This window comes from Barbus barbus (genome assembly GCF_936440315.1).
Source record: "Barbus barbus genome assembly, chromosome: 19".
In the NCBI taxonomy this organism is placed as follows: domain Eukaryota; kingdom Metazoa; phylum Chordata; class Actinopteri; order Cypriniformes; family Cyprinidae; genus Barbus; species Barbus barbus.
Window position 1 is genome coordinate 18,109,208 of NC_136747.1, and position 135,000 is coordinate 18,244,207.

At 36.4% G+C, this 135,000-nt stretch overlaps 11 protein-coding genes across 24 annotated transcripts in view; 8 read left to right on the forward strand and 3 right to left on the reverse strand.

Moving 5' to 3' along the window:
- The window catches only part of LOC306885479 (nuclear pore complex protein Nup153-like), a 20,155-nt gene extending 1,915 nt beyond the window's left edge, over positions 1-18,240 (reverse strand). Inside the window, exons 1-19 of the mRNA XM_079442028.1 lie at positions 18,115-18,240; positions 8,407-8,620; positions 7,996-8,280; positions 7,756-7,889; positions 5,624-5,752; positions 5,357-5,473; positions 5,119-5,163; positions 4,969-5,022; positions 4,261-4,401; positions 3,466-3,518; positions 3,228-3,348; positions 2,981-3,130; positions 2,748-2,846; positions 2,587-2,668; positions 2,407-2,505; positions 1,774-2,331; positions 1,364-1,561; positions 358-1,257; positions 1-265 (exon numbers count right to left, since the gene is read on the reverse strand). The exon at positions 1-265 is cut by the window's left edge and continues 89 nt beyond it. Coding sequence (XP_079298154.1) covers positions 1-265; positions 358-1,257; positions 1,364-1,561; positions 1,774-2,331; positions 2,407-2,505; positions 2,587-2,668; positions 2,748-2,846; positions 2,981-3,130; positions 3,228-3,348; positions 3,466-3,518; positions 4,261-4,401; positions 4,969-5,022; positions 5,119-5,163; positions 5,357-5,473; positions 5,624-5,752; positions 7,756-7,889; positions 7,996-8,280; positions 8,407-8,620; positions 18,115-18,192 — 3,722 coding nt within the window. The 5' untranslated portion in view covers positions 18,193-18,240. The remainder of the gene's footprint in view (positions 266-357; positions 1,258-1,363; positions 1,562-1,773; positions 2,332-2,406; positions 2,506-2,586; positions 2,669-2,747; positions 2,847-2,980; positions 3,131-3,227; positions 3,349-3,465; positions 3,519-4,260; positions 4,402-4,968; positions 5,023-5,118; positions 5,164-5,356; positions 5,474-5,623; positions 5,753-7,755; positions 7,890-7,995; positions 8,281-8,406; positions 8,621-18,114) is intronic.
- Positions 18,241-18,557: 317 nt separating this feature from the next.
- On the reverse strand, positions 18,558-29,759 carry LOC306885655 (phosphatidylserine synthase 1-like). 3 transcript variants are annotated; one of them, XM_079442325.1, is made up of 13 exons: positions 29,450-29,738; positions 28,513-28,604; positions 28,175-28,219; positions 27,956-28,080; positions 26,860-27,018; positions 26,118-26,269; positions 25,650-25,791; positions 24,747-24,859; positions 24,186-24,251; positions 21,717-21,816; positions 21,053-21,114; positions 20,702-20,768; positions 18,558-20,453 (listed from the first exon to the last, which is right to left on the reverse strand). In XM_079442325.1, the coding sequence occupies exons 1-13, from the start codon at positions 29,626-29,628 to the stop codon at positions 20,346-20,348; spliced, it is 1,410 nt and encodes a 469-aa protein (XP_079298451.1). In that variant the 5' UTR covers positions 29,629-29,738; the 3' UTR covers positions 18,558-20,345. The 3 variants fall into 3 exon arrangements, with proteins under 3 accessions (XP_079298451.1, XP_079298452.1, XP_079298453.1); XM_079442326.1 differs by having other exon boundaries at positions 18,569-20,453; positions 21,046-21,114; positions 29,450-29,759; XM_079442327.1 differs by lacking the exon at positions 28,513-28,604 and having other exon boundaries at positions 18,569-20,453; positions 21,046-21,114; positions 29,450-29,709.
- Positions 29,760-31,359: 1,600 nt separating this feature from the next.
- LOC306885672 (uncharacterized protein) lies at positions 31,360-36,002 on the forward strand (the record flags this gene model as incomplete). Its single annotated transcript, XM_079442354.1, has 5 exons — positions 31,360-31,428; positions 31,794-31,950; positions 32,134-32,258; positions 34,009-34,134; positions 35,742-36,002. 5 exons carry the CDS (start codon positions 31,360-31,362, stop codon positions 36,000-36,002), a joined length of 738 nt encoding a protein of 245 aa, XP_079298480.1.
- A 5,422-nt stretch (positions 36,003-41,424) lies between these two features.
- On the forward strand, positions 41,425-52,246 carry LOC306885471 (RNA-binding protein 24-like). The gene is made up of 4 exons (XM_079442011.1): positions 41,425-41,845; positions 42,888-43,011; positions 43,490-43,544; positions 49,610-52,246. The coding sequence occupies exons 1-4, from the start codon at positions 41,678-41,680 to the stop codon at positions 49,950-49,952; spliced, it is 690 nt and encodes a 229-aa protein (XP_079298137.1). The 5' UTR covers positions 41,425-41,677; the 3' UTR covers positions 49,953-52,246.
- A 3,068-nt stretch (positions 52,247-55,314) lies between these two features.
- LOC306885468 (adenylyl cyclase-associated protein 2-like) lies at positions 55,315-79,450 on the forward strand. Of its 10 annotated transcripts, none has more exons than XM_079441997.1 (14): positions 55,336-55,444; positions 59,359-59,489; positions 60,319-60,419; positions 64,864-64,941; positions 70,120-70,263; positions 70,624-70,680; positions 70,809-70,894; positions 71,179-71,284; positions 74,532-74,709; positions 74,790-74,965; positions 76,672-76,795; positions 76,887-76,969; positions 77,391-77,534; positions 77,760-79,450. In XM_079441997.1, exons 2-14 carry the CDS (start codon positions 59,369-59,371, stop codon positions 77,841-77,843), a joined length of 1,482 nt encoding a protein of 493 aa, XP_079298123.1. In that variant the 5' UTR covers positions 55,336-55,444; positions 59,359-59,368; the 3' UTR covers positions 77,844-79,450. The 10 variants fall into 10 exon arrangements, 9 of the variants coding, with proteins under 9 accessions (XP_079298127.1, XP_079298128.1, XP_079298126.1 ...); XR_013785542.1 differs by having other exon boundaries at positions 55,341-55,455; positions 74,529-74,709; positions 76,672-76,791; XM_079441995.1 differs by having other exon boundaries at positions 55,341-55,455; positions 74,529-74,709.
- Positions 79,451-79,707: 257 nt separating this feature from the next.
- LOC306885574 (uncharacterized protein) lies at positions 79,708-82,227 on the reverse strand. Its single transcript, XM_079442190.1, has 3 exons — positions 81,902-82,227; positions 81,595-81,751; positions 79,708-81,261 (listed from the first exon to the last, which is right to left on the reverse strand). Exons 1-3 carry the CDS (start codon positions 82,004-82,006, stop codon positions 80,261-80,263), a joined length of 1,263 nt encoding a protein of 420 aa, XP_079298316.1. The 5' UTR covers positions 82,007-82,227; the 3' UTR covers positions 79,708-80,260.
- A 207-nt stretch (positions 82,228-82,434) lies between these two features.
- Positions 82,435-87,178, forward strand: LOC306885666 (vacuolar protein sorting-associated protein 28 homolog). Its single transcript, XM_079442346.1, has 10 exons — positions 82,435-82,628; positions 83,113-83,158; positions 83,301-83,329; positions 83,423-83,460; positions 83,589-83,678; positions 83,982-84,087; positions 84,227-84,328; positions 84,609-84,662; positions 84,775-84,866; positions 85,250-87,178. Exons 2-10 carry the CDS (start codon positions 83,119-83,121, stop codon positions 85,368-85,370), a joined length of 672 nt encoding a protein of 223 aa, XP_079298472.1. The 5' UTR covers positions 82,435-82,628; positions 83,113-83,118; the 3' UTR covers positions 85,371-87,178.
- On the forward strand, positions 86,514-93,748 carry LOC306885665 (mitogen-activated protein kinase 15-like). Its single transcript, XM_079442345.1, has 14 exons — positions 86,514-86,994; positions 87,690-87,788; positions 88,006-88,035; positions 88,968-89,058; positions 89,243-89,373; positions 89,466-89,629; positions 89,726-89,865; positions 90,014-90,071; positions 90,190-90,327; positions 90,833-90,938; positions 91,419-91,752; positions 92,515-92,621; positions 92,769-92,912; positions 93,307-93,748. The coding sequence occupies exons 1-14, from the start codon at positions 86,926-86,928 to the stop codon at positions 93,490-93,492; spliced, it is 1,797 nt and encodes a 598-aa protein (XP_079298471.1). The 5' UTR covers positions 86,514-86,925; the 3' UTR covers positions 93,493-93,748.
- Positions 93,749-94,329: 581 nt separating this feature from the next.
- On the forward strand, positions 94,330-107,925 carry LOC306885563 (protein lifeguard 1-like). Of its 2 annotated transcripts, XR_013785561.1 has the most exons (8): positions 94,330-94,480; positions 101,381-101,730; positions 102,258-102,376; positions 103,008-103,208; positions 103,374-103,502; positions 103,752-103,895; positions 105,457-106,420; positions 106,513-107,301. XR_013785561.1 is itself a non-coding variant. In XM_079442176.1 (7 exons), the coding sequence occupies exons 2-7, from the start codon at positions 101,403-101,405 to the stop codon at positions 105,604-105,606; spliced, it is 1,071 nt and encodes a 356-aa protein (XP_079298302.1). In that variant the 5' UTR covers positions 94,334-94,480; positions 101,381-101,402; the 3' UTR covers positions 105,607-107,925. The 2 variants fall into 2 exon arrangements, 1 of the variants encoding a protein (XP_079298302.1); XM_079442176.1 differs by having other exon boundaries at positions 94,334-94,480; positions 105,457-107,925.
- An 11,547-nt stretch (positions 107,926-119,472) lies between these two features.
- LOC306885742 (regulation of nuclear pre-mRNA domain-containing protein 1A-like) lies at positions 119,473-134,078 on the forward strand. Of its 2 annotated transcripts, XM_079442483.1 has the most exons (7): positions 119,473-119,778; positions 122,313-122,442; positions 122,772-122,878; positions 129,523-129,617; positions 129,712-129,838; positions 130,153-130,328; positions 132,179-134,078. In XM_079442483.1, the coding sequence occupies exons 1-7, from the start codon at positions 119,628-119,630 to the stop codon at positions 132,329-132,331; spliced, it is 939 nt and encodes a 312-aa protein (XP_079298609.1). In that variant the 5' UTR covers positions 119,473-119,627; the 3' UTR covers positions 132,332-134,078. The 2 variants fall into 2 exon arrangements, with proteins under 2 accessions (XP_079298609.1, XP_079298608.1); XM_079442482.1 differs by lacking the exon at positions 132,179-134,078 and having other exon boundaries at positions 119,477-119,778; positions 130,153-130,583.
- A 527-nt stretch (positions 134,079-134,605) lies between these two features.
- Positions 134,606-135,000, forward strand: part of LOC306885740 (proton-coupled zinc antiporter SLC30A8-like) — a 7,947-nt gene continuing 7,552 nt past the window's right edge. Inside the window, exon 1 of the mRNA XM_079442480.1 lies at positions 134,606-134,812. Within this exon, the coding sequence (XP_079298606.1) occupies positions 134,736-134,812 (77 nt within the window). The 5' untranslated portion in view covers positions 134,606-134,735. The remainder of the gene's footprint in view (positions 134,813-135,000) is intronic.

Here is a 135,000-nt window from a genome sequence, read left to right on the forward strand (position 1 = left end):
GCTGGGGCAGGGGCAGGTGCAGCAGAAGGTGCCACAGGAGGTGCCGGCTGGTTATCCTGCGGCTGCTGTCCAAACATGAAAGTCTTTGCCATGGTTTGTTCAGAGGAAGTATTCTGGCCAAATACAAAGGTACTTGAGGGAGCAGGTGTGGGAGCCAGGGAAGAGGTAGTGGGAGTGCTGAAAAGGCTGGGGGTGGAGCTGGAGGAAGCTGGGGTGCTTGAAGAGTTGGCCATGAAGCCAAAAGTGGGCTTCGGAGCAGATGTGTCTGAAAAGCATATAGTTGTAGAGTAAAACTGAGGTTCTACTAGAACATGTAACTAAAGCCATTAGGAAATTAGAAAAGACACTGTCACTCACCTGTCATACTTTGTCCAAAACTAAACGATGGCTTTGGAGGTTCTGCTGACTCAGCAGGTTTCCCAAATGTAAGCGTAGGCTTGGGAAAATCTTTTGGAGGGTCTGGCTCACCGAAAGAGAAGCCCAAGGTTGGTGCCGGTTTGTCCGCTTCCTTGGAAGCACCAAATAAGAACGCAGTGGAGGGTGCAGAGGTGTCCTTTTTCTCTTCTGTTTTTCCAAAGGTGAAGGTGGATGTCACCAGCGTTTGCTCTTTCGATAATGCTTCTCCAAACTTTGTTGCAGAAGATTCAGCCACTAAAGACTTGCCAAAAATAGGAATGACACTTGCTGCTGCTGTTGTTGTGGTGGTGGTTGAAGCTGTTTCTGTGGGAGCAAGAGCATCATCTTTCTCAGCTTTGGACTGGGGCACAGAGAAACTAAAGGATGAATTTGAGCTTCCTTTCTCACTGGGTTTAGCTCCAAACAAAAATGCAGAGTTTTCAGAGCCAGAAGCTTGAGAGCCGAAATTGATTCCATTACTGCCACCAAATTTAAATCCTGCACTAGAATCCTGAGATTTAGTCTTTTTTTCAAGCGAGTCATCCATGGATGCACCAAAGGTAAAGGCCTTTGACATACTCTCTTTTGTAGCCGTGGATTCTGATGAGGAACTACTAAGTTTGACCCCACCAGAAGCTGCATCTGAGGATAAGCCTCCAAATTTGAAGCCCTCTGATTTTGAGGTTGAGTCAGAGGACCCAAATCCAAATTTAAATCCTCCTGTGGTGGAATTAGTATCTGAAAAAGTGCCTCCAAACTTCAGGCCAGCAGAGGTTGAGTCCGTAGAGCTGGTATCAAACTTAAAACCGGATGAACTTGAGTCTGTACTTTTGGACTGAATGCCAAAAGATGAACTAAAACCTGAAAAAGAAATGAGAATTCTGGTCATCAGCCTGCTTCTACTAAACAGAAAGCAGCTGCTTCAAAGTCTCCTGAGTTATGGAAATATCATTGCAAGGTACTTTACCTTTAGACTCCATTTTAGCTCCTGGTTTTGCTGACTGGCAGGCCGCACACTGCTGGTCCTCTGCCTTATTCTGAACACAGCACACCTCACACTCCCAGCTCCCCTCAGGTTTCTTGAACTTGTCCCCGAATCCTAACAAAGGTGCAGCAGTGCTTGCAGGTGCAGAGGCTGGAGTCGAGACCGCTGCGGCTGCAGCTCCTATAATACACCAAGGAGTAAGACATCAGGTATGCAAATATTTCTGATGTAGTTATATTTCTGCAAAGTAGTTTGCAGATTTTGGAAGCAGGGCTTTTTCCTACAAATTAAGGTAAATCCTTCTCTACTATTCCATGGATTTACAGGGGTGTCCATTTTTTGTGGGCATTAAAATGTTTAAACTTTTAACAACAGCAAAACTGAAAATTTACCTGGTTTAGAGCTCTGACAGGCTACACATTTCACGTCCTGTGCCTCGTTTCGAACCATGCATACATCACAATCCCAAGACCCTTCTGGCTTTTTAAATTTGTCCCCAAATCCTAACAGTCCAGTTGTTGTGGTGGTTGTAGAAGAGGTGGCAGAGAGGGTGAATGAGGCCTCGGAAAGAGCTGGTAGGGTCAGGCTGGATTTCACTCCAGTCCCAGGTTTGGCCGTGTCACAAGCTACACATTTAACCACATCCGGTTTGTTCCTGACTAAACATGTGTCACAGTCCCAGCTACCAGCTGGAGGAGCAAAGAGGGAACTGATGCTTGCAAGAGCTTTTGTGGGTTTACTGTCCGATTTAGAGGAAGAGTCTGTGTTGGGTTGTGGAGCAAGACACGCCACACACTTTTTGTTCGAGGACTTGTTTTGCAATAGACAAGTGCCACAGCTCCATGACCCTGTAGGTGGCCTAAATTTATCACCAAAACCAAGAGTAGCTGAGGATGTTGATGCAGACAGTAAAGGTTTATCAACAGAGTTCTGAGCAGGGGACGCAAATCCTGAAAACAAGAAAAGAATAAATATAAGCAGCAACAAAAATAAAAAAAATAAAATTGAGGAAAAGCAAATCTTACCAGGTCCCTTAAGTATGTCCAATACACTGCCCTGTTTTAAGACCTTGGCTGGTTTGAAGGGTCCTTCAAACTCCTTTTCTTCACTGGTCACTGATTTGACTGCAAAACATTAAGTGAAGAAATAAATACAATAGCATATCTTTGAAAGAATCTATGTCTACTTTGCAAATCAAAACTTACCTGGTGCTACTGTTGGAACAATTTTCCCATTGGAGTAAGAGGGGCCTGTTTTCATAGTAGGAGCACTGAAGGTGAATCCAGACTGCAAGGAAGAATCTTTATTATTACAGACGCTTGATCTGTATTAAAATGTAAAGGGTAAAAGAATATAGGAGACCTACTGATGGAGAGAAAGATGGAGGACTAGCAGCTGTTGCCTTGACGATAGGCGAAGAGAACGTGAAGGGAACAGATGGTGGTGTGGATGGTGCAACTGGCTCCTGATTAAACAAATAAAAATGGTGCGTTACAAATACTCTTCCACCATAACTGCTATGACACTCTGTCAGTTTGATAAGTCAAGACTACATCAGACAGAACTCACAATTCTAAGGGGTCAATGGGGAGGTAATACCTTATTTGCTGCCGGTTCCTCCGAGACAGTTGTAAGTGGTGTTATGCTAGAGGTTAGCGAAGAGGTTGGGGGAGGAGAGGAGAAATTAAATGTTGGCAAAGTGAAAATGCTGGGAAGAGAGGCAGGCGGCAGGCCTGGTTCCTCTGCAACCTGAAAGGAGAACATCTTATATGAGCATCAAACCATCCCGTTAGACAGCTTCAAAACAAGTTCTACTCAAAAGCATATAACCAGCAGGATCTCTGACCTCATCGTCAGGTCTTTTGGATGAAGGTCTAATGGCCCTTTCCCTCTTCATTTTGCCCCCTCCTGAACCAGCACTGCTGGTCGCTGGGGTGCTGGACAAGGGGTAGGACAAACTGCTTGTGCTGGAGACAAAGGAATTGATGGACTAAGTATATATGCAGATGAAGTCACAAACAGTTCCTTGTCCCATCCAAAAAGAAATGAAGATTCTAAAACTATCACAAATTATTCACCCTTACCTGGGAGAGGGAGCCTGGGCACGATCTGAAATGGGAGGGGATTGTCTTACCGGCTACAAAAGACACAAAACAAAAGTTAGTTCTATGGAAGAGTTCAAAACACAGACTCCATTGCTATAATCCACTTAATTATAAGACTTGCCATTTTTGCAGACGGTTTCAGTCTTAGATGGACAATGTACATTACCTTTCGAAAGTTTGGGGCGAGTGAGATTTCAATATTTTTTTTTTTAAAGTGTCTTCATGCTCACCAAGGCTGAATTTATTTTAACAAACAATTAAAATAGCAGTTTTGTGAAATTACAAGTTAAAACAACTAATTTATTTTTGTACACTTTAAATTGTAATTTATTCCAGTAACATTAAAGATAAATTCTCAGCAACCATCAGTCCAGTCCTCAGTGTTGGTGCTTAAGAAACATAACAGGAGAAAATGATGCTAAATGCAACAAACTGTGTACCATTTTTCCCAGGATTAATTAATGAATAAAAATCTTCTAGATAAAAATAGAAAAACAGAATCGTAAATAAACATTTACCGTCATGTTTGATCAATGTATAGCTTCTTTGTTGAATAAATTTTTTTTAAAGATATTGAAATATCTTATTGACCCAAACATTTATTCTACTGAATTGCAAGCACTGACAGTTCCTTCATTTCTTTGATTTATTATTATTTTTTAATCCATTCATTCAACCAATTAAAGGTGTCCAAATATGCCCCACTTTTCAGTTGTTTTATAGTCATATGGTGAATTCTAATGTAGGATGCATTGTGATAAATATTGAACTCACAGTCTCCTTGTTGCTTTTCTCCACTCCTCTGTTCACTCCACCTGGAGTGAGTGATGGTCTAAAGGATATCGAGCGGTTACCAGACACTGCAGCAGCTACAGGTACCACCAGCTTCTGCACAGGAGGGACTGATGGCTCCAGCTGTGTGTCAATGTAACAACATTACAAATACAGCCGACAGTTCAACAGTTCCCTACACCACTGTGCAAAGTATATCAGGCTATCCATTTTCTGAGCAATATAAAAAAGAAATAGTAATTACTCATATAGGGATTTTACAATTCTCACTCCATAATTTCAAGACCTGAATACAAGTAGCATTAAACATTGCAAGCTCATGGACACCTTTGCTACGACTCATCAAGTGTGCTCACTTTAACTGCAAAACAACACACTCACAGTCCTGGATATTTTGGACTATGTACATCCACCACAAACGGTTTTTACAGGCTTTAGGTTTCCGGTGTTGGGTGAATAGGCACATTGATTGAGATTAGTAGCCAGCTGCCACAGTTGTAAACAGTTAAAGACAAGCAGCAGAAGCAAAGTGAAAGTTGCCAATTTTACAAGATGTATTAAGGTACAGTAGTAAATGGCTTCTATACATGAAAACCATGTATGGATTTCTTTCTCTACATCCACGTTCGACCCCATTTTATCAGACACTTTAAAATCTTAAACAGCTGTGTATTAATGCACAAAACTTACCCGTTTCCTCTTTGCCTGGAAATTTGAAATGTCAAGGTCTGTGTGATTCAGTGACTAAAAAAGGGAAAGTTTAAAGACTGTATAAACTGAAAACTCAATTGAAGTGAATTTCAAAGTGTTGTAAAGTAAAACTACTATGACACTACTTACAGCTGACAGAGGTGATGAAACTGTAGACGGAATTCGTTTTGCATCCTACAAAGTTACAAAAAACGTTGTATGAAATGCTTACTTGTTTTTCCAAAATGTAAGGGAACTATTTGTTTAACAACTGCTTAATTTACAGAATTTGGTCGATTTTAAACTCTTTATTCTAGAGCCTTATTCTACAGTCATTTTTAATTTAGATTTTTTAATCTATACACCATAGCTCAGACAGTAAACTCACAGCAAGAGGGCTGGACATGCGGTCCAGGGACTGTAGGATACGTCTCGCTGTGGCACTGGTAACCCCACAGGGTTGAGCTCCAGCTGGCTTTGCCTTTATCTGTCTTCTAACGGGAGGCTGTGGAACAACAGACCAGAAATCCAGACGAGTCAAAAAGGAACAAAATGCAAAAAAAAAAAAAAAACCCATGTTCAGTTTAAAATTTAATATCAAATAATAGAACTGGCCAATGAAACAAGAGTCAATCATTGGCATGATTGTTCAGACCTGGTAAGGTGTAGCCGGGCGTGAGCGAGCCGATCTCATCGCAGCAGCTCCTCCATACGTGGTCTTCCCTGGGTAGAAGGGTGAATCCCTCAACTGACTGGAGTTCAGTACTGAACTGTTCAACATTGACTGTAAGAGAACAAACATGCCTAACATTAATCTCATCTCAGTAAAATGCGTATTCACAAGTCATATTGTGACAAGACAACTAGGACATACAATTGCTCTGTTCATTTTTTTAATTATGCACTACTGTGAGACTGTAAGATATATAGATATATATTAGTGCTGTCAATCGATTAAAAAATGTAACCGCGTTAATCACAGTCATGGACTGCGATTAAAATGTATTATTTATTTTAAAATTTAAAATACTAGGATTTACCTGTAAATGTGTTGAAAAAGAAATGCATGACAAACTAGTTTAAGGAAACAGAACCTCACACACCTCTGCCAGGTATGAGACAATCCTTATTCTTTTGTTTTAATTCAGCCATTATCAGCCTTTATACTGACAATAAAACGTTTACCAAGCCACAGCTTCAATCCCAGTACATATTTACCCAACTATTATCAAAAAGTATTTCTAAATACAACAAAACATTTTCTTGCGACCTTGCATGAAGTATTATGACAAAATGCATTATGAAGAAGAATTGGACCCTTTCTGCAGCTGCATTAGAGCTAACATTAGCATCATGCTACATAAGACAATTTATGAGATTAATAGTAGGCTACACTTTTACTCAGAACTCACTTGAAACCACCATCGAGTGTTTGTAATAACTTCCTTTCGCGATCACGTGTATACACTTTAGGCGGCCGCGATACATTATAAAAGTAGCCAAAAAAAAAAAAAAAAACAACCCACGGCTGTCATTTTTCCCACGCCTATTTTCAAAATAGCCCAATTGTGCGGGAAAACCGCAACACTGGTTCGCTGTACCCTTCTCACATACGAGTATACATATCTCTCGCGCACACTCTCTCTCGCTCTCTGCCTTCGCTGTCGAGCCCGGCGCCTCAATCACACAATCCCTGCGTCCCAATGTGCATACTATCGACCCTATCTGCCCTAAATGGTATTGAAAATTACTAATATCGCATATAATTTAGGATGGATAGTGTGCATATTGGGACGCAGGCAAAGATAGATTACCTTCTGCACTGCGATTACGGCAAGAAGTTGGGGGTCAAACCTTATCAAACGATTAATTTGGGTTAAAAAAATATTAACTTTTTTTTGATTAATCGCATACGTTAACGTTGACAGCCCTAATATATATATATATAGATAATGTTTTTGAATGAAGTCTCTTATGCTCACCAAGCCTGTATTCATTTTAACAAACTAAAACCAGTATTATTGTAAAATATTACAATTTACAATAATATTACCAGTTTTCAATTTCACGTGACCCCTCATAAATCATTCTAATAATACGCTGATTAGTGCATTGGTGAAAACAGCTGTGCTGCTTAATATTTTTGTAATTTAATATTACATAATCAATTTAACGCACACTTGTATTCTTGTGATAGTAACTTAAAAAAAAGCTTATGGTGCTTTTCCAATGCATGGTACAGCACGGTACAGTTCAGTACGGCACACCTTTAGGGGGTTTTCCACTGAGTACAGTACCTGGTCATTTTTTTTTAGTACCACCTCGGCCGAGGTTCCAAGCGAGCCGTACAGTTATCAAAACGTGACGCGCAAACTCTGCTGATCACTGATTGGCCAGAGAGAATAGTCACTGCCTGCGTCATTGATCTTGCAGTACGAGACACAACAGACCCACTAGATTTAAATCAGCACATCCAGTGAAGGATCGAACGCAATTGTTTTGAATGAGCGCACCTTTTTTAACAACCAAAAAATGGCTGTTTCGTTGTCTGTTGAGGAAGTACAGACGTTCCTCTCGTTGATAGCCGAGGAGCAGGATCCAGCGAGAGCTTGATGGAGCGACGCAGCATGAAAAAGTTTTTCAGGAGTCACGGCAGTAGAGGTGGCGCAACTATAACGACATGTCAATAATTCCACCCACTCTAAAGCGGTACTGAAGAGAGTTGTACGCACCATTACTCACCCATCAACCTTGACTCAAGTTCCCAGAAAAATATGAATTACTTACTGATGAGGAAGTGCCAAAGACTGACAGGTTGAAGGCTGGTTTCTTGAGACCAGAGTGGACTGTCTGTGAGCCAGAATGTGTGCGTTCCGTCTCTGGGGACCAGAGGAGCGGCACAGTCTTTGACGTGGGAACATCTGGAAGATGATTAAGCCCTGTTCTTAGTTCTAAATAACTTGACAAATCAAATGCCTAGCATCAACACTTATCTATTGGTTTCTGTTTAGAAATGTGGTTGTTCACCTTTATCAGATGCACGTGATGAAAAGCCACTGGTAGTCGAGATGTTGTCATCCTCATGCTGAGAGCTGGAGTCCTTAATCTCTTTCACCAGGGAGAAGTTGGAGGTTACAGCGAAAGGGCTCCCCGAGAAGGGCGCTGTGGACGTGGAGGGCTGGGAGAAGAGGGAGCTTGTGCCGCCTAACGCAGGGGAACCATCCAGAGGGGGGAAGTGCAGGTGGGTCCGATTGAGTGGGGGTCTCGACAGAGCTTCCTGGAAGTTCAGCGAAGCTTTGCTTGTAGATGGTTCTGAAAAAGGTATTCAGCATTTCATGTTAAGAATGCAGGCAATTTCTAAAGCAGCCACCTACATAGTTCTCTAGGTTTTGAAACAGCAACTATGGGTATCTGATGGACAACAACAACTCATCATACCTGTGTTACTTGTGCTCGGCTCTGGAGAGTCTCGTCCATCTGGGAGCGGGGTGACTTCGTCGTTGCCGTTGGGGGGAGGAGCCACGTTGTTCCGGTCCACCCCGACTGCACCGGTATCACCCTCTGGAACTTCTCCATTTTTGAAGTATTTCTGCAGCCAGGAGGGGACTATGCTCTTCACTGTATCCGTCACTCGACTGATCAGGCCAGGCTGCTGCAGAAGCCAATGGAAGAAAATTAGTACCTGGAATTCGGTACCAAACGGTACCTTTTCTCTCTGTGTAATAACAAAAGCATTTATCTCAGTGAAAAAATAAGCCCAAAACTCTCAATTTCAGCATTCTGAACAATAGGGCCCTACAATTTTTTATTTTTTGTATTCTTCCAGAAATTCTTGTTTTATTTTTTTCTGATAATCAAATGAAGGCATGAAACATTTATTTATTTTTAATCAAATTAAAATGAAAAACTTTAATTTTTTGGCAAACAAACAGAGGTTTACTGTTAAAATTAATACATGGTAGAAACATTGTGTGAATGTTCCTTTAAAAAAGTAATAATAATTGTATTTTTTCTACAGTTAAGTGGATAATGTAGTGGTAATAATTATTTTTCATCATTTAATTGTTTTATTTAAATTTGACCGTAAATGGAATATATTATATTGGATGATATAATATTATAGTAATATTTCTCTTACATGTTAAACCGCACTTTTATTTTGACAGGTTGCCATGAAGTTTCTGTGTATACAGTATGATATGATGCTAGTTCTCAAATGAAAATGTTAAATTCTCATGAAGTGTCTCTCACAGCCTGTAGGTTCATGTGTTCATGTAGTGAGCTGCAGAGGCCGAAAATCACAGCGAGTTAACGTGTGCTTCAGTATGTGTGTAAATTAGTAAACAAAACCACCATTCATATATACCGAGGCTAACGGAACATGCAGGATTCATGTTTAAACTGTCTTTTTTGTGTGTTTTAATATTCACATACACTAGTTCATATCGCGATTCGAATTAAGTGACGGACCTTTTATTCATCCAAAAATTGACGAATTCCGTGGCATTCCGCGCTATAGAGTAAAATCTGTTTCTATGAATGGACTCCGCCATCCTTTCCGCGGAAACCATATGACCCTAGAAATGTAAGCACCCTTCAGAACATTTTGGTTTGCCCTGTTTGTTGTGTAGGGCTGCAACAAACAATTATTTTGAAAAGTAGACCTTGACTGATTATTCAGCATTTGCAATTAGTTAAAATATTAAGTTATACAGTTATATATTCTGTTATATATTCTAACATAAAGTTAGCTTTAGCAAAGCAGATGTTAATTATTATAAAATTAATTGATAACACTTTACAATAAGGTTCATTAGTTAACATGAACTAAGAATGAACAATACTTTTACAGCATTTATTAATCTTAGTTCATGTTAGGGGTGTGACGAGACCCTTATCCCACGAGACGAGACCGGGTTCACGAGAACGAGACGAGACTTTGACTCTTTTTTTTAAATCCTCAAATGAAATATATAGGGGAAAATAGTCTTTTATTCAACTGAAAAACAAAATGCAGATGTAGGTGCATTTTGAAATCAACTTGTACTTTATGAAATTAAACTTTTATTTAAGTGAATTATATGCAGTAATAAACATGTAAACTAGAGCTGCACGATTCTGGATAAACTGAGAATCAATTTTTTAAAATAAACTGCAGATCATGATTCTAAAAAAAAAAAAAAATTAGAAAACTAAACAAAACAACGTAATTTACTAGTGGTTCTGACAAAATGTTCATTGCTTAAGTCTTTTAAAAATATACATTCATTTGAACAAAATAAAATAAAATAAATAAATGGAGTCAGTGTCTCAGTTCATAAAGACTTGTTTCACTATTGGAATCTCCTGAATGAATGATTCAATGTCAAATACATTTTTTAAACGGGTTGGCGCCACCTCCTAGCAGAAGATAAGTGAACTTAAAAATACTTTCGTTTTGATCGCTACTGTATACAACAAGTGTTCATATCCAAACTATAAACTTTTATCCCAGTAGGCCTACTTCTGTTATTTAAATGTCTGTGACACAGAAATAATGGTGTGGTTGAAAAGACTGTTTGTGTTGCTCTTTCTGGATCAGCAGCAGCATAATTGCAGATGTCTTTAAGACGCTTACGATGTGAAACAGGTGTTAGTGAAGTTGTTAGTGAGAGCAGCGCGTTTCGTCGCCACCCATATCAGTGAATGACAGTATTCACATCGGAAGCATGATGATGGCCGACCCTCTATTTCATTAACATGGGCAGCGACAAAACATGCTTCTCATGATCCACTGACACTCGCGATGTTAAACAGACGTAATAGACATAGCTAAATCGTTGTCATTCAGGAATAAGATGGCGTGGGTGTTTGAAGCAAGATCGCAATTTTTAATGACTAATGGTGCAGCTCTAATGTAAACACTGCAAAATGTTTTGCGAGGATATTTTCATGTTCTCGTGAGACCAGACGGAGATCTCGTGCCACAAGATCTCGTCACATCCCTAGTTTATGTTAATTTCCTAGGGATGGGCGATATCTTATCGTTTGCGATATACCGTTGAAAATTCTCCTCACGATAATAACGATAAGTCTAGTTGATGACGTAGTTTTGTGCGCGCCCGATTCACTGTTCACGTGCGGAGTGAAAACAAGCATGGCGGAAGGCGGACGTGAGGCTGACAGTGCGTTCACACCGGACGCGACTTGCGCGAATAAATCGCGCTATTCGCGCGTAGTTGGACGCGTGAACATTTTGGGTTTACTCGCTTCATTCGCGCGTGAAATTCACTGCACAACAGACGCGAATTCGCGTCATGGGCGGGGCTTCTGCCAGGCGCACATGTATGACTGCCACAGAGAGCATGTATAGAATTTCGCTCTAAACGCTCAATTCGCGCTGCGTCATTCGCGCGAATTGCGCGGCAGGATGTCTATTCGCGTCTTTGCAATAGGTGTGTTCGACTTGAAGCAGAGCTGCGCAGACTGATCAGTGTATGACATCAAAGTACCGCGAGAGCGATAAGAGAGCAGATGGATCCTTATGCTTTCCAATCGCTCTCGCGGTACTTTGATGTCATACACTGATCAGTCTGCGCAGCGCCGCTTCAAGTCGAACACAGCTATTGACTTAACATGTAAATCACTCGCGCTTACGCTTCATTCGCGTCTGGTGTGAACGCACCATGAGGAGGAGCTTGTTGTTACGCGAGGAGCTACCTCCACAATTTGCAACTGGTTTGGTTACAGAAAATCAGATGAGGAGCAAACTACCGTAATATGCAAAGTGTACAGAAAAATGGTGGTTACAAAGAGTGGAAACGCGTCCAATTTGAATTTGACATAAAAGATGCCATACTTTTAATAAAGTTAGAAAAATGCCATTACAAAGGTAAAAACAAAATTCCCTGTAAATCACTTTAAGGAGTCAAATATCACCTCGTAATGGGAAGGTTCATTTTTGATCAGAATTGTTGATTATTGATTTGAAGGTGCTGCTAAATTTTTGACCGTGCTCCTAAATATTTTAAATTAGAAGCACAAGCGCTCCTAAAAAGGAAAGTAAGCGTAGAGCCCTGAGAAATATTTCTCATGTATGTGACGAGCCCCAATTTTAAGTTTTCTTTTTTTAATTATTATAAGTTGTTTCATTATCAGGAAAAAATGCAAGTGATCCGCGCGAGCACCTCACTGTCATGCATGCGCATTCTTTTCCGCACAAACTCAAATTCAAATTTTATTTGTCACATACATATACATACATAGTACGACATGTAGTGAAATGTATTGTACGACTGTCCAACAAAATTAAGAAAAACCTCAAGTTTACAAACATACAAATAGAAAAAGTACAGTAAACATATATATAGAAATAAACTAGCAATAAAATAAAATAAATAGATATGAGAATAAAAATAGATATGAAGAATAAAAATAGAATATGAAGAATAAAAATAGAATGTGAAGAAAAAATAGAATTATGCAAACACTTGCATATGCATAATAGTCTAGACTCTAGAGCATAGCCTCATAAACTTGTTTTAATAAATCGCTTATGCATTAAATAAAGATACAAAACAGGTTGTTAAATATGCTGAATATATTGTTCAAATATTTATAAAATGTGAAACTGCAGCTAATCTTATTCGCAGTCTAGCGTTTTGCATCTGCATAACATAGTGAATTATTTTTAACATGTAATGATACAAAATAAAACCAAACAAGATTTGTAATGAAGAAAAAAAAATGTAGACAAATAAGAATGATGTAGCCCACATCTCTTGAGCGTCTCACTCAGCATGCGCGAGCCGAACACGCAAAATCTTGCTCTCTGTATGAATGCAACGCAGATGGCGACATAAGTTTGTTTGAAACACATAAAAAGTTTAGATAAGATAATAATATTAACAATGAACATTATATGACATTTAAAATAGTTTTGGCGATTTTTCCTTCAGTCCGCCTGTGCATTTCTGACCCAAACAGCAAAGCAGTCTAAATCTCCGCGATGTTCTCGTTAAATATGCCATTTCTGAGATATTACAATGAATTAATTTCTAAAATGTTATGATATGGAAAGCCTGAAACAGATCACAGCAGTATAGCCATACACAGGCTTTCAGTCATCAGCAACGTAGTAAACGTGTGCCAGTAGCCTATGCATATGATTTAATATGAAGCGTCTGTAACGCATTATTATGGTTGATAAGAGCAATTAATGGAGATCAGCTGTTGATCATAATTAGCATGGCCATAAGTTGGCTGTGTACAGAAGGTTTTCAAGTTAATTGCATTAATAATACTATATGAAAAACTTAATCTTTAAAACTTAATCTATATATATATATATATATATATATATATAATCGTCATTTGTATCGTTATCGCAATAAATACCTGAAATTATCGTGATTAATTTTTTAGGCCATATCGCCCATCCCTAATTTCAGCATTTACTAATGCATTATTAAAACCACAAGTTGTCTTTTTTTAACATTGGTAAATGCACTGTGAACTAACATGAATAAACAGTGAACAACTGTATTTTTATTAACCAACATTAACAAAGAGTAATACATAAATTTTATAAATGTATTATTCATTCATCTTAATACAATAACCAATGTTAACATATAATACCTTATTGAAAAGTGTTACCAATTCATTATACAAATAGATGTATTTGGCACACAAAATGAGATGACAGCCATTTAATCTCACCATTTAATTAGCTACATGAAAAAGAAACTGAGTGACACATTATTCTGCCTAACATCTCCTTTTGTAAGTCATATGGATAAGAAACAAAATAAAGGTAAGCGATAAGAGGCTTTGGATAAACTATTTTATTCACAACATAATGTCTAAAAATACCTTATAGAGTTATGATAACCAAAACAGTCCTGAGCTAGACCAAGCTTTGATCTCTGTAAACCAAACTATCACTTTAATGAAATAATTTAATAAAAATATTTTATAATTTTAGCAAGCATCCACATCATTATAATCAGATGCATTTTTAACTGCTGCTTTCTCCCCGCCATCAGTTTTTGTTGTGTTTATTTCGTTACTGAGAAGAAAGCGTGCAATATATATTTACATATTCATCCAAACGCCTCTCAAATTGCATCCAGGACGACTGAATTACATTTTTGCGCTACAGCGCCACATTGGTCAAACCGCAGTATTGCAGGCTCTTACATTAGGTCATATGAGATCAAACGATTAAAAATATATATTTGTCGATAATTTTGTCGACGACGTTGTCAATAATGTCGACTAACCGTTTCAGCCCTAGTGTTGTGTTTTAAAGTGTTGCAGTGGTGACATGTCACATGGTCTCTCTCGTATGCACCCAAATACGTTCTCAGGTACCAAACTTTGGTACCCTTAAAAGTACCGACTACCCAACCCTAAATACCATGAAACTCATTAATAAAAACAAATCCATTACTAAGGCTTTTAAACTTTAAACCATTGCTTCTGGCCTAAATATATAGTCCATAAGCTATAATAACGCTCTATCCCATATAAGATATAAAAAGTCCACCCCGTGTCATATTTGTTTTGGACTGTTTTCACTTGTAAATGGTTGATCCGGGCATATTTCTCTCTTAAATTCAGACAAAATGACTTTTTCACTGGAGACAGCAATGTTTCGGATACAGGACAGAAGAAATGGTTTGGAGTTAAAAACATTTTCTTTACTAAACAGTTTCACAAGATGTTAATTGATGGTCTAGATGGTGTGAATTACTTGTGTATTATTGTGATGTTTTTAATTTGCTGTTTGAACTCATTCTCATGGCGCCCATTCACTACAGTGATGTAATTTCTTCAAATCTGTTCCGATGAACAAAACTCATCTACATCTTGGATGGCCTGAAGGAAAATGCATTTTCAGCAAATTTAATTTTTTGGGGGGTGAAGCATCCAGACTTATTTTGGACAATTTCATACCAACATTTTCTGCCTTAACCAGTTGCTCATTACAATGATAAATCAAAAGGTAATTCTTAGTAATCCTAAACCTTTTGGATTTAGGTTAGCACTGAACAGCTGACAAAAGTTAAGAGCTTAAGCACATCTGTCCAAGTTTTCCATGTTCATGTGGCCTTCAACTTATCTACTACACATGAAGCCGAGCTGTAAGAAAAGACATTATCCTACATTTTGATTCATGAGTTAACAGAAGGACACGTTTCCCCTATTCATCATACTGCAGAAGCAGTGTGGCCCCCAAGGCTGGAGAGAGCCTGAATTTGAGAGCTTCGGTTGTCATCTAAAAGGGGCCCTGGGGATCAAATCACTGCGCAATCACTACAGGCTTATTGTTATCTAAGAGAGCTCCAGAGTTTGGACACAGCAACACCACAGACCAGTTCTTTGGCTGAACACTGTAAGCATGTGACCCACAGGCAGGTGAGAAAGCTAAATAGTCCATTTAGCCTCAGCAGAAGAGCCGGAAGAGATTGCGCAATCAACACGGAAGGCCTTTAAAGCTTATAGATACTTGTGATTTAAATATAGGCCAGAGCAAGAGCGTAATTCACCTTCCTGCCTCACTCTGAGATCAAGAAGACTACATAAAGGATAAACAACATGAACATGCTACATGCACTCAACATATGAAACCTGCTGTGTGCACGGCTGGGACCTCACGCATGAGCTCAGGGTTGCAACATAAGTCACTTTCTGTCAACAGTGCGCACATGGCACCATTCAAGGTCAGCATGGCCAATCAATGCAATGTTGGGCAAGTTACTTCCGAAATGTAATATATATTACTAGTTACTTTAATTTGAAAGTAATTATTTAAATTAAAATATTATTGTCTCTGAAATTTTTTAGTTACTTTCATCCAAATAACCACAGAAGTATGACTTCACGCTTATGGAACAGCAGCAATATGGCGTTTTCTGGGTTACCCCAGTAAACAAATCAGCGCTACTACTTTAATATGCATTACACCGAGGCAAGTCGAAAAGAAAATTCCATCTATATTTTGCTGAAGACAGTGAGTTCCCCTCAGAGATAGATTCATATAAAACCCCATCCTCAAATGTATCACAATTTGTTTAACATCGCAAACGACTTGAATCTTTTATATGAATATTTTTATCCATTTTCAACCGGCTTGTGGTGCATTACGATTACGAACCACAGTCAACAATGTTAGTTTACCTTGTCATTGTTGACGCGGATTTTGCTGGCAAGCTTTCTAAAAGCTGGCAATTCTACTGTTAACAGAAGCTAAATATCTTCCCCAACATACTCAGCCACGAGTCTCTTAACTTCTCTAGGTTCGAGCGGCATGACAGACCGAGATAAATTTAATTTCTGTTGCTTAATTCATTGTCTTCTCTCACATGTATTGCAGCACCAGAAAATTTATGATAACCACTGATTTAAGTTTAATTGCGATTTAAAATCCCATTATATGATGTCATCTAATCTAATCAAAGCATCTGCCAGCTCAACTCTCCCTGCAGGGTTAAAAAAAATACACGTGTAGCTGAAGTAACACTTTAGGAAAGATGTTCTGCAGGGAGTTGTGCTCTAAAACAGCATTTTTAACCAGTACTATACATGCAGTTTTATTACCTATTCAGTGAGGTGCAACATATAAAATTTGCACATTTAAAAATGTCACATCACAGGACCACTTAAAATGTAAGGTGAACCAAATCAGAAAGAAAATCAAATCCATCTAAAATATACAGTTTCCCTTATACAATTTAACTAATTTTGGGAGGAAAAATGTCTAGTCAAGTGTGGCAAGTTTATGCAACACTGGTGGACAGAAAAACAAGGTACAATGATGCACAAAGTGTCAACAGAAAATATGGGTATTTCCATGATTTAAATTGCATTGGGTAAAAGAATCAGCTATTTATATAAGATTTTAAATATAAATGCAACATGAGGATATATCCTGTTCTTTGCTAGTTCTAATTACTATGCCAGAATAATTTTAAATCACTAACGTTACATGAGATCAGAAGAGAAAGATATATTTGCCACATTTTGACAACTCAAAACAATGGTTTAGATTTTGAATGTTTTTACGTCAATACAAATTATTTGTGTTTATGTGTTTATTAACCAATGGAGAAGAAATAAAATATATGCATAAACATTAACAAATTTTGATTAACCGTTTTGCAAATAAGCATGTCAGTAAAAGCTTTTAAGTAGTAATATTGTATTTAAGTCAAATCACATAAATGTTGTACCTCTTCAACTTAATTTTCCTAATGCACAAGTCTTATACTTCTACAACAAAAAATGCAAAGTGATGTAAATAAATGTAAAGTTTACGTTGCTAAAGTTATAAACAAAATATACTTTACGATTTGTATAAAATTACTAAAAGACTAATTAAAATGTCACATTAAACTATGAACATGCGTTTGACGCTGCACTATTTCTCTTTTCAAAAAGCAGCATGCGAGTGTTTCCAGTGAGCTAACGTTACAGATCCCTCTGAAAACACGCCACGACACGCACTCGTCCCGCCTTTCTTCATGATGACAAACCTAGTGCATTAACTACCTGTGCTTTCCGTGTTTATGCCAAAACATGTACCAGACTGGCTAGTCATATACAACTGATCTCTACCAAAGTTCAAGACTTGCACATGAAATATAAGTTAATGTTAAAGAAAACATGGACAAAAGTGCTGTGAAACTCAGATTACCCACATGTAAACCCTCTGAGCGGCACAAAAGTGAGTTTCGGTGTATAAACAGCATTTAATTTAAGGGGTAACATCATTAAAATACTGTTTAAATACCGTTAGATTTGTTAACATTTAAAAATTCTAGTTTGACGCCGGTGCGAGCCGCAGCTAACGGCTAACGGATTGTGTTTTGAAACGCGCTCACGCGGCTGTCTAAAATTATTGAAATACATAAAATTTCACCTCTCCATGCCATATTTACAGCATTTTCCACACTGAACAGCTGTCTCTTCAGTCAAATGAGTTAGCGGTATTGCGGTGACAGCGTTGAGACCGTGTGCTGGAGGAACGTGAACAGGCCTGAAACAGGCCTCAAAATGTCTCCTGCTTTACAAACACAAAACCCGCCGCCAAAACATCGGTACGGCTCAAGCTAATAACCGCTAAAATCCTTGCCGTGGAGACTAGGGTTTCGTTTTATTTACCTGTTTGCCTTTGGCATAAGGTTTTGAAGCGATGTGGTATCTTCTTGATCTGATTTTCCCTCCTCCTGTCGCCGCCATGGCTAACTAGATTGAGTCTGCTCAGTAGCGCTTCGCCGGATAGAGCTCCGCTATCACAGCACAGCTCTCCAATATACCATCAGCCACTTCGGCGCTGGGGTTTATGGGAAATGGAGTTTGGGCGGACTCATGCGTTCGGTATTGACTGCAGTTTGTAGGCCAACCGGCCGTGGCTTCCCTCGGGAGTTTTTGGGGTTTTCAGATCGGTGGTGATGAGTGAAATGAGGTCTGTGGCAAACATTTCGTGAAGAGAATTTAATGTTGTGTTCTAGAAGATAAACTACAGTCATTAGCTCAGACATGAATTCTGAATTTAATCACAGCCCTTTCTCATAAATAGTAGGCTAATGACAACAATAAAAGTAACTTTAATTACACATATTTCTTTAATGGCATGTCGAATAAATTATAAAGGAGGAAGCTATTCGTTCTTGATATGTAACTTATATATCAAAAGTTTATACTGTATCAGATTAATGATGGTAACCAACACAAGTCATTAAATATATGGTGAACCTGATTCAACATCCTTTTTTTGGTCCCGGAACAACCAATGAGAAACTTTTTCTATAAGTTTACAGCAAGGTAAACAAACCAATATCACAGTATTTTAATTAAAAAAACATACAGGAATAAATTTTAACAGGAACTCAAACAATTGTACTACAATTACTAAGAAAGAGACTTCAATTTATATTTTATTTGAATTTTTTACTCAATACAGTATAAGTGTATTAAGACAGTGAAAAGAACATCCCCTTGAGGGGGTTCACATCTGTGAGAAGTTTAACAATTCATTCATACACTGATAACAATCTCAACCACAATGGTCACACCTCACTGCTCCTGATTATCACATTAAAGAATAAGAAATCATTAGATATTACAACACTGCTGTGGCAGATTCAAGTTTGACGTCACATTTTATGAATTTGCTTTGGTCACTTTCAGAACTGCAGATCCATATCAAATTCATGACTAGAAATCTTAACAGCTATTTTAGGTTTTGAGATTAAATTCTGTATAACTAACAGATTGGGTATTGCTCAACAATTTGGTCCATGACAAATAGAATGTACAAAACAATTAAATAAGACAAAAAAAACAAACAAAAAACGATAGTACCTTAATATAAGCATATGCTACCATGTAGTATTAATAACCCATGGAAAAAAATATTCCTTCCTTAAAAAAAACTGCAAAATCCTAAATGCAGGTTTTGCAAATATTACAACTATTTCCAAAAACTGCATGTAGAAATGCAGTCATTTAAAGGCCTCACACAGAAAATATTATTGGTCTAAAATCATGTATGCACATGCCCACACAGGAACAAATCTTACCACAAAAGTTAAAATACAAAGCAAAAACAATAAAAGTACAGAAAAAAATGACAACATACAGATTATGTCATCATTACTAAACCACCTTTACATGTTGCCAAAAAAAGCTGAATCATATTACATTCAAGTAAATCAACAGCTCTTAATGCAAAAGGTCTTGACCTGCCTCTCCTTCGACCTCTCTGCAGTTTTAATTTAAATAATAATAAGACGACTGAAAAACGGTTGTGATAATAGACCATTGGTGCCAAGATCATAGTGCATTAAAACAAATGCTTAAAGCTTGTTTTTATGTTCACAATGAAATGTTGCATACAATTTCTTACCCTGATCAATGCATAGGTATGTGTCAACAAAACAATTACTGATTACAGGTCAAGTGGAGAATTATGTGCAAAATTTAAGAGAGGGCTTGGGCTGCATTGACAATACTGGTAATAAGAAATAATCAGAGTTGAATAACGCTCCCCTAACGTTTTACAGAAAGCCTGGCAGCATTGAGCTCCTTTCATTACGAGGGCCATCACAAAACATTCACTGGCTCAGATGATTCTGACATATAAAAGCCACATCAGTGCCATTGGAAAGTGTGTACTGTGTCATTTCCCAGAATCCTGGCATACCACAAATCATTGTTTCCTTCCAAGTGCTATGACAATAAAAACTAGTGTACAACAGTATGTGTCCTCTGTTTATAGAAACCTTCTTGTGTCTGCACACTATCACCCAGCTAACGGCTTTACCTCTCTTCAACAGTTTATGACAGATTCTTTTTTCAACCCTTGTGGCCCATTGAGAGTTCATTGGTCTCTAGCTGTAGTCACTTCTTGCTGCTTGTTCCATTGATTGTTTTGTTTTTTCCAGAGCCTCCTTTTCTTCTCCGTGATGAAGTGGAATTACTACTCGAGTTCCTCTCTGCTAATAGTAGTAATAATGTAAATACATATAAACTTTAAATAAAACCATTCAGAAGGTTCGAAGGGTAAATCAATCTCAAATGTTCCTTAAAATGTTCTTAATATCACAATACAATTTTCTTTTTAATTTCATTTTAATCTAGGGTAGAAAATGAAATAACGAAAGGAAATTCTATGTCACAAATCTGAATTTCTATGTATTCATTGTCATTTGAGTAACCCTCTAAAACAAATCAGATTGTATGTTACCTTTGGCAGTTTCAGGAATGTAGTCATACGGGTCAGTGAGAATGCTGTCGTCACAATCTGCAATGTACTGTTAAAGAGATTTATTAGTTCATCAACATTTTATATGCAAGCACAAACTAGGAAAATAAAACAAGACACTAAAACCCAGAGCAAATTAGCTTTAACATATCATTGTGGCTTTTTGTGTGCTCTCTGCTGGGGATGTTTCTAATGTAAATATTGTCAAATGTGAAAGACCAGCGGACAGCACTAGATTATATTCTAGTTGAATAATTCACTGGATTGAATTAGTATCTGTCAGTAAATCATGTTATGGTAACAGATGAATAAATACAGTCATTTACCTTCAGCCTCTTCCCATAATTCTGCTCGTACCAAATCATACCATATAGACAGAGAAAAGTAATGAAAGCCTGGAAGGTGGTAAGAAAAAGAAAGAGAAAGTGTGTATGAGACTTCGCCACTACAGTGGGATTCAAAACTATATATAATCATATTATTAGCAGAATAGTTTCAGCAAAAGCTGAAGTGAAAAATGAACATGAATTTCACAATGCCTATTTAGTTCCACTTGCACATGATTCAATAATTTGCTTTTTCATTAGTGAATGAAAAAAATAGTGAAGATTTTTAAAAGCCATACAACATTTCTGTACTTTTGAATATTTGAAATGAGCTTTTTCAGTGTGGTCTCAGACTCAGGCCCACTGTATATGGTTTATAGAAACACACAAGGTTCAATCTGTAAACACCCAGTGTAAACTACAGATGTGTAACTGGACAGAATAAACTGTTGCAACATATCACAATCACAGTACAACAACATAGCCAATATTTGTTAAGGTTTCAGTATCTGTTATAGAAAACAAACAGATCTCTAAAACAAAAATTCAATTTAAAAGATAAATGTAAAAATAGAGATACGTAAAAATAAATATTTACATGTAAGTATATAAATAGATTTTTTTTAATTATTATATTTATAAATAAAAGAAATTCCAACCAAAACACTCACCAAACACAAAAGCCAAAGGACAACATAAAGAACCTGTGTTTTAGAGAACAATTCTTGTCCAAATTTGATACAAGCCAGGGCCTCCAGGAAAGCAATGGCCCTACAGAACAAAACACATACTCATGTATATTGCATTATATAACAACATATCAAAGTGTCATTTACTTGTTTAAAATCATTTTTTAAATAAATATTTAAATGCCAATTTCAACATATATACTGTTGAATATTCAGAAAAAAAAGAGATGCCATGATTGGTTTGATATTTAGATATTTCAGATATTTTGAAGAATATCTGAGCAAAACGGCTTAAGAGTCAATGGGGTACAAAAATAGACGACCACATGAACTATTATTGTGCATCATAAAAACCCAACTCAAAATATGACCTTTTCTTGTTCAACATGAGGGTAAGTAAATGACAGAATTGTAATTTTTAGTTAAACTTTTTCTTTACGTGTTAAACTGTCTCCAAATAACTTTTTGTGTTTAATGCACAATGGCAAATCTCTATGAGCATTTCAGATTTGTAGGACTTACAAATACAAAAGTGTGGTTTGTTATGTCATCAGACTATGTAGGAGTAATCTGGCAGACCTGGGGGCTGTTCCATAAAAGACGCTAAGAAAAGCGGGGATTAAAGTCCAAAACCTGACTTGAAATAACCTAACAAATCAATCGGGACTAAAGCGGTTCCATAAACGACAATTCAAGTTCACGCAATCTGACTAATGCTATCCAGGTTCAGTGAGTCAGGATAATGTGATGAACACGCTTATTCTGAAGCAGCCCTTAATGTCGATCATGGATCAAATCGATCCACCATAGCAAACAGCGAATATTTGTGCTGTTTAACGCATTTGAAACATTGTGTTTTCCTCAGTGCATAACTGATACGTCACAGGTATATTTTTTACATCTGTAAATGTCAGAAAGCCATGCAAATATATCCATTTATCTGTCAGGAGTGGGCGAGGCTTATGCGAGAGAACGAGCGCTGCGGCGCGCATGCGCGCTACACAGACAGAGCAGAATAGAATACTAGCGCAAGAATTCTGAATAAAATATACATTCTGCTAAAATATTTGTTGTTGGACATTAAATGTGACACATAGAATTTTACTACATATAAGTGTATTTTTTATGATAGCAGCAACTGTTAATCACTAGCTCAAATGAGTTAAATGTGTGTTCCTCTTATCAGTTAAAATGTACTCTGATTTCTATTATAAATTTACATTTTTAATTCAGTGATTTTAACTTTTGATTGTGTTTTTATGCTTTAATGCTTTAAAGAGCCATTTTAGATTGTAATGTTTTAATGTTCTAATAACCATAAAAGGTACAGCTGTCATAAATTCAGAGAGAAAGGCTGCATGGCTAGAAACTTCTGATCAACTGAATGCACAAGTAGCAACTATGTTAAAATGTCATTCGCCTACATTTTGGGCACAATACATTAAATACAGTTGGTTGTAGCCTATTTTTTATTTATTTGATTATTTAAGGTGTATTTTCTGTATACTTTTATTTTTGGACCGATAATAAATTAAACTGACTGTATGTGAGAGAGTCAGTGGTAATATGGATGCGTTCCTATTGGTCAGTGTTAGAGGAGCTCAGCTTAGCCGGACAGTTAGCCTGCTCCGGACCAGGTTAGTTTGCCAGCATAAGTTGCCGGGGTAACTGAGTTTGAACTTTTTTAAGTTTGATTTATGAAACCGAATCTACCAAAAATAAGCCTGACTAACCAAAATAAGCCTGGCTTATACTCTAATCTTGGTTTATGGAACAGCCCCCTGGAGCTTTACAAAGCCAAGAGAAAATGCCTCCATTGTTTAGAATCGAATGGAAAAAGTGAGATTGTCTGGTAAACAGGACACAAATCACCTGATTCGGACAAAAACAGCTGTGGTGAGATGGAACTAAACCCATGTATCAAATCTCTCTGTATATTCTTACCACTGTAAGAACTGTGTTTTTCTGGATTTCCAAAATAAGTTACAAATTAAACAGACAGAATAATTTTATGACAGTCTTTATAGAACCCAAAGAAGCTATATAGCGTACCCAAAAATGAAATCCATCATGTCGCTCCAAACCTGTGTCACTTTATTTATGCCTTGGAACACAAAAGAAAATATTTTCAACTGTGTTTGTTTATAAACTCTCCAAAACAACATTGGACCCCACTGACTTTCACTGTCAATGTAAACTGCTCAAAATGTGTTCCACAAATGTGTTCTTTTATGTACCACACAAGTCATACAGGTTTGAAAGTGTGAGTAAATGATGACAGAAGTTTCATTTTTGATGAACTATCCCTAGAAGTCATCACCTGTTGCTGATTGTAAGACCCAAATCATCCAAACTAGAAAAAACACTGGCTGAACTGTGAATATGATTTTTATCTTATTTTGACAGGCATTAAATAGAACTTTTGCATTAAATAAATGAGTGTGTACTTACCCAAACACCCAACACTGTGTTCCAACTCTTTTGCACTGGGTGTCTGTTAGATATGCGTAGTATTGCCTACATGCAAACGATAAGTAAAGAGTCATTCAACACCTCTGGCATCAAACAGTACAATGGGTGTATACACACCTGCCAAACATCATTATCCAAAATAAATGTATTTATTTACAATGATTATATGGCTGAAAGAATGGAATAATAGCATTACTGTGATGACGTTTATGGATCATTGTATCATGCTCCATAATAAATACATAAATAATTTCAATACATAAAATAACTGGCTTTTGAAGACATGGCAGAGTCATGTTTCTCAGTTCTTGTGGATCTCACGTCCTGCCTTTCCAAGAAAAGCTTTCACTTTAGTACATCAGATTTTGGCGAGATAATGATCCTGATCTCTAGAGAAGCAAATCGAGGCCAGAGTAAAAACTCTGATGAAATAAAGCGAAATGTCTTAATGTTGTTTGGTTGGGTGAGAAGTGCCAGTACAAAGAAAGGTTCATTTCAAGGGATTACGCTGGAACACAGAAGAAGGTAATTGGACATTACCGCACTGTGGGGGCAGTGATGATCCCAATGAAGAGGATCCGGCACCAGCTGAGAGGATGAGAGGCCTGGAATACGAAGATATGCTTCAGGAAAAATGTGTTCAATTCTGTAAGCTGTTGGAGAGCAAAGAAACAGGACAAAAGTGAGTGAAAACCCAAAGAACCACAAAGAAACAAAGTCTAAATCTGTGGTCTACTACTGTTTGGTTAAGCTCTTCTGAATGTACTGACCTATTTCATATTTCTTGCTCTGCTTTTCAATTAAACGGAAGACTTTTTTTAGGTCAAAGGGTACATTAGGTGCGAAACTGACGCTTTATCTACACTAGTGTTAAAAAGTTTGGGGTGAGTAAGATTTTTCTTTTATTAATAGTTTTATTTAGCAAGGATGCATTAAATGAATTAAAAGTGACAGTAAAAAAATTACATTAATTGTTACAAAAGATTTCTATTTAAAATATTGCTCTTTTAAACTTTTATATTCATCAAATAATTATATATCATGGTATCATGGTTTGACTGGAGTAATGATGTTGAAAATTCAGCTTTCTTAAATAGAAAACCGTTATTTTTATATATATTATTATTATATAATCACAGAAAAAGACGGGATATGTAGTTTTGCCATCATAACCTGGCTAATCAAGTATTTTCTGTCAAGCTACATTATTAAGGTTCTCATTAAAGCGTTTCTCATTTAAAGCACAAAAAATGTGTACAAATAAATTGTATGCATATTAATCATAATAAAATCTTAATTATCATCAATACTTATTTTTTTCCAACTTGGAAAGTCATGGCTTAAGTAAAGTTTGTGGGACAGAGGTTCTGTTTATAAGCGACAAGCTTGAATGTAGCATAAACTGAAAGGCTTTCCATACTACTTCTGTTTTAGATCACACACCTGCCATACTATCATGAAGAGGTAGATTCCAGCCACCCTCTGAAAAGAGGATTTGGGGTCAAACCAGCGCACATACGTCCAGCTGGCTGGAGTGAACTGCAAAACAGCCCGTTTCAGCTTGCCTGTGGTTGTGTGGATATCCCTGAACATATACAAAACACACAACCCGTTTAAAATCATTCTAAACACATGAACAGCACTGTACACTACCCCAGTGACCTAAAAACTGGATCAGATGATCCAACAAGAATGTAGTGCAAAACAGGTTTAGAGTTAACTCAGATAATCTCTGCATACACATCTCCCAAACACAACACAATCACAGAGAGTATGGAGTGGGGAGTGTAACTACTGCTACTGCTTCTTGGTCATTTCTGCAACATTAGTGGCAGCAAAATTATGTATTTTTCAATTACAAATGCTGGTTTCATAGGGAACAGCCACAGATTAATCATAAACAGAGCTTACTTGATACTGGCCCAGTGGTAGGTACGCATCTCTAAAAAGTGACATACAGTCATGCCAAGCCAAATGCCCCCTCCGTTGCACAACAGGATGTCAAGAATGACTTGATCCCACCAGCACTCTGCAAAGTTTGGCAGGAGGTGCATGAAGAACAACTGAATGAGAAAGAAAGATGAGAGACATAAAGCAACAAGTGGTGGTATGCCCTATATAACAAACCAGGAGGTTTTCACTGCTCAACTCGGAGACAGTTTTGTGAATCACTTATAGTCTGCAAATCTAGTATCAACTCATATGTATCTGGTATTAAAAGTAATAATAATAAGCATGCCTCAAACAATTGTACAAAAAAATGAATTATACTAATTATACTATTAATTATAAAAAATTATACTCCATAAGATATTATCAGGGTTTACCTCAAACTGAGATTCTATGTTTATTTGCTTAGTCAAAGAACACTTAGTAATTTCCTTGACATCAATTTTTCCAGATGATCAAGTATTTAGTTATGAGGAAGTTACATAATCAGTACAATTGCATGAGCAACTACTGTATTTGATTGGGAAAGACACCCACCCACTCATGGTGTCAAATTTGTAATAATTGTAATGTTTCAATATTGCTGGTTTTACTGTATTTTTTTAATCGAATCATAAGCCTTGGTAAGCATAAGAGACTTCTTTCAAAAACATAAAAAATGACGTTTGATGATTAAACAGTATAAATATAAAAAATGCATTACCTCTGTGAGCTCCCATGTGATGCTGATAGACCAGCAGAGTCCATAGCTGCGGATGAGTAGAGCTTTCATTGCCCAGCCCCAAAAATGACCAAAGGCAAAAATATCAAAGTGACTCAGGATGCGTTCCCATGTGATCACATGACAGTTTACTGCGTACTCCTGTAAAAATTGGGATAAAATTAAATAAATAAATAAATAAAATAAAATGCAAAAAAAATAACATTGAAAAATTAATAAATAAATACTGTAAATTCAAAATTATGTCAATTGTATGGAAAACTTCAGGATTATTTACACTATAGAATATGTTATTGGCTCTACATCAGTAACATATCAGGGCTGTATAATCAATTTGTTTCAAGAAACAATTTCACTAATTTTTACAAAGGAGTGACAACTTAAAACTAAAGTAAGTAGGGCACAGTGCAAATTAGATACAGTGAGCGACATGGAGCCTGATGTCAATGGACAGAGACTCAAATAATCTTATTGGCTGAACGTAGGCAGTCCTCTGAGCTACATGGAAACCTCTTACAGAAAGCTGGCATTATCTCTTTACGGTAATTAATCATAACTCACTGGATTACAAACACACACACTAAAGAGAGGGTTTCAAACTCCACAGCTCAGACATGATCTATGGGCTGCACTAGTCTGCTGCGACCATGATCGCCTATAAAAATTCATAAGATAGACATGCAGTCATAGACAAAGGAAATCGCAGATTATATAAAACTGAATGCACTCCTTTATTTATTTTTCAAAACAACAGTCTCTGTTTATACTGGTATGTAAATGGAGTAAATGGACTCAAATGAAAGCCAAGGATCCATGGAAGATAATAATAATAATAAGATCAGAGATGTTAGAAAACATAGGATAGACCAAAACACACGAGTTGTGAAGTGAGAAAATCTTAGGTGTTCACAGCTGAGTGTGAATAAATATTGATTTGAGTTGCTAGTACAGGTTTGTTATTTATATAAACGCAATATGATGGGCTATAGCAACAAAGAGTATAAGACATGATGGCTATCTTCTAGCTTCTCATGCAAGAATGAATTTAGTTTTTGTCCTGGGATATCATATCGCTCACCATGACATCTGCTTCTCGTGTAGCATAACGTAGATTGGGGTCCAGCCAATACAACAGCGCCTTCACCTGATCCCAGTTCAGGAAGATGAGGAACCCCAGGAATAGGAAGTAAAGGACACTGAGACCTGCAAAGTGTCAATAGATAACGGCGTTGGAGGTTGAGTCAATATAGCCACTGATAAGTAAACACACAAGAAAAGACTGTTAACAGTCACTCACCAAAAACCATGCGCCATATAGTGGGATGCGGTCTTGTGAAAGGACCTAAATGTGTTTTTTTAATCCAGTGAGAAATTTTTTTTAGTTTGTTTTCATGTCATTGCAATTTGTGTGATTTACTTGGAGAGGTTTAGCAAAATGCCTGAGCTTTTATTGTATGGAAAAGAGCAGCTTGGAAATTATGTTATACATATTTACTTTTGTGTTCCGTGGAAGAAAAGACATGAGGGAAAGTAAATAATGACAGAATTTTCCTGCAAAGAAAGCAATCAGCAAAAGTACATTTGCATCCAGTTAAAGTTTATTTCTACTGAGAAGCAAATGAACAACGACTGTACCGTTGGGGAAGGCAAGAACACTGATAACAAGAAAGAAAGAGCTGACCAGCAGCAGAGCCACACGAAGGTTATTATCAGAATCACCATCATCCCTGCCATAATAAAAACACGAAGTACAGATAACATTTCAGAGCCATGATTACGTCATAGAACTATAACCTTTCACAATGTCACCAGACTTTTTGTTGTGGGTGTGGCAAATCAATGGAGAATAAGACAGACCAGTGTTTAGTATCATTGAGATACTATTATCAGATTTACTAATATTTTAAAATAGTTATTTTTTATAATTTATTATTTTTTAGTTGAAGTTTTAGTCATCTCCCTGTTTTTTGTCATTTTTAACCATCCATCGTTTTTTATTATTTTTATTTCAGCTTCTGTTTAGTTTTTAGTACATAAAGTTGAATTAAATAAAAATGAGAAAAGTTGCCTTGACAACTAGCTATTTTAAATTTCATTTCAGTTTATTCAGGTTTATTTTATTTCAAGGAACGATTTTATTGCTTTTAGTTTTATTTAATTACAACCCTGACATAGTAAATATATCACATTAACAGTCATTAAGTCATTCAAAAATACACTGAAAATGCAATCTTTAAATAAATAAAACATTAGGCTATCATCAATACAATCAAGTATTTAAGTTGTGGCCCCAGGTTGTGTGTAAACACTGTTACTATCATAGATTCAAGTGGCATTGACAAACTCGTTTAATTTTTAACTGAACATAGTGTAATATTAAGCCTACGTTTTCCAAATATTTCAAGCAGTTATTAACCTGATCTGCGTTGGCAACACTGTAACCAATCAAACCATTTAAACTGTTTAAGCTGAAACTCAATAAGGCAGTCATCTTGACGGAACCCTCTGTCACGCGCTCTGAGTTGCCGTTGCCATGCTGACAGACAGGTGTTTTCTGTCCTTGTTTACTTACCTCGTAAACGCAAAGTACATTATGCTGACGACGGTGAACGTCAGTAAAGTAATGGTGTGCGGTTTGTAGAAGAAATCAATGGTGATATCCTCCACTTGTTGCTCGTTTATCATCCGAAAGTGAAGTTTATAATTCACATCATCTTTACTGATCATCCTGGAACCCTGACTGGGCGCCATGGCTGGTCTCACCCAAACTGACAACGGGTCCAGAAGACACTCCACTCCACCAGCGCCCAGTTTCTCTGACAGAACTTCACTGGAAGTTGAGTGGGTCGAGATGTTCTCACCGCCCTATTTCAGGCGACTTCATTGGCTGGGTAAAGGCAGGAGGCTATAAGAGCTTCTCCCATTTGCAGGGCTCTGTTTCAGGCGGGGTCGTTCAAGGGTTCGTGGGTGTTGACTGGAAGAAAGATGAGCGATACTACCATCTTCTGGCCTGACTGCGCTGGAGAAAAGAGGATCTGCTCTAAAGGATTTATGATGTTACAGACATCTACTTGGGGAAGTTCTGAAGTTCAGGGAAATGCTCTCCCTCGTTCTTCATCTAATTCAGTCCCATCTAAAATCAGCTTAATCTAATCTGAATGTAAAACCAAATCTATTTAGTCTAATTTAATTTAGGACGCAAGAAGCTGTACTGGCACGATTATAAGCCTCCTCTTTCTTTTTTTCTTTGTTTCAGTGTAATGGTTAGGCCTACTGTCAATATAAATATACAAGCTAAAAGATCCTTTGTTCAGAAGTAGTTATGAGGGAGTCAGACCTATAATTATGCCACTTGGTGGGCTGGGTATCTTTGTGGTTGTAGTTGAGGAAGGTGGTGACATATAATGTGCTATAGATCTGTCAAGCCTTGGCCAATTGTTTTATGACAGGTATGTAATTAGAACACAGGCCGTTTCCAATAAATGTAGCCAACACATCATCATTTGGAAAAAAGACATCAATAAGAATCAACAAAAAAGAACATCAAAATTAGCTTGATTTGTTGATTTCATTTATTAAAAGCTTAAAAAAAAGAACAGCTACAAGCACTCGGGATAAGGCTCTATAAGTGTGATTTTGAAAAGGGTTTCTCTGGTTACCATCTTCATAGTATCTTTACAGTCCAAGACCATGTGAAGGCCTAGCAATATAATGAGAAAAAACATCTTTGTAATAGTGGAATACCTGAGCAAGAATGGGCGATTAGTCAGAGATTTAATGAGGCAAATAAAAAGGAAATAAAAACATTGCCTGCATGTGAGCTGTATGTCCATTGGGACTATTATGGTCCAATATGTGACACAATTACATCTAATTGGTTCCCAACCTGCCTAAAAATACTGACCACAGGGAAACTGTTTAGGCTTAATATGTAAACAAATATTATTTTTTAATCTCTGTGTTGGAAACATTTAACCACACAGAAGCCATACATTTTGCTACTTTTATATATTTTGATTGTTTCACATTTGCCCCATCCATAACAATTTTGCCACTAATAAAATTAAAAAACAAAACGAATAATATATAAATAAAATAAAAAGTTGGGTTGCCAAAAGAAAACAGTATTTGTTTTAAGATATTTATTTATTATATATATATTCTAATAAATTCTAATGAAATAAACCAGTGACTAAAAAATAACTGAAGAATTAAGTGTCGATGCCACTTTTGTTGTAATAATCTAATAACCAGCCTAAACCCGTGTTTTATTTTTGACAAGGCAACATAACAGGTTACGTGACCTCTGGGACGGGGTCAGATTTATTGTAGCAACGAATCATAGCAACGCAGAGAGTCCGTGACGACGATGGTCGCGAGATCGTGGATCATGTGTTGGAATGCGGCCGTGTTTAAGAACTTCACACAGATCAAATAGTTTCGGAGCCGCATTGAAAGCTCGCGCTGTCCTGAACGATAAACATGGGATGTGGGAGCTCCAAAATCACGGTGGTCGAACCCGTGAAACCGAGCGGTCTAAACGGAAATGAGGTAAGCTGTCATCTTTTTTGTTATTCGATTTATGATGATTTCAAATATGAATTAATACACGGAATATTGGTGAGTCGGTAGTGGTTATAGAATGTTGAAACATGAGGAAACTGATGAAGAGATCTGTTGTTCCCACAACTATTTAATAGTCTATATTAGATGAATTTGATGAATAATTAACCAAAATGAAATGCTTAAACCAACCAAAGCTGGTTTTAGCTGGTTTCCCAGTCTCAAATCCCTTTAAAACCATCCAACACACCAGGTAAACTTCACCTTACAAGATCAGCAAACAATTTAGGCTGTCAATCAGTGTTTTGTTATATGCAGACTTATATCTGACTTGCTTTGCTTTTATTTTGTAGACTGAGACTCTGGGGTTTGTTGTGGCTCAGGGAGGCTCTCGCGGTGACTCTGCCGTGTCCAAAATGACCACAGATAGTGGGGTCAGTCTGGATGCAGCGGAGCCAACAGTTCTACCTGGATCTGTAGGCCTACCTAGAATGCTGCCACCGCTACAAGGTTAGATAGAAATTCTAGGACGACTTGATGCTATTTCACTTTAAAGGAGCTAAAAACTGCTGGCCTACTTTGAGGCCTTTCTCCAGAGATACAGGAAAGCTGAAATATAATAACAATATAATGAATGTAGTAAATTAACTAAATCTATTAATTATTTTGACCTACACATCGTGTGAAATCTAGCCCAGAGTCCTGGACAAAGTGAAGAGAGGCCCGAGTCCAGTGAGATCTTGGAGCAGCTGCTTGTTCAGGGAATCCTTCCAGCTCAACCAAGGCAGGGAGGAAGTGGGGAAGCCTACAACATCATGGTGAGGGCTGTTGTCAATATAAAAAGTGTTATGATTTCTTAAATATTACCTTTTCTCACATTAAAAATCAACACTAAGAAAAGTTTGTAAAAATAGGGACCTGTGTTAATATGAAGGAATTGTACATATTGATTGTTCATACACGTTTCACCTGTATTTTCAATTACACAGTGCATTGTATTGTGGAAATGTCCAAAATTTAATTCTTATACAGTGAATAAGAATTTCATACATGCCTATATTCATTACTAGAATAGTCTTTATTATTATAAGACTCTCTAGAATACTTGAATCTGATTGGTCAGACTCAGCCATGACTTTCTGCAGTCAAATGTTTGGTGTAATGGACTCTAAACTGTATATACAACTGTTGTCCCAATCTCTTATACTAGTTCCATGTCTCATTTTTCTCACACAATAAAATAATTTCTTTTTAAAAATACATTTTATAAAATAAAAATTTCTTAATAAAACAATAACAAAAAATAAACTTAATAAAAGAACTTAATAATAGCTATAAATTTAAATTCAATATGGCATCTAACCTGCTTAAGGGTTATATGCACTACTAATCGAAAGTTTTTGAACAGTAAGATTTGTAATGTTTTTAAAGAAGTCTCTTCTGTTCACCAAGCCTGCATTTATTTGATCCAAAGTACAGCAAAAACAGTAACATTTTGAAATATTTTTACTCTTTTCTCTTCAAACATATTTTAAAATGTTATTTATTCTTGTGATTTCAAAGCTGCATTTTTAACATCATTACTCCAGTCTTCAGTGTCACATGATCCTTCAGAAATCATTCTAATAATCTAATTTGCTGCTCAAAAAACATTTATTATTATTATTATTATTATGTTGAAAACAGCTGACTAGAATTTTTTCAGGTTTCTTTGATGAATAGAAAGTTCAGAAAAACAGCATTTATCTGAAATATAAATATTTAGTAACATTATAAATATCTTTATCTTCACTTTTGACCAATTTAAAGCATTCTTGATAAATAAATGTACTAATTTCTATTAAAAAAATAATTATACTGACTCCAAGGTTTTGAATGGTATAATGTATAATGTTACAAAAGCCTTTTGTTTCAGATAAATCTTTGGATCTTTCTATTAATCAGTGAATCCTGAAAAATTGTACTCAACTGTTTTAAATAGTGATAATAATAATAATAATAATAATAAATGTTTCTTGAACAGCAAATCAGCATATTAGAATGTTTTCTGAAGGATCATGTGACACTGAAGACAGGAGTAATGATGCTGAACATTTAGGTTTGATCACAAGAATAAGTTACTTTTTAAAATATATTCAAATAGAAAGCAGTTATTTTAAATAGTAAAAATATTTCATAATATTACTATTTTTACTGTATTTTGGATCAAATAAATGCAGGCTTGGTGAGCAGAATGGACTTCTTTAAAAAAAAAAAACTTACTGTTCAAAACCTTTTGACTAATAGTGTATAATGTAGGCTATATTTATTTACTTATTTAGTAAGCTGCATTGCAATATGTGTGATCATATGTTTGGCCAATAATTATTCAAAAATAAACCCCTTGATATAAGACTCATTCATATTTTGGGTACTGATCACCCTTTTTGGAGTTTACTTAGTCTTTAATCCACTCAAATGTTTAGTTAACTATTCTTTGAAAACAAATCTGTAATTTAACTTTCATATTGTGTGTGTATGCATGATCATTTCTGTTCCACTGGGACAAACATTTATAATGTCTGTTAGATGGCTGATGCTGAGAAGCCAAAGAGAAGACCTCCCGCTCGGCTAGAGTCACTGAAAAAAGAACAAGAAGTCACCAGAAAGGAAGACATTGAGATGAAGATGAGACGGGTGGAGGAGAGGAGAAAGGTGAAGCAGAACCAAATGGCATTTATCATTCATTCACTTTTAATGCATTTAAAATCTCTTCGCTAATATTCAGTGTTGTATTTGATCTTGGAGTTTTTTGCACCTTAGTTTGTTATTAGATTAATAAATGGTCACAGACCACCCCACCCGATACACATACTGGGTGCTGGTATGTCTGTCAATGACTCCAGGCCCCCGGTTCCATGGAAACCAATCTGATAACACTTTTTTTATTGCTCAAAAGAATGCGGGCAGAGAAACTCACTTCATTTTCCCTTAGGAAAGACATTATGCCATAAAAATGGACTCTTCTCTAATTAATTCGTAGAAAAACCTTTCTTTGAATGAACACACATATCTTCAGGTCATAGTGTATATTATTACTGTTCTTGTATATGTTTTTGTGTATTGTATCCTGTTTTATCCATGCTTATGATAGAACACTAGTTAATATTACCTCATTAATATCATGTTTGGTCTCTATCAACAGATGATCTAATTGAGAGTGTATATTATATGTCGATACCTATGCAACATATAAGTGTTCTAAGAATCTTTAATAGTTTGTATATCAAGTTCCAATCCAGTTCATATGCAAATTACCATGCACGGAGACAAAGAGTCGTAAACTTTCCCTCCAAAAGTTCAAGTCACCACAGGCTCTTTGACTCCCCAGAGGTGTGACCTCTATAGCAGATAAAGCTCTCACGTAAGTGACGCCCCGGCAGTCTGCGGTTCTGTTAGATTCTGAGAAGATGAGGATGTGAGCTAGAACTCTTCTGCACCTTTTAAGTTTTGCGCCAGGCCTTGCGGCCTTGACTTTCCATTCAACCAAAGCTCCTCGGACCTCAGCAGATCTCTTTCTTAGCTCTTTTTCACTTTCTACCTGGGAAGAACATTTCTACCTCAGAACATCTTTGGAATTCATCACTCTTCAACCCTGAAGAACGTGATCAAGAGTCCAAAACCTTGAAACCATTAAGACTTTCATCTGAAACTGCATTTCGGACACTTGTCACAACCAAGCAATGCAAGTATAACATTTAACTAAACGAAACAGAGGTTTAGTATAAGTTATAGACCCCGTTATGAATGGCGCTGATGGTTTTACTCAGGTGGCTAAATGACTCTTTCCATAACTGCATTCTCTGATGCTTTCATCCATCAACTCTCATTAGCCCTTTCCCCATGTATGAATGATTGTTTGTTAGACTAGTTTGCGTTAGTGTTTAGTTAATAAAAGTTGTGTGCACAAATTACATGAGTTTCTGGTTCTGCCTTGCAAATTAAATATCTCTTTTAACGATTTTGACCCTCGCTACATGCTCTAATGCATTAATAGAACAGTATTTCCTGTGGCCAAGGAAATATCCTTTCTTAGAGTTGATACGAACTTGCACTGAATGTTCGCTGGACGGACAGATCAGTTAATGGCAAGTTAATTCTGCTACAGTTATTACTGTCAGCTGATATAAATAATTGTAATTAATCATAAATATAATTATTTATATACAATTCCCTTTTAAGCTAATTTGCTACCAGTTAGATTGTATTAGCAATAGTATGTGGCACAACATTATGATATATGGTTAAAACATCTGTTTTAGGAGAAGGAGGAAGACCTAAAACGCAAGTTGAGGATTAAATCAGCACGGCCGCGTGTCGCTGCTCCAGTGACCGCAGACGGGGAACTCGACCCCTTGGAACTGCTCCATTCTGAACAGCTTCCTGTCCCAACCAGAACAAAACACCTACAATCAATGGAGCCAGTCAATGGAGAGTCTGAGGACCAAAGACTTAATGATTCCCCAGAACTGGAAAATGACTCCACCTTCCAACAGACTGAAGACACAGACGAAGGATTTTAGACCTGCTGCTTGTGTGTGTGTGTTTCAGAATGAAACTACATACTGAATCAGCTTGATCTAGCGATATTTCCTAATGTACATTCTTTGAGTTGCACATGCACTTTACATGTTATTCACATTATTAATCTTGTTTATTTTAATGCAGGGTATGGCTCAGATCAAATTCTGACCTTGGATTTTACATTATCTTGGAAATATGTGCCTAATAAGTGTAAACGGACTGCTGCAGTCATTATGTAGGTAGCAGAACAAATGATTAGAAGGGTTAACAATTCAGCATAATATATGTAAGTTGCCAATTAGATATTTCTTTCATACTGCTCATGAGTCTTGAATTTTAAGAACATTATTCTTTCTCAAAAGTTTGGGGCCAGTAAGATTTTTAAATGTTTTGTATGAGTCTCTTGTGCTCAGCAAAGCTGCATTTATTTTATCAAAATTACAGTAAAATATTGTAAAAATATTATTAGAAATAATTATTTGAAATAACTGTTTTCTATATGTTAACTATTTTATATTTTACAGTGTAATTCATTCCTGTGATGACAAAACAAAATTGTTAGCAGCCATTACTCAAATCTTCAGTGTCACATAATCCTTCAAATATCATTCTAATATGCTGAATTTTTTTATTTATTTATTTCTTTTTGGCTGAAGTAACATTTCCTATTATTATTATTATCTACTTTTTTCTGCTTAATCTTTTTGTGGAAGTCATGATATATTTTCCCTAGGATTTTTAGGTGAATAGAGAGTTCGAAATAACATAATTTACTTGAAATAGAAATAACATTATAAATGTTATTTATAACATTATAAATGTTTATACAGTGTAATTTTTCATCAATTTAATGCATCCTTGCTGAATGAAAGTATTAATTTCTTACTAACCCCAAACTTTCTATGTATAGTTTATCATATAAACTACTTTCATATGCAATCAATTATTACAATAATCTGTGAGATATTTTGTCTAAAAATCAATATGTGACCCTGGACCACAAAACCAGTCTTAAGTGTCAATTTTTCAAAACTGAGATTTATACATCATCTGAAAGCTGAATAAATAATCTTTCCATTGATGTATGTGTAACAGAACTGTTTGTTTAGTTTCCTTTTTGTCCTTATTTGGTTCTTCCTGTTTTAGTTTCTGACCTAGTTTTGTTAATTAGTTATATTCATCACCTGTGTTTGATTCAATTACCTTGTTTCCTCGTTTGTTCCAGCCCCTTTATAAGTCCTCAGTTTTGCCTTTGTGTTTGTCTGATCTTAAGTTAACAATAATGTCAAACGTGTGTTGATGCCGTTTATTAAAGATTCCTATTTTGTTTATTCTTTCGTCGTGCGCCTTTCATCCACAACCACGGACCGTTACAGTATGGTGTGTTATGATAGGACAATATTTGGCCAAGATACAACTATTTGAAAATCTGGAATCTGAGGGTGCATAATGTAAATATTGAGAAAATCGCCTTTAAAGTTGTCCAAATGAAGTTCTTAGCAATGCATATTACTAATCAAAAAGTTTTGATATATTAACGGTAGGAAATTTACAAAATATCTTCATGGAACATGATCTTTACTTAATATCTTAATGATTTTTGGCATAAAAGAAAAATGGATAATTTTGGCCCATACAATGTATTTTTGGCTATTGCTACAAATATACCCCAGCGACTTAAGACTGGTTTTGTGGTCCAGCGTCACATATTCTTTTAAATGGACCTTCCACTGAAGGGAAATGGCTGTCCACAAGGTGGCGCTACTTAGCTAATGTAGTTAGGCTGAAACAGGGAATTGTTTTGTCTTGGGGACAGTGGAAATCCGAGATGGCTCTCTGGTGTTTTCCTTGCATGTTAGTATGTCTCTTTGTAATTATGATGGTGTAACTATCCTAAGTAACTAGGCCTCTTGCAATTAGCTAATTATATAAAACTAGATACCTTTAAAAAAAAAACGTGTCGTCATCTCTTGTGTGTGTGTGTGTGTGTGTGTGTGCGTGTGTGCTGTTACAGCTGCCAGTGATTTGTCTGCCTGCGCTGACATTCCGACAGGTCCCACCTGTTACATTTGAAAATGCCCCCTCTATCCAAGCAGTAATGCCTCACCATTCAAGCTGGCTCTTGTCAGACAGGCTCTTATGATACCATATGAAAATTAGCATTACAGACTTAAACATTATAACATATGTACCGCACAACTAGATTTCACCTGACTTTATCCAAATAAACGAAGCATACAGTTAAAGAGTTTTCAACCCTAACCTTCTATGACTTGTATGTGTGGCTTTCAAAGCCATTCAGCTGTTCGTTAGAACCAGTGACCTCTGAAGGCAGTAAATGTGTGTTTGCGTGAGTGAGTGACTGACTGTGTTTGACAGGTGGATTGTGTTGAGCGCTCTCCAAAATCTCTTGTTCTTTTTGTTTGCCCTACAAAAAGAGCATTAGGTCTATTATAAACTATTCCCTCAGTGTAAGCCCAACTTGAAAAGGAGAAAGAACTAGCAAGGTTATATCCATTAACTTTATAAAATATTGTGGGTTCAAGAATAAGGGTTCAAGTTATGCTCAATAAACAATACTTTTGATGTAAAAAACAAAATGAAGTGAATCCATAAATGTTGATGTTTCAATAGTATAACCACAAGATGTAAACAATATGTGTGTTAACCAGGGTTATTATAGTAAACCTAAACTATTGAAAACATTTTCATTACTTAAAATAAATGTTAACTGAAATAATAATAAAAAAATTTTTAAATAAACTTGTTTTATTTAAGCTAGTTTCCAAGACAACTTAACATAATGTACTAAAATAACTAAACTAAAACTGAAATAAATATTAATAAAAACCTATTTAGACATATTTTTGTTAAAAATTGCTAAAACTTTTAATTAAAATTTACATGAAAGCAGAAAATAAAAACAAAATCTAACCTAAAAACAACTGTAAAAATGACAATACCAAGTTCAAAGTTTTAACATAAAAATAAATATAAGTTGTTTTATAAAATTATGAGCTTCACATTTCTGCTTTTAAATCCTTAAAATTGGGCCCTTTGACATCTATTGTTAATACACTGCAGAACCTTTGATTTTTGCTTTTTATTTGAAAGAAAACAAAAGGGATGAGTCAAAATTATTTTGGTGGCAATCATCATTATCTCACAAATGCTGTCAGTTGAGCTTGTCGATTGAACCCAGACTATTCCTTTCATTGGAAAGCTTATGAAATTGATTGCCAATCAAGTTATGCAGTAGGTGCCCATAAAACTATAGCCTACAGGAAAAAAGATCAAGTCAATGTCTTGTAGGTAAACGTAGACAGCTGAAAGAAGATAGGCCTCCTTTTGTAACTGTGCTGAAACACAAAGCCATCTCCCTCACTGCGCCTCCACTCACAGCTTAATGAGATTGTGGCCTGGCATGAATAAATTAGTTGATTCATGGATGCTCTCGATCGAGTTCCTCCCTGACATTTTTTATATAAAGCCTCAATTATCCATCTATGGGCGTCAGGATCTCCACATGGCTCGACGGGTCACACCACACAGGCTAGTTCTCAGGTTGCAAGCTTCCACAAAAACTCCATCACCCGAGTGCTGGAAGTTGTATAGTCTAAATGAGAAGGCTGTTTAATAATTTACCTGGTGACATATCACGTTCCTCCCAATTATATGAAGACCTAGAAAATCGTCTGTTCTTTTTGTCCTAAAGGAGACTGGGATGGTCTTACATTAGCAGTTGTAATTGTTGTAAAAATGTGCCTTTCACATCTGTCAAAGAAATGTTAGAACGCTATACTATACTTTTAATTAATTATTAACTGATTTTAATTTGATTTTGCAATAAATAGCAGTAGTGTCCTGAAGTATGAAGAGACTAATAGGCATATTTCTACCAATCCATGTTACAAAAAAGCTAAAAAGTTATTAAAGATGGTTAAATCAAACGGTGACTGAACACAAAAGAGAAAAATATAACAAAATACAATATTATTTTTTGATATATTTATAAAAATGGTAATCAAAAATGCGTGTGAAAAGAAATGAAAGGTGTTGACTACACAAAATGAGTACCTTTATGCTGCAAATATTCATTGAGGGACGCACGAAACATGCCCAGACGCTCACTCTGTTTTTAGTTTCAATGAAACAGCATTTGAAACGCGTCCATCCAGCACATCTGTGTATGTTCTTCACCTGAAGAACTCTTTTACCCACCACCTGCCAAGTTGTCCTAACGGACAAGATCAGCCTGATAAGATATGCTGGGTTTGCTTCTGTGCTTATCTACAGCTAGCTATGTCTATTATTAGTGACCAAGTGTGAAAGCTATGTGCTGGAAACATTTTGTTTTTTGTTAGCAAAACTTTGCAACATTTTAAATTCTTTGCACTACAGTCATGAAGTCGCATTAAATTCCACGGGCTACTGACTTTTCGATTCAGCCATATTGTCTATTTGCCATTTTGACATATAAAGCTATCAAGTTAAAATGCTATATATCAAATATATATATAACCATCAGAATGGTTTCATTTTGTTACTTTCTTATGCACTGGGTCATATGGAGTGCAGTGTTAACCCAATTTGTGTCAGCCATTACAGCCATGAATTTAGCTATTAAGTTTAGGCTATTTGTAACAGATCTGGCGCTGTCATGCTTAGTTATTGCCTGAAGCCATATATATGTCTCAAAACTGCCAATGTTTCCTGCTGGGTGAAAACAGCTTAAACAAGCATGAGCTGGTTTAACCGAGCACAGTTTGCTTGTTTCCCAGTCTGGTCTGTAGGCTGGTTTCATAGGGTTTTCAGACAGTATCCAGCTGGTCTTATAGAGTTTTAGGGCATTTTTCAGCTGGTTTTGTTGGGAGACCAGCTTGCTGACCAGCTTGGCAAGCCTGGGAGACCATGGCCCAGTTTCACAGACAGGGTTTAGACTAAACCAGGATTAGGCCATTTTTAAGTCATTTTTATTAACGTGCTTAGGAAAAAACATTACTGGTGTGCATCTTGAGGAAAAACAAAGGCACCGATATATTTTAAGATCAGTCAGTGAAAGTTTCTTTCAGTTGAAACAGCTCAGATTTACATTTTAGTCTAGGACTAGATTTAAGCCTTGTCTGTGAAACCAGCATATGGTTTAATCTGGCTTTTAAAGCAAGGTTACTGTTAGAAAAATGTGGCGTTTGGAGTATTTTTTCCTGTCACACACACATTTACATGCATTTACTGAAACAACAACTGTATGAAATGTCTACAGTTCTTGAACAAAGGCACACAGATGCCCGTTGTGCGCCGTCCAGCTGTTGTTCAAGCGCGTGTAGTGGGCGTGGGGTCAAGCCTGCTCGTACCTCCCTCAAAGTGATCTGGGTGTGGTTTAACCGGGTGCTTTTAGGAATGGGTCACACGCACTTTTTAGAAGTCACGTCAGTTTGGAAGAGGAGTTCGACCCACCTGATGATCCTTGGCTCAATCCGCTCCACATTACTCTACCTCTGACATTAAACCCATCTGCGCGCGTGCGTTTTATATTTCTCAGCAATCGCTTTTTGTAACTTCTAGAGAATATTTTAACGGAATATTAAAGGAGTGGCACGGTCATTATCAGTCCTAAATTGCACTATCGTCTTTCCCTTTTTTATTTTTTGCACTTGAGCATTTTTTTGTGAGGATGCATACCACACAAAAGGACACCACTTATACCAAGATATTTGTCGGTGGTCTTCCGTATCATACGACGGATTCCAGTCTAAGGAAATATTTTGAAGTGTTTGGCGAAATAGAAGAAGCTGTGGTGATTACAGACAGACAGACTGGGAAGTCCAGGGGTTATGGATTTGTAAGTATTCCTATGACTGTCAAACGTAAACTTGCACAACACATTTAAATGGCAACTCACTAGTTGTTTTATAATCAAACGCACTGAGTTTGTCTGGAACGCGCGTGCTTGATGGCTCAAATTTGATTTCTTTAGTAAGTAGCCGCTAAAAGTTTTAAGGTTTTAAAATTGTTTTTTTCTATCCGCATGCATTTATTTTACAGACTGATATTGAAACCTATGTTGTAAAGGGACAGTTCACCCCACTCATTTACTCACCCTCATGTTGTTGTGGCGAACACGAAACTTCAATAACCCAGTCCCCATTCACTTTCATTTAGTGTAAAAAAAATATATATATATATATATATATGAAAGTGAACTGAGACTGTCATTTTTCCTAAAATCTCCTTTTTGTCCTAAGAATGTCATACAAGTTTGGAGCACCATCGTTTTTGATTGAACGGCGGCAGTCCCTTTAATTCCAAAAAACTCTTAGTATAAATTCAAGCTGCATGTTAATAGTCAGAATATCAATAATTCCTGACCGAACAAAGTGCATATTGAAGTCTAAAACAGGCCCTTGTTGTCTCAGCTGTCGAGTTTGACTAGAAGCACCCTGATAAGAGTTCCTCAGCGACTGAGTAAACAAGCTAACTTGTAAAGTTTTGACAGTCCACACAGCAGAAGTTAAGGGACCCTGGTGGATTTCATAACAAACCTGTTGCCTGCTTCACAAGCATATCCAAAATAAGGCGTAGAAAGCCTTGAGTGACCTCTGTCTTTAATGATTTTGTTAGCCAGACATCTTAAAAATAAATAAACACAAAATAACACACACCATCTTGTTTAAAGCCTCATTTGGGGCAGAGGTCACAAGGGTTTGTTTAAAGGAATTAAGTGAAGTCTGCAAAGGCTTTCTTTGGCTATTCAGAAACAAATAGGGCCATGGAAGCTTGTTTTTGTATTTATGTTTCCAGAATTAGCATATCCCGTTAGTTTTTAGATAATTTAATGTGTATCTCACATGCACCACACTTCTCTTTGTTGTGTTTCAAACTAGGTGACTATGGCAGACCGCTCTGCTGCAGACAGAGCCTGTAAGGACCCCAACCCCATCATCGACGGCAGGAAAGCCAACGTTAACCTGGCTTATCTCGGAGCCAAGCCACGAGTGATGCAGCCAGGTGAGGCTTCTAAGAGCAAAGACATAAAGATAATATTCATGAGAAGAAGCCATTGGTTACCAACTGCATCGCTCTTTTATTTTTATTTTTATTTGACACAATTACTCCCAATAAACCTACAAGGTTTGACTGACAAAGCGCAGATACATTTATGTTCTAACAAAAGCATAGGCATTTTTCAGTTCTGTAGTTTCTTTGTTTGTACATGCGCTGATGTTTACCTAAGGTTTTCAAGTCTTAATGGTAAACGGTGACTGTAAAGGAGATTAGCGATGCAATGATGTGATTAACTATAAGCTATTGTACTTCATGTGTACAGTCCCATTGACTTGGCAAAGTTCGACAAAACCGTAGTTCCACCAATGTTTAACTTCATCTACAGACATCTTTAGCAGGTTTAGTTGGGATTGTAACATTAGTAATTTTGCAGAAATGCTCAAAGCCTTGTTCATTTGCTATTTAATTCTTTTGTGCGCAGGTTTTACCTTTGGTGTCCCTCAGATTCACCCTGCTTACATCCAAAGACCATATGGGTGAGTAACAGCAAAAATAGATTATGTATGTGTACAATGGTAGTTTTAAACATCAAACCAGTTTTAGGACCAGATTATGAACTCTCAGAGGCATCATGAACAAATGTATGTTTATACATTGTTAATAGGGAAGTTCAATGCATATTCATAATTACTGAAGCTTATTTAATACTTTGATATAATTAGATTGATGTTGAGAGTGTGTGTATATGTGTGTGTGTGTGTGTGCGCGCGCGTGTGTGAGTAAGAAGATCTTTTACACTGGACACTATAGCCTGACTCAATGTTGTCTATCTTTCTCTGGTCCGACAGGCTCGATTTGGGTTAAGATAACTGGTGGTTTGAGGAATAGCTCTGAGAGCTTTGTGCAGATCTGTAGCTACAGTACCTGTAGACTCAAACACACACAAACAAGCTCGAAAATGGTGATTACAGATGCATGTATGTTGGTTTTATTTTGGTTTGGACTTTCACTTTTAATAGTACATAGAGCTGTGTGTGCCTTTTTACCGTTATGAAGTGGTGTTGATAGCTTAACTGTGTGCTTTTTTTAATTTAATGGAAAAGGGCTGGTTTTGGGGTGCTGAATTTCCATGTTGTGGAGGAGTGATAACTTTGCCACGGAGCAAAGTGTGATTTTTACTTTGCTTCCTTTTGTTTTCTTCACGTTTTTTATTGCTGGAGCTTGTGTTTTTGATTATTTATTTATCTTCACTTTTTTTTGTTTTCTGGTGTCTTGTTATTGGAGTGAGTGCCATTTTGTTTTGTGTGCCGTTGTTGATCCCTCTTCACGCCAACCCTACAGCCCGACTACAAACTTGCACGTTGCGGTTTTATTTTGCTCACTGATTGGGAGTCCTGTCACACTCACAACACCGAGAATATGACACATACTCACCCTTTACCGTTCTCTCCCGTCTCCATTGTGTCCGTTCATTTCTCCTCCTTTTCCAGCTCTCTCTCTGTCTCTCCTCTATCGTCTCTTTACTCTAGCCCTATAAGGCATCCGGCAGTGGATCCAGATTCTCTAGAGTCCTGCCGTTTCTCTTTCAGTGATGATCTCCTTGTAAATTCCCTTTTGACCATTTTTGTAGGAAAACGAAACCAACCAGAAAGTTTAAAGGGGTAGTTTACACAAACAAAAATGGCAAATATACTAATTTACTCAGCCACTTATTGTTCCTGTATATTTTTTTCATCAGTAAAATGCAAAATGAGATGGAAAACGCATGACTGAGATGTTCTTTTCCATACAGCAAAAGTGGATAATTTTTATATTGCCAAGCTCCAAAAAGGACAAAAAAGTGCCATAAAAGCATCACAACGGTTGCGCTATATTCCAAGTCTTTGAAGCCATACGATGGCTTTGTGTGATGAAAAGACAGACATTTAAGTAGCTAATAGCTACAAGTGAACTGTAAAAATGTAAATCTACAACAATATACAACTGTAAAAAAAAACATATACAATGGGGTCTTTTGTGTCTTTTCGGGGTATAACTTAAATTCTGGTCTGTTCCTCACACAGAATTATCGAATAGGTTCCGAAGATTTGAAGTATAGAGCACAAGTCAGTTTTGGGATAATTTTTTTTATAGTGCTTCTTTTGCCATTTTGGAGCTGGGTATTAAAAATCACCATATATATTTACTATATGGAAATGAACCGCTCGGATCTCACATCTTATTTCATGTCTCAGGAAAAAAAAATACAGATATGGAATGACATGAGGATAGAATTTTTATTTATGAGTTTATTACTTTTTTAAACTTTCCTGACTACCTGCTCGTGTAAGTTTGCTGTTCAGAAATTTGAGGTTGGTCTTTTTTTTTTTTTTTTTTTTTAATGTTTTGATAGGTCTCTTAAGGTCACCAAGGCTGCAATTATTTGACCAAATTTCATAATATTACTGTATTATTTTAAACGAACTGTTTTCTTTTTATTGTACTTTATTTTATTATTTGAATTTTCAGCATCCATTACTCCAGTCTTCAGTGTCTATTTCTTCTTATTATTAATGTTGAAAATAGGTGTGCTGCTTAGAATTTAAAACCATGATATACATGTTTTTAGGATTCTTTAAATGGAAAGTAAAAAATAAAAAGATTGCAACATAAACGTATTTACTCACTTTTTATTTTTTATTTAATGAATCTCTGCTGAAAAAAGTAGTAATTGCTTATTTTTTTTTATTTTAACGACCCCTAACTTTTTAACAGTAGTGTATATCATGCTAAAGACAGAAAGACAAAGAAACATCAGTTTACAGAGGCAACTTGACAATTTACTTTAAGATCAGCAGGCATATGAAAAAACTGGCAGGCGTTCAGTGTCATCGTTTAATCTGTGGAGGATTCCACAGCGTGTGTGTATGCGTGTGGGTGAGCGTGTGTCTATTTGTGACATGCATGCATGTGTTTGCAGTGTTGTGAGCCCTCTGCTGTGACAAACAAATGTCTGGATGCCACAGCCCCCTGAGTGAGCCTTCACATGGCCCCGTGCGGCGTTAAGGAAAACAAGCTTCACCATTGTTTTACACAAAGGCTGTAGTGCTGACACTGCACTCGCATGAAGCTCGCTCTCTCTCTCTCTCTCTCTCTCTCTCTCTCTCTCTCTCTCTCTCTCTCTCTCTCTCTCTCTCTCTCTCTCTCTCTCTCTCTCTCTCTCTCTCTCTCTCTCTCTCTCTCTCTCAGCTTGGGGGGTTGGGCCGCTCCTGACATTTAGCTTCGAGATAAACTCAACAAGGCCCAACATGTGCCACATTGCCGCTGAGATGGCACCTCTCGTCTAGCACCAGTGTATTGTGTTAAGGCATTTTTTGACAGTGTTGTCAGGAAGCTGCTTGTCAAATGAACCGTGGCATCATTCTTTGACCTTGAAGCGGTTGGAAAAGGTTGCTCAGGGGCCAAACGCAACCAAACGGTGTTGGTAGTCAAATTGGGACTATGTAATATATGGGTCAGGTTTGAAATTTGCAAAGTCATACCTGTTCTGCAACTTTCTTTGTAGAGTTTCTCATGAGCTCAGCATTAAATGTTAGTATCACACATAGTGTGTAAAAACAGCCTAACCAGATCATGAAGGCTAATTTGTCCAAATTGTGTATAATACGTAAGTCTAGTTCTCGTCTCCCTAATCATAGTTGCACAGCTGAGATCAGAACAGCTGTCTTCTAGATCTGTGAAACTCTAGTCTGAAGTTGACCTTTTATTTAGACACAAACCTCAAGGTTCCTGATCTGCAGTGCTCTAGATGGGTAAATTTATGTGCACTGTTGAGCGGCACAGTAACAAGTTATTTTAATCTCTATTTGAAAGAACCTGATAGTTAGTTTTTAATGGGAGTATGGTCTTTGTAAAAATCATTGATTATTTGTGCTCATTATCATGTGACAAAAGGCTGATCAGATGCGTAGTATTTTCTTAAGCGCTCACTATACAAATAGATAAAGATGTAGAAGGTAAAATCTTCTTGCATTTTGAAAATGGCACTCTAGTGTGGGATGACCAAGGACGCAGAAAATAGCGTCCAGCCCTTCCTGTCACTCACACTAAAAGAGCTGCACTGACTGTGGTCTTGAGTCAGCTGCATTTTATTTAACTCAAAAGTGGTTGCGCAAGGTTTATGTCCTTTTTCTGACCGCGTGATCTGTAGTATGAATCTCAATGTACTAACAACTAACAGGCCAACCTAATATTAGACCATGTTGTGATAGACATGCACTGAGCAAGAGTATTACATTTAACTTTTTTTTTTTTTTAAGATGTGCTTAGCTACATCAATTAAGTGCTAGGTTTATTGCATTTATTTGTTTGCTACTAACTTTACTGCTTAAGCTATTCTTTATACAGTCTAGAGTCAAAAACATCTTGGTGACCAACCACAGTACTTTAGCAAACCTCATAGCAATGCCCTAACAACTACCCATTGTGACTTTTGCTTGGGCAAACTCTTTTTGTAGACACATTTTGGTGAGATTTTTTTTTTTTTTGATTGGTAACATTCTCATACATCTAATTATTTTAATTACTAATGTTATATTAATTTATTAAATTGAAACTTCGCCCCCATAAAAGTAAAAAAAAAAATGCTCATATGATCCAAGGCGAATATTGTCCCTTAATTGATAATTTTTAAGTTGCTTACTAATAATTTGTTAATTTCTCACAATGATTCATATGTAAATCACAGAATAAATGTCTGTGAGATGTCTGTTCACAATGTGAACCTCGTTTTAAATGAGTGAAGTATTTTATTTAAATGAGTGAAATGTGTGTGTGGTGATTGTTTTTGTTGTGGTGCCTGTGCAGGTTGAATGTGAACTTCTCAATGTTTGAAGCTGAGTGTATTTTCACTGTGGTAGTCTATATTAACACAATCCCTGCTGTCACCTCAGGCTGGCAAGGAATCTATGAAAGATTACATAGGAGCATCTTTGCCCTTTGTCCTGAGTGAGAAAAAGGAAGGTTTTGTTTCATTCCTCTCATTTATGGCATTATGTGAGTGGTTGTGTGTTTTGAGTTGATGTTGGTAATATGTACTGTTGCCCTTTTTTTTTCTTGACGCCTGTGGTATGCTTATTTTCTTTCATTTGGGGCAAAGGTTTTGGAGTTTGATTCTGGGGGTCAGGGGTTGAGGTTTGATTGTTATAATGGTGTGCTACAAATAGGGTTGCCATGATAGAACCATTCTCTCACTTTTTCAAACCATCTTAACCAACTCAAATTTTAGTCATAAACACCACCTTCTCTAAAAAGCCTCATTGTGGAAATTCTTATTCTACTTGTGCAGGTCAAAGTAGATGTTGCTTCCCCAAAGCCATGGATCCCTGTTTCTTTAAAGTCAAATTTCATTATAAACTCAGTTCAGTTTTTCATCAGAATCTCCGATCCTAAATTCTCACAGATGTCACTGTCTTTTACAATATAGTTGTCTTGCCTTATTAAATCATATTTAGTGCGTCAGGCATTTCAATGCATTCTGTCATCCCTGAATTTAAAAAGTTCTCACCCGTCTGTTTAGTGCAGACAGTAAATGTGAAAAGCGTTCTGAGAGTGCAACGGGGTACGTAATGAAAGGCAGAATGGGCTCATTGTTCCTGATTGCTTATTTAATCAAAACTCCCCTCTGTGTGTGCTGTCCAGCCTGAGGCTCATTGTCTAAGTGCGGAGGGGGAAACAGCCAGCAACGTCCCTTTTTGAAAACTGTCCAGCTGTCAAAGTAGCCCTGACATATTCACAATGCTCCCCTCATCTCCTCTTCGCCTCTCCTGGGTCCTGCCTTCCCCCATTTCATAGGACGATCACAGGGCTGTTGAACGCATATGACTTTTAACAGATGATTCACACAGATGATCTGTTAACTTAGCATTTTTAGTATTAAAAGGATGTTAAATTATTTTCTCTGGTCTCAAGTTAGAGTACAGACAACTTTAAGACAATTGTATGTTGTAAAGTGTAAACAATGAGGGGCTAACAAAACATTGCTCTCTTTGTTTGAGAATCCCGACTAGCCTGACATAGCAACTGTGGCTCAGCCAGTGGTATGAGCTTGGGGGTGGGGCATCTAATTGTTTGACCAATAGCTGATGGGAACTTGGCTTTTTAACTATTTCTTTTTGTTTTGTTTTTTTTTCTCACAAATGTAAACACTGGTTTACAAAGCATTGCTCTGTTGAAGTGTCTCAACCAGCCCAATTTAGCAACCATAGAAATGTATAGGTAGATGCCCTATTAGTGGCTGTTTCTATGGTCCAGTAAGCCATCCACTATATTGGAACAGTCAAAGACAGTTCTTGTCTGCTTGTTTAGCCAATGACACATGGGTGAATTTTGGAAATTTTGTCTGACGATAGTAATTATTTGGTAATGCAAATGGCACAGAAATTGCAATTGTTCAGAGAGATGTCTATTTTGGCAACCTTATATTTCTAATAATCACTAGCAGGCATTTCCTTGGTGTTACTGAATTGTGGAAATGGGGTGCTTGGCCGCGCTGTGGATGTGGTTCTGTATTTGATGTGTCCATAATGCATTGCTAACATGCTGTCGTGTTTGTCTCTCACAGGATCCCCACTCACTACATGTACCCGCAGGCCTTCATGCAGCCCAGTGTGGTCATCCCTCACATCCAGCCAGCAGCGGCCTCCGCCACCGCGTCCTCACCTTACATCGACTACACAGGTGCAGCCTATGCACAGTATGCCAGTGCCGCAAACGCTGCGGCCGCCGCAGCCTACGAGCAGTACCCGTACGCTGCCTCTCCTGCCGCAACCGGCTACGTAGCTACCGCCGGCTATGGCTACGCCATGCAGCAACCACTGGCCACCGCCGCGCCGGGGTCTGCAGCTGCAGCTGCGGCCTTCGGTCAATACCAGCCCCAGCAGCTGCAAGCCGAACGGATGCAATAGCAACCAAAGAGACGGACAGGAGACGCGCAGGGAATCGACGCCCAGCGACTGCTACTAGATGATGAAGAGGATGGTGACGAAAATAGTTGCTGGTTGTGGGTTGATTGCAAGAGGAGGAAGACGAGGAGCATACAGGAGGGGGATAGTAATTGATAGAGAGATTATTAGTGAGATGGGAACTCCATTGCTTTCCAACTTGCTGTGATTTAAAGAAAAAAACAAAACCAAACAAACAAAAAAAAAAGATTGCAGAAAAGGACGGAAACTAGCTTTTTACTATTATCATTATCATTATTGTTATCTTTATTACTATAATTAATATTAGAGTAGGATATTTATTGCGAAAGGAGGTATGCAGCGACTAATCACTGTGGTATAGGTGCGTTGTAGACGAAACCTTAAGTCCCGATGCTGTCATTTAATGTAGGCGACCGTTTTTCCGAAGGACACTTGGAAATGTCCCACATTGTTTTGATTCTAGGGCCCCTTACCTTTATATTTATTCTCATTTTTGAGGGCTCTTTTTGTTCTGTCATCTTCTCAAGTGCGTTTTTTTTTGATCATCAGGGAAATGGAGCATTTTTCAGCGAATTAGAAACGACAAACTCTGCCAATCAGGGATAGTAGACCTAACTGTGGCGAAATGGAGAAAGATCCAGTGTTAGCATGTTTTATGTGTTGTGAACTACCTTTTTATCTATCTGATGCTGAATGTCCCCCCTTTCTCTGACTCCTGTATTGACCTCCTGACCTATGCAAAGCAAACAGACCGCCAGGGGACAAAACAAAGTGCAGGAACAGGAGAGATTTTCTTTTGCTCCCCCATAATGGGCATCGAACAATTTGAAGGCACTCTCGAAAAGACAAAAAGACTGAGACGTATTGTATTATATGCTTACAAAACACACGGACTAACATGTACACCGTTACACAAATTTAAGTGTTAATGTCTGTCTGTGGGCGAGGGAGGATGCATAAACACACATACACGCACACACACACAAACAAAGATGACTACGTAGGGAAAAAAGCATGGGGCATTGCTCAGTACTAGTATAGAATCAGAGAGCAATTGCTGTGTTGGAAAGAACAGGAACTGATACACACACACAGTCGGATTGCTCTGGAAACATCACTGGTGCTCGTTTATTGAGCTGTCACAGTTTCATCCCTGGACTCCGGTCCTGCTCCGGGTCTGTCAACTCTTCTTATCCTCTTAGAGAGGGTCCAGAAGCTTGAGGACAGACCTGTGCATCCTCCCGATATAGCGACGGATCTTTATCTGGAACACGACGAGGATCTGTGATAAGGGAGGGGGTTCCCGCAAGCTTTTCACCCTATATCAATGAACCGCTACAGGCCTGGTATTTATGTTCACTAAGAAATATGTCTGAGCACCAGCACACGTAATAAGGTCTATGTATTTCAATGAGCAACTCTTTACAGAACAGCACTATAGTGAAAGGATCCGAATCCATGTGTACGAGGGTTCTTTGTGTGCCTTACATTTGTAATGCTATTTAAAGACATCTGCTATTTAAGATATTTATTTTGAGTTGACTTATGTTGCGCTCTAAGATCACTGACTTAGAAGCGGTACTGTATGAATAATAATGTATTCATCTCATGGCATATTATTATAAGTTATTAAGTAGGCTTAGCTGTAGTATTATTAACATACTCAACCAAAAATGTTGGTGTAGGACTTATTTAAGATACAATTCTGTATGTGCACTGTACAATTCTTTTTTTTTTTTTTTTTTTTTTTTTTTTTTTTTCTTTATACATTTGGAATTTTAGAACATGACATTAAATATCGGCTAGTGTAATGCCTACCGTATGACATTTATTTTATTGCAGGCCTGTTGTTTCTGGCATGTTATCTCCATTTGTCATATCCAGAACTGTTTAAAATACTAAAAAAAAAACAAAAAAAGGACAAAAAAAAAAAAAAAGACTTGGCGAAACCTAAGGGACATGCTGCTTCATACACTAGAATGTATCGTCAATGTCGAGGATGGATGCTGTGCTTTTATTGCTTTAAATATGCATCAGATGGGCTATTTTACACTGTTGAGAATTTTTATACTTGAACTCTTTCTTACAAGGGAAAATATGAAAAAAGAAGAATAACAACACAAAAACCAAGGACTTTTTTCATTGTCACTGGATTTGGGCATGTAAAGTGTTAATGACTATTTAAATACGAACGTTCTGTAGGTATTTAAGCCTTATTTCAGATTTTCAACACTATTTACTCTAAATGGAAATAAAAGGTTCTATATTTAAACCTCAAATGCTTTGTTCATTGCACAGGCTTGATTTTTGTCACTGTTTCCATTGCTTTTCATTGGATGCCTGAATGGTGCGGGATTGTTATATTGTGTAACTTATTCATTGTATTTCAAAAGCACACATTCTAGGGCATTGCTACATCGAGTCATCCTGGGTCAAACTTATATGGTGAATTGCAAAATATTTCAATGGCTTAAAGTGCTCATGTTTGGTTTCTTATGGTCTTTGTTTAGACAGGCAGTAGCTTTACCACTGCAGTGACGAAGAACAAGCTCTTGTGTATTTCTCGTGGATGAAGGTGTCGTTAAGAAGCAGATATTCTCAGCAAGCCAACAGTATAAACACACAGGCTGTCACTTCTCCTCGCCACACACCGAGATGCTTATTTATGACCTTGTTTATGCTGGTTTGTGAGGTGACAAATTTAACTGACCTCATCTCTGCCTGTCCAGACATTGCTTAATAATGGAGCTGGTGGAGGAATATTCTGGGTTCATTACAAGTTAAGCTCAATCGAGAGTTTTTGTGACTGTTAATATTGATTAGCACAAAAAAATGATTTGAACTCCCCAAAATAAAAGGTTGTGGTGAGGCACTTACAATGGAAGTGAATGGGCCAATGTTTTAGAAGATTTAAAAGCAGAAATTTAAAGCTTATAATTTTATAATTGCAATGATTTCTTCTGTTAAAACAGACAGCATTTGTGGCATATTGTGGATTACCACACTTTGCCCGTTGTTAACACACACACACACACAAAGCTTTTGACAGTGGAAGTAAACGTGGCCAGTTTTTTAAAAGCAGAAATTTGAAACTTAAAATTCCATTTAAAAATAAATGAAAATGCGTTATTTCCTTTGGCTAAACTGACAGTGTTTGTGGCGTAATATTGACTGCAATCAATCGATCAATAAAAAAACGGTAAGACACACAATGGAATTGTATAGGGCCATTTTTTTGGAGGATATTAATTTACAAAAGCACTTTCATAAATTCTTCTTTTCAAACTTGTGTATTATTTGATCTGTAAAGATATTCAAAACATTTTTTACAGTTGTTTTAGAGGTTTTGGCAAAGTTGTACAAATAAATTGGAACTTCCCACAGAAAAGATTAAGCAGTTTCTTTCTTCACTTTAAAAGCATGTTAACTTTAAAACTTGAAAAACTCTCTACATCATGTGGCTGTCACACTGAAACAGTGAGCCCCATTCACTTCCATTGTCAGTGCACAACTGTAAAGAAAGTTTTTGTGAAAGAAAACGAGAGGCGAGTTAAAAAAAAAGGCTGAATAAATGTGGTAATCAACGTAACCCCACAAGTGCTGTCGATTCAGCTTAATTTGTACTGAACTGCATTCCTTTAGAGAGAGTTCTGTTTACTGCATTTGTGAAATTTATTCTGTTTTGCATCATTGCAAAAACGATTCAAACTAACCCTGCATGTTTAAACTAGAGAAGGGAGACATGTTGAATAAACATACATGATTAAGTAATGATTTCAGATGGCTGTTAAATAATGAATGTGTTTGTGTAAACAGGTTGCCAGAATCACTAAATATAATTTAATATGACTTGTCAGGTGATGGTATTAGCAAATTTGTGTATGTGTGTTGTTTGCGAACCTCATACGGGATAGATTGAGCAATGTTTGAGCCAAATCGCTGTGTCATGGATCTGAGATTCACCATGTTGACCTAGTTGTACCCAGTCTTCTAATGTTCAGGACAGAGCACTTTGGGTAATGATCATAAACTGGCCCCTAATTCCAATCCAGGCTGGCATCCCATGTAACTCAAACCTACATTTAAATATAACCCTCACGCATGTTTTATCTGTACTTAAAACCAAACCAACCCAACACCTGTATTCCTTTCACCGCCGTTTCGCATATTGGAGACCCGCAGTGGCTTAGTGAATTATTTAGGGCCTTTCCTATCAATAAGAAATGCCAAAGGGCCACATCTGTGCACTTGGTACTTCTCGAGGATGTTCTATTTCTGCCCGCCGTGTAACCTGATGCTAGCTCGTGTTTCAGTACCACTGTGACACGGCAGCGGCGGAAACTTTCCACCACACCATCACCGGGGATGCCTGTCTAACGTCGGCCATGATAGCAGAGGGCCGCGGGAAGAAAACGCCACCGGGAACTGATGCAGAATAAAGGCACTGATACCGAGATTACTTCATAATCTCTTGTAGGGTCAAAAGTGCAATGAAGCAAATGTGGAGTGTAGATAATTAGTTGCTCAATATGTAATGGCAATTGAATAAACTAATAAACAAAGTAACAAAATGATCATCAATATGGTTTATGTATGCATATATTTATTTATTTTTACTTTTTGTTCTCTAGTGCAATAATATTCTCTGACATTTATGGATGTCTGAGATGATAACCGGTAAATCTTTTAAAAGTCTATAGCTCAAACCATGTAACAAGTTCTTACAAATGTTTGTTATCCTTGTATTCATGTTGGCTTAATTCATTTATGTTTCAACAATATTTATATTAATATATTGATATTTAGTATTTGCATATTTTGATATTCAGTTATATTTTTGATATTTAATGACTCAGGTAAAACACTAAAATATTTACCTTTCCTTGCACCTTGAAAACTGCAAGCATAAACAATCACTCTTAAACAGTCACTGACCTAATATGGTGATTTCTTGACAACAAAGTGGCTTGGTGCATGTTGAATACTGACTTTTTGGCACACAAAAGTATATTATTATGTTAATAATATATTTATGCTAATAATGTGTTTCAGAAATTGCTTCAACATCTATTATTTTAAAAAGCTCAAAGATTATGCTAAGCATTTATGACACTTGTAATACAACTATTCACACATAGATAGAAAAACACCTTCTGAAATTCATTTAGTGTCATTCAGTCTCATATTTTCATATTTACTGAATAGGTGGTTGCTATTCTTTCAGAATATATTTTCAAGATGTCCTTAGAAACCTTCTCAGTCTATCTGGCTCACTGCTCTATCTAGGCATCTTGATGTAACCTTTCTCTGATTCATCCTTCCCAAATACGGAAGTCCCGGAAGCGGCTGCCCAAGGCTCAGTTGAGTGACAGCAGGAGAACGCCGGGGACGCCAGGACCAGACCTCCATAGCCGAAACACATCTCGCTTTTTCGAAAGAAAGCGTGAGAGTAAACCCCGGATCCCTTGTCAGAGGTAATATTTGGGTAAGAATGACTCTGTCTCTGTCATGTTATGATTCCAGGTCGTTAGCGGGACGTTTTTGGTCGCGCTCTGAGCGGGTGGGAGGGTCTCATGGAAACGTGCGCGTTTTTGTGTTTGGAGACACGCGCATTGTGCTGGCATGCATTTGGTTTGAGCTTGCACGATTTTTAGGTTGCAGCAGTGGTGTGTTGGTGTCTGAGGGCAGGGTGCCTTATCTTTTCACTAATTGCAGGATCTGTCGTTGACATATCAGCGCGTGCAGGCGTCTGCTGCCTGTGGGATAGAGATGACGAGACAGGCTAGTTACTTTAGCTCTGTTAGACATGCGCTACATTTCAAGTGATGCTGGCTAGTAGCAATTCTTATATGATAATATAAGATCGAAGGCTTGTATATTGGCTAGATTTCAGAACAATTAATATTCCTTTAATAAATGTATTCCTTTATAAAATGTTTTCATAATTTTGAATAGTATTTTATATAACATTATGTGACCCTGGTCCACAAAACCAGTCATAAGTAGCTTGGGGAGGCTATATTTGTAGCAATAGCCAACAATACATTGTATGGATCAAAATGATAAATTTTTCTTTTATGCCAAAAAGCATTAGGATATTAAGTAAAGATCATGCTCCATGAAGATATTTTGTAAATTTCCTGCCGTAAATATATCACAACTTAGTTTTTGATTAGTAATATGCATTGCCAAGAACTTAGTTTTGGACAAATTTATAGGCGATTTTCTTAATATTGTGATGTTTTTTGCACCCTCAGATTCCAGAATTTCAAATAGTTGTATCTCAGTCAAATATTGTCCTACCCTAACAAACCATACATCAATGGAAAGCTTATTTATTCAGAAAATTGAACATCTCAATTTCCAAAAATTGTCCCTTATTAGCAAAATTTCAAAGCTTTGTTTCAAGAAAGCATTTGTGCAGTTGTATTATTTATTACAAAATATAAAAACTAAAATATTATCCAATATAAAAACATAATATAAAATATAAAAATGTTTAAATACTACTACCAATGCTTTTAATGCTTGCACTATATTAAATATGTATAGAAGTTATTTTTAATACAAATAGTATGCATTGGGGTCATGTTGTGATGATTTTGTTTAAACCAGAATCAGAACCAGAATAAGATTTATTGCCATGTTTACTTAAACAAGCAAGGAATTTTGGAGATTTATGCAAAAAATGAAATATAAATATATATGGACACAAAAGACAAGATTAGCCAAAATTATGCATGTACTAAATAATCCATATACAGATATGATTATGCAAGGGAATGTTAATAACAAAAGTGAAATTCAGTTTTCGCCAGGATGTCGCAACTCCCAACTTTTTGGGAGATGGTCATTACATATTGTCGCCCCTCTTTATAAAACATTCCTATACCCCTGGTTATTCAAACATGGTACATGATGTAAATGACATAGATGCACAAACCATATTTCTTCAGAATATCCTCCAGACAGCCCATGAAAATATTATTAGTATCTATATTGTCCCTATATAATGTCTTGAGAAGTTACAGATGTCCATATTTTTTTTAAATTCAGTATGCAATCAGGGTGTTATTTGAAAGGATGTCACACTGGCATTCAAGGCATTTGCTTTGAAATGTTTATTAGCACAAGAGCTCAGACCTTCAGTCTCCTTCTCTCCCCTGTATCCGGGTAAAGCATTGCTCTGCATTTAGTGTCTGAGAATAGACATTCAGAAATAGATAAGAGTGCCTAGTAACTGCATCACTCCTGAAATATTAGTTCAGCATTTATCATGTTTAATGGCAGACTAACCACACAAAGGCCACCAGGTTGAAACAATAGTATTTGATTTGACAAAGGCCTACTAGATATAATTTTTTAGCCTATAATGCCGAGCACTGTGCTCAAGTCATGTAGCCAGCACTGGTTAGATGATCTCTACTTAAGCCGGAGGTTTGGTGCCATGTGTTTTAGAAACGACTCTTTCTGTGTCACAAGCTCAGGGCTTATTCTTCCTCTCTGAAAAGCTCAACTGAGGCCCAGGTCAGGCATTTGGCAGGGCCTAGAGAATTCTCTAGAGAGATAACAAGATGACGTGAGCGTTTCCACACTGGTTCACTATTAATTACTGCTGACGTGTGTCACAGAGAGAGTGGTTCTTTTGGAAGCTACATGTTAAATGCAGCAAATACGGCTCTTTTGTTGTCTATTCTCTCTTTAATGTGCAAGTGAATGAATCAGTGTGGTGTGCTGTTAGCTCCTCACTGCTATTGTATGATGATGAAGGTGGTCAGGTTATAAGTTGATAATATTGTTTGCAGATTGTGCTCATTTGCATTTCTCAGTTGAATCGGAATAATTGTTTAAATGTGTGTACATTATACTCCTTCACATATTCACAATATAGATTCTTATTTGCTCTGTTTAGCTTCTTGTAAACCCACCAATGCATTCACAATGCTTTTAATAAATAATAGAAAAAATAGTATTGAGTATGATAGTCAAGTTTGCTGTCTTAATAGGTAACAGTGATCACAAAGAAGTTACTGACAGATGTGATTATTATTGTTCAGTGATATGAACAAAATTGGAGGATCAAATTCCACTTCTTTCCTCTAATAAGTATGATGATGATGACAAGCTGTTTATTAGACTTCAAATAGCATTAGATTTCATTTCTGCCAAATTTTATTTCATCTGTTTAATTTCATATATGCAGATGTTAGCCAAAACGATTTGAAATAGTGAAATATTTGATACTTTACCTGATACGTTATTGCTTTTTTGAAAGTGTATGTGTGTATATGTATATGTCACACACTTGTTTCACTATCCTTGTGAGGACTTCCATAGGCATAATGGTTTTTGTACTGTACAGACCGTATATTCTATTGCCCTACACCTACCCTACACCTAAACTTAGCCCTCACAGGAGACTTTTTGCATTTTTAGATTTTCAAAAAACTTCATTCTGTGTGATTTATGAGCTTGTTTACCCGTGGGGACCTCAATTTAGGTCCCCACCGTGACACAAGTCCCCATGAGTCTGTGTGTATTCAGTCCCCACCGGTATATAAAAACAGGTACACACACTTTAAGACAGTTTGATGTAATGAATAGTTTTTAATGAATTTTTAATTACTAAAGGTCAGAAATGAAAGCTGAATGAAGCAGGTGTAATGACTGATTTGATGTATTGTTTGATTAATAATGACTAAATTACTAATAATGACTAAAACATTTCAAATATAGAACAGAATTTGTATTTGCTGATCAGGTGCTCAGATGGTGGATGAAACATGTCGATAGCAACAATATTTATGGTTTGTACTGTATTCTGGTTGAGTTCTTTTTAAAAAGGTTTTAATTTGGGGATAATAAACATGTTATGTAATGAAATAGTTTAGTGATAAACTGCTGATTTTGGACTGTTGACAGCACAGTTTGTGGCCTCTTGACGCTGTCATAACTGAATTGACTGTTACATTCTTGTTAGCAGATGAGTATTGAGGTGTGGTCATGTGGACGGCTGCCAGGGAACTCTCCACGCCTTCATATACTCACAGTGTGTGTGCGCTAGATTTGCAGAAAGCCAGTTTTAGCTGCTTTATCATTTTTTATAATATATTAATATTATTGTAATAATACTATTTTGGATAGTGGATGTTATGATGGCAGTGTCTGGCATCACTGGCAGACTCCAAGAAAGTCAATAAAACATTCCTCATAATTATTGTTTTCATGTTTCTCTGGGATACCTTCTGTCGTTTGACCGTTCCAGGGAGCAGACAGTGTTTTATTGAACAGACTGGTACTCAGGTCATGAAGTCCCAACAAATCAAACAGCTTTCATAGGCCATTACGGCCATTTAGCACAGACCAAGAGTTTGCTCTGTTTCTCCAGGACTGTTGACATGGAAGCACTGGTTGAGCGTCTGGAGCAGGCAGTAATTCGTCTGGAGGCGGTGGCGGTTAAACTGCAGAACTGTCCTGGGGGTTTGGTCAACGGAGACATCAGCAGCATTATCAACGGAGGTACCATAAGTACAGCAGATCCTGACAGCAGTTCTGAATTATTCAATATTAATAGTTTGTATTTATAAAACATAAAATGCTGTTGTGGTCTGTTTTGATGAGTCCACAGGGCATTGTCTGTACAGATTATCTTAAGGAGAAGACCTCTGACTTTTAGGGGATTTTTTTTCTTCATGGGAAAAATATTCTCATAGGAACAGCATTAGCCTTGGCAAACTGCAATGTCTGAAATGTATAATGGGTATGGATGCCAGTGAATGGGAGTTCTGAACTCTATCTTCTGCTTCCTCCCGTCTCTAGTTTGTGTGTGCAATTCAATGTTTTCACAGTTTAGTTTAAAATCAGTTTAGTTTTTTCAAATTGTTCCACTTGAGTTATTGGTTCTGTAATAAGTGATTTAAATAGTGGCTTTATTACTAATAATAACAATAACATTAATACTAATCATAATGATACTACTAATAACAAGGATAATCATTTTTATATTAATTCTTATTTTCAGCAATAAGATTTTTGTTGTTGTTGTTATTTTATTTTAGTCATTTTTGTGTCAAATATCTTAAAAACAACAAATAAATTATACACTGTAAATTGGATTTGCATATCATGTATTCAATTTAAACCCATCTGCTTGTCTTAAAAAAGAATATAGTTGAACTCTATATTATATTGTCTTGTCAAAAATCTCAAAATCCCCAACAATGAATGGCATTTCAAAGCATCTTCCGTTGGATGTGTTGCTCGTTCTGTTTATTTTGTTGAATTGATTTTGTTTATTAAATTCTATTGAATAAATTCTGTTTTGTTGATATCTCTCTTTGATTTTAAGGTGAATCCGAAAGCATGGAGGCGTTCGACCATTTGCTGAGTGGTTCAGTGTCTGAATATTTGAGGACCAGCACAGCTATTGGTGGAGATGTGGCTAAGCATGTAAGTGCAAGCATTAGTGAATGTCAATGCAGATTTGACAGAGAGACAGCCAGGAATTCTGACAGAAGATGAGCAGAGGTAGATAATATAAGAGTGAAGTCATTCTCCTAAGAGCTCTTAGTTTATAGTACCAAATGACTGCACAGACTCACAGACGTCCAACCGTCAGCCCAACAGTACAGCTGCTGAGGGAGCTCACAGCTGTTGCTTTCCAGGTTCACATAACTCTGCTATATTTGACAATTGGCTTTGTGCTCTTCTGTTTCCCTGCAGCTTAGTTAAATCCATTCACATCATAACAAATGGAAAATGTTTTATTATAATCTGAAAGCAGGTGTTTGAAAAATGGAAAAAGTGAAGGAAGAACAGCATTTGTTTGTCTAAAGCGTATTTACAGAGACAACTCAGCTTGTTTAAACTGCTTCTTATTTTTGCTGCAGCAATGAAGTGCTGTATTAGTGTCTTGTTGGACTGGAAAATTACTGTTTTGCTGTGTTATTTTATTAAGAGAGGTTATATTAACTTCTGGATTGTTATAAAATTCTATAAAATATTTCAAAAAAGAGTAATGAGTAATAAAAAAAACACATCTGATGGTGTTTTTTCGAAATACAGCATTGTTTAGCAGTTTAGGTTGGTAAGAGTTATGTTGATCAAGGGTGTTGACCAAAAATACAGTAAAACTAATATTGTGAAATATTATTACAATTTAAAGTAACAATTTTATAGTGTAATATATATATTTTTAAATGTTGTTTATTCCTGTGATTCATTCTAATATGCTGCTTTGGAGCTCAAGAAACATGTCTTCTTATAGTCAATGTTGAAAACGTTTTTTCTGCTTAATATTAATGTGGAAACTGTGATGCATTTTTTTCAGGATAATTTGATGAACAGAAAGTTCAAAAGAACAGCATTTATAAATAAATAATTATAAATGCCTTTATTGTGACTTTATTTAGTTAATGCATCACTGCTGAATAAAAGTATCCATTTTTTTTCACGGTAATAGTTTCTTTCAAATACCGAAACTTTTGAACTGTAGTGTATCTTAAAGCTCACTCTTGCTGCTTAGAAATTTCGAGATCTCAACAATGTCACACTGTTTTCAGATTTGTCAAAATACAAAAATCTGCAATCAAGTCTAAAATTTCAATATGAACTAAAAAAAAATTCTCATCAGTCTCTTGACCAAGCTATTGGCAATTGACAATAATTTTATAATTACATAAACATTTAGCTAAAATGTGACCCTGGACCACAAAACCAATTCGACAAGACCGACAATTTTTCGAAACTGAGATTTATACATCATCCTAAAGCTGAATAAATAATCTTTCCATTGATGTATGTTTGTTAGGATCGGACAATATTTGGCTGAGATGCAACTATTTGAAAATCTGGAATCTGAGGGTGCAAAAAAATCTAACTACCGGTATTGAGAAAATGACCTTTAAAGTTGTCCAAATGAAGTTCTTGGCAATGCATATTACTAATCAAAAATGAAGTTTTAATATATTTATGGTAGGAAATTTACAAAATATCTTAATGGAACATGATCTTTACTTAATATCCTAATGATTTTTGGCATAAAAGAAAAATCAATAATTTTGACCCATACAGTGTATTTTTGGCTATTGCTACAAATATACCCCAGCGACTTAAGACTGGTTTTGTGGTCCAGGGTCACAAATGTCCTGGTCATTATCTTCATCAGAATTAATGTGCATTTGCTCCACAAGAGCCCTTACCATCAATTATTTGTCAGCAAGTACTTCTGTCCCATCTGTCCTAACACAAGGTACTTTTCAAGTTGACGGCCTGCAAACAATATCTGAAATGTTAGGGCTTCTTTTTGACTCACAGTACATAACGGTCTGTATGACTTACATTTCATGTCCAGTCGCTACCGATTGGTAACTAAAGAACTGCTTGAGAAATGAGGCGCTGGACAATGTACTTAGTGTACACAGAGGCACAGTGGCTCATTCTAGTGATGGAATGTAATATTATGAGAAGAGGGAGAGAGGACGGGTGAAAAGAGCAGAAAGAAAGTGGGAGAAGGATGTATGTGTCCTCTTTGTTAACACTGGAATTCTCCTCAAGCTCAACTCAGAGAGGAAACATTTCTCTTTTGGTCTAATAAGAGATGAGAAATGTCTCTTTGACCATGTGTGTGTGCGGGATCTTTTGCTCAGTGAAAAAAAGAGACTGTCTGTTTGTGGGAACTTATCATGTTCTGTAGGTCTGCGTGGAAGTGGTCTTTTGGGGGGTTTTCAAATTTTTTAACACCAACAACGTCCTGATGTGATGATCCCCTAAGGACTCTCTTCCTAAAATATAAAGGTGGCTGTATATTTTCACCTATACAAACCCATTGATAGTGTGTAAAATAGTAAGTTTAGTGTAAATAAAGACAACTTGTCATTTAAAAACATAAATAATTGGCATTTTTTAAAAATGTTTTACAATATAATCTAGAAAATATTATATTTTCTATATCTATTTAAATAATACTATATAATAAACTATTTATTTCAATAGTATGCAGTATAAAAAAAGTCAGGGGTCAGTAAGATTTGTTTTCATTGCTCTTAAGATTCCAAGAAATTACAAATAAATGGTTACCACAAAAATATTACACCACACTGTTATCAACATGATTATAATAAGAAATGTTTCTTGAGCACTAAATCAGCATATGAGAATGATTTCTGAAGGATCATGTGACACTGAAGAATGGAGTAATGACTGCTCAAAATTCAGATTTGCATCACAGGAAGAATTAAAGTAGAATTAAATTGTAATAATATTTCACAATATTACTGTTATTACTTTATTTTTGGTCAAATAAATGTATAGCGAGCATAAGCGACTTCTGTCAAAAACATTAAAAAATCATTCAAACCTTGAAAGATGTACATAATACTACGTATTATAATACTTAATAAATAAAAATATATATTTTTTCTTTACCCAATATTAGAATCTTAGAGGAACATCTTCAGTTTAATTTATGCCTTTGTATTGAAATGTGCAATCAAACACCCAGATTGAAACATGACATGTTTATATATGTGAAACTGTAATAAACTACAGTATGATTGCACCGTTATTGTGTTTCCGTTCAAATTGGCATCAAACGTTTTAAAAGAGTTCTAGAAAGTGATTGCATACAATATTCCTTTCTCCTCTGCCACACACTCCTGGTCTGAGCCTGATTGCCTTGATTTAACCGGGAGTCACGCAGAGGTGACCTTTTGAGCCTGAAAGTGTGGGAATTACCGATGATAAATCCCGTGAAGTGTCTTTACCTCGAAAGGCAACATTCACCAATCTAAGTTTCTCATCAGTGCTGAAAGAGATGGGCTGGGAGAGGGTTTTATCTCCTATAGTCAGCTCCTTTTAAGGTAAAACAGACCTCTGGCTTTCCCCATGTTCTGCGAGAGGAAGCCTTTTCCTAAATGTAGGATTTGCCTCAATTTGTGTCTATGTGCGTGTGCAGCAGAGGGTTCAGTTCTAACCAATTAGGTTTTACTTCATTTAGGTGCCTCTCTAACTTTGGTACTTTATGTCCCCAAGGTTGATTTTTATATAGCAGAACTTTTTATTATATAAAGGTCAGATTAAAACTAGCTTCAGATCTTTCTATACCTTGCTTTCATAATTAATTTTTGCTGCTTCTCAAATACCCTTTATGGATGTTGTTTGATCATTGTCCTAGAACCAGACTTTAACTCTTAAAATCCATCCTAAAAATATTTTCACATTCTAAATAAATATTATGATTAATAATATGGTTAATTAGAAAACAGAGTGAAAAAAAAAAAAAAAAAAAAAGATTGAATTTAATTGAATTTCAAAATGTTTTGGGTGAACATTATATTAAAGCAAAAAAAAGGTAAATATCACTTGTGAACAGAATATATTTATATATTTACATTAATGTGTTTTATACATTTATTATTTAGGTTTCACATATTTATCAAAAGAAAGTTATTGTGAGGTTTTCAATTAAAAAAATTCCTTTGTACGCTGTAAAAAAAAAAAGTTGTTTCAACTTAAAATAATTTGTTGCCCTGCTGACTTAAAGCTTTTAGTTACTCAATGTTAATTTAAGGGACAACTGCAATATTTTAGTTGATTTAAACTAAAACTTTTAAGTCAGCGGGGGTAACAAATTATTTTAAGTTGAAACAACAATTTTTTTTTTTTACAGTGTAAAATTATTCAAAACATGCAAAATCATAATTTTATTGTGAGTATACATAAAATGTTAGGTGAAAACTAGCCTTGGCAAGACAAAGGAACAAAAATGTTTACAAAAAATGTTTTTACAAAAATGTTCATAATGTAGTTCCACCACAAAATGCTATTAAGTACAATACTATTACAAATATATAATAAATAAATTTGTTGTTGCTTGAATTTTTTTATCCAACAGGCAGAGATGGTGAGCAATGCCCTTCAGGTCCAGCGTGCTTTCCTCAAAATGGCCATGACACACAAGGAGCCGGCAAAGGTATAACCAAACCAATATATCTGCATATGATTTCATACATTTAAACTAGATGTAACCTTACAATGTAACATTTCACAGATTTATGGTCATGAAGTAATTCAGGGATACCCAATACTGCTCTTAGAGGCCCACTGTCCTGAAGATTTTAGCTCCAACCTCAATTAAACAGACCTGAACCAGCAAATCAATGTATTACTATGCATACTAGAAACTTCCAGGTAAGTGTGTTGAGGCAAGTTGGAACTAAACTCTGTAGGACAGTGGCCCTCTAGGACACCCCTGAAGTAACCACTTGCATTGAAGCACTGTTAGCACATTTCACACTACAGTGTTTGTCATATTTAAAGCACCATAATAACAATGTTTAGCTTGACTAAAAGTGTCTCTTCAGCAAATGACCCATATGACTCTTGAGTCTGTGCAGTCTCAACAGATGTCTACCTGCAATTTAAAGTTGCGACAAAACGGATGTCTGATCAGATCACCAATGGATCCTCTGCAGTGAATGGGTGCCGTCAGAATGAGAGTTCAAACAGCTGATAAAAACAACACAGTAATCCACACGACTCTAGTCCATCAATGAATGTCTTGTGAAGCAAAAAGCTGTTTAAAAAATAAATTAATTTAAACATTTTAACATTAAAATGTCACTTCTGACTAAAATACAAAAAGTCTTACAATCAATAATAACACTTCCTCCAATGAAAAAGTCAATCCTCTGTTGTCCTCTTTCATCAATATCCACCTACATATTTGTTTAAAACTGTTTTAGAGTGTTTCACTTGTTAATCAGTCAATTTTTTCATTGGAGAAAGCAATATTATAGAAAGAGGACTCTTATATATTTTAGCCAGAAGCAATGGTTTAAAGTTAAAATGTCTTGATGATTTTGTTTATTACCAACCAGCAGATTTTCCCTGCATGAGGTTATTGTGATGTTTTCATCAGTTATTTGGAATCTCATTCTGACGGCACCTATTCACTGTAGAGCAGTGCTTCCCAAACCTGTCCTGGAGGACCCCTAGCCCTGCGCATTTTGTATGTCTCCCTTATCTAACACACCTGATTCAACTCATCAGCTCATTAGTAGAGGCTGCAAGACATGAATTGGGTGTTTCTGATAAGGGAGACATACAAAATATGCAGGGCAGGGGGGCCTCCAGGACAGGTTTGGGAAGCACTGCTGTAGAGGATCCATTGGTGAGCAATTAATGTGATGCAAAACATTTCAAAATCTGTTCCGATGAAGAAACAAACTCATCTACATCTTGAATGTCCTGAGGGTGAGTAAATTTGCACAAAATTTTAATTTTGGGGTTAACTGTTCCTTTAAGGGTGATATAAATTCAGTGCTTTTCAACATAAAAGCTGTGTTCCGCTTAATGCCGACCTCTTACTCTCCTCCATACTATTCTGAGCAATGTGGTCAGCCATGCGATTACGGTTTCTGTTCACATAGGGATTACCTCTCCCGTTTTAAAAAATGCCAATGTGACACATTCCCAATGCATTCACACAGTAGCCAGGGGGAAGTGCAGGGGGCCAGCGTGATGTCATGTCATCGGACTTTGGTTCACATTGCCCAAACAGGAAGAAGATCTCAGACCAAAGGCTATTGGGCGAAAGTAGGATGGAGAATCAAACAGTGGATAATAAACACACAAGTGGTAGGAAAAGCACTGTAGCAGGACTGTTTGTGATATTTAGTGTGTTTTTCTGTTTTTTTATTTTGATTTTAAAAGTGATTAATTTGAACACAGATTCAATATTTATTGCACTCAATGCGATTAACCAACTGAGGGCCAAATCTCTGATCTGTATGTGACAAACTAATGGCCATTGGCAGAAAATCCCACGAAGCAAGATGTTTCTCTTGCACCGTTTGCACAACAGACATAAATTATACCTTAAATCGTGTGACTTGTTATGGAGAATTGTGCTATTCCTTTTCTAAGCAGACCTAATGCTTATTAAAATGATCCTATAAAAAATCCTATAGACTTTCATTGAGGAATAACAACCTAGCAGTAACAATCTTGCATTGTAGTGGTTATAACTAACACTTAAATAAAAACAAATCGCCACAACAGCATCGGTCAAATGCATTGGTGAGGGGAGGAGGGTATTTCTGCAAATGGAATCCCACAAATCTGAATGGAAAAACACTCAACCAGAATTGCTAAGAAAATACTGGCGACTATCTCTGTAGTACTCTACTATACATGCATTCGCACCAGCTCAGCTTCACAATAATTCTCAAATACGTAATAATTTTTTCAGTTTTTTCATATATAAATATATCCTACAAACATTTTCTCGCTCACACACACTATGTTTAGCCATTGTTCCTCTCCATCAGTAGTGTGAAGTGCGTGTAGCTCCCAGGAGGGATGCTGGACAGTTGCCCTAAACCTCTGGCTTTTCTCTCTCTCTGTATATGTGTGTGTGGGACTGTGCTTGCATTCTGTGGCTTTTTATGGGCATGTTCTATATTTGAGCCGGTGTGTGTCTGTGGCCCAGGTCACGTGACAGGCCTGTCGCTCGGTGAGGAGTGTTTGTGTGGCCTGTAGACCGCAGCTGTTTCTCTCTAATTCCTCTTATAACAGAGTTGTTCACAGTCAAAATGCATCGCACCGTGACTGACCATGATGTCTGTTCAGAGGATATTTATCCAGATCTTAAATTCTGAAGATATTTTAAGCAAATTGTAGCTTCCATAGTTCATAAAGTAAATGTGTGTCCAATTATTTATCTATAAATTTATTTAAATTAAATTACAATTATTTAATTTAAATTAAAGCGTAGTATGTAGTTTAAATATATTTCAGTTGATTTTCTTATATGCAATCAATTAAATATCTGGAGTTATTTTATTTACTTTATTTAAATTAAATTTTATATTATTTAAATACATTCAAATATATTTATAAAATCACTTTATACATACATACACATATATATATATATATATATATATATATATATATATATATATATATATATATATATATATATATAATATGTGTATATATATATATATATATATATATATATATATATATATATATATATAACACACATAGTGTATTCCAATGTGAAGCAATGCTTTCTTGCCGTGTAATTCATAATCTGTCGAGAAAGCTCTTAGCTTTGGCTCCATTCATAGCACAGAGATAGGCAGGCTATTTCTGTCCTTCTCCGTGGTTAAGCATGATGGGAAGGGAAGTTCAGAATGATTCTGGAAAGGTACTTGTACTTCGGACAGCGCCTTAACAAGGGCTGTAATGTCCGAGTATGGAAGAAAGAGGCGCCTTTGTTCACAGAAATGAAAATCATGTGCATGTTGTTATGGGAGGAATTTATGTAAATACGGTTTTGCTCTCTTTTGCTCCCCCTTGCTCTTTATCGCTTTGTGTCACACTCACACATATACAAACTCAAGTCACAACAACCCTCGACAGTTTGACCTTGTTGACACCAAAAACCAATGATGAGTCACATTCAACCACAAAACGCGTAAATATAGATGAAAAAATACACAGTGTGGCAACATACTGTTTAAACACACACCGTCTGCCTTGTTTGTTTATCTCTCACTTATTTGATGAGGTTGAAGTCAGGTCAACTGTGATTTCTTGTAATTTGCACATGAACACAAGTTCAGCCTAAGCTGATGAGTCTGACTGAAAACGAAGTGGTATTTGACTGGAAGAAGTGGTATTTTTAGTTCAGAGAAGTCAGTCGTTCTCACCGAGTTCTTGTGAAATGGACTGAAATGGTGGACATGGCAACTGATTGAACACAAGCATAAATATAAAAACGTTAATTTAACAAAAGGAAACAGTGTGTTCCCTCTCCCCCTTGTTCAGAGGTAAACTATAAACATCAGCACAGGACAGGGCCTTACAAGGCGAGGGGGATCTCCCCATCACGGGCTGGAATGCTGAGTGGGAGGGAGGTGAAGCTCGCTGGACGTTTCTTTGGAAAAAACGGTCCCACTATTAACAGTGTGCTTTGGGTGCCTCAGGCTCTGTGTTTTTCTCTGTGCTTGCAGAAAAGGCCCAATGAAATCAAAATGGTACTTACTGTGCAGTAGCTTTTTCTCTGTTTGTTTAGTTTTAAGATACACTGTAGTGCTAATAGATAGTCTTTGGGTGCGGTCACATTTACTCTCGTTAGGCACATTTTTTTGGGGGGAAATCTAGTCATTTCAATAGGAAACTACACGATTGGAAATTTCACTTAAGGCTGAGAGCTTTCCCTAGACAGATTTCGCAGTGGTTTTGAATTGGCCATGCAGCAAACAATCATCAGAAAGGTGTGTGAGTTGTCACTTCTTTCCCTTTAGCCTTGAGGGACAGTTCACAGTGTTGCATACATTGTTACACTACTGCCGAAAGACTATTGCCCATGAAATTTTAAAGATTCAGGTTGGCCTATACAGATTTTACAATCAGATGCTTTCTAAAATGAAAAATGTTCCTATTCCAATACCACATGCAGCTGACTAGCATGCTAGTAATTAAATATGTGCAGTGATATTTTAGTATTTTCATATACTATGATGGTGTTCATTAATATTTTGAATTAGCTTTTATTTGTATATTTTTTTATTTTAATTTGTTTTAGTTTCTATATCTGTCTGTCTACTTTTAATTTTTATTTATTTCACACACACACACACACACACACACACACGTGTGTGTGCTGCCCAACTTTCAATAGGAAATACATCCAAACAAGAAGGAAATTTATGCATACATCCTTTTAGAGTCTTTAATAGAAGAGGTTGAAACTCTACAGTGGTATACAGCACAAAATCTCCTTTTGATCATCTTTGAGATTTGTTATGAAGGCTGAGCTCAGAGTTAATTGAATTATTAGTCTAAGTTGATTGAAAAGTAAGGGATAGATATTTTATGAATGGATGTTTTCTCACAGTTGATGTTGTTTTAAATGAAATTACTAAAATGGCAAATTACTGTATTTAAATGGTTTATTAGAGCCTGCAAGACAATTATCACTATTAGTATTGCTCACACATCTTCAGAAGTTCTAACCGTAAGTACATTTTTTAAATGAACTTGGTCTGTTTTATGCACAACTCAGACTGTTTGATGTTTCACAAATGAAGCTTAACTTTAGATTGATGGCATTCCTGCTTTTATTCCCAATCAGACAGAGATGGCTGACCTCCTTAGACCCCTCTCTGACCAGATCCAGGAGGTACAGAATTTCCGGGAGAAGAACCGAGGCAGCAGCCTGTTCAACCACCTGTCTGCCGTGAGCGAGAGCATCCCCGCTCTGGGCTGGGTGGCTGTGGTGAGCCGTTCTTAGTCTTAGCACTGTGGTGCAGTCTAGTCACCAACTTCCTTTATACAAATACCTGGGTTGGCTCATGCATCTTACTGTTAAGACTGCACATTTAGAAACAGTCATGGCTTGATGCTAGTGATGAAAGCCCACCAAATAAACTTCAAACAATATCCATTCCGTCCATTGGGCATATTTTCTTTGATTGTGACAACCGAACAACCTTACACAAACCATCTGAGTCATCGGTGAGAGGACCACCAAACTGATATTTGGATTTTGTATTTATTTTCTATTATGTAAACTCTTCTGATGTCTTCATGCTGTGGATGGCTGTATCTAATCACTGCAATGTGAATTTGGACTAAGACTGATCTGGACTATATCATTTTCTGCTTTAAACTACCGCTGATGTTTACAACGAAGGTTCAAAGCTTAAGTTTGAGTGCTTTCCTTGAAATTGATCCTTTTTTTCTATGCTTACTATTTATTTTTATTAGTACATAAGCTTCTTTGGCCATCTTTTGACCCTTTGTTGTCTTGCTCTGTCACAGTGTCAGAAACCAGGGCCATATGTGAAGGAGATGAACGATGCTGCAATGTTCTACACAAACAGAGTCCTGAAAGAGTACAAAGACACGTTAGTGCATTAGGGTTTTTTTATTTATTTATTTAGTTCATATCAGGCCAGTTTATGTTCATGTGAAACCCTTACATGGTATTGTGATAATGATTACCATAGTCATGTATAATGGTGTTTATCTGCTACTTGAAGAATCTTCAAGTAATACCATGATATTACTTTTTGTTAATGTACTTACACACACAGTAAATTTCCCTCACAATAATGTTATACATGAAAATGATTTATTTTTCACTTGAACAATGCCATTGAACATTTTTTTGTGTCTCTGCTGACCCCAGTGACCCCTGTCATATTGAGTGGGTTCGTTCCTATCTGAGCATCTGGACTGAACTTCAGACCTACATAAAAGAACACCACACCACTGGACTCGTCTGGAACAAGACTGTAAGTGAGACTTTCATTTGGAAACTTTTCATATATTCAAGATGTATGGTGTGCATATTCTTTTTCAAATTGTACAATTAGAACAGCTGATGTTGGCACTCAAAACTCTACATTTATAAAGAAATCTGTCATTTTCAAAGACGTAAACATTTGCAATGCTAGATATTGTGTTTCCATTTCAAATGAGGAAAAATTGAAACTGCAATACAGAAAAGCATATTTTCCATTTTTAGTCTTACAGAGGCTGGTTGCATGCAGAGTAATTTCAGATGATTAACAGCTATACTGTGTACATCTATCTAGATAACTAGTACAGTTATATTTATGATTGCCAGCCTTGGAAATTCATCTCTTCCAGCTAGGGATGAATAGTATATTGGTACTACATCACTTATTGCCATACCGAAGTTAGAGAATTTTTTTATTTATCAGTATCAGTCGATATTGCATATTTAATTGTTCATGCTAATTTCCCCTATAATTTTACATTTAGATAACCTTTTCTGTCATCTAGCACTCGCTTAATGTTAATCTTTAAAAACACTAATAATTTAAAAACACTGTTAAATGTAATCTTTAGCAAATATTGTACATTATAATGTTGTGATGCCTAAATTAAAAACAATTATTTAGAGTTTGATGTATGAGTTTATTCTAAGAATTGAATCTATGTACACTATTGTTCAAAAGTTTGGAAAGAAATTAAGACTTTTTTTCAGTTAGGATGTATTCAATGTGACAGTAAAGTGACAGTAAAGATATTTATGTTACAAAAGATTTTTGAACTTTATATTCATCAAACACTCTAAAAAAAATGGTGCTATATAGCACTAAAAGTGGTTCTTGGCTCTTAATCATAGGGGAACCACTTTTGGTGCTATATAGCACCATATCTTCAAAGGTGCTATACAGCATCTTTGTCAAATGGTGCTATGTAGAACCGTAAGAGGTGCCATATTGCACTGTATTTCGTCAACATAAATGGTGCTAAACAGCACCAACAGTGGTTCTTTGGCTCGTAAAGAACCTTTAATGGGGCTTAACAGGTTCTTTGTACGGCAGTGGTGCTATAGCACTTTAATCACCCCAAAGAACCACTGAAGAACCATACAGGAGCTTAACAGGTTCTGTATATGGTAGTAGTGCCAAAGAACCGGTGAAGAACCACTGAAGCACCCAGATTTGGTGCACTGCAGCACCAAAAGTGGTTCCCCTATGATTACGAGCCAAAGAACCACTTTTAGTGCTATATAGCACCATTTTTTTAGAGTGAAGGAGAAGGAAAATCTTACCAAACCCAAACATTTGAGAATTTTTTTCTTTTACTGGCTTTAACTTGACTGATAATACGCAGCAATGTGTCAGGTTACAAAGTGTTTTTAGTTTTTTTTTTTTGCTTTCATAAAACAGCTTCATACTACTTTTATGCCTTTGAAAGAATTCACAGTTATCCCTTTAAGTAGTTGTGGGATTTTTGGAGATGTTAAATCTTGTCTGTCTCGGGGTGAAATAATGTGTGTGTCAAACAGAAACCTGAGAGCTCAGTGACTGTGTGTCAGCTGTCCCTCCTGCCGTGAGGGCTCTAAGTGTATGTGGAGGACTGTATGGCGTGGACAGGTGGTCATCTGGGTCTTTTTGCATGGGGGGTTTACCATAGAAATGCCCCCAACAAAAGCCTAGTGTGTCTCTGGCTTACACACCTGCTCTCACACACACTCCTCGTAATTCAACCTCGCTTCTCATGTATTCCACATTATACCTCTCCTTTGAATTCATTTACTTCTGTATATCCTCACACATCAGGCACAATTAAACTCCTGCATCACTATGTATTTTTCTGCCGTGCTTCTCCACTTCCTCTAACAGTTTAAGTAGCTTTGCCTTTTGACCTCTTCAAGAGGCAATGACCTTTAGGGTCAGAGTTTGGGTTGCCCAACTGTTTAACCTATGCTGAACATCAGCACAAGTATTGGGATTAGAAGTGTGTGTGTGTTTGTACAAGACAGGAAAAGATGAGTGTGCAACAGTTGTTTAAGCCAGTTTAAGTGTTGAAGTGGGAACCGTGTGCAACTGTCAATGGCAGCTGTGCTGACAATATAAAACAGGCGAAAGTGTGCCGGCAGGGTCACACAATAGCCAACTGTGCCACACTGATCTGTTCTTTTACTTTAATAAGAGTATCCCAGTTGTGCCAGAAACACATGGACTGATATGAACTGCTTTCAAAAGATTATTGAATTAACCATATAGCAATATATTTTCCTAAAGAGACATTTGGTAACACTTTACAATAAGGCGTCATTTGTTAACACTAGTTAATGTGTTAACTAACATGAACAAACAATGAACAATACATTTATTACACCTTTTATTAATCTTTGTTAATGTTAGTTAATAACAATATAGTTGTTCATTGTTTATGTTCACAGTGCATTACCTAATGTTAGCAAACACAACTTGTGATTTTAATAATGGATTACTAAATACTGAAATTAACATTAACTAGATTAATAAATCCTGTAGAAGTATTGTTCATTCTTAGTTCATGTTAACTAATATAGTTAACTAATGAACCTTTCACTGCATATTTTGATTTATATTATTTTTATAGAATTTAATATAATATTATATAAATGTATAATTTATATAAATGTATAATTTGTGTGGATAAAGATTTGAACACACCTACTCATTATTACTCAGTTTTCCATTTTTCTTATAGTCGTAATAATCATAATTTTATATATATAATAAAATAACAGTAATATTTTAATAATAAAATATTTAAATAATAGTAAAATACACCTTAACAAACTAATTTCATGTATTTACACCTTTAGAATAAAAAGTCTTTAATATCATGAGAAATATTGATTTAATTAAGTGAAACAATGATTTTTGCCATTTAAACTCCTCTTTAAAGCTTAAAAAAATATACTCGATTTTTTTTTTTTTATGGAGGTCACCTTGGTTTTTGAACTTTTAATCACCAAACCCTGCAGACTCAATCCATTGCCTCTTACGCCCCCCACTGGATAGAACGACCATTGCAGTGAATTCATCAACATCACTGTTACAATGTTTTTAACCATTTTATAAAAGTGTTGAGGCTGTGGATCGAAAGCCATACTGTGAATTCTATGACATGAATATTGTGTTTTAGTTTTGTTTTTAATGTTTTTCCCATTCTTGGAATGAGCATATTAGTTTTCAGCTTCTCAGAGACTAACTCTGATGTTCTTAGCAGGGTCCTGTAGCCACTCCCGCACTGTTCAGTGCTTCTTCTGGTGGTCCTTGCCCTCCTCCTCCTCCACCACCAGGTCCTCCTCCGATGTTCATGGATGACAGCCCCAAACCCGAGGACACAGCAGCCCAGCACTCAGCTCTGTTTACACAGCTCAACCAGGGAGCGGCCATCACTAAAGGTGGGCAGGAGAACACCGTCAGACAACAAAATACTATACCGCCTTTAAAACTGGCATCAGGTGATGTGTTCTGCCTCCAGGTTTGAAGCATGTGTCTGACGAGCAGAAGACCCATAAGAACCCTAACTTGCGCTCTCAGGGAGGGAGGACACACCAGGGATCTCCAGCTAAAAGTCAGAACCCCAGCTCGTCTGCCTGTGCACCTGCCAAAAAACATTCCCCCGTGCTGGAGCTGGAAGGAAAGAAGTGGAGGGTGGTAGGTGCCCACACCACATGAACTGGCATGTGTCTGAATGTGTCCAGCATTAAATCATACTACTTTTAATCGAATTTATCCCACAATGCAATAAATTTCTTAATTTTAAGTCAATGTCATTAACTAAGCCATTTAGTTATATCTTGAAAATAAAAATGCAAATGAACAATTTAGCAAATAAATTTATCATGTTATGATGTTATCATTTTTTTTTTCAGTTCACTTGTATAATAACTTAAAATTGTTGGTTTGCATTTTTTATTTTCAAGACTAAATGCTGCTTGCTAAATTAAACATGCAATATGCTGAGGCTGTGACAATGTAGAATACTACTGTTAATACTGTATCATACTAGAGTTTTTATTGATTTACATGCTATTTCTAAAGCATTGAAGGCAGTATATAGCACTTTAAGCAGTACAAATAGATTATTTATATATAATAAGGTCTGATGCAATGGGAAAATATTACATTATTCTTATTGCACAGCTCCAAGCAAAACTAGATTCACATTGGTCAATTGTCGTTCTGCTAATGTTTATATACATGTCTTATTATTATTATTTAAATAAAATAGCATTGTGATATTATTATATTATACAATTTTCTCAATAGAAATACATTTAGTGAAGCCTAAAAATTATATATAAATAATCATTCTCAGTGGCATTGAAATTATTTAAAAATGGGAGAGATTCACTAAGCTAATTATTTTATTATATTATTATTTAGCATAGTTAGCATTTGCTAATGTGTATATAAATGTCTTATTATTATTTAAGTAATATAGCATTGTGATATTATTATTATTATTATTATTATTATTATACAATTGTCTCAATAGAAATACCTAAAAGCCTAAATATTATGTATAAATAATCATTCTCAGTGGCACAGAAATGATTTAAAAATAGAAGAGATTCATTAAACTAATTATTTTATTATATTATTTAGCATAGTGGTAATTATTATTATATTATAGTTAGTGCTGTCAAATGATTAATCGTGATTAATCGCATCCAAAATAAAGTTTTTGTTTATATAATATATGTATGTGTACTGTGTATATTTATTATGTGTATATATATATATATATATAAATACACACACATAGAGTACATATTTTTTAAATATTTACATGCATATATGTATATTCTTATATTTTAGATTATATAAAGAAATATTTAATAAATAAACATAACATATACATGCATGCATGTGTTTGTATGTATATATACATAATAAATATACAGAGTCCACACACATATATTATGTAAACAAAAACTGTTCTTTTGGATGCGATTCATCGTTTGACAGCACTAATTATAGTATATTATTAATAATATTTGATATATAATACAAAATATATGATAAATATTACTACTAATAATAATAATACTTTGCATAGTGGTTATTATTATCATTGTTGTTATTTTTTATTAATATTATGCCATCAGAGCCTAAATGTTTTATATAAAATAATCATTTTTATTTGCATAGGATTCATTTAAAAGTGGAAGAGATTCATGTAGGTAGGCATCTCCCAAAAAGTGGGTTGGATGAATGTAGATATGTATTAAAACGTTGACACTCGCCACACACTTGTAAACTAAGCTACCGTACCCTGCACTTGTAGTGAGACGCTATTGATTTACAATTCCTACAGCATGTGTTTAGTGGATCTATTGTGTGTATTTGTCCTGTAGGAGCACCAGGAGAAGTCTCATGACCTGGTGATAGAGGAGACAGAGCTCCGACAGGTGGTTTATGTCTTTAGCTGTAGCAACTCCACACTCCAGATCAAGGGCAAAGTCAACTCCATCATAGTAGGTAAGAGGAGCTCCTCATAACACCAGCTGCTCTTATTCAGTAACGTTATCTCCTGCTCACGCCTGGCAAATGTCTGCCTCTCTCCTCACAGATAACTGTAAGAAGCTCGGACTCGTGTTTGACAATGTGGTGGGCATCGTTGAGATCATCAACTCCAGAGACATTCGGCTTCAGGTTAGATGTAAATGTTTGTGCATAACAAGTTGTAGGCTGAAGTGTTTTGATCTGTGCGCGATCTGTACTCAGGGTTGTTATCGTAAAAGAGAATGTGTTAGCATAATGTATGTGCATGAATTATGGTCATAACTGCCAGAATCAATAAAGAATATCATAATCAACACAACTATGAATGTTAAATAACATTGTGGTATGCATGTGCTGACACTGAAGAGGTGTTAATGGACATAAATACACACTCATACATCAAACTTCAGATTTTTAGCTGCTACATGCTTTTATAGCAAGAATTACTAATAAGTTAATACATAATATTGTCAAATTCGTCAACCACATATAGTATTGTTCAGAAGTTTTGGATCATTTTAATGTATTTTGTTACCTGTGAACAACACACAACTTGTTTTTGGCCTTTCAGGTAACGGGAAAAGTTCCTACTATTTCCATTAACAAGACTGAGGGGTGCCATGTCTACTTGAGCAAGGATTCACTTGACTGTGAGATTGTCAGTGCCAAGAGCTCTGAGATGAACGTCCTCGTTCCCGAAGGAGAAGATGATTATGTAAGTTTATTTACACTTGAAATATTTACCAGGAGAGCAAGCATAACCTTTCATTTTAACCAAATAACTTTCTTAATACATTGTCATGTACCAAAGTAACGGTGTTCTATTCCAGAGATTTGACCTGCTTTACATTCAAATATGAGAGAAAATCTGTCATCAGCCTTATAGGTTGAGGCATTGTTTATACATTATTTGACTTATATCTTCTTATGTATTCAACAGAGGGAGTTTCCAATCCCAGAGCAGTTTAAAACCGTTTGGGACGGCTCCAGCCTTGTGACAGAGCCCACAAAGATTACTGGTTGATTCCTTTTTCAGCTCGTCATCGCTTTCCTCCTACCCAGAATTCTTCATGCACTTTCACTGCATCACACTGTTAGTGGAGACGGAAGAATTCATACATTGTGGTTGTGAGAGTTAAGCCCCGTTCACATCAAGCACTATAAAGATAACGATATTAGCGTCCACACCAGCGAACGCTATCGTCTGTTTATTCTAAGCGCACATGCGTCTGCCGCTTTAAATTCTCGAGCACATTATAGCAGATGTTTCTCCTTAATTAAACGGCAATAAAAATACATATACATATATTAATTATTATACATTAAAAGTAATTACACATGATGGCACCATTATGTGTGAATATGGGATTTGTTTTTAGATAGCAATTACATGTTTACTTATTCCTATGACAATATACATATATTACTTCAAAAAATGCATTAATTTATTAAAGTATGAATTTTGTTTGTTTGTTTTTGTCTTTTTTGACATTATCAAGTACTTGGTGTTGATGTCATAAATTCTCATGTTAAATACATTTTTCAAAATATTATGACTATATTTAGCTTTAACTTGTTTTGATGGAGAAACCCGTTCTTTATGTTTTGTGGAGTCACATTTGACACATCCTACAGATTACAGGTCCCAGTTTCAGTTCATAACATTTTCTTCTGCACAAAAAACTAAACAAAAACATGTTTATTTGGGAAGGTAAACTTGTATCTTCAGGCTTTGGACACAGAATATGTGCAATCAAGAGCAGAGGAGAAAAATCAACGGCTATTTTACAATCAAACCTCTTTTTATTCTATGAGTGTGATAAATGGTCTTTGTTCTGCGAATGAATGAGTGCCTTTAGGGGAATTTTTTTTTTTTATAAGATTTTATATTATTTCAATATAGTCAATATTGCTTAATTTTATCACTCTATATTTGATTTATAATCTCAGACTATAATTGACAGGCACCACGTCATTTGACACCATCAGGATAGTAAGGACGTGTGCTGTGTTATAACATTAAGTAAATATTGTAGTTCATGTCCAAAATAGTTTCCTAGATGTTCTCACTTCGCACTCACATATTTACATTGCTTGTAAATTTACATGCTTTAAATGTTTCTTCAACGGGAAGGTCTTGAACACTTCAGCTCATTTTGAATGTATGCCAACATGTGTTAATATGTAGCATTTTTCAGTCCATAAAAGGGAATCATGTTACATTTGCTTGGTCAGTAAACAGTTGACATTTAACTAAACGATGTAATGCACATTAATAAATTATGCTTAAACAAAGTAGAACGTGTACGCTGTATTAAATCAAAGCATTTAATTTACCAAAGCATTTTCATGTTACCATGTCAACTTGATCAAATAAAGTAATTGTGGACTCACTACATTTATTTGTATTATTTTTTTGGCCTTTTTACCATTTTCTGATTAAGCTTTATAAAGATTAGTTGTTCAAAAATTAGAGCTGTCAAAGTTAAAATGTGCACTTAAGATATTAATTACATTTAGCATCATTTTTTTCTTTTTTTTACAATTTCTTTCTAAAGAATGATCAGGAATCAGATTGTATTTATTGTACTGGCAATACAAGTTTTTAACAGTAATAAAAAACTAATCTGCAAAAACGTTCTGTGAAAAAAACCCATGTTTAAATTTTGCTTTAGTACAAGAAAAATATAAGAGTTAATTCACTATAAAAATGGTTATCTAATTTTGTTGTACTTCTAATATCTCACTTAATATTTTTCACACACAGTATAAATGTTTTTTTTTTATATACATGAAAATGCCTTTATATTTTAGGAAGGGGTCCCTTACAAGGGGATCATTACATTTGGGAGTAAATGGCATTTATTATAAATGCATGAAAAATGAGTGAATTTGTCAGCACATGGCTCTTTAATGAAACTCATAGATTCTGCCCCTGACAGCAAGTTTAAACAGAGCAGCAATGGGGAATCATCAACTTGGCAAATGAGAACAGAACGTGAAGTATTCACCTTGCTCCATGCTGGTAATTTAAAGCACTACAAAACATAAATTAATTTAAAATGATAGAGCTTTAAACTCAAATGTACTCCGCTTGTACAATGTTTAATGTGACATATGTCATGTCCTACTTTAAAATATACAGATTCTACAAGCACACCTTAAATAATTCACCATACAGAGACAGTAAAAGCTTCATGGTGCCATCTGCTGGCAAGCAGTGAATCTTTATAAAACATTACACAACAAACATCATTTTTTGGATTTATTTGTACTTGTACAAATGTTCATTTTTTTAATTGAATGTTCATTTAAATTTTCAAATATTTTAATTTATTACAACTTTTAAAAAATCAAGAGTTTCAAAATTTTAAGAAAGAAAATCAATTTAAAAAACACTTCAAATTCTGTGTTCTTGTGGTATTTAGCATCTGTTTCTGGCTAATGCTTGATGACCACATTTCCCTCTGAGTCTTGGGTGAAAAGCACCTCTGGCTCTAGATCTGATGATTCCTCCTCTTTTTCTAAAGAAGCAGCAGATGGACTATTCCCATAATTTTTGCCCACAGATAAATTGCTCTGGTCTCTTTGTGGGCTCCTTGAGTGCTGGTCACGATGAGCAATCACACAGAAGCCCTCTGAGTCCTGAGTAAACAGCGTAGCAAAAGTTTCTCCAACCGTCTCAGTGTTTGCAAATTCCTTACCTGATTGTTTTTGGGGAAAAGTGTATTTCTCCTTTAACCTGCATTTAGCTGGACTGGAAATTAGATGGCGTTTAAAAGGCGATGTTGGAGCATTTTTAATAGGTGATGCAGGCCAGCTATTCTCTTTCCCAATCTGTTTCATGGGTGATGCCTTATTTTTGAGCCAAGACTGCTCCTGACTTTTATTCGTATTCACAGAAGCACTCAATCGTTTGTGGTTTTCATTGACAGGCCTAGAAGTTAAGATAGACCCCTTAACTGAGGCCTTCTGATCTCTTAAATCATGTTTGTCCGTGTGTTTAGGACTTCGAGACTTAAGGAAATGCTTATGTGCATCTTCAGAAGACTTCCAGACCATTGGATTATAATGCTCCGGGGAATCCTCATGAAAGAAAGTCTCACTTTCAGGAACTGTCTGATTTGGATATTCATTTGAAGCTTCTTTATTCCAATATTCTTGTGTCTCTAACACATTTTCTGTATAATGGACATGTCTCCTTTTTATAGGTGGTTCTTTTTCCTCTGGCTCAGTTCCGCATATTAAATGGAGAAAAGACTGTTCTTTTTTGTCCTTGGCTGACAATCTTTCAAAATGTTCATCACAGTGCACCTCAGATATTTGACTGGTTGACTCTGTAGATGGCTCCAAAGTCACATCATGTTTCCGTTTGGCCCCGGTGTGTGCCTCTGTGTGCATGGAACTGGACAACCCAGAATGAGCCGCACTTGGCTTAGGGTCTGGGCAAACAAATTTCAGTCAGAAAAGGACAAAAGGTAATTATTGTAAGTTATAATTACCTTTTAGTTAAATAAAGTTATTATTTAGCTTTAACAGTTTATCATCACATTAAAGGTATATACAGTGCCCTCCATAAGTATTGGAACAGTAAAGACAAAATTGCTCTGTTGCTGTGGAATCAAGACATTTGCAAATATGATTAGAAGATGAATATGAGACAAATCTACAGAATGTCACATTTTATAACTGGGTGATTCAACACACATATTAGAAGTTATCATATCACGTAATCTAAAACAGTTATAGTATGAAACAACTCTGGAATATCTCACCTCTGGATTTGGGTGAAAAGAAGGTTGATATAGTGCTTTGTCTAGTAACAGGCATGTTGAGTTTGGTCTGAGTGAAGCTGAGTGCGACTGCCACACTGTATCCCCCTGATCTCGCAAGTGGGGTCAGTAATTTGGATACTGGACGGGTCAGCTGTTTCTGTAAACATGTAAAAATCTATCTTTTATAGATCCCTTCATATTTCATGTAGCGTTATTTTTTTCTTACCAAAAAAAGATATATATTTCCAGTTCACTTCAAAGGTTAGATTTGGTCTAATATATTAAATTAGAATTCAGATGTTGTTACCTGTTGTTTTTTTTCTTTTAATTCTTTTGTGTCGAGCCATATTCCACACTCTTCTTCTTTAGCTGAAGCTGCAGGTTTCACTTTAGTGTTCTTTGTGGATTTCATTGTTTACCAATCAATCTCACACTCGAATAACCAGCCTCTCTTTATATACGGGACAAACAATTCCCTGCAACGCTCACAGTCTCATAACAAACAAAGCTAAAAATCGATATTAACATTTACAAAGTTATACTTTCGTTATTTAGAAACAGTTTCCCGAGCTCTGTTCACTGTAGCTGTCTAGTTATTCCCGCGCGCGTATTCAAAGACACTCTCGGGTTGCCAGGTATTCTTGTGAATAACCGACAAATCACTTCTGTTATATTAATAGCACTGGTTATAATAATGAAGGTGATCACCTTACAATGATGTATAATAAACTATTTCAAACAGTTATTATACTTTAATGTAGTTATGCATTACATAAGTGAGTGAATAAAGTGCGATATATTAAATAGTGTAGAAATATTAAAAGGATTTGGCAACCCGTCACAATGAAGCCTGTGCATAAATGTTTCTTCGAATGTTAAATTGAATAAATATTGATTCCCTATTACTTGAGATTAAATAGTATATTCTTTGCGTAAACAAGTTTTGTAATGAAGAATAAGTCGAAAACAGGACGTTACGAAATCATCCGGCGACGTCACGTCAGCTTGCTTCAGTGGGTGACGTCAATATAAGGGTGAGTGAATTTTCTTGTTCCTGGTGCGTTTTTATTAAAAACGCCTTTAGTGTTTAAGTAATAAGTTATGTCATCTCATAACCATATTAACGTTAAAGACGTATATAAGGTGTGAATTAACGAGAGACATTAACGTCTCTTGTAAGTTACTCTCACAGCGGATTCAAAGCAATATCTTAGCTAGCTAGCTATGCTAACATCGCTTTGTATTTGTCAGGAAATAAACAAAGCAAAATTAGCGGTTGTATTATATACTCCGCTTAGGATTCAAAATACCTAAAATCGAATGAGTAACACATTATGTGTTTGTATATAAGTTTCAATTGCATTTCCTTTTTCACAATGTGTCTGTAAATATACTGAGATCAGATCAGTCGGTTTTGATATGCAACCACTGTGTATATCATTTATTCCACTGAGAATAGCGCTGACCCGTGACTAAACCAAACATAATGATCTGATTCTCGCTTCAATTGTTTTGTAGTTCATCATGTTTCATGGAATCCCTGCCTCTGGAGTGATGGGAGGAGGTGAGTGAAAGAACTTTCTTAATCATGAGCCTCTAAAAAAAAAAAAATCAAAGCATCTCATTCTTATTTTACTCCTGCACATATTTTCATTAGTCTCATGTCTGATTTGATATGTTTTGCGTTTCTGCTTTAACTTAACCAGCACCTGCCAACAAGCCAGAACTGTATGAGGTGGTAATGTTATATTGTTCACATAATTTGTAATAATGGACTCATCTGTCATCATTCGTCTGTGCTTAAATTGTGTTTTTTTGTCTGTTACAGGAAGTGAAATTGTACAAAAATGCCAGAGAAAGAGAAAAGTAAGTTAACCAACATCATATTGTTCAGCCATGGCTTTTATTTATTTGTCTTATTGATTGATGTCACAATAATGATGATGATTATGTGATTGGGTTGCAATTAATGTCTTTTTATTTTGTTTTGTAAGGTATGACAACATGGCAGAGTTGTTTGCTGTGGTCAAAACACTTCAGGCCCTGGAAAAAGCCTACATTAAGGACTGTGTGACTCCAAACGAGTTAGTTACTTAATTTGTTTGTGCAAAATATTGTGAATTAAGGTGTGGTCACGGTTACAGTTCACATGATTGGACATTTTATGTGATATGAAATATTTCTTCTCAGAGCTTTCCCAACATTGGTCAAATTTTCTGTGTTGACCAGTTAGAAGCTGCTTTGTTTTAAAGTGTGTGAGCTATGCTTCATATATTACTGATCTATAACAATAGACAATGGAACTTTTTGACTATAAACTGTTGCCAATGTGTCCACATCCTTATTTACATCTATCCATATAATAAATATTTGCTTTGCTTTTGCAGATACACAGGAGCTTGCTCAAGATTGCTCGTCCAGTACAAGGCTGCTTTCAAACAAGTCCAGGGATCAGATGTGGGCTCCATTGATGACTTTTGTCGGAAATACAGGGTATAGTTTATTTTGCTTACATGTAACTCTAAATTATTCTATTTAATGTTCTTTTGTATCTTTGGTTAGTAATTTATTAGTCCAGTGCATTGTATGGGGTTCACTTTTTAATATTTTTTCCCCTGTATGTTTCTGACAGCTGGACTGTCCACTGGCTATGGAACGGATCAAAGAGGATCGACCAATCACCATTAAGGATGACAAGGGCAACCTGAATCGCTGCATTGCAGACATAGTTTCTGTATGTATTTTGAAAACTTTGTGTAGTGATTTTATGCAGCCTAGAATGAATAGCTTCTTGAGTTAATGCCAGAGCGCCCCAGTGTTTATTGACTGAGCACAGAGGATATCTTCTTGTTCCAACAGTTCCATTATGTAGATTTATTTCATCAGACTAGAAGAAATAATGCCATTTGCAATTTGTCACAGGGCTACACAGTAGAGTTTGTGGTGCATTTAGCAATCATAACTGGTAAAATCTGTTCCTTTACCCTTTTTAATCTTTGCTTTCTCTCATGCAGCTCTTTATCACAGTGATGGACAAACTTCGACTTGAGATTCGTGCCATGGATGAGGTACTCATTTCACAGAATACATCAGCTTAATTAGATTAACATAATGTTATTTAGAGACAGTTTAAGTCCTTTTGATTTGAATTACTGATTAACTGTGAATATTGTTTTATAGATCCAGCCTGACCTGAGAGAGCTCATGGAGACCATGAATAGAATGAGCAACATGCCTCCAGATTCAGAGGCCAAAGACAAAGTCAGCCTCTGGTATGCCAAGTTTTACTGTAGAAATACAGTGACAGTAAAGACTATTGGAAAAGATTTCTATTTCAAATACAAGCTTTTTTTTTTCTATTCATCGAAAAATCCTAGAAAAAATATGTGTTCAAAAAAATTAAGCAGTGCAAATGTTTAACATTAATAATGGTAAGAAATGTTTGTTAAGCACCAAATCAGCATATTAGAATGATTCCTGTAGAATTATGTGACACCGAAAACTGGAGTAATTTTTGTAAATCATATTTAGAATGCATTAAATAAAATAGCTCATCTGCCAAAATCAAAACTAAATTAAACCGCCTGCCCTGAAAAACAAATTCAGTTTCCCTGCACTTTAAAAGCAATGCTCCTTGTGTTGTTCTTGCTCACAGGTTAACCACACTAAGCAGCATGTCTGCATCTGATGAGCTGGATGACTCCCAGGTTCGCCAGATGCTGTTTGACCTGGAGTCTGCCTACAATGCCTTTAATCGTTTCTTACACTCTTCTTAAATGTTCCTTCCCTCTCTGAGCTCTCTGAACTCTTTTCCACCAGCTTTTTTTATTTTTTTATTTTATCAAACCGTTGTTTCATTTTCCATATTTTTCCCATGTCTCTTGTAGGAACTTTAAATCCAATTAGAGTACTGCTTACTAAGGCTTATGTTGTTCAGTAATACAATCAGGATTATACCATTCACAGATTTGAAAATAAAGAGTAGTAGATTTTTTTTTTTTTATGTAACCATATTTTTCTATCACATAGTAGTCTGAAATTGTTCTCTAGAATGGCAATAGCGAATACAATAGCCAACTGAGATGGAATGAGGGGGTTATAGGGAGGAGGATTATTATAGGCAAAAGATGCTTGTCTCTATAAATACATGTTGGATGAACAGTTTATGGATCTCATAATATCTTCTAGAACAAGGTCTTATACTTGATTATCAATACTGCATTTTATTTTAAATGGATGTTTTCCCTAGCTACACACTTTCCTTATTTTTTTAAATAGATGTTTTCCCAGTATTTAAATGAGACCATGTTAAATGCGCTCTTTCATTTACTTTAACATTTGTTGGTTGATAACTTGACTTTTATAAAATCTTGATTAAGAACTTACTTTTTCCTTGGCATGGTGTTGGTCTAGCTCACTTTATGTAATGAGGCATATTTATTAAATGACCTATGTAAATAAAATAGTTTTGAAATAAACCATATAATACTTTGAAAAATATTTTGCCCATCTCTGTGATTATATGTGTATGTTAAACCCTTTCATTTGGTTGAATACCTCAATATAATGTCTACCATCCAACAGCACACAGTAATGCATACATTTCTGTACCATATTGATTCCATTCAAACTGAAGCAAATTGGACAGAAGGAATTAAGTGACATTTTTATCGGGGTTTTTTTCCGGTGACTTTGTTGGCGAAAGATTTCCTCGTGCAGATTTCAGGGTTCATTCGCGGTGTTGACCAAGCGAAAGCTGCTTGTTTTGAGAGTGACTTCTGTGTAGGTAACGCTTCATACATAAGTATGTAATTGACAATACACAATGGACCCTTTTCGCCGAAATTTGGTTACCTCACTTTTAGCAAACATGCGGCTCCTTTAAGAGATTGCGTCCTGTGTATCGTCTCCATGACGACAAAAAAAATTACAAACCCAAGCGATGCGTAACTTTGTACCAGGCCATCGATTCTCTATGAGCACCACAGATATCATTGGTGAAATCCAAACGACACAAACATTTGCTTTCAGCAGGTCGGGATTAGAATTTATATAACTCCGTTTAAATGTTTGGAAGGTCAATAGGGATTAAGATCAACGCGTGATAAATTCATGTTTAGATTTATTATTCGGCATAACATTACATATCGCTTAGGAAAAGTTCACTCCTAGTTAGTGGAGTGAATTCGTAAGATCTTGTTTGTAGTTTTAGTTTATTAAATCTGTTTTGTTGCAATCCTGCATTCCTCAAGCAGCCAGGATTTTATTCCTGCCATGATCAAAACGCATTCAGATTCATTTTAAGTGGTAAAAAAACAGGAAATAGACGGAATGAACATCACAGAGGTGGAAGAACACATTACCTTGAAATATGAAATCAAGAGAAGACTTGGGAGAGGGGTAAGCTATTCATTTTCTATCATTATGGGTTTTAAAAGTGCCAAGTTAAACCTTATAAAATCTTGTATAGTTATATAATAACTAGACGGTAATGTATTTGTCTGTATGTTGATTGTGGTCGTGTGTTAGACCATCAGCCTCATTTGGACTATCCTAAATAAAACAATTGGATGAAATCCCACCTAAAAAAGAGCTATTGTTTCTATCATTCATTGTTTTGCACAATAGTGATCATAGATGCTTGAAAGAACAGCTGAACTGTTAGGGTTGCAGGGTACTAACCTTCTGATTGATGCAGTTTAACTGGGTCGGTTGTTTCTGTTTAATCCTTCAAATGTAAATGAGACAAAAAGTCACTTTTGAGTAAAATATATAATCTACAAAATGGAAAATCTAACATAAAATATGTGTGTGCAAATAAAAGCCACCCTTTGAATTAATAATGGCAATAAACATCATAGGGACAGGGCTTGAACTGCTAATAATGGCAGTCAGTAAGCAAAGGTTCTGTGGACTGCATGATCTCTCCTCTGTCACTTCAGTAAATAAATGGAAACTGCAGGGACACAAATGACTTAAATGAGGGTTTCATGGCAACCCTTCCCTGACAACTGGTCATTAAGTCATTAAGTCATACACTGTATGTTCAATCAACTATAATTTTATTACGGTGTACATTCTAATCCGTTTCACAGGCATATGGAATTGTTTGGAAGGCTGTGGACAGAAAAACAGGAGAGACTGTTGCTGTGAAGAAAATCTTTGATGCCTTTAGGAATCGAACGGATGCTCAGGTTAGAGACAAGTAAAATAGAGAGGTGGAGAATGAGGAATGGTCTGAAATAGCTACAATATATACTAAATTATATTATACTATACTATGTTATTATATTACACTTCTACAGTATGTATGAACAGGTAAACCAGTTATTCAGATTCAGATCAGTTATTCACTATTTTTTTTACCCGTATCAAATCCATACCGATCTGCTTTTCTGCATTTTCCCATAGAGAACCTTCAGAGAAATTATGTTCCTCCAGGTAAGAATATTGCTCTTTGACCAAACACTACTGCTAATAAGTTTGTTGTTGGTAAGAGTTTAAAATGTTTTGAAAGAATTTTCTTATGCTCACCAAGCTGAATTTATTTGATCACAGATTCAGTAAAACAGTAATATTGTTAAATTAGTCATTCTTGAGACATAGGACACAACATGTCAGGTTTAAAAAATACAAATATTTAGTTTTCCAAGGACACGTGCATGTTTCATAAGGTTTCAAAGTTGTGATATTTTATATTTGTTGAGGAATTGTTGGTCACATGTGAAAGTGTAATCTGTCTGCTAACATGATAATGAGTTTTGAAATGTTAAAAACATCTTGAATGCTGTTAAAGATAAAGTTGAAATTATATTACACAGTCCAAGCTAAAAAGCACATTTTGTTAAAAAAGAGAAAAGTTGGGAGTCTGTATTAAAACATAGCTCAGTACCTTAGTACATGTAAGATACATAAATGTAGTTTCATTTGTCTGAGTACAAGGTTTTATTTTTTCAACTTTGCACCCTGTTTTGTCCCACTTCTGAAGAATGACTGAAATATTAGGCTATTGCAATTTCAAAATAATTGTTTTCTATTTTAATATATATTAAAATGTAATTTATTCCTGTGCCCTTCAGAAATGTTTCTAATATGCTAATTTGGTGCTCAATAAAATATATTATTCTCTGTGTTAAAAGCAGTTGCTATGCTCACATTTTGTTCTGCTTATATTCTGCTTGTGTGAAATAGAAATATTTTGTAACGTTATAAATTCCTTTACGGTCACTTTTGGTCAATTTAATGCATCCTTGCTGAATTAAAGTATTCATTTCTTTTGAGAAAAAAATCTACTGACCGCACACAATCGATTACATTAAAAACTTAATTCTGTGTTTAAGGTATCAAACTTCCTTCTTTTTTTCCTTTTGCAGGAGTTTGGGGATCATCCTAACATAATTAAATTGCTGAATGTCATTAGAGCCCAAAACGACAAAGACATTTACCTTGTGTTTGAATTCATGGGTAAGAGACCATTTGTGTGATCTTTCCTGGAGCCTTTTGCATTTATTAGTCAGTACTCATCACGCCATTATATTCCAATTAAGTGTATTCTGTGGCAATATTTATAATTCCAAGTTACTGTTACTGACATGTGATTTTGTTCACAATGTCTATACTATATTCACATCGACTTTTTTGTTTACAGACACAGACCTGCATGCAGTAATAAAGAAAGGAAGTCTATTAAAAGACATTCATAAGCGCTATGTTATGTACCAGCTTCTTAAAGCAACAAAATACCTTCATTCAGGCAATGTCATTCATAGGGACCAAAAGGTATGTCACACCTTTTAACATCACTTCATGCTTACAGAATGAATTTAAACCATTTCTGGTTTAAGTAATTCCTTTATTTGTATTTCCTAAAGCCATCCAACATCTTACTAGACTCAGACTGCTTTGTGAAGCTGTGTGACTTTGGTTTGGCAAGATCCCTGTACCAGATCCAAGAGGATGCTGTGAATCCTGCCTTGACAGAGTATGTGGCAACACGATGGTACAGAGCCCCTGAAATTCTCTTGGGGTCCAGTAGGTGCGTGGTCCCCAAAATAGATTGTTTTAAACATTTTATAATGTATTAATCATGATATATAGTATATTATGGTAATGGGTCCTATATTTCCTGCAGGTACACAAAAGGTGTGGACATGTGGAGCATAGGTTGCATTCTGGGAGAGATGCTCCTGGGCAAGCCTCTCTTCCCTGGGACGTCTACCATTAATCAAATCGAAAAAATCATGAGCACCATTCCACATCCTTCTACAGAGGGTGAGTTCGTATTTTACCTTAGACTTGTTCTTTCAGGCAACAACTAAATAAACCAGCCACAAAGAATTATGGATTGTTTCATCAATTATTAATTTATTAAAAACACAAACCAACTTTTGCTAATAGGACTGTGTATGGTTTTTTGTAGATGTGTTAGCTATCAGATCAGAGTATGGGGCTTCTGTGATTCAGAGAATGCTGCTTAGGTATGTAATGTTAATATTTAACAGTTTGTCTTCATTGTTCGCTCTGTGGTTTAGTTGATCTTGAATGATGACTCTGCTGACATAATAATAACCATGTTTGATGTGAACGTGTGTTTAGATCGCAGGTGCCGTTAGATGAAATTCTGCCGGCATCAGTGCCACCTGACGCCCTTGATTTAGTGCAGCGCCTGCTGGTTTTCAATCCAGACAAGCGACTCAGTGCAGAGGAAGCTCTGCAGCACCCTTATGTGTCCAAGTGAGTTTTGCTTTTAGTTATTTAATGTTTTTAAATAATAATGTAAGTCAACATGAAATCAAAATTGACCCTGTACTCTCCTAATACACAGCACTTGACGCAATGTATTTGATCATCAGTGCACTATAGTTCTCTCCATAATTACATTTCTGTCATTAATTACTTACTCTTATGTCGTTCCAAACACATAAGACCTTCATTCATCTTTACAACACGAATTAAGATATTTTTGGATGAAATGACCCTCTGACCCTGCATAGACAGCAACACAACTGGAATGTTCCCAGGCCTAGAAACAAAGTATGGACATGGTTAAAATAGTCCACGTGACGTCAGTGGTTCAACTGTAACGTTATGAAGCTATGAGAATACTGTTATAAGTCATAATGATAAATGGCTTTTTTGGAATTATTACATTGTTGTTATATGAATAAATGAATTACTAAATCTATAAATGAATAATAAAATTCAAAAATGTCCCTCTTCTTTCTATTTGTCATGCAAGATTTCACAACCCAGCCAGAGAGCCTAGTTTGGTCTATGATGTAATTTTGCCATTGGACGATGACATCCAACTCTCTGTTACTCAGTACAGAAACAAACTCTACGAGGTGAGTGGAAACTTTCCATTCATTATTTTCTCATTTTTCACAGATTAATTTTGACCTTTGACTTGTGCTTTGCTTTGAACAGTCATAATGTTGTGAGTGTACACAGTCATGTGATTTCTGTGTTATAGTAACAAATGCTGTGTCACAGTGACAGAAATCTTTCCTCCTGAAAACTTACCACACAAACTGAGCATAAATAATCGTTCACTGAAGTTTAAAAAGTTCAAAGTAAAAGTTTGGGTTTGGTATGATTTTTATTTTTAAGAAAATAAACGGTAGATAGAGAGAGTTATTTTACATTATAATAATATTTTGCAATATTACTGTTATGCTGTATTTTTGATTAAATAAATGCAGCCTTAAAAATAATTAAAATATTAGAAAAATTGTATCGACCCCAGCTTTTGAATGGTAGTATTTTTACAGTAATAATATATTAGCGAATGCTTGAACACAACTTTCTGATTTCTCCTGTAAAAGATGATCTTGGAAAAAAGGGCCAGTCGGCAGATGCACAAACGACCTCACTTCATACAGAAATCAGAGGAGAAGACTGCAGAAGTGAGTGGGGACAGTGGAATGGACAAAAGCAATGAAACCGGTGCTGGCTCTCAAAGAGAAGGCAAGCGTGGCGTGGATAGAGATCATGACAGGAAGCCTCCTAATGACAAGAAGAGCTCTAATGGAACTGGAGCAGCTGTTGCGAAACCTCTCAGTAGGCCTGAGCAAACACACTCAGCTCCTGAAAGCACAAGCCCAGCAGTGAGCCCCAGTGCGGCCAAAACCTCTTATAACCCCATCACACACATGCCTAGTGAGTTCTGTTTAATAGTGGTTGTACAATAACATTCAATTACCACACTTATACATTCGATATGGCTTTGAAGGTCACTGAAGGTCCTGGCTTCAACTTTTATGAACTGTTAAGAATGTACATTACCACAGAATAGTCTGCAACTATATTACTTAGCATATACTAGTTTGTATGTTTTTTTTGTTTGTTTTTTTAAAGAAAATATTTTTATTCAGGAAGGTGCATTAAAAAGGGGTCATATGATGCTTTTTTTAAAGATCATTATTTTGTGTATTTGGTGTAACAGAATATGTTGACATGTTTTATTGTTCAAAAAACACATTATTTTTCAAATACTGTACATTATTGTCAGTCCTCTATGCCCCGCCTCTCTCAAATGCTTCGATTTCTACAAAGTCCCCTCTGTCCCTCTCACACACACACACACGATGCGCAAAATTCCTAATTTAAACAGTCAATAGTAAATACTTAAAAAAAAGTTTTTTTTTTTCTTTAAATTTTTTTTTGCACCAAATCAGCATATTTGAATTATTACTGAAGCATCACGTTAACACTGAATACTTAGAAACAGTTATTTTAAATTCTAATAATATTTCACAACATTACTGTTTTACTGTATTTGTGATGAAGTAAATGCAGCCTTGGTGAACATAAGAGACTTCTTTAAAAAACATTTAAAAAAATCTTGCAGACCCCAAACTTTGAAATGCTGTATATTACTCATTAGATAGCCATAAACGATATTATCCATTTCTTTTCCAGATGGTTTAGTCAAACTGCACCATTACCTAGCTCATTCTCAGCAGATTGGGAGGAGGAATCAAGATACTGGAGGTGTACTGCCTGCAGATGGTGCTAATGGGCCTGTGGTACGTCCTACTGTTTCATTGTATATAAGAGCTGTTGTCTATTCAACATTTAAAGACATTTTAAGTGGGAAATATGGTACAGGGTTTTTTTGCTAACATCTTCAATGTCCATTTAAAATGTGTCATCTGTTCATTCCTTCCAATCAGGGTATAGACCAGCGAGGTCGCTCTGCCCCTGTGGCACGCACACACTCTTTCTCTCTCACACTAGCACAACCCCAAAATAATCCCCTGCTTCGCAAAGATGAACCCATTGTTTCCCCTGGGTTATGTGTCACCTCTGCTCGCTTGGTGAGTGGCCTTTTGTTTTCTGGGGTGTAAAAATGTTTCAGAAAATCACAGCTAACATCTGTTTAACCATTAATGTTTCCAGTTTGCATAAAACTCACGTGACCCGTGTGACTCTTGTTTACTATGACATGAGCATTCAGTCTGCCAACACAATCTATTGGTTGAGGCTGTGTTTGTCACAAGATAGAAAGCAGTGCAATGTTGAGAATCCCCCACAGTTTTGAGACACATATCAGGAGGTCTTACTGCCATCTGTTCTAGTGTGTGCATTCTTCCTTTTTTATGCTAGTCTTTTTGTACCTTATCACCTTCATTACTTAGTTTTTAATAAATGATATGTCTGATATATTTTATGTTTTTCCTCATTATGATATCTTAATATCCCACTGTACAGAACCAGCGGTCTAATTCGCATTCACGTGATGCCAAGCTTCCTCCAAGGTTCAGCAAGAAGGTTTTCCAGAGCAATTCGAATGTTTCTGCAGCCGGCGATCCTCGTGCCAAACTAGGCAGTTATTCTCAGGCGTATGGGACGATCAGCAAAAGCGGACTGGACAATCTACGTAGGAATTGCCACTAAGGTGTAAAGTGTGGGATTAGTGGAGAAATCAAGAGGCAGGCAGACGGCCATTGGAATCTCCCAGATCAAATAGAAGTAGTGGATTTCACATGACAAGATAATTACATCATCATCACATGCTCTGAAGATTATCGCCTTTGTGGAAATCCCAGATTAGTGCTGCCAATAACGTTTTTTCTGATCAGTTTAAATTCAGATGTCAACTTCTTGTTTGTAAATATGTGGTGAAAACGTTTATTAAATGTGTAGAGAACATCTTTGCAATGTTTATGTGTCCATGTTCTTAGCTTTAGGGCAGTGGTTCTAAAGCATTTGTATTATATATTAGTGTTATATTATTTTAACATAACTCGATTTGAACCATTTTATTTCATCTTGTGGCCTCTTAGAAGTTTGTTGATTCCCCTAGTTAACCACTACTTTAGGGAATTTATATTTAGGGGACATATTTATTTTCCCCCAAATTTCATATTTCAAAAGATAACATGCTGAGCATTTCCATACATCATTTGCCTGTTTTGTTGCATCGTTTGAATGATGCAAACAATGAAGAACCCCATTAAACAAATATTTCTTCAATACATTGAGTTACTACAGGACATTATTTAACACTAAACGAGTTACCTAGAAAAGCATTTAACTTAATGTAATTTTTAAGCCCATTTCTCACTAGCAATACTGTGAGAACCCCTGAACGCTGGAAATTGGCCTTTTCTTTGTGCTCCGATATCTGTTCTATCTTTTAAATACATTCTAGCAATTACGTAATGGGAAAGTCTCTGCATTTACGTCCCAACGGTACAGTGTTTCTCTAGTCTAGAGTCATGTGACTTCTGTGAGAGAGTCGCGGTGGGCGTGGCTAACGGATTCGGATCAGACAAGCTTTACTGCAGCTAACGTCAACACAAACCAACAGACACGGACTCTATTTCTGCTGTTATTTAATAAACAAACGTTGCATTTTGCTGCGGGTCTCCTGAAGTGAAGGGTAAGTCTGTCTTCATTTTCAGTTTCTTCTAATTTCTAAGCAAATATTGTTGAATAATGCAGGTGGATGGATATGGCGCTCGTGTTGTTTGGAGCGCCAACGGTTCATGTTTTCACGCGAATACGTTAAATGTTTAAAGCCAGCTCTGTCAACGCTTTTTAGAGATATCGTTTTTTGTGCTGTAAACTGCTACGATTGACATTATATGTTACAGCAAATGTGGCTGGTTGGTTCATATATGAACGACGTGGTCAGTGGGCCATCCCGTTATAACCGACAGATTAACACAGATTTATTTTTAGGTTAACCTAACTTACTCTTGTTTAGACTGAGCTAATAAAACGGCTTACTTGTGTGTAGATTTAATTTGAGGTTTTTGAATGGTTTACCTGTCATAAATTTGTTGCGGAAAGGAGGAAAGTATGGTATTTCGAAATGTAATTTACAGTGTCCCCCATGGCTCATTATACGGTTTCTTTAAACCTCTTGAGTTTATGTGTTAAATCGGTAATTGGAGACACAAAGCCTTTGTTATTGGCACTAGTTACCCCTAATATAATAATATAATTCAGTAGTTCAGTTTGAATGGATTGGTAATCGCATAATTTGTGGCAAACCGTTTTAACTTTTTCTAGTGTCCATTTTGCTAATTTGCTTATTTTTAATTACTAGTAGGTAATCCAATACGTTTTCAGTTTCATTCTTTAAATACTAGGACTGATTATTTAGATACTAGTACATGCTTAGTTAGAAATGTTACTCATAACAACTGAAAAGAATGCTGAGACTAGTATCCAATAAATAAATAGTGAAGCTGGAATAGATAGGCTACTAATCACTATTGGTAATAATACTAGTATTTACTAGTAATTGGTAATAATACTAGTACTTACCAGTTAAATTGTTGAAAAGCCTACTACTTATTAGTAAAACTGGTCTACATACCAGAAGGAACTGGAATAAATAGTAGATAATATTCACTATTGGGATAAGTGCTAGTGTGTATCTAATAAACTAGTAATATCTATTGGATTAATTGTCAGTAAGTGCTAGTAACACAAAAATAGATACTATTTGTTGCAAAGGAATAATTGCTTAAACGGCTTGCCATTCACAGTCTGTAATGGTCTTTTGCTAAGCGAAAGGACAGGTGCAGTCAGTCATATTCAAATCCATGTTTGTTAACATGCAGACAAAACAAAAAAACTGGAAAAACCACATCACGTGTCTGCTTTGCAAGACCTTGATAACCACAGCCTCTTCCTTTCAGCGTGACGTTGCATTTTATGGACACTGATCATGTGCTTATGCTTACTGGAGCATATTATGCCTTAAGCCCAATAAGCTTTATCATAGGGAATCCTTGTAATATTTTATCTTCTCTAAAATTAATGTTCTCTCTACTCACTATTTGCCAAGTCACCACCTACTCGCTTTCCTGAATAACATTCAGGCCTACTCATCATCCCTTTCTACCCTTCTCAGCAAATTATACAGCTCAATACCCTCATCCATTTCCCCAGGCTTGCTTAAATTATTATTTTTTGTTTCTTGATATTGTACATTGTGCATTGTTGTTCTGCAAACAATAGGTGCTGGCGATATGTCTTTTTGTCTTGTAGTTGAAGAGTAGGTGGCTGTTTTCTGTTGGGAAAAGTGCTTGGTGCTTCTCAGTTGACCAAATGCTGAGGTTTGTCATTCAGTTGATGGACAATTGCAAATGTCTGCTCAGCCACTCTTCAAAGTCTGATTTAGCGTGTTTCCTGTGCATTGGTTAGCTGCCATAATATGCTCATGCATGCATGCAAATGCATCCTGTAACCAGTGCAAACACAGTCACGTATAAAGCTCCTGTTTATGCAGCCATGAACTGCATCAGTTTATTTCGCATAATGTCATTTAATCTACGCCATTTAATCTATGCCATTCAGTGTAGCGTAAAAGCACATTCTCCGTATTATATGGGAGCAAGAGGATGATGTTTACCTTCATCCAGTTAGTCTTCATCCACATGGAAATAAAATGCTGAGATGGTGGTTTAAAGCTGGAATCTGCATCTTCCATGCACATTTGGAAAATCCCTTGGAGAAATATGAATGAATTTGACATAGGTCCATAGATTACAGAATGGACTAAATATCCATGGAAATAATCGAGATGCACATCTGCTCTGGAACTTTGTGAGGCTATTAGGGAAAAAAGTATTTGTATTTACTCTGTAACGTTGTAAAACTGTCACTTTTGATCAGTTTAATGCTCTGAATAATACCATTCATTTCTTAAAAACATTCTTACTGTCCCTAAACTTTTGAAGGTAGTGTATGTTGAATTTTGTATTTTTAAGAGCCACACGCATTAGAAGGCTGTGAAATAAGAAAAAAAACAGTTAGTACTAATTTATACTTACAGTATATTCTAATGATTAATATTTATATTATTTGCTTATTTGTCATTGTTTCTCAAAATAGCCAGGTTTGTTGTTTTGAGTGCTGTGACTTCTCAACACAAGCCCAGTTTTTAATGAAAGAAGTTAAATATGTAAACAGATTTAGGTTTAGGTCTGAAACCCTGTTCACTAATGCTTAGTGATTTGTGCAAACTGTGTTTGGCTCATTGAAGCAGTGTTCCCTCCATATAATTCCCTCCGTGAACCACTTCAGCGGTAGCCAAGTGAAGTGCCTGTTTCATTTATCCACCACATGTCACCTAAGAGGATTTTTCTGCTTTTGTAACCATTCCTAGATTGAATTGAAGCACCAGTTTGGACAACAGTCCTCAAGAGACCTCTCTAGCTGTAGCTCTTTTACATCTGATTTTTCCTACACATTTTTGTGAATTGTCTTGACATCCACATCGATTCCATTGCGGTTACAAGTTTAGCCATTTTTTAAAATTATTTTTCATCTGTTGGTTTCTTCAAATTTGGATCTTACTAAGATCTTACTATTTTACTAAATCTTGAATCTTAGATATATTTCTCCTTATATCATTATCAACACACACCCATGTTCCAGGTTCATGACTTAATGATTAAAATATCAGCAAGCCTAATTTTAAGCAGAGTTTATTTTAATGTGAATAGAGGTTCATTAGCTGATATAGGTTGTAACTAGAAGAATAACAAAGTGGCGTAAACAAAAGTATTTGCACTGTAAATCAATGTGTTTATGTTTATAATTAAAATAATCCAAAAAGAAATACCAGTTTGCAAGATCAGGCAACATGACAGACTCTTTTTGTACAGCCAAAATAACTGGAAGTGACTGACACCGGAAGCATCGCACGTTCAAGTAAAAAATGTCTGCACCTGCTCTCACATTACAAATAAGATGTATAAATATAAATATAAACAAAGTTTGCCTCTGCAGGAATCAAATAAAATGCTAACTTGTTAATTTTAACAAATTTGCTTCATTTGTAGATATATTAGCATGGTCAAGAAGATGCATGGTAAATCCAAAAGTCACAGTGTTTTTCACCGTCATTGTGAAAAACAATTTTGAAACCTTAATTTTTAAGAGTGAAAGCTTACAAATGTGTCACTATCAAGGAATGAGTAGTCAGCTGACAAACGTGCCATAAGACTAATCACAAATTAAATTTACCTTTAAATCCGACTTTATTTTATACCACATACATCGAATTCTTCATTTTAAATGTATTTGCTTTGAGTGTAAATGTTTTGACATTTGATTTTTAATACATTGTCAAGCCGCAAGGGCATAAGTGACATGAGTTTGATCACTTCTTAAAGACATGAGTTGTTATTGACTAAAGACTCGAGCTAATCTAATGAATCATATCATTTTTAATTTCCAGTAACTCCCTAGGCCAGTCATAAACAAGCCTTCCTGCTGAGCTAAAATAAAGTATGCTGGAATCTCCGAATTAGTCTGAGTTACATGTCTAAAAAAACTTGACTGATTCTTGATAAGTGCAGTGATCTAATAGCAACCAGCAGCATTTTAAGCTGCTTAATTTGGTTTGTGTAGTTTGAGAGATAAACAGTCAGGGATGTTAATGAATGGAGAGCTTTCAGTACTGCATAGATTTAATAGAGCACTCTGATGTGATTTGCCGATTAGACAAAATGATAGCTTTTGTTTTTCAGTAGCTAAAATTCCAAATACAACAAAAAAAAAAGCTGGTGTTTGAGAGCTAATTTTTTTTTATAATTTTGGACGTGTTGCAAAAGGATCAAGACTTTAGTCACTGTATTTGTCAGGGGAAAATGATGTGGATTTGCTTTATTTAATTCCTGCTGCTGTGAAGGGGGACAGTGGAAAACAGGCCGCTGAATATAACCTGGTCTGTAACACTGGGCAGACCGCTTAGCTGAGATCAAGTCACATGGGATTTGGCATCCACAGTAAATGGGACAGTGTTGTATAACCGCTGTTATACAGTGAAGTCCCTTAAAGGGGACAGAGGTTATTCATAATGGCATTTATTTTACAATATTGTAATATGTGTTAGAGGGTCATTGTTATTCTGACTAACTTGCCTTGTAATTTTTTTTTCCTTTTTTTACAGTTGATTGCAATTTATAAAAATTACAGTGTTTAGTTTTTTATTAATTAAATCTTATAAATTGATTGCAATTAGTAGTTTTTTTGTAGTAGTAGTAGTAGTTGTTGTTGTTGTTGTTTAATTGGCCATACTAATTTCCCCTATTTTTACTTTTATATTAACCTTAAAAAACTTTAAAAACCCTAATAATTTAAAATCACTGCTAAGTGTAATCTTTCAACAAATCTCTAAATGAATATTTTTAATGTATATATTTGTACATTATAATGTTTAGGTGCCTAAATTCATTTGAAGCATTTCAAATGATTGCTTTAAGTGTTTAGTGTTTTATTTTATATAATACAATTCTATAATATTCTACAATTCTCTAAAATAATGTTTTGTAGGTAAACATACTATATGGATATCTTTAAACTTTCTAAATTGTGTTGCAGTTTTTTTCCAGCTTCTCAATCATGAGCGCTGTGATGTCTAGTTTTGAGATACAAACTTTTTATTCCATTACATTATGCTCCATCTAGCTTTTTATACACAAAAACACATTGTGTGTGGATGACTCCTTAGAAACAAGAAGCAGGTCATTCACAGACTGAATCTTAGCTTATTTTTATAGTCTCACTTTCACACGTTTAAATGAAGGGGTTTCCCCACCAACTCATGCATTCAGATCAGTGTCCATAGCAGTTCCTCTCTCTCAGCTGTCCTCTTCCGTTGGATAATGTATGGTTTGGTGTAGGTTCTTGAGGGTGTTGTTTGTTTTCTGTATTCAGTCGTAATTCCCACTGAATCATGCCCCTTTTGCCTTCTGGCGGCCCCTTTTGTGTGAAAATGCACATTATTCAGTGGACTGAACTGAATCTTTGAGTAAACAGAGCTGGATTGTTCACTTGTGGTTGGTCTAGTAGAGTTGTTTTGATCAGATCATCACAGCTCACTGTTGGTTTGTCCATTTCTAGTTTTAGGATGTGTAACTCCTACACAAACTACTTTAAAATATAAAGTATTTAAATTTGAAGGTTGGCAAGAAATGCAAATTCACCCTACAAAATTTCTAAATGCATGTTGTTGATCTTATTATGAATGATTCCTTAATACATCCATTTTTTTTTTTTTTTTACCTACATTTTTTATAAAAATTCAGTCAACAGGCTTCTCTCTGGTTGGGCATGGTGGACTTCTCTAATCATTTAGTCAGCATAAATCCACTTATTTATGAATCTGTACATTACAATATGGGAAAAAAGTTTGTTGGTACTTCCATTTCATCATGATTTTAATGTAGCTATCACTTAACAAAAGGAATTGCACTGCATATTGAAACTAGTCAATTATATTATATTATAAAAACTTGTTTTTATTAGAATTATGGTATTATTTTATATCAAAATAATATCAAATTGTTTAATCCACTTAAAATCATATAAATGGAATAGATTATTTTATCCACTGTTTGTGTAATTTGTATCTTTATATGCTTATTAGAGTATCAGGCATGTTAGCTTAGCAACATGCTAACATCATACTCTATTGAAATTAAATATTTCAATACTGTTACTGCGATCCAAATTGGTTACTTATGATTTCCCTTAATGTTTAGGATGCTGCTTTAGTTAATTTGTTAAACTGCACTGATGTAATTAATTACTTTACTACCGTATTACTTTTTTTGGTCCCACTTTATATTAAGTGGCCTTAACTTAAATTTAAATTAATCATTTGGTACAATGCACTTATTGTGTACATACATGTTTTTACATTGTACTTATATTTTTAAAAATACTTTGTTAGTACATCTGTAATTACTTTCTGTAATTACATTTATAATTACACTGTTGAACCATCCCTTAGTGATGTGAAGTGTGAAGTGTGTGAAGTGACATTCAGCCAAGTATGGTGACCCATACTCGGAATTCGTGCTCTGCATTTAACCCATCCAACGTGCACACACACAGCAGTGAACACACACACACACCGTGAACAAGGGCACCTCAGTCGTGGTATCGAGGGTGGAGAGAGCGCTGTACATTCACTCCCCCCACCTACAATCCCTGCCGGCCCGAGACTCGAACCCGCAACCTTTGGATCACGAGTCCAACTCTCTAACCATTAGGCCACAACTTCCCCACCTTACACCTTAATGACTTACACCTTAACCCACCCTTAAACCTACCCATACTAGCAGATCTGCCCCTAACCATACCCATATCCCACCCCAATAGCAGAAAAAGTGTTTTGCAATACAATATGACCACAATAAATACATTGTACTTATTTTTTGATGTAAGTACATAGTAGTTAAGGCCACCTAATATAAAGTGTGACCCTTTTTTTATGTACATTTCAAATGTTCTGTTTTTCTGTCAATATCAGGATTCCAGTGAGGGAAGGAGAGATGTCCCAGGACAAGCCAGTCTACCCTATAATGGGGGAGAACAATCCTCTTCACAACAACGTCTATGGGCCACCCAAAACTGATGCCTTTGGAATGCCTCCGCCCAACTATAGCCAGGGTCCAGGAGCTCCTCCATATGCGGCACCAGGACCCTACGCCCAGCCCGGTTATGGCCAGCCTCCAGCACCAGGGTTCGGCCCTGGTCCGTTCCCACAGATGCCATATCCACAGATGCCGTACCCACAGGGGCCCTACGCTCAGGGGCCATACCCTCAGAGTCCATACCAGCAGGGGCCCGGCCAGCATGCCTTTGGTGTAGATCCTAATGGTAAATACCATTAGAAGATTTCCAGAAAAGAAAAACTCAATGTTTATGTCAGGACTCACTATTTATACTTAGGATTTTGCTGTAAAATGTTGTTCACAGTTTAACCGATAAGCCTACTCTCTTATTGTTGTCATGTTGAACAAGTTTGTTTAGTCAGTGTGTACTCTGTCCTCCTGAGGGTTATTTAAGGTAAAGTGCTTTGCCTGAGCGATTCAACAAAAGGTTACTAGCTCTGTCAGCGTTGAAAATTTATAATTTGTTCCTTTCTTACCTCATCCCTAGTCCCTGCTGTAACAATTAAGATGTCTTTTCAACTGTATTATTATGAGGTCTTGCTAGTTGGTGTAGATGCTATAAAATCTGCTTTCCTTTCCAAACCTATAAAACTGTTTAAATCAGTCCCGTACTTCAGGTTTTCCATTTCTGTTGGTGTTTTATTGAAGGAGCATACTGGATGGATTTAAATGCATTTGATGATGGCTCTAACATACATTAGATTTCACCCATCATTTCATGTTTTTTGACAGTTTCTATGGACAGCCCTGGATACCACGGTGGAGATGTACCCCCTTCTTACTATGGCAATGATGAGTTTGTGAACTCTGGCTGGGAAGATAAGAGTATCCGACAGGCCTTCATTAGAAAGGTAAGCAGTAAGAGACAGATTCAGGTAGGGTTTTTATTTATTTGTTTGAAATAAATTTGTAGAAAGAGTCCAGTGTTCCATGTAAAATGAACAAGAATGTAACCTTGTCACATTGTCATAGTTGGGTTACTTGTGTAAACTTTTATAGTCTTGAATGCGAGAGAAGAGCATATATATATATATATATATATATATATATATATATATATATATATATATATAATTATTTTTTTTTTTTTACATTCCCTTTTGCTTATATGACAAAAGAAAAATTGTTTTTTTGTAATTGAGGATAGGTAATGTAACAAATGTTATAAATGTGAATTAATTAATTAAAAACATTATAATACAGGGGACTACCACTTTTGTTTATCAACCAGTCACAGTTAATGGTCAATTACAGTAGTCTCAAAATGGCCAAATATTAGGAAATAAATAAAATAAAATCTCAAAAAATGTGTCACATTTAACATCTATTTATTACAGAGTGTACAGTACACACACAGATAAATGACCAATATATTTATTAAACACAGTTACTACAAATGGTCTTATCAAATGTGTGTGTAAATATTGTATGTAGCAGTACAATGTGTCAAAGAAGAACACTGTTTCTTTACTCTCTTCTCAGGTGTTTATGGTCTTGACCGTGCAGCTGTTGGTCACCTTCTCTTTTGTTGCTGTTTTCACCTTTTCAACTGACGTCAAAGTGTTTGTACGGAGAAATCAGTGGACATACTATGTGTCCTACGCTGTCTTCTTTGTTTCACTGATCGTTCTCAGCTGCTGTGGAGAGTTTCGCCGCAAACACCCATGGAACCTGGTGGCACTGGTACAACTGCCTATATTTACACATTATTTAGTGTTTTTATTCTACACTGTGCAAAAACATATGCAATAAGGTTTTTATATGATCTGCGAACTTAGAAAAATTTGTCGTTTGCAATATGTTAAATGTTTTAGGATATAATTAACTGTATTTCTTTCTCTTTCTCAGTCCATCCTGACCCTGAGTCTGTCCTATATGGTTGGAATGGTCGCCAGCTACTATGATACAGATGCAGTTATTATGGCAGTGGGCATCACTGCGGTGGTCTGCTTCACAGTTGTGCTTTTCTCACTGCAGGTTTGTTTGTTCACTGTAGCAGTCTCATAGTTTTTATTTCTTGATTTTATTTTATTCACACTTTGTTACCAAACGACATCTCATGTCTAATGACAACATGTCAAGATTTAAAAGTATAGTGTGGACCTTTCCATTCAATGATGGCAAAATTAGTTTCCGAGCGTTTGAACGTATCATGTGTCTTTCATGCATCCCTTGCATGCAGTAACCACTACTGATTGTCGTTATCCTTCTCTTTTTCAAAAATAGAGCAAATACGACTTCACTTCCTGCTGGGGTGTTCTTTTTGTCTGTCTGATTGTCCTGCTCCTGGCCTCTTTCCTCTGTATCTTCATCCAAAACAAAATTCTCCACATTGTCTATGCCTCGCTCGGGGCCCTGCTGTTCACTTGTGTAAGTACCACCATCAATACCTTAATATCCTTACTAAGACTGTTAAATTAGTTTTTCAACCTATTCTTTACTTGCAATCAATTGATTGCGAGCTGTCAATTTTTTGAAAAGAAATGTTAAGTTGTTGTACATCTAAACGTCTCTCTGGTTAGATTTAGTTTACTTTCTTCTTTTTTCTTCTTTCATCTCTTCAGATATTTCAGCTTATTCACTTTAGAAACAAAACCCTTCTTAGACATTAGAAAAGACATTGTATTGTGACTTCCACACTTCATAGATTAATAGGGTTTGGACAGTTTGTTTGATCAATAGCATGCTGCTTTTGTGAACGTACAGTATATCTTTCAAACGTGGCAATCTGCACTTTGCTATTATAGTTTGATTGTTTGCTATTAAGTCATCATCCTTTATTAAAACAGTGTAAGAATTATGTCTTTGTTGTGAGGTACATGGAAAAACGTTTTACCATCTGTCTTAAACTGGGTCACCAAATTTGGGTCCTTTCGAAATCTCCAATTTTCCAGTCTGACTGGCTGTATAAAATCATATGTCTTTTGGAGCAGTGAGATTAAGCATTTGGAACTGAAATTGTTGGAACATCAGGAAATTACAGTAGAGTTCTTGGATAAAGCCTTCGGGAAATTATGCAGTACCATTCAAAATTTGGATTGGTAAGGTTTTTATATATATATATATATATATATATATATATATATATATATATATATATATATATATGTATGTATGTGTGTGTGTGTTTTTGAAAGAAGTCTCTTTTGCTCACCAAGACTTCATTTATTTGATCAAAAATACAGTAAGGACAGTAATACTGTGAAATATTATTGTAATTTAAAACAACCTTTTTCTATTTGAATATATTTTAAAATGTTAATTATTGCTGTGATGGCAAAGCTGAATTCAGCAGCTATTACTCCAGTTTTCAGTTCCACATGATCCTTCAGAAATCATTCTAATATGCTGATTTGGTGATTTCTTATTATAATCAATCTTAAAAACAGCTGTAGTGCTTTTAATACATTGATACATTTTTTTCAGGATTCTTTGATGAAGAGAAAGCTCTAAAGAACAGCATTTATTAAAAAAAAACAGAATACACCTTTTAAACAGAATAAAAAATAAATTAAAAAAACACCTTTTAAACAGAATAGAGTAACTATTGCAGTAAAGCAGGATGCAAACCCAGTGAATTTCATGTAGTATTTGCTGATGATTTGAGACCACATGATTTGTAGTTTCTGAATAAAACAGCAGCGGCTAGGGCCAGTGCATTGTGCTAGGTGATTGCTTACAAGCTTAAAGTGTTAAAATAGCCCCTTACCAAGGCTTTATGATATTCTAGCCCCCAAATATTATTTGAATCACTCCTTCGGTGTAAGTCTGAGATTTTTTTTTTTAATCACCCACAAGGTGAAAATTGTATATAATCTTCAAAAATAAAAAAAGATTAATATCATTTTCAGTCTCTGTAACAGTTCAGCTTGCTGTATTTCCCCAAGCACAACATGAATGTGACATTCAGTGCTTGTTTGTTCTTTCACAGTTTCTGGCTGTGGACACCCAACTTCTACTGGGCAACAAGAAGTTGTCCATTAGTCCAGAGGAGTACGTCTATGCAGCTCTTAACCTCTACACCGACATAATCAACATCTTCCTTTACATCCTGGCCATCGTGGGTCGCACCAGGGAATAAGTGCGTCCCCTTCCTGCAAGAAGAGGAAAGTGCAGTCCACTTAACACGGAATGATCTACCACCTCACATCTCATCACCTTTCCTCATATTCGTAATTTATTTGTCTTTCACATTCCCAGTATGTCAACATGTACAGGCTGATCAGGCCATAAGCTCTTTGTCCTTTTCTGGGCAAAATCAGAAATCAAAAAATTTTTAAAAACCCGTTTGATTGTAGTTCCTCTACATTCCTCGCTCTGTCCTTCTTGTTACAACCGCTTCTGTGGTTTTGGAGATGTATAACGTGATTATTGCATCCAAACGGCATGGCAGAAATTTCACTCGACTAACCTTTGCACGTGGCCTGGTTGACCGAGAGGGAGAAAGAAAGAGCAGATATCAATGAGTGGAGATTTGTTTGTCAGAGTAATGAACATTACTGAAACTAATGTGCTCCACTAGTCAATATAAAGTCTCTGCATGATAGTCTAACACAGCGAAGAATGTCAGACAGATATAGATACATCTCCAAACATTTGCATATATACAGTAGCTGTAAATAGTCAAATAAAGCTCAAAACCCTCTAGTTCTAGGCATGAATATCTGGTTGTGCTGCTCACTAATGTGTGCGTTTCTATAACATTACTGCTTTGCAACATAATGCCACCAATATATACACTCCAAGATAACAAACATTTGTTCAGTTTACTGTAATCTCTACAGTATAACTATGAGAAGTAAAATAAAGCCTGTGTATAATTTCTTTTCCTTTTTTTATTTTTTGAGAGGAAAGTGAGCTTGTGAGGTTGTCCTGACTATTAATTCATTCCAAAGGTCAGTATTTGAGGCTCAAACACTACATTACATGACTCTGTTTCTCTTTCATGCTGACTACTTAACTTTTTTTTCTTCTCTCCATTAAATAGATCATTTTGTTGTTTTGTTTGTGTATATGTGTGTGTGTGATCGAGGGAAAGAGATGTTATTCCCTTATTTTAACGAATGTGAATGGAATATTGGATTATTTGATGCTTTTGGAAATATCGCTAGTTGCATGTTACCTTGCAAAAATGTTCCATGTGCTGGAAAATAACAGGACATTTCTAGGATAATTCTTGCATTTGATGTTTTTGTGGTTATTTATAAGTTATTTATTAAAATGCCAGAGGAAGTCTGCTGGGTAATGGACGAATTGTCATGAACATGGTAATATGGTTCTTTTTTAAATTGTCCTAGAAATGTAAGAATTTAAAAACACTAAACACTGACAGGCATTTATTTAAGCATATTAGGGCTAATTGCAGGATATAAAGACAGATGTCTGTTTATTAAAATTGTATACTAAAGAATATTCAATCCGGATGGTTTCAGATGTGAATGTAAAATAGTTGCACTGTTAATTAGTTGACTTGTAACATTCACTGAAATCTCCTACCGTGCCTGTGGAGCTGTTGAACGCTGAACTGGCTGTGAAAGTCATGAGTTAAGAAAATATTGACTTGTGTGGCATAAACCTTTTGTTTATTTTAATGAAATATTTGTCTTTATTACTAACTTCTGCATAAGTAAAGCTATAGTGGATTGAGGTGTGTAGAGTGTGTTTGGGCTTTGTAGATCTCTTTGCACTGTACATTTGCATTAAACTGAAGTTCCTCTGCAGCCGGTTTGCTTTTCATTACAAAAATAAAATTGGAGGAAAACAGCTTGAAATGGTCATTTGTTGTATGTTTAGTGACTGGAGTAGATTGCAAATCATACATGAAATGTATCATGACATATATTGTTGAAAATGGTTATGAAACCAATTTTAAATGAATCAGTATCTTGATCATATGAGTGAATCACTCAAAGACAGCTGCTTGTTTCATTCCATGTCTGTTTATACACTGATAAAATTAGTCTTCACTCTCAGAAAAAAAGGTTCAAAAGCTACACAAAACCTTCTGGGTACTAATATGTATGGACTCTTTAGGTACAAATGTGTACCTTTTAAAGAGGTACTTCAGTGACAGCTTTTGTACCTTTTTGAGTCTTGTGTATGGAAAAATATGTAAAGTTGACTCTAGTACTTGTGATTTATTAGTATTTGTTGTTCAGTCATGACCTAACATAAGATAAGAAAGTTTCATGAAGGAAGAGTAACATTACAACTGTTTTTCTCATCATAATTATGTTCGTGTAAAAAAAACTAATATTTTTCAGTTTTAATAGTCCTCACTACCAACACTTTTTTTTAGTAAAGTTGTTTACTTTCATATATTGCATTGTATGTCTGTTAACATGAATCTGCAAAAGTCTATTATTAAATTATAAATAAATAAACTCCTGCAAGTTTGGTCAAAAACAACAATATCATATGGTGTGTATTCTTAGGGAGGAAATGCTCCAGAAATCCACAAAGGGGGCCCCCTATTGGAAGAAACATAAAAAGACAGTAGCAGGTGATATATTGGAAATATCCACATCATAGACAATATGATAAACCTAATTGTAAATTACCTATGAAACGTACCTTTTACTCAAATCAAGTGTTGTTTTAATGTAGTTTCATGTCCTGTGGATGTTCTTAGTTAAGAATTGTTATTCAAAATGATTGAAAATCACTTCAAACATGTTGGGCTGGGGTTCAGACTTGGGTAAGTCACAGGCCTGAATGGTCTTCCCTTTGTACTCCACATACTCGGTCTCCTCATCCTCTATGATGATGAGCATGAGTTGTGGAGGTGGCTCAAACAGGGAAGAAGTGGACGGCTGAGGCTTCACCGGGCTGGGAGGACACACTTTAGTTGAAGAACTTTGCAGATCAACAACTTCATCAGATGCAGGAGCGGGGCTCGGAGGAACCACCAGTTGTTTGGGAGGACTCACTTGGGAGCGTCGGAGGGAAAACAGTTCATCAGGTGCTGGAGTGGGACGTGGAGGAACTGCCAACGGTTTGGGAAGATCCACTTGAAGAGGAGAACATGGCAGGGACACTTCCTCTCGTGCAGGAGCTGGCTTTTGAGGATGCATGGGTGGTTTGGTCGCTAGCGGCAGGGGCTTGAAGTGAGCAGCTGGTAGAGGAAGGTCTTCAGAGACACTTGGAAGCAGTGTATGTTCTCCTTCTATTGGCTTCAAGAAGGAAGATCTCACTGGAGGACTGACTAGAGTTTGGTGAGGTTTGAGTTGGCTCAGTGGTCTTTCGTTCCTTCAGGTTTCTCTTCTTCTTTTTCTTTTCTCCAGCCTATCTATGCTCACTTCCTCCCTCCATCAAACTTTCTAGACTGCATCTCTCTGAATTTGGCAGACTCTCTTTTTTCTGTGGCACATGTCCTCTATCCTTTATCTTTTCAAGGCTAAGTGTCTCTCTTTCTTTTTCAGCCTTGTCTTTATGACTTCCTCCCTCATTCGTCTCTCTCTTCTTCTTCACCTTTCTCTTCACCTGTCTTTCCTTCTCTTTCTCTCCATACTGTAAAAATTATGTTTCCAAAAAGTTTGTGAATAAAGATTATTGTAGTACATGATACAAGACAATACTGTTTCACTTTTTCCATTTCAAAATTTCACATTTAATTCAATGCGTTGATGTTTCTTTGTAATAAATTGTGAAATTTACTAGCAATTACTGAGTGAAAATTGATTCTTAATAAAAAAAATTCAGTGCAAGCTGGTACTTCTCAGCTAAGTTACCTGGCGGCATCGCCTCCTGCACTTCCTGTTTTTGGCAGTGAAGTCGAAGGCCTCACTCTCACCCGCCTTCGTCAACGATGCCTGGAAGTTTCTCTAGTGCCGCCTGTTCTTGCGCTGCACACTGCTGTGCCATCAAAGGTGTCTCCCTTCTGCGCAAGAAGTGAGCAAAATGCTCAAAACGTTGTCTAAATACACTGCTAAACAGTGCCGTTGTGGACACTGGATGCTGCAAGTGAATTCAGTATTTGTCGTCAATATCTGCAGAAAGTCACGAAAGTAGCTTTCGATCTTTTCACTCCTAACACACCAACAGAAGACAATTAGTCAGAACAGCAGTTTAGAGCTGCCAGAACGGAATCTCCATTATGATGTCGCAACAGTGAGCTGAACCCTGAGAACTCAGAACTATATGAGCAGCTCAGGAGAGAAGCAGTAAATACATCAACACTAGTGGCACCATATTAAATACTGACTGCTTCCTAAACTCTCCTCTTGTCCCTGAAAATTAAAAGATAATAGAAAAAACCTGACCACTTTTAAAAAAAACTATTATAATTTAGAAGGGTACTTACAGGACAGATTGGATAGAAATTAAACATTTAAACAAATAATCTAACAGGCCTGTAAAACATTTCACCCTGCTTTAAACTTAAAATAATAATAATAATAAAAACAACCGAAGTTATTAAACTTGTAACTTTTAAATTAATTTAGCTTTATAAATTTTTTTATTGTTATTTTTATTATGTTACATAGTCTTACAGTTAGACTAGTTTTGGTTGGTTTTAGAGGGGTTTTGGCACTAGCTGGAAGACCAGTTTAAACCACAGTGAAAACTGTGTGTACATTTTAAACACTATGTAAGAATAACACTATGTAAGACGATCCAGAGTCTCATCACGTCTCCGCTGACCGTCCAGAGTCTCGTCACATCTTGTCTGTTCATCCAGAGTTCTGTCACTCCCTGTCTGTTGCACCCAGATCATCGAAGTCAGTTCTTCAGTCTCCCAGATGGACATCCAGCGTGGAGGATCTACCGCTGGTGTCAGCACGTGCAGCTGGTATCCCTAAAGCAGCGCTCTCAAACCTTCCTGTTCCTGAACTGATTCCACTGCCTGTAGCTCTTCCCACAATGGGGATCGCTTTAATGGCAATGCTCTCCCACTTATTTAACTATTCTAACTGCACTTATTTCCGTCGTTGGTATAAGTGGCAGTGGGGTGGTAATAGAATAGAAATGTACAGTTTTATAGCATCGTGCTGATAACATTTCTTTAGTCATTTGGCAATCCTACAGCCTGAACCACTGTAGGGAAACCACCCTTACACTATCTACCAGTTCTATTCCAGCCAATGCAGCTGATGTTGAACGGTCGGTCTGTCTGGTTATTGTCAATGGATCCGATTATGAACTGTCTATCAGTCCAGTTTCCGTCAATGAGCCTGATTATGAACTGTCTGCCTGCTCAGTTGTCACCAGGGAAACTGTTAAGGAAGTATACTCTTTATATTTCCTGCCTCGGTTCTTGTGGCCGTGAATGCTCCGTCTGTGTTGTCTGTCTCTGCTTTCTCTAGGTTTCTCTACGTTTGCTGTTATTTGACCCTGCCTGTGATTTGACTGTTTACTAATAAAAGCTTGCAATTGGATCCGCTTGCCTCACGTCTCGTCGGCTCCGTAACACATGTGGGGGTTTTAGGTCCGATAATTAACACATCAGTTTTTTTTTCAGAATTTAGCAGTAAGAAATTACTCGTCATCCAGTTTTTTAAATTTTTTTTTATATCGACTATGTATTCCATTAGTTTCTCAATTTGGTGTTTCGCCAGGCCACGAAGAAATATAGAGCTGAGTATAATCAGCATAACCGTGAAAGCTAACACCGTGTTTCCTGAAGATATTTCCTAAGGGTAACATGTAAAGCGTGAAAAGTAACGGCCCTAGTACTGAGCCTTGAGGTACTCCATACTGCACTTGTGATCGATATGATACCTCTTCATTCACTGCTACAAATTGATGGCGGTCAGATGAGTACAATTTGAACCATGCTAATGCACTTCCACCAATGTCAACAAAGTTTTCTAGACTATTCAAAAGAATGTTGTGGTCGATAGTGTAGAACGCAGCGCTAAGATCCAGTAGCACTAATAGAGCGATAAAACCACGATCAGATGATAAGAGCATGTAATTTGTAACTCTAATGAGAGCAATCTCAGTACTATGAAACAGTCTAAATCCTGACTGGAAATCCTCACAGATACGATTTTTCTCTAAGAAGGAATATAATTGTGAGGATATTACCTTTTCTAGTATCTTTGACAGAAAAGGGAGATTTGAAATTGGTCTGTAATTAACTAGATCTCCGGGCTGCTCCCTTTAGGGCACGAGTGTGCTCATTATACCACGGTGTTGGACTCTTTTCCTTAACCTCCCTTAAGCGTAAAGGAGCAACCGTATCTAAAGTGCTAGAAAAGAGAGAGTCCGTAGTTTCCGTTACATCAAGTTTTTCTGTGCTGTTGGATATGCTGAGGAATTGAGATAAATCAGGACGATTTTATTTACAAAGCAGTCTTTTGTGGTAGAAGTGATGGTTCTACCATACTTGTAATAGTTTTAGCTATATGGATTTTACACAAGACTAGATAATGATCTGAGATCACTTTGCTGCAAAATTTCAATGTCATTAACATCAATTCCATGTGACAATATTAAATCTAGAGTATGATTTTGACATTGAGTAGGTCCTGAGATATGTTGTCTAACCCCAATAGAGTTCAGATTGTCTATGAATGCTGATCCTAATGCATCTTTTTCATTATCAACATGGATATTAAAATCACCAATGATTAAGACTTTATCTGCAGCCAGCACTAAATCTGATAGAAAATCTGAAAATTCTTTTAAAGTCTGTATGGTGCCCTGGTGGCATGTATACAGTAGCCAGTACAAACATCATGGATTTATCATTAACACCTGTTTCTCTAGATAATGTTATATGAAGCACCGTTACTTCAAGGGAGTTATATTTAAAGCCTGCCCTCTGAGAAATACTGAGAATATTGCTATAAATTATAGCAACACCTCCTCCTTTGTCTTTTGGACGCGGTTCATTTTTATAACAGTAATCTTGGGGGGTAGACTCATTTAAAATAATGTATTCATCTGGTTTTAGCCAGATTTCTGTCAAACAGAACACATCTAGTTTATGATCAGTGATCAAATAATTGACAAAAACCGCTTTCGTAGAAAGGGACATATTCAGTAAGCCAAGCCTTATTTGTTTCTCTGCATTATATAAATGTTTTATTTGTTGAACGTCAATTAAATTGTTACTCTTAAATTGGTTTGGATGTTTTTTGTATTTTCTAGTTCGGAGAACAGAAACAGTCTCTATAGTGTGATATCTAGGAGAAAGAGTCTCTATGTGCTGAGAATTAACTGACTTCTGTGATGTGAGGCGGCTAGCAGACGGTCGGTTTAGCCAGTCTGTCTGCTTCCTGACCTGGGCCCCAGTTAGTCAAGTACGAACTCTAAGACTATGTGCCATATTTCTAGAGAGAAGAGCGGCACCACCCCAGGAGGGATGAAGACCATCTCTCTTCAACAGGTCAGGTCTGCCCCAAAAACTCTTTCAATTGTCTATAAAATCTATGCTATTCTGCAGGCACCACTTAGACATCCAGCCATTGAGTTACGACAGTCTGCTATGAATCTCATCACACTGGTAAGCAAGGAGCGGCCCAGAGCATATTACAGTGTCTGACATACTTGCAAATTCACACACCTCTTTAACATTATTTTTAGTGATCTCCGACTGTAAATAGCAGTATTTTTAGCGATTTGCTATTTTAACATATAGTGTAAATAGAATCTATAACTATTTCCACTTAGTGTAAATAGCAAATCGCTAAAAATACTGCTATTTTCACTTAGTGTGAATAGAATAGAATCCATTGCTATTTGCACTTAGTGTAAACAGCCGCTATCGCTATTTAGACTACACTTAGTGTAAATAGCATCTATCTCTAAGAAAATATGCAATTTTCACTTAGTGTAAATAGCCTCTATCCCTATTTACACTTAGTGCAAATAGCTACTGCCATAAATTTAACATTGGCCAGCGCCATATTATCATCTGGCTTTAATATTTATAGAGTAATATAATAATTACATATAATATAAATTTAATTCTGTTTATTAAGGATTTTCAGCTATTTATATACTTTTTGCAAATGGTGGGAATTATCTGCACTCCAGTATTGTATTACATTATAAACCAGTATGCAATAATAACATATTGAGTGTAAATTATAATTTTAATTCAAATGATTAAATGGATGTCACCTTATTGGTAAAGACCTACACCTACCCTAACCCTACCCAATACTTTAGTTTAAACTTTTTGGTTATTTCCTTAATATTTGTTGAAAATAAATGCCTTTGCGATGTGATATTAGATTTGAAAAGGGAGGAAGACCACAGCACGCACTTTACCATCTGCTCCAGTGGAGCTGAAGATTCATAGCCGTGTTTTTATAATGTTAACTATCCCAATCACACGTTGGTGGGAGAAGTTAGTGCAAATAGCTTCTGCCAACAATTGGGTGGCCATTTGTACTAAGTGTAAACAACCACTCTGTAAATATGGGCAACTGACACTTACCGGCGTGCACACAGCGCCATACTAAAATAGGTTTACGGATGCAAGTGTTAATACGTTTAATGGAATTTATTTAAAACTCACTAAATTATGCTTTCTATTTAGGATTTTTGTGTAACAATTACAGCTGCTTGACTCATCTGCCAGTCACAATGTCAATGACACAGGACATATAGTCTACCGGCACTTGTCACAAGTTTTACTGACTCATGCCAATGAAACGGTCCAGCTGAATCACTCACGCTGTTTTCAAATGACTTATTTAATCTGCTAGTTTGTGTGGATTTATTTACCCATACAGGGCTCTAGACTCATTCTTCCCACTGGTCGCATTTTTGCGGCTAACTTTCTCAGTTTGTCGCACAAGCATATAATTTGGTCGCAATTTTTTATTTTTTTTTTGCTACGACATTTGATTAATTAATGCATGCTGATTAACTTTTATCATAGTTTATATTATAGTTATATGGTAACAAAAGTGTTACCATAAAAAAACCCGTTCTTTTTCATCAGTAGGCTAGCCTATTTGTGATTTAAATTTTGTGATCAGCCTCTTTTCGTGCGCTTTCACTTTCAAATTCGCATTTTGGTGTCACGTTTTACAAGAAAAGATAATTGTCTGTTTTGCTTGTATCTATACACCTTTAATTTTTTAAGACTAAAACGAAGATGGATTCATTGTTATTCTTAATTAAAAAGCACAACAGCAATAAAACAGTAGGTTACAAACTATCTTACATATTAACAAAAAGGAATAAGACGAGGCATAGGACACATCACATGCTGTATTATTTACCGACTAATAGCCTAAATTACAGAATGTTTAGCAAACACTGAGGAATCAAATAAATAATAATACAAAAAAATAAGGAAAGCCTCTATAGCATAATGTGAGGTAAACAGCAAAGATAACAAGCTTTTCAAAACGAAAACTAAAAGAAAAGTAAAACTAAACTGGCTGTAGCTGACAGGACTTGCATGTTTTTTTTTCTACAAGAATATCATGTTAACCTTCTCTGGTTTAAGAAGGGGTCTTTTACTTTAGTTTGAAAACCAAATTCTCCATTGAGCTCAGTCCGGCTCTACACCTGAAGCGCTCGCGCTGAATGTGATGAGTGAAATCTGACTCCTGCTATGTGCCGTGCTGTGCAGCGCGTGCTGTATGAAGCAGACCATGCGACCACGTCAAATTTGAACTCGCACATTCTCAAAAAATGGTCGCAGTCTAGAGCCCTGTCATACTTGCTATATTGAATAAATGTTTGCAGGAATTTCCCTCGTTATAAACTTGAAAGCTGCGGGGATGAGTAAAACTGTGATATACACACAATCCCCCACGAAAGTATAGACAGGATTTATTATAACTCTATTACAGAGATTTGTGAAATAAAATTGTATAATTTTTTAGTAGCCTACCCATAAACGTTCTGGGAACGTTCCCTGCAGGTTATTTTCAGGTTTTATTTTTATAACCTAGACAGAACGTTCCCTGCAGGTTATTTTTAGTAGTCATAACCATGTCAACTAATTAAAACTTTGGGAATTTTACTGATTATTCTAATGCTGAAATGTGTATTTTTAAAAATCTTAAACTATTTTTGCAGAATTTAATGTCTGAAATAAGCTTTTAATAAAGTGTAGACATCAAAGTAGCCAAATCGCATTATAATGATGATATAATTCAAATTTTATAGCTGAAATTAAGCATAGTCTGAAAATCATACCATAAACACCTGGTTTGTTTGTGTGTTTCTTTACAGCGCGCCTCTGATCTGCACGCGCGTCCAGCACGCGCTTCTCCAGCACGCGCTTTTCTCCTGTGTTCCATATAAAGCCGCGCACTCCCATATTTTTAAAAAAAATTAACGGTCATTTTGTTTTACTGACTGACTAACACTCGGTTATCGATGTCTTTATTGAATAATCACTTATAATTGATAAACATTCGTCGGTAAATATTGTGATTTCAGAGAGATTTGACAAGTAGGCCTACTAATTGAAGAGAACATGATATTAACCGAGAAGTTTTTGATTACGGACCAAAACAGAGAAGCACATCATCGTTATCAGTGGTAAGAAATGAATGTAATATTAAAGTCAAATAAATGTTATTCATTTTTAATGTCTGTAAAAATTTAATTCACATTTTTAAAACCCAATATTTTTTTTGAAGTCATTGTTATTTGGTGCTTAAGAAACGTAATATCTGGGTTATTATATGGTATGGTAACGTTAGTGATAAAGAAATCATACATATTAACGGATAATTCAATCTCATTTAATGCTCCTTATAATGGTTAAATGTGCTCTGATTATCTTTAATGATTAAACAATAGTTTGAAACAAGACATTTACTGATTATTGAGGTCCATATCTATCCGTCTTCCATACCGCTTATAGGGACTCGGGACGGGAGTGCTGGATGATTACTGACAGCAGCGGTAGAGTAAAGAGGTTAGGAGAACGTTCTGGGAACCTTCTAGGAACGAAAATAGAACATTTCCTTTAGGTTATGAGAACGTTTTGGGAACCTTAAGAGAACTTTCTGGGAACCTTCATAGAACCTGCCGAGGTTTCGAACATTCCCGCAACGTTCCGGGAATGTTTCCCTAACCTAAAGGGAACGTTCTATTTATGTTAAGAAAACTTTCCTGGCTACCCAAAGGGAACATTCTTGAGAACGTTCTGGGAACCAAATCGCTCTGGTTCCCAGAACGTTAATTAATTCAATATCGCTCTGTCATTAAAGGGTTACTTCACCCCAAAATGAAAATGTTGTCATTAATCACTTACCCCATGTGTTCCAAACCTGTAAAAGCCTTGTTCGTCTTCGGAACACAATTTAAGATATTTTGGATGAAAACCGGGAGGCTTGTGACTGTCCCATTGACTGCCAAGTAAATAACACTGTCAAGGCCCAGAAAAGTATGACATCGTTAAAATAGTCCATCTGCCATCAGCGGTTCAATCTGAATGTTATGAAGCGACGAAAATACTTTTTATACGCAAAGAAATTAAAAATTACGACAACAATTCGTTGCTCGCATCTCCGAGGAGTCACCGTTCTATGTTAGCACGGATACGCTGTTTTCGTTCAAATCAAAACGTAAATAAACGTAGAAAACGTATCCGTGTGGTGCAGCTGACACAGAACAGTGTATGCAGTTTACATCCAGTGGATATTCTTACATTTTAATTTTGGGGTGGAGTAACCCTTTAACACTAGAACCGCCACCGTGACTGTTTTTCAAATGTAAATAACAGATTTTCAATTAAACATTATGTCTCCCTGTCATTGACTTTTACTAAAATTATATAATTTACAATCCAATGTTGTTAAAAATTATTTAGACAAAACCAGATTAAAAAACAGGGCATTTATACCTATAAACGACACGCGGGTCAAATTTACCCGCTATATAATGCATTTATTTTCACGCTGTCATTTTCTTGCTGCTTATGTTTTAACATTGTAAATTTCTACGCAATGCCTTTCACTCACTGATTAAGTGGTTTTCAGTTTCATAAATAAAGTCAAAATGACTAAAAGAAGGCGATTTATGGAAGATAGGCATTAGAAACACTAAATCCGTTCGTCTTGACTGTGCTTATTTCACTCCTCCCCTCACTGCAGCCACCTACTCTTGCCTATTTCAGGCGAGGCGCATCTCAAACAAGCCTAATGGCATCTGTGCATCAGATGTCATGTCACTTAATGTTAAAACTGTCTCTCTAAGAATCTCTGACTGTAATAAAATTAGTGCCTGATCCCCTCTGTATTACCCATAAAACTATATATCCCATACCATAATTTCTATGTTATTAATACATGATTGCAGTTTGAAATAGAGCTAGATTATAACAAGAATGAGGATTGGACATTCATCAGCTTTAAATTTAAATTTACACAAAATAGGGACACATGAAACTGGCAGATATGATAAATGAGGGAATCCAGAAACAGTAAAGCACATTCTTCTAGAATGTGATACGTATGAAAGAGGAAGAAATCAACTTAATCATAAATTAGGTTTGATGGGATATGATAAAGTGTCACTCAAGATATTACTAGGGAATAGACAAATGCAATCAATAATTAAAGAAGAAGTGTTAAATTATCTAAAAAAAGACAGGAAATATGGAAAGAATATAATTTAATTAAGTTTCTTTTTTTTTTAAATATGTATATATACACTCACCGTCCACTTTATTAGGTACACCTGTTCAATTGCTTGGTAACACAAATTGCTAATCAGCCAATCACATGGCAGGAACTCAATGCATGTAGGCATCTAGATCTGGTAAAGACGACTGGCTGAAGTTCAAACCGAGCATCAGAATGGGGAAGAAAGGGGATTTAAGTGACTTTGAACATGGAATGGTTGTTGGTGCCAGATGGGCTGGTCTGAGTATTTCAAAAACTGCCGATCTACTGGGATTTTCACGCACAACCATCTCTAGGGTTTACAGAGAATGGTCCGAAAAAGAGAAAATATCCAGTGAGCGGCAGTTGTGTGGACGAAAATGCCTTGTTGATGTCAGAGGAGAATGGGCAGACTGGCTAGAGATGATAGAAAGGCAACAGTAACTCAAATAACCACTCGTTAGAACCAAGGTATGCAGAATACCATCTCTGAACGCACAACACGTCGAACCCTGAAGCAGATGGGCTACAGCAGCAGAAGACCACACCGGGTGCCGCTCCTGTCAGCTAAGAGCAGGAAACGGAGGCTACAATTCGCACAGGCTCACCAAAATTGGACAATAGAAGATTGGAAAAACGTTGGCTGGTCCGATGAGTCTCGATTTCTGCTGCGACATTCAGATGGTAGGGTCAGAATTTGGCGTAAAGAACATGAAAGCATGGATCCATCCTGCCTTGTCTCAACAGTTCAGGCTGGTGATGGTGGTGTAATGGTGTGGGGGATATTTTCTTGGCACACTTTGGGCCCCTTAGTACCAATTGAGCATCGTTTATACGCCACAGCCTACCTGAGTATTGTTGCTGACCGTGTCCATCCCTTTATGACTACAGTGTACCCATCTTCTGATGGCTACTTCCAGCAGGACAATGTCACAAAGCTCAAATCATCTCAGACTGGTTTCTTGAACATGACAATGAGTTCACTTTACTCAAATGCCTCCACAGTCACCAGATCTCAATCCAATAGAGCACCTTTGGGATGTGGTGGAACGAGAGATTTGTGTCATGGATGTGCAGCCAACAAATCTGCAGCAACTACGTGATGCTGTCACGTCAATATGGACCAAAATCTCTGAGGAATGTTTCCAACACCCTGTTGAATCTATGCCACGAAGAATTAAGGTAGTTCTGAAGGCAAAAGGGGTTCCAACCCGGTACTAGCAAGGTGTACCTAATAAAGTGGCCGGTGAGAGAAGGATATATATATATATATCTCCTTCTCTCTACCAAATCTATGTTCACGCCACACTCCAGATCAGTAGGTGGCGGTAATGCACCTTTAAGTTGGTTTGCCAAAATCGCCAAAAAAACATCAGAAGAAGAAACGGAGCTAGGCTGCATTCCCCAACTGCTGTCTGTGTGGTGAGACTGCGCATGCTCACTGTGCGCTCTGTGGTAAACCAGGAATGTATTGCTAGCTTGAGGAGTTATCAGCTTTAATATCCTCGACCTTCGGGTGCCTGGTATAGGCAAATAGCCTTTTCTACCCAATTCCTAATTGTAGTTGAAAATGTCCGTGTTTTCGGAGCCTGCTTTGGAGAAGAAATTATCAGAACTGAGTAACTCCCAGCAGAGCGTGCAGACCCTTTCACTGTGGCTCATCCACCACAGAAAACACTCCAAAACCATCGTCAAAGTCTGGTATAACGAGCTGAAGAAAGGTAAGGAGAGGTACCTAGAATAGCTTTACAATGCGAGGTTATGTTATGTTTTGTCGTTTTGAAATTCAATTAAACAGCACATGTAGCAAACAAGCTAATCATATGTTCCCTTATAAGTTAGCATCTTAACTCATCTAGCAGTTACATGTTTTGATTCCTTTAGCTTACTTATTCTGCAGCTTACTTTGCAGGTTATTGAGATGAATCCTCTATTTTTTTTTATTATTCTTTATTATCCTTTATCTTTATTATTAAACAATACCAGTCTGCACGAAAATGGCAGATATTGTGACACTCAGCCTCGTGTTTAGTCAACTCAGCTTACAGTTTCACTACTGCATATGATTTTCTTGAATCCCAGAAGAAATATTCAATATGATATCTACATTAGATATGTTATGATCTGTTTTCCACAGTTGTTGATGCTTCCACTGACCCTGGCAGCCATTTTGAAGCATATACTCCATCTGTTTCCATACTAGGTTCAGTTTTTTAGGCCATATTTTGGGGGGTTTTAGGCCATAGCCCAGTGTTTTATTTATTTTTATTTGCAGTAAAAATGGCAAGACGCAATGATTATACATGTACCCAGACCCCTTTACTTTCCTGCATGACACATGTGGTCTGTGTTGGGATGAGATCAGACCTGTCTGATCTAACATAGGGTGTGCTTTAATAAAATGTAGTTGATCCCAAAGTCTAGTTTAGCATCAACTTGATCCCCCTCTTTGGATGGCAAGTACTGTTCTTTTTTCAAAACACACACTTGCTTTGTTTGAACACCCAGTTTGATGGCTAAAAATATCTTTATTGGTTCCATTACTACAGATTTTCTCCATGCTATTGCTAGTGATGCACTGAAATATTAAGCTAAAAAAAAAGTTCCATAGATTTGGGTGGCCAAAGTCTTTGACAGAAATAGTGATGTTTAATCGCCGCTTCTCTAAGGCATTTCACATGTGCTACTATCTGTTTCATGCATAATATGGACAATTTAATGTGACATAAAATGATGCTCTAGTAGCAATATGTAAAATTCGTTTGGCCCGCAGCTGAAGAACTTATTGGTTTGGTACTGGTTTAATTTATCACTTGACAACACAACACCATAAACAGCGCACCTGAGCAACTCCAATTGCTTACATTTAATTGAGCTTTTTTTATTTTATTTTAAGAAATTAATTGATGCATCAGTATTAACCAGTTAGAATGCAATATCTCAGTGGCTTTAGATTTCATTGCTTGATCATTTCCTATTCAAATATTATTTTGCCACAGTTTTTTGCATCTAGTTGTGTGTATATAGAGATACTTAACAGAAATTGCATAGGAACAATTTAAGACTGTCCGTTGCTAGTATTATCACAGGTCTGCACAGTCCTCTTATCTTCTCACAGACGTGATAAACATTAATTTTTAGTCAGATCCTGCATAACCGCTGGTGCCTCTGAAGGCTTATTATAATGTTGCACCTTTGTGATAATGACACACAATGAGCTGTAGGAGTCTAGATTCTTTGATCAGCTCGTTTTTATCTCCAACAGAGTGCATGCGAACATCACGTTAAGGTGTACAATAAACTTATTGACCTTAGACTCAATCTAGTTTATAGTATAATGATTCATTTTGTGTTTGGAAAACTGGTCTCTAGTAATTGCCATGTGTTTGACTTGTTGCACAGTGATGACATAGCAAGTACTTAGCAATGCAGTTTAGTTGACCTCAGTTTGCCTCAGAGTAGATGTGCTGTGTAGATGAAGTGACTTTAATCTGCCCTTTAGAGATGGCACCATCTTTCTATAGGAAAAATTAATTTAATAAGTTTCTTTACAAATGTTGAGTCATTTATTTAGACCTAGTTCGTGTTTAGGACAACAATGAGGGCTTTGGATTACTGTGTGGGATAGCATTCATAGGATGTAATGCCGTCCCTAAGTGATTACCATGCATTCTTGGTTTTATGGTTTAACCTAGTTGCTTGGGAATGAGCTCCCTTTAGGCTAATGGGATAATATTACAGCTTCAGAATAACATCATCAAGTGCAGACCCCTGTTTGAATGCAGTTTTGTGCTTTTGAATTAGGCTTGTTCATCCTTTTAAAGTTATTACATGGCCTTCATTTCTGAATACTGTGTATTTGCTTGCAGGTGGGATTGGATAATGGGTGCACTGCTTGAGTGTTGTAATAAAAAAACAGCGCTATCTTTAGATCATCTCTCCTGAGATCTCGTTGTGTGGATAGTGAAGGTGTAGTTTCCATGGCAGGTTTTTGTGTTCAGGAGGAATCCATAAGCATTTCTTGCTTGAAAACCTACATGCCGAGCATGGTTGATCTGTATTCACAGTAACAGTTGTGTTTTTGTTACTTGGTACATATTTTAATTGCTATTCAGTTGCTTCAAATAGATTATTTTCCTTTCAACGTTCAAAATCAATAGTAGAAATTATTTAATGGTTTAATAAAGCAGCACATGCCCTTTCTTTTAGATCACAAATATTTAAAGAAGAAATGTTTTCTTTTATCTCTGTGCAGCCCAGGTGTCCCGTAAGCTGACTTTCCTGTATCTCGCAAATGATGTCATACAGAATAGCAAGAGGAAAGGACCAGAGTTCACACAAGATTTTTCCCCTGTCATTGTTGATGCTTTCAAACATGTCTCCAGGTGAGTTAGACCAGTATATTTGGGCTGCTTAGCTCCTATGTAAATTGTAATTGTTATATTTTCTTATTTAGTGGGTTTAGTAAATTGTATTATGGATTGTATTTATTTTTAATGGAAAAATGTACTTCATTCTGTTATTGAATAAACACCTATAGTATTTTATTTTAACCTTTAAGTAAGTTCCATTTATTAAATACTTCAAATGTTTCTTAGGCAAGTATAATTGGGTCTTAACTTGAACCCAAAAATTGGCATGTTGTATTTGTGTTGCTATGATTCTTACGGTCCTAAAATTATATTTACCATGTTTTTTTATCTATCCTGTCCAGTGAAGGAGACGAGAGCTGTAAGAAACAGTTAGGTAGAGTTCTGTCCATCTGGCAGGAAAGAGCTGTCTATGAGAATGAGATACTGGACAAACTCTCTGATGTCCTGCGTAAGTAAACCGCCACAAGGTCACACTGATTTCAAAGGTAATTGCGAATACAGCATAGTCGCTCAGAGAGACTCAGTAGTTTGTTTTTATAAGTGTCATGTGAAGTAGGGCTGGGCGATATGAGCAAAAATTAATATCTCAATTTTTTTTTGGCTGATTTGCGGTATACGGTATATATATATCTCTCTGTATATTGTATTTGGATTAAACAAATAAATAAATAAAGTGAATGTTACCATGCAGGCATATATTATGTGAAGTGACGTGTGGCCAAGTCCCATACACCATGTCCCATACTCTGAATTTGTGCTCTGCATTTAACCCATCCAAGTGCGCACACACACACACCATGAACACACACCCGGAGCAAGTGGGCAGCCAATGCTGCGGCACCTGGGGAGCAGTTGGGGGTTCGGTGCCTTGCTCAAGGGTCTCACCTCAGTCGTGGTATTGAAGGTGGAGCGAGCGTTGGTTATTCACACTCCCCACTGACAATTTCTGCCAGACCTGAGACTCGAACCTGCGATCTTTGGGTTACAAGTTCGACTCTCTATCCATTAGGCCACAATTGCCCCACAAATGTGCAAAAAAGGGTTAAAATCACATTACATTCTTGGGGGCGCTAGAGAGCATATCAACTGCAATTCTAACGGCCATTCAAACTATGAATAACCATATGAACGACAGCTTTAACTTGAAAGCTGCATTTCTGATCTTGAGGGCTCTCTCCAGGAAATTCTAGCTACTAATAAGGCCTTGCGTGCTAAATTGGATGATCTCGAGGGATGTTCCCGACAACAGAATATCAAAATTGTCGGCCTACCCGAGAACGTGGAAGCTGGTTGCCCAACTGAGTTTATGGAAAAACTCATCCCGAACCTCCTGGGAGCCGAGAACTTTCCTGGAGGAATTAAAGTTGACCGCGCATATCGTACCGGTCCTTCACCATCCAAAGGAGGGCGTCCACGAATCATGATTGCGAGGATGCGTCATTATCCGGTCAAAGAGATGATACTAAGGCTTGCGCGGCAACATACCTCTTTAAAATACGAGGAAGCGCACGTCTCCATCTTCCCAGATTTCACGGCAGAGGTACTATCTCAACGAAGGGTGTTTGACAAAGTGAAAAAGTTGAAGGAGGCTGGTATCCGTTTCGGTCTGCTGTTTCCTGCGCGGCTTATTGTCACCCAAGGCAATAAAAAGAAAATATTTGGTTCGGTGGCGGAGGCTGAAGATTTTGTGAATTCCATCGCAGAAGTGCCTTCCTGTTCTGCAGTTCAGGACTGATTCCTGACGTGACTAGGTTTGAAAGACTTGAACTCTTTCTGTTCACTGGTAGCCTTTTTTGGAGGTTGTGAGTATATCTTCACTTCAAAAAAGACACTCATAGACTGTTAACTATCATATTTGAGCCTTACTTGCATGTAAATGTTGAGCCTGTCAAACATTTGTATGAATAGTTCATGTTTTATATCTTCGTTATAAGGGTTTTGTGTTAAACTCATTGTAGTTCAGGTTTATAGAGCAGTTCTTTTGTTAATTGTCATTCTATTTGAATGGAAGCTACGAGGGAGTTAGTTTCGCTCTATCTAGGTTAGACCTATTTGATAGACACCGTTTTTCTTTCACTCCTTATCCTGCCCAGCTGCTCTACTGTTCGTATGAGGTTATCATCTTGGCTTCGTTTGGGGAAGCTGATAAAAGGGAAGGGTGGGTTGTCTTATCTTTTTTTTATTATTATTAATTTAATTTTTTTGCCTGCTTATCTCCTTCTCTGATATTTATTCAAACTCTTTTGCAGCCGCCACTACTTCAGATAATATACATTATGGCTGGTAGGGGGCCCTTATTTAAAAGTGGCAATGTCACCTTTGCCAGTTGGAACGTTCCGTGGATTAAACAATCAGATAAAGAGAGCTAAAGTTTTTTTTCTTATTTGAAGTCTATCACTGCTGATATTATTTTTGCAAGAGACACAAGGCGTTCTGAACAAATGCGACTGAGATGCAGCTGGATCTCTCAGCTTTCCAGTCGTCTTTTTCATCCAGGGCCAGAGGAGGAGCTATTTTGGTTTGTAAATCGGTCCCATTCAAACACATATCTATGATCAGCGTTATGTGATTGTATCTGTGCTGCTTTCCTCAATTCATGTCACATTGCTGAATGTGTATGGACCTAATTTTGATGACCACACTTTTTTTTTTTTTTTTTCCCCAAAGTTTGTTTTACCAACCACTCTAAACTCTCACCTTTATAATAGGTGGTGATTTCAACTTGGTTTTAGACCCTGCTCTAGATCGATTTCCATCACGCTCTGACATATCCTTGCCCAATTCCACGGTTGTTCTTAATGATCTTATTAATTCTGATATCTGGAGCTTAAAATATCCAATGGACAAATGGTACACTTGTTTTTTTTTTTTTTTTTCAGAAAGTTCATAAATCATACTCTAGGATTGATTTTCTTTTTAGTTGATTCTAAAATTATTCCCTGTGTTAAATCAATGTAACATCATAATAGAATAATTTCTGATCACTCAGCGGTGACCGTCTCTCTAGATTTATTAGAAATTAAGCCTAGCTATAACTGGTGTTTTAATCCTACCTTGCTCTCAGATGCCAGTTTTTGTGAGCGTTTAACAGCGTTGCTTGCAGAGTTTCTCAAATTTAATGACACGGGCGAGGTTTCAGATTCAACACTATGGGACAGCCTAAAGGCTGTTTTGAGAGTCCAGTCTTAAAAAAAAAACAAAGTGAAAAACATCTCTTAGAAATTGATAATCTTACTCTGTTAGAAGATGCATACAGAGATTCTATAGATTTGGATATTCTTAATGAAATTACCACACTCAAATTGGAATATAACTCAGTTCTCTCAAACCAAGTTAACAATGTTGTTAAAAGTTAAGCAAAAACAATTTGAACTTTGGGATAAACCAGACAAATTACTTTCTCATCAGCTAAGGGTGACATTGCCCAGATTTTTATCTTTTTCAGAACTTACCAATATACTTGCCTAAAAAGTTCTTCAAAATTTTAGACTATTGTACTGCCGTTTGTCTGGGGCTTTGAAACACATAGAATATCTAAATTACATGGATGTAAGCCAAGGTCACTGGGGGGTTTTTGGTCTACCAAATTTTCAGCATTATTACTGGGCTGCCAATTGTAGAGCCTTAACTTACTGGTACGACCCACACCCTGATAGTCTCTCAGATGATCTTCCTTCGTGGCTTGCGATTGAACGGGGTTCTTCAAATTCGTCTCTCTCCTCGATGCTATTTGCAGCCCCAGAGTCATCTAAAGCTGCAGTAGGATCCCATTTTTCTGATGAATAATTCTCTCAGGATATGGCGTCAGATTAGCAAGACATTTCAACTGCCAAATACCTCTTTGTATGCCTCTTTCCATGCCTTTAAACCGTCACTCTTAGATCCAGTGTTCACAGGTTGGGCTAGAAAAGGAATTCTCACCTTACGAGATTTATATTTACAGTGAGGTCAATAAGTATTTGATCACCCTGTGATTTTGCAAGTTCTCTTACTTAGAAATCATGGAGGGGTCTACAATTTTCAGCATAGGTGCATTTCCACTGTAAGAGACCGAATCTAAAAATAAAAATCCGGAAATCACATTGTATGATTTAACCATTTATTTGTGAATTACTGTCAAATAAGTATTTGATCACTTGAGTCAAAAATTTTTAATATTTGGTACAGAAGCCTTTGTTAACAATTACAGAGGTCAAACGGTTCCTGTAGTTCTTCACCAGGTTTGCACACACTGCAGGAGGGATTTTGGCCCACTCCTCCATACAGATCTTCTCTAGATCTGTCAGGTTTCGGGGCTGTTGCTGAGCAACACGGAGTTTCAGCTCCCTCCAAAGATTTTCTATTGGATTTAGGTCTGGAGGCTAGGCCACTCCAGAACCTTGGTATGCTTCTTATGGAGCCACTCCTTGGTTTTCCTGGCTTTGGGTCATTGTCATGTTTGAAGACCCAGCCATGACCCATCTTTAATGCTCTGACTGAGGGAAGGAGGTTTTTGCCCAATATGTCACAATACATGGCCCCGTTCATCCTCTCCTTAATACAGTGCTGTCCCCTGTGCAGAAAAACACCCCCAGAGCATGATGCTTCCAGCCCCATGCTTCACTGTAGGTATGGTATTATTGGGATGATACTCAATCATTCTTCTTCCTCCAAACATGGCGAATGGAGTTAAGACCAAAAAGTTCTACTTTGGTCTCATCTGACCACAGGACTTTCTCCCATGACTCCTCTGGATCATCCAGATGGTCCCTGGCAAACTTCAGACGGGCCTGGACATGGGCTGACTTAAGCAGGGGAACCTTCCGTGCGATGCAAGATTTTAAACCATGACGTCTTAGTGTATTACTGATAGTAGCCTTGGAAACGATGGTCCCAGCTCTCTTCACGGCATTGACCAGTTCCTCCCATGTAGTTCTGGGCTGATTCTTCACCATTCTTAGCATCATTGATACCCCACGAGGAGAGATCTTCCGTGGGGCCCCAGTCCGAGGGACATTGACAGTCATCATTAGCCTCTTCCATTTTCTGACAATTGCTCCAACAGTTGTTCTTTTTTCACCAAGCTGCTTGGCAATTGCCCCGTAGCCCTTTCCAGCTTTGTGAAGGTCTACAATTTTGTCTCTTGTGTCTTTTGACAGCTCTTTGGTTTTGCCCATGTTGCTACTTAGACTTTGGCAGATTGTGGGGTGCACAGGTGTCTTTATGACAGCTAACGACCTCAAACAGTTGCTACTAATTTAGAATCATGAGCAGAGTGTAGCTGGACTAAAAGCAAAATAACAGGTCTTTGAGGGTCAGAAATCTGGCGGATAAGCAAGTGATCAAATACTTATTTGACACAGTAATTCACAAATAAATTGTTAAATCATACAATGTGATTTCCGGATTTTTATTTTTAGATTGTCTCTCACAGTGGAAATGCACCTATGCTGAAAATTGTAGACCCCTCCATGATTTCTAAGTAAGAGAACTTGCAAAATCACAGGGTGATCAAATACTTATTGACCTCACTGTATATCATCTGAAAAACGATTGGGAAAATGAATTGGATATTCAGGTTTCTGAGGAGGACTGGACAGAATGTCTTATAAATATATACACCTGCTCTCTTAATGCCAGACACCAGCTTATTCAGTACAAGGTGCTGCATAGATTACATTTTATTCAAGGGTCAAACTGAAAACTTTTTATTCTACTATTTCCCCTCTCTGCAATAAGTGCGAATCTGCGGAGGGCTATCTTGGTCCTCTCTTTTTGGGCATGCCCAAAACTCTGTGAATTCTGTTCAGAAGTCTTTAAATGTCTCTCTGATGCTTATGCATGTGAGCTTCCTTTTAGATCCTGCGACTGCTGTTCTTGGCTGGTCCGCTTCCCTGAAGTGCCTTAGCCATGCTTTCCGACTGCCTATACAGTATGGTATGATTGCAAAAAAATGTATTTGCGTGTGGAAGAAAGTCGAAGCCACTATTCAGAATTTGGTTGTCAGAACTCTCCTCCACCCTGCATGTGGAAAGACTTGGATATAGTATTTCTGGAAATATAGATCAGTTTGATGCCTCTTGGAGGCCTCTTTTCAATCACCTGTTAAAACTTATAATAATGGTGATACTATTTGAAATGTAATTTTCTATTGTAATTGGTATCTTTAACTTCTGTGTCAATCTTATTATGCTCAGGTTTTTTTTCTTTCTAAATTTTAATTTCAATTTTTGACTTTCTTTTTCCTCTTATTTGTCAAAACTAGTGACAATGCGGACACTGTTGCAAATCGGTTCGCTCTGTTACTATGGTCATTTTCCTTAAGTAACGTCCTTGTGAGGTAAAAAAGGCCTAGGTTGTTACTTTTATTATTATTTTATAATTATTACAATATTATTTTGCCTATTTTGCGACGTCATATTGTGCAAATAGTGGCTTTGATCCCCTTTTGCCTCTCCATGGTGATGTGGTTATCTGCAAAATTGAATCTGATTTGAAGGTTTTTTTTTTTGTTTTTTTTTTCCTTATGCAGTTCTGTTTTGGTCTGTCTTGTGATTTGTACTGTTTGTCAGAGTTATTGAGCTCCTATTTCATTGAGCTCCGTATGTTTGGCGTGCATGCGCACAGCGGCGCTCGTTCTAAATGAAGTCTGAAGTTTAGCGGAGAATCGCAAAGCAAAAGCTCATGCACTTCTGACAGCAAAATGGAAATATTTCCATGGCTTGCTAGCATTTATAGATGGAGAATATACCTGTGAAATGTAAGTTATGCATTTTAGGAAAATGGCACATCTCAAACACATTAAACAGCGTGTCTGTCAGCTGCACATGCAGCCTTTCTGTCAGAACCGCTTTAAACTTTAAAGCCCTTCATTTAAAGCTTGTTACATGTTTAAAAAAATTGTATTATGCACTTTCTCCGCAGCAGTGCAGTCTGTGTCCTCCCTATATATCAAACTACTGTAGGCTATATATATTGGTATTGATTCATACCGTATCGCTCATAAAAAATATATCGTACAAACACAATGTACCGCCCAGCCCTAATGTGAAGTCTTTAAGAGTGAGAATGCCTTTAAGTATGACCTGTAGAATGTCGTCTCATGACTTACAGAGGTAGAAAAGAAGGCCAAGAAAAGGCCTTATGAAGAGATTAAGGCGAACAATGACGACTTAGCCTCCCAAAGCTCCCCTGCTGAACCTCCACAGGTATGATAGAACGGCCTTATGTAATGCCTATTTTCTTATAAAGTGACCATGTCAATTTGGTCTACCATGTTATGACTTGTTTTGTATATCTCAGACTGCAGATCTGATCCGAGCACTACAGGAGCTTGAGAACGCAGCCTCCAGCGACGCAGCTCTCCGCCAGAGGATCTGTGCTTTACCCCCAGAGGTGCAGGACACTTCTCTATTGCACAAAGTTACAGGTGAGAACACCCATGCAACCCTCCTTCATGTTAGGACCAAGTAAATGCAGCAGAAACACGATTAAATGTCATTTTAATTGATAATTTGCATTGTGAAATGTGATGCAAAATGTGTCTGTGTACATTAAAATACAAAACTTGACCACAGTTCTCAGAGAAAACGCCTATGATTTCAGCTTAATGATGGCAACACTGCATCCTGGTTCCCTCGAGGGACAAAAAAAAAACTTGCAGCATTATATAGCAAGCTTTAAAAAAATCATATGTAGTTAACCATTTTGACTGTCTGTATCTGTCCGATTGTTGTTTTTCAGATAAAGAGTCAGGGGAGCGTCTTTCTCGATTGGTGGAAGAGGCCTGCATGCTTCTAGCTGACTACAGTGGGCGGCTGGCAGCAGAGATTGATGATCGGCGGCAGCTCACACGTACACTTGCCATCTTTTTGCAGAGTCAGAGAGACGGCTTGGCCCAGAACGAGCAGAAACTAGAAGTGGGTAAACTTACTGACTTTACAGTTTCCTCCCTTTTCTTTTTAACCTCAGTTGCTGCCTCTATGTCAGTTTCTTTCTCCTCTCCTTTCTTTTTTTTATACTTATGTTCATGTGATTATAGCTGCATGTGGTTGCTCAATATTTGGGTTTGTTTTGCCCATAGAGGGCAGTGAAGCTCCTATATCAAATAATTTCAGCAAATGCAACCTAGCTATCTTATTTTTTTAAAATTCCTATGCATGAGACACGAATTACTGGTCTGGTAAGTGTATACATATAAATGTATACACAAAGTTAAAAGTTATATGGGCATTAACTGCTTCATTTTCCAGCCTTTGCCAACAGGTAGTGAGCAGGTTCCTGTGTTCCACCTGATGTCGCCTTTACAGAATAAATACAAATAAAAGAAAAAAAAAAAAACAATCTCTTGAGTGTGCATCTTTTTTGCTTATGCACTGGCTTTCACAAATACATCCTTGAGTGAAATGAGAAACTGGCTGAAACTTATTCTCTAACACTTTACTAAAAAGTTTTATATGCCTTGAAATTATTTCTACTGTAGTTAACATGATTTAAACAATGAACTCCTTTGCAGCATCTATTATTCTTGGTTGATATTAAGATTGTTAGTTCAAAATGTAACTAATGAACAATAGCTTGTTTACAATGATGATTAAGAAATGCTTGTAAAAGATTGTTCATTGTTGGTTTATAATGGCAAATGTGCAGAATTTGTATTTAAATTAAATCTTTTAAACATGGTTCATCTAAAAGCATGGCATTTATAAGCATAGTTCATGCATTTATATATTGGTTTTCATTTAAACCCCTTAAAGCCTCATTTCAAGCTCTTAAGGATTAAACCATTGCTATAGTTATCCTATTACATCAGTGTAGTCCATATTTCATTCAAATATTTGCCATGTAAAGTTTACTTTACATCGTAGTAGAACAAACATTAACCATATACAAAGGTACAAACATGTCTACCTGACAATGTTTATTATTGCAAAATATTCTGGTGTAAATGTTTAAATTTAAATCACGATTTAACTATTTCTGAGATGCTTTTCTGATTCTTTACGAAAGTAAACATTCTAGTGTTTAACTAGACTTATAGGCATGTTGAATAGATTTAAAATAACTTAACTTTTATTTGCTTTATTTTACATGCTGGAACAGAGTAGCATTCCTAAACTTTGTAACTGATGTCAATTAAACATGAATAGTTTAACAGTTGTTAGGAAACACAAATGTCAAGAACTTGAGCCTTTGACACAATCACAGAGGCTCACTGGAATTGGCTGTAGAAGCTTCAGTATGTTGTCTACACCGTTTTATATATATATATATATATATATATATATATATATATATATATATGTTTAAAATGCTTCATATAACAGCAGACTAAATTGTTTTAATGTATCTGTACACATTTTAAACCGTAACAGCTGCTACATGTTTACGAGTGCGATACTGAGAACTGAAACAGTGATAAAACCGTTTGCGTATCTGAACTAAAGTGAACCGTTCATTAGATTTAGTTAATTCCAAAAAGAGTTAGACTTGTTGCAGCTCTTAACGAGCCTTATCTTTAAAATATTAAAAACGCTTTCATTTAAAAAAAAAAATTGCTAAAAGTTTCTGTAGCAGTGCAAAACAATGGAAACATACACGAACCAAAAAAAAAAAGTTGTAAATAAAACGAAGATTATTAGAGTACATTTACAAAAAAAAAAACTTTTACTTAAAAATTTTATTAAATGTTTAATTCTACATTAATTTTCATTGTAATATACTTCCAGTTATATTTTTTTACTAAAAAGTTTGTATGTTTTTATTTTAGGAATACAAGCGCAAACTGGCCCGGGTGTCCCAGGTACGGAAGGAGCTGCGGTCTCGTCTCAGCAGTCTCCCAGACCTCTCTCGGCTCCCTAATGTTACAGGTGGCCATGTCCGCCTGCCCTCATCTGGCGATCTTTACAGCCCCTCTGATTGAGCTGGACTCTTACCCCATCACCACTCTTCTGCTCCTCTGGCTGAAGTCTTTCTTGCTTCATTTTCTAACAGTTGACACTACCTGGCCACTGTACTAGTGGATGTGTCCAATATGCAGTCTATGGCTGCCTGAGTGTTTCAGTGAACCATCACTTGAATTCATCGTCCCCCTTTGTAATAAAGAAGTGTTGTTCAAGTAGGGTGACAATACATCCTCTTTGTCCTGGACACGTCCTGGCTGAGATTTCTAAATTCCCTTATATATTTATAAAGAGCATGTTAATAGGAAAACAAAACCAAAATCTGTACATTTAGGTAGTTTAGACATCCCGATCTGGATATGTTTGGGGAAAAAGAGGACATCTGATCGCCCAAGTTCAAGTGCATTGGAATCAATGCAGAGACATTTAAATGACAGTAGTTGTTCTTGAATAACAAGAGTCAGTAGAGGAACTTCTGATTTTTCCTTTTTTATTGCTTTGTTTTGGAAGCTTCCACTGAAAGTTAAAACAGACCTCCTACTCAACAAATAAACATCTGCAATGGTAAATTTACTTCACAAATAGACATTATATGGCAGTTTGGTTTGATTATACCCATCTGTTCTTCAGTCTGTAGGTTTCTCTCAAGCTCCTCTCTTACACATTTGATAGTACTTCAGATCTCCAGATTTGTGGTGATGTTATTTTTGTATTTTTTTGCAGTGAATGCTCATTTCAGTGCAGTATCTTATAATCAGCTGCAGTATTTTAGTGCGGCAGTCATATCAACGAACCCCTTTTGCAACCTGAAGGTTACATGTGCTGTAGTTTATGTAGTTCTAAGAGCTTTGCAGTGTGCAAAGAGATGTTTTCCCTTCTGGGTTTGTGCTTACCAGCATACATTGCTCCAATAGTAGAGTGTACCTTATAATATTCAGATTTTAATCTCTTTAGGTTTATTTCATTGTAATTATGAAATTATGACCGAGAAGTGAAACACAATTTCACATGCCTCAAAAGGTCAATGGTCTTTTGCACCATTGATCAAACAAATTCAAATATGTTAGCTGTCATCTTGTCCCCTTTTCATCTAGAGACAGTACTTTGGTAAAAACAAACTTTTTCATTGTCCCTATGGGTTTGTTGGTTGAAGCATTATCCTTTATGTGCATTTTACTGTATGGTCTCTCTCATTGGTCATCTGTAATGAAAAGAATCACTACTAGTTACATCCGTTTCCTTTGTACGATCACAAGGGACTGTTCATTGTCTGTGAAACTTTTAACTTATTTAGTTGCAAGTGTACATTTTAACATCCTTTGTAAGTAATGTGTTGGTCTGAGCCAAATAAAGCTGAAGGCAAAGAATAAAATAGTCTGTTTACTTAAAATAGCATTCATGTTTGTCCAAACTGTACTTTTGTTTACAGATTTTAATTATGTTCTCACTGTTTGTTAAATGTCTGATGTATTTGGGATAATTGGAACCACATTTGAAATGATGTCTTGCTGCTGCACAGTTTCTTAAGAGAAGATTTTCTTAATGTTCCTTGAGTTTTACAGGGACTATTTTGAGGGTAAGTCCTATTGAGAATTATTATTTTTTTGTCATATGATTGAATTATTGTGAATTACATTGCGGAAATTTCCATCAGTGTCCGTCAGGATAGGTATCAATTTGTTATAATAATTTCAATAGCCTTCTTGTGACTGAAAATACAATGTACCATTGAAGTGATTAAATTAGTCAACCAAACCTAATCAACTTACTGAATGTGTTAGAGCTCTTCAATGATGTGTTAACTGATTGTCTCTGCAAAAGGTCAGTTTTCACTGTCGATCATCGCAATCTGGTGTTGCAAGCAGCCTGATCGTTTGCACACGGTTCGCAGTCACAAGGCTTCAGAGAAATCCCATTTTTCACTGAGCACCAAATATTAAGACTTATAATTCCTGTTTATACAAGTCGGGTTCAAACTGTAATATGTGATACAAGTACTCCTTTGATATATAATCAGATCTTAAAGTTACAAATAGCAATTTCAACATTTCCCACAGCAGCTTGGAAAAACATTTCAGAGTTCATTACGCAGCGTCACTTTCATAGTAAATGATCGAGTTACTGTCCTCTATTATGTCGCCAGATAAAGTGATCCTAAATGATGCCATATCGTGCTTTGTAGAAGAAAAACACATCATAGTTTGTTTGAAACTGTTTGCACACGGTTCGCAGTCACAAGGCTTCAAATAACAGCGCTTTTGCACTGAGCCTCAAATACCAGCACTTTACCCCCTGGGGATGCTGCAAGCACCGTGACAAGACGAGTTGAACGCCCGTTTGATTATTTACTATCGTTATTTTAGCCTTGTCGATAGGTATAACCCATCTCTGATAAAGAGTTAAATCCAAATAAAGAATAAAACCATGGTCAAAAATGATCCAGAGAAGTTCCGTTTGGTCACGGACAACGGCGCAAAAATGTACACCATCACGTCGGAAAGGTAAATGGATTGCTTTCTTTACTTTTATTTCTTACTCTTATTAATTTATTAGTATTGTAAATTATTAGTTTAGGTAGTGTCAACTGGAACTAGGTCTTGAGTATTTTATAGGCTATACGTGAAGGCACAGTGAAACTTTTTTGTTTCATTTACTTTTTCTTCTTTTCATTAATTAGCAATGAGTGAGA

Excerpts from the sequence above, each read along its gene's own strand:
- LOC306885655 (XM_079442325.1), bottom strand. The coding sequence starts at position 29,628 with ATGGCGCCCAGTCAGGGTTCCAGGATGATCAGTAAAGATGATGTGAAT. Across the intron at positions 28,605-29,449 it reads ATGTACTTTGCGTTTACGAG|GGATGATGGTGATTCTGATA; the intron begins GTAAGTAAACAA and ends TTATTATGGCAG. Across the intron at positions 24,860-25,649 it reads TCTTCATGATAGTATGGCAG|CTTACAGAATTGAACACATT; the intron begins GTGTGTGATCTA and ends GCTCTCCAACAG.
- LOC306885471 (XM_079442011.1), top strand. The coding sequence starts at position 41,678 with ATGCATACCACACAAAAGGACACCACTTATACCAAGATATTTGTCGGT. Across the intron at positions 43,012-43,489 it reads GCCACGAGTGATGCAGCCAG|GTTTTACCTTTGGTGTCCCT; the intron begins GTGAGGCTTCTA and ends TTTTGTGCGCAG. Across the intron at positions 43,545-49,609 it reads TACATCCAAAGACCATATGG|GATCCCCACTCACTACATGT; the intron begins GTGAGTAACAGC and ends TGTCTCTCACAG.
- LOC306885468 (XM_079441995.1), top strand. The coding sequence starts at position 59,369 with ATGGAAGCACTGGTTGAGCGTCTGGAGCAGGCAGTAATTCGTCTGGAG. Across the intron at positions 64,942-70,119 it reads CACACAAGGAGCCGGCAAAG|ACAGAGATGGCTGACCTCCT; the intron begins GTATAACCAAAC and ends ATTCCCAATCAG. Across the intron at positions 70,681-70,808 it reads CGCTGATGTTTACAACGAAG|TGTCAGAAACCAGGGCCATA; the intron begins GTTCAAAGCTTA and ends GCTCTGTCACAG.
- LOC306885574 (XM_079442190.1), bottom strand. The coding sequence starts at position 82,006 with ATGAAATCCACAAAGAACACTAAAGTGAAACCTGCAGCTTCAGCTAAA. Across the intron at positions 81,752-81,901 it reads TAAAAGAAAAAAAACAACAG|AAACAGCTGACCCGTCCAGT; the intron begins GTAACAACATCT and ends ACATGTTTACAG. Across the intron at positions 81,262-81,594 it reads CTTTTCACCCAAATCCAGAG|ACCCTAAGCCAAGTGCGGCT; the intron begins GTGAGATATTCC and ends TTGTTTGCCCAG.
- LOC306885666 (XM_079442346.1), top strand. The coding sequence starts at position 83,119 with ATGTTTCATGGAATCCCTGCCTCTGGAGTGATGGGAGGAG. Across the intron at positions 83,679-83,981 it reads GACTGTGTGACTCCAAACGA|ATACACAGGAGCTTGCTCAA; the intron begins GTTAGTTACTTA and ends TTGCTTTTGCAG. Across the intron at positions 84,088-84,226 it reads ACTTTTGTCGGAAATACAGG|CTGGACTGTCCACTGGCTAT; the intron begins GTATAGTTTATT and ends TGTTTCTGACAG.
- LOC306885665 (XM_079442345.1), top strand. The coding sequence starts at position 86,926 with ATGAACATCACAGAGGTGGAAGAACACATTACCTTGAAATATGAAATC. Across the intron at positions 90,328-90,832 it reads CAGCACCCTTATGTGTCCAA|ATTTCACAACCCAGCCAGAG; the intron begins GTGAGTTTTGCT and ends TTGTCATGCAAG. Across the intron at positions 90,939-91,418 it reads ACAGAAACAAACTCTACGAG|ATGATCTTGGAAAAAAGGGC; the intron begins GTGAGTGGAAAC and ends CTCCTGTAAAAG.
- LOC306885563 (XM_079442176.1), top strand. The coding sequence starts at position 101,403 with ATGTCCCAGGACAAGCCAGTCTACCCTATAATGGGGGAGAACAATCCT. Across the intron at positions 101,731-102,257 it reads CTTTGGTGTAGATCCTAATG|TTTCTATGGACAGCCCTGGA; the intron begins GTAAATACCATT and ends GTTTTTTGACAG. Across the intron at positions 103,503-103,751 it reads TTGTGCTTTTCTCACTGCAG|AGCAAATACGACTTCACTTC; the intron begins GTTTGTTTGTTC and ends TTTCAAAAATAG.
- LOC306885742 (XM_079442482.1), top strand. The coding sequence starts at position 119,628 with ATGTCCGTGTTTTCGGAGCCTGCTTTGGAGAAGAAATTATCAGAACTG. Across the intron at positions 119,779-122,312 it reads GTATAACGAGCTGAAGAAAG|CCCAGGTGTCCCGTAAGCTG; the intron begins GTAAGGAGAGGT and ends ATCTCTGTGCAG. Across the intron at positions 129,839-130,152 it reads TCTATTGCACAAAGTTACAG|ATAAAGAGTCAGGGGAGCGT; the intron begins GTGAGAACACCC and ends GTTGTTTTTCAG.